General features: G+C 38.9%; 11 protein-coding genes across 19 annotated transcripts in view; 6 read left to right on the forward strand and 5 right to left on the reverse strand.

Moving 5' to 3' along the window:
- Positions 1-1489: 1489 nt before the first annotated feature.
- Positions 1490-23944, forward strand: cabp7b (calcium binding protein 7b). The gene is made up of 5 exons (XM_059358414.1): positions 1490-2322; positions 18858-19001; positions 19097-19209; positions 19660-19807; positions 19897-23944. Exons 1-5 carry the CDS (start codon positions 2214-2216, stop codon positions 20022-20024), a joined length of 642 nt encoding a protein of 213 aa, XP_059214397.1. The 5' UTR covers positions 1490-2213; the 3' UTR covers positions 20025-23944.
- A 1339-nt stretch (positions 23945-25283) lies between these two features.
- zmat5 (zinc finger, matrin-type 5) lies at positions 25284-27955 on the reverse strand. The gene is made up of 6 exons (XM_059357990.1): positions 27808-27955; positions 26600-26773; positions 26241-26303; positions 26053-26133; positions 25679-25787; positions 25284-25571 (listed from the first exon to the last, which is right to left on the reverse strand). The coding sequence occupies exons 2-6, from the start codon at positions 26724-26726 to the stop codon at positions 25421-25423; spliced, it is 531 nt and encodes a 176-aa protein (XP_059213973.1). The 5' UTR covers positions 26727-26773; positions 27808-27955; the 3' UTR covers positions 25284-25420.
- A 22-nt stretch (positions 27956-27977) lies between these two features.
- Positions 27978-28780, forward strand: LOC131991969 (cytochrome b-c1 complex subunit 9). Its single transcript, XM_059357283.1, has 2 exons — positions 27978-28118; positions 28304-28780. The coding sequence occupies exons 1-2, from the start codon at positions 27978-27980 to the stop codon at positions 28352-28354; spliced, it is 192 nt and encodes a 63-aa protein (XP_059213266.1). The 3' UTR covers positions 28355-28780.
- A 1533-nt stretch (positions 28781-30313) lies between these two features.
- Positions 30314-33458, reverse strand: gal3st1b (galactose-3-O-sulfotransferase 1b). The gene is made up of 3 exons (XM_059358592.1): positions 33396-33458; positions 32072-32214; positions 30314-31466 (listed from the first exon to the last, which is right to left on the reverse strand). Exons 1-3 carry the CDS (start codon positions 33417-33419, stop codon positions 30314-30316), a joined length of 1320 nt encoding a protein of 439 aa, XP_059214575.1. The 5' UTR covers positions 33420-33458.
- Positions 33459-35798: 2340 nt separating this feature from the next.
- Positions 35799-44680, reverse strand: prodha (proline dehydrogenase (oxidase) 1a). The gene is made up of 14 exons (XM_059358705.1): positions 44269-44680; positions 43476-43684; positions 41698-41732; positions 40733-40882; positions 40572-40636; positions 39970-40086; positions 39718-39797; positions 39532-39613; positions 38794-38886; positions 38480-38626; positions 37925-38100; positions 37741-37839; positions 37383-37471; positions 35799-36556 (listed from the first exon to the last, which is right to left on the reverse strand). The coding sequence occupies exons 1-14, from the start codon at positions 44605-44607 to the stop codon at positions 36366-36368; spliced, it is 1872 nt and encodes a 623-aa protein (XP_059214688.1). The 5' UTR covers positions 44608-44680; the 3' UTR covers positions 35799-36365.
- Positions 44681-48943: 4263 nt separating this feature from the next.
- srsf9 (serine and arginine rich splicing factor 9) lies at positions 48944-54299 on the forward strand. Of its 5 annotated transcripts, none has more exons than XM_059358569.1 (5): positions 48944-49087; positions 51038-51214; positions 51401-51639; positions 53081-53253; positions 53347-54299. In XM_059358569.1, the coding sequence occupies exons 2-5, from the start codon at positions 51057-51059 to the stop codon at positions 53572-53574; spliced, it is 798 nt and encodes a 265-aa protein (XP_059214552.1). In that variant the 5' UTR covers positions 48944-49087; positions 51038-51056; the 3' UTR covers positions 53575-54299. The 5 variants fall into 5 exon arrangements, with proteins under 5 accessions (XP_059214552.1, XP_059214554.1, XP_059214550.1 ...); XM_059358571.1 differs by having other exon boundaries at positions 48948-49087; positions 51035-51214; XM_059358567.1 differs by having other exon boundaries at positions 48956-49087; positions 50832-51214.
- A 934-nt stretch (positions 54300-55233) lies between these two features.
- On the reverse strand, positions 55234-70889 carry sgsm1b (small G protein signaling modulator 1b). 2 transcript variants are annotated; one of them, XM_059358562.1, is made up of 25 exons: positions 70796-70889; positions 70650-70693; positions 68550-68625; positions 67557-67719; positions 67249-67401; positions 66879-66946; positions 66613-66755; positions 66389-66520; positions 66148-66272; positions 65243-65310; positions 64990-65153; positions 64757-64886; positions 64205-64331; positions 64058-64122; positions 63797-63942; positions 62486-62614; positions 62221-62394; positions 62003-62071; positions 60146-61366; positions 59333-59457; positions 59173-59255; positions 58968-59077; positions 58788-58884; positions 58515-58682; positions 55234-57538 (listed from the first exon to the last, which is right to left on the reverse strand). In XM_059358562.1, exons 1-25 carry the CDS (start codon positions 70800-70802, stop codon positions 57450-57452), a joined length of 3876 nt encoding a protein of 1291 aa, XP_059214545.1. In that variant the 5' UTR covers positions 70803-70889; the 3' UTR covers positions 55234-57449. The 2 variants fall into 2 exon arrangements, with proteins under 2 accessions (XP_059214545.1, XP_059214544.1); XM_059358561.1 differs by having other exon boundaries at positions 70650-70822.
- Positions 70890-72462: 1573 nt separating this feature from the next.
- Positions 72463-91748, forward strand: git2b (G protein-coupled receptor kinase interacting ArfGAP 2b). Of its 3 annotated transcripts, none has more exons than XM_059358563.1 (20): positions 72463-72673; positions 73250-73383; positions 74641-74753; positions 76164-76269; positions 76954-77040; positions 77149-77279; positions 78392-78486; positions 78593-78638; positions 78923-78974; positions 79082-79154; positions 80223-80320; positions 80435-80546; positions 81066-81217; positions 81332-81484; positions 83394-83603; positions 83762-83851; positions 84483-84565; positions 85644-85799; positions 87605-87668; positions 87947-91748. In XM_059358563.1, exons 1-20 carry the CDS (start codon positions 72622-72624, stop codon positions 88154-88156), a joined length of 2217 nt encoding a protein of 738 aa, XP_059214546.1. In that variant the 5' UTR covers positions 72463-72621; the 3' UTR covers positions 88157-91748. The 3 variants fall into 3 exon arrangements, with proteins under 3 accessions (XP_059214546.1, XP_059214547.1, XP_059214549.1); XM_059358564.1 differs by having other exon boundaries at positions 78926-78974; XM_059358566.1 differs by lacking the exon at positions 83762-83851.
- Positions 91749-91884: 136 nt separating this feature from the next.
- On the forward strand, positions 91885-95463 carry LOC131992863 (glycolipid transfer protein-like). The gene is made up of 5 exons (XM_059358572.1): positions 91885-92052; positions 92449-92507; positions 93291-93424; positions 93521-93671; positions 94356-95463. The coding sequence occupies exons 1-5, from the start codon at positions 91950-91952 to the stop codon at positions 94536-94538; spliced, it is 630 nt and encodes a 209-aa protein (XP_059214555.1). The 5' UTR covers positions 91885-91949; the 3' UTR covers positions 94539-95463.
- Positions 95464-97353: 1890 nt separating this feature from the next.
- LOC131992001 (protein FAM222A) lies at positions 97354-119816 on the reverse strand. Of its 2 annotated transcripts, none has more exons than XM_059357328.1 (3): positions 119614-119816; positions 110172-110337; positions 97354-100443 (listed from the first exon to the last, which is right to left on the reverse strand). In XM_059357328.1, the coding sequence occupies exons 2-3, from the start codon at positions 110299-110301 to the stop codon at positions 99017-99019; spliced, it is 1557 nt and encodes a 518-aa protein (XP_059213311.1). In that variant the 5' UTR covers positions 110302-110337; positions 119614-119816; the 3' UTR covers positions 97354-99016. The 2 variants fall into 2 exon arrangements, with proteins under 2 accessions (XP_059213311.1, XP_059213310.1); XM_059357327.1 differs by having other exon boundaries at positions 110172-110340.
- A 5020-nt stretch (positions 119817-124836) lies between these two features.
- The window catches only part of cplane1 (ciliogenesis and planar polarity effector 1), a 19323-nt gene continuing 3714 nt past the window's right edge, over positions 124837-140445 (forward strand). The window contains exons 1-40 of the mRNA XM_059358525.1: positions 124837-124942; positions 125279-125448; positions 125538-125673; positions 125755-125874; positions 126024-126256; positions 126393-126496; positions 126576-126732; positions 126834-126937; positions 127099-127281; positions 127661-127910; positions 128021-128191; positions 128821-129602; positions 129753-129943; positions 130106-130186; positions 130270-130434; positions 130530-130694; positions 130775-131006; positions 131115-131251; positions 131343-131560; positions 131645-131809; positions 132067-132214; positions 132306-132415; positions 132507-132656; positions 132760-132871; positions 133165-133480; positions 134017-135123; positions 135568-135719; positions 135805-135890; positions 135981-136045; positions 136357-136627; positions 136715-137062; positions 137142-137777; positions 137871-138052; positions 138139-138226; positions 138314-138398; positions 138952-139086; positions 139265-139327; positions 139445-139530; positions 139870-140104; positions 140237-140445. The exon at positions 140237-140445 is cut by the window's right edge and continues 54 nt beyond it. Of these exons, the coding sequence (XP_059214508.1) occupies positions 125368-125448; positions 125538-125673; positions 125755-125874; positions 126024-126256; positions 126393-126496; positions 126576-126732; positions 126834-126937; positions 127099-127281; positions 127661-127910; positions 128021-128191; positions 128821-129602; positions 129753-129943; positions 130106-130186; positions 130270-130434; positions 130530-130694; positions 130775-131006; positions 131115-131251; positions 131343-131560; positions 131645-131809; positions 132067-132214; positions 132306-132415; positions 132507-132656; positions 132760-132871; positions 133165-133480; positions 134017-135123; positions 135568-135719; positions 135805-135890; positions 135981-136045; positions 136357-136627; positions 136715-137062; positions 137142-137777; positions 137871-138052; positions 138139-138226; positions 138314-138398; positions 138952-139086; positions 139265-139327; positions 139445-139530; positions 139870-140104; positions 140237-140445 (8259 nt within the window). The 5' untranslated portion in view covers positions 124837-124942; positions 125279-125367. The remainder of the gene's footprint in view (positions 124943-125278; positions 125449-125537; positions 125674-125754; positions 125875-126023; positions 126257-126392; positions 126497-126575; positions 126733-126833; positions 126938-127098; positions 127282-127660; positions 127911-128020; positions 128192-128820; positions 129603-129752; positions 129944-130105; positions 130187-130269; positions 130435-130529; positions 130695-130774; positions 131007-131114; positions 131252-131342; positions 131561-131644; positions 131810-132066; positions 132215-132305; positions 132416-132506; positions 132657-132759; positions 132872-133164; positions 133481-134016; positions 135124-135567; positions 135720-135804; positions 135891-135980; positions 136046-136356; positions 136628-136714; positions 137063-137141; positions 137778-137870; positions 138053-138138; positions 138227-138313; positions 138399-138951; positions 139087-139264; positions 139328-139444; positions 139531-139869; positions 140105-140236) is intronic.

The raw sequence follows: 140445 nt of genomic DNA on the forward strand, positions 1-140445 counted from the left end.
ATCAATCTTGGAACCAATTGGCTCCCAACCAATCAGTCCGAGCGCAATTAAGCCTCTTGGGACAACAGCCAATATTTCTTGGGTTCCTAATATTTTGTCCAAGACTTCCTCTTCTGTTGGCCAGGCATTGATTACAGCTCAATTAGCAACTTCATTGATACTTTCTGTGGGTCTTTTAGGTCCTGAAGACATTTAGGCTAATCTATATAATCAGATCTGCATATAGATGATGATACAATACTAATGAAAAGCTAAATCATCATCAGTTGACTCCCGATGGGTTCCTAGATTCCTTCTTGGTCAATGCATTTCACCTCTTTTGCTCTCCTTACTGACTTTTTACCTGCAAGCTCGCTCAAATGTGATCGGTCAATACCAAAATCTAGAGATTCTGCATTCATATATATAGTGATTAGATAGGACTGTCATGTCTGTATGATAAATATGAGCAGCAAACAATTAATTTAGCTTTGCATTGAGATTGGAAACGGGGGAACTGTTTACCTGGCTCTGTTCAAATGTAACAACATCCACCTACCAGAACCCTCACTAACTTGACCTTTGGTCCTTGATGGCGGTTCCCTTTAACTGAGGTCATGCCTATGTTCCCCTCTAACTAACATTATAACAGACTGGTAAGGGCTTCGCAGTTTAAATTGCAAAAGGGAGATGGACGGTTAGAATGCAGTTTGAATGGTAATATCGAGTATAAAAGTAAGAAAACTGTCAAATTTGAGGCTGAGGTTTTAAGGAGGATAAATAGGTGATTTTAACATGATGACCCAGGGAAACATAAATTAAACATTTTCCCAGAAATAAGAGTGTATGAGAGTATGAGCGGGGGAATATAGGATGCTGGAAAAATTCAATATAGGACACATCCCTCTATCTAATAAGCCTCTCATACCATAGCTAAGGTTTTTTATTTTCCGTTTCACTGAATCCATGTTTGATTATGAGCTGTTTATTGACTGCCTGTTTGATACCAAGTAGCCTGAGGCTTAATTTGATATTTCACGATTAGTCCCTCACCTTCGATTTAGCCTGCAGCCTGCTGTGGCAAAGAGCCCAAGAGCCCCACTTGTTGCAATAAGTCTCCCTTTTTTTTATGCATTAAAGATACAAGCTTTTATATTTGCCAGAATATGTGTTTGGGTTGTGTTAACATTTATGATACAGGCTGGTGGAGTGCAGAGAATGAAGATAATCACATTACAGTTTGGAAACGGTCAATCGACTCCGCTGTGACAGGGGCAGCAGTAGTATGATGGTGTGTGCGTGCGTGTGTGTGTGTGTGTGTGTGTGTGTGTGTGTGTGCATGCTTCTTTGTGGGAGCCCAAATGAGACTGGAGCAGACAGCTGGAGAGAGAGAGAGGGGAAGAGAGAGAGAGAGAGAGACACAGAGAGAGAGAGAGAGGAGCAGTGCTTCATACAGCGTGTCTGTATCAGATGAGAAGGGGGTCACCCAGGATTCCCTTGAAGCTGCTTTCCAGGAAAAAAAAAAAAGAAATGTTACAAGATTTTGTTTGTACCCCGTTTAGCGGATAGTATCAGCTCGTCAGCGCTGCCGTTTTTTTTTTAGATCTTGAATCATCGTTTCGCTTTTTGTTTTTTGTTTTTTGAAAGAAGATGCCGAAACGAGAAAGAGAAGGAAAAGTGAGGCAGATTATGTCGTGGATACACAGTTTGACAGAACAAGACGCGTTGTAGGGAAACCAACAGCGAAAAGGTCGATATAGTGCAAAAAAAAAAAAAAAAAAATCGAATTAATTTATAATCATTTTTTTCCAAATTCGGGAGCAAGAAGTAGCCTCGCTTTGATTGCATCAATTTCAATATGAGCTAATCTATATCTGAATCAGGCAAGTAAAAGTTTTCTATGTATTTTTTTTTAATGAAATGACATCTTCATATCTTGCTTACAGCGATCTGCTTCAGGCTATGCATTGAAAACCAAAGGCGATTTATAAGCTGCGCTGATTAAACACGCAGCTCAGTGCAAGGTGATTGTATTCACATTACCGTAATTATCAGAAAAAGAAAAAGAAAAAACCACGACGAGGGTTGAACTTTGCGCAGAGAGGGGGGGTTTCCTGTTTCATTTGCTTGAGCTTGTGTTTATCAAGGACAGTAGCAAAGGGTCTGTTTCCAAACTCTAGGAGAGCTAGGATATATGAAGATCGCGACACAGTTACTGGTTTTCCCTCGCAGAAATGCCAGTGCGTGCTGTGACCACCAGGTTCATGTACAAGGGACTTTGCACTATTCCAGATGTCCTCACCTACCGGACCCCTGTTATCCTGCCTGAAGATGAGGTGGAAGGTGAGTCTGGTGTGTTTGCTCGGGTGGATTGTGTCTGCATGTTAGTGTGATGTTAAAGTGTGTGCTGTTACATGCAAATCAACCTGGAAAACCAGTTCAGGACCTTGGAGAGCTCCAGCCGGGGTGCGCTTCTATTCCTCATCCACAAATCAGACTGTGTGTGCACAAAACTGTATGTCGGCATGTGAGAACACACATGTTCTACATTATGTTTTAATGTTGCATAAAATCTGCTCAAACTGCTCAATATCTACACTTTTTTTGCATGTTGTTGCTTGAAACACTCCCAAAATAGTTTATTTGTCTTATTTATCTTTGTCTTATTTGTTCATCAATTCATGTCACATCATCCTCTTAAAATTACAGTACATATCTAATAATCCAATTTATTTTCAAGCACAAACAGTACATAACACATGCCAAGTTATTCATGCATTATCATAAAGATCTTTATACATATCTCCTGGTTTTATCCACGGCACCTGTCAGCCTTAATTACCCTCAATTTCACTTACTGTAAGTAATCTTTGCTTCAGTCAGGAGACAGGGCTGTAGATTCAGGGACACAAGGCTTAAAATTTGCCCCCCCAAAAAGCCTTAAGGAGCCTGGAATGGAGGAAAGGGGCTGTGGTGAATGACAAACTTATGGCTATAAAAATGCAGATTAAAGTACTATTTCCAGAAAATCTATGGCTGATAAAACCCATTAATAAGATGGAAGATTGATTTATTTTGAGTCTTAAATTAAATCCTCTCATCTCTTTCCGGTTTGTTTGATCTATTGCATTTCATCATTAATTAATAAAAAAACTAAATGTAAGCACAGCGTTGTACTTAGGCCATCTAAAAGATTCATTGGAGCATTATGATCGTTCTTGCTACAGTAACCGTAGTGCATATCTGTTAAGAACGAAGGTTTTGTTTTGGCAAATGGTGCCCACAATGAGAAAGCACAGCTGGCAGTGATTTGGAGCAAAGCCAGGCAGACTACAATAAAGAGATAACTCAGATCAGATTTGATATCACCGAGTCTTTTATGCGAAGGGAATTCCATTTCCCTTTCTTCTGTCTGTAGGTTGCCCGGGCCCACAAGTGGCTGCCTGCCCTTCGCTTTGAGCCACTCATTTGACATTGAAAATCCACTATCTGCAATGACGACATAAATTTAATTAAAAGGTTGGCTATGGAAAAGCAAAGAAATTTAGAGCAACAGTAAAATAGAGTGTTGTGTGTTGCACACGAAGCAGCTTTTCAAGTAATGGAGAAATCTTTTCAAACTATAATTGAGAGCCATTAAATATTCAGAACAGAAGCCGAGACGGACCATTCAGTCGTGAATGTATTTACCTAGGGAAGATTCACTGAGCACATAATTCACTGCTACATTTACATGGCCTCACACCTCAGCAGTGACCTGAGTAAACAGGGCTCTGCCTTTTGTCACCACTGTGTTAAAGAGCACTCTGCTTGAGGGAGTTATGAGAGTTTCAGATGATCCGTTTACAGACGGACTGAATCAGCAACCTCACACTTACTGTACAACTACCCTTTATACAAAAACTGCTCCACCTTCACACACTGTGGGAGCTGCTGCTGTTGCAATGCGGTCCAGTGTTTCTCACTGAAAATTGCTCCCTTTTCCCTCAGAGGTCTGCTAACCGGCCAATAAATATGGTTTCATCCCCAAAATCTTTAATTACTGCAGGGCAGAAGTTCCCTAATTGCTCAACTCTCATAATTACTCTCCCTAATCATATTTATGATAATTGCTTTTTCCTAGAAGGTGCGTATATACATACATATATATAAATATATATATATACATACAGCCAGTGTAATTTAGAATCATCAGAGAGATGAATTACAAACACATCACTGAGCTGCTATAGATTCATCTTTGAGATGACTACAAATAACACCAGGAATAAACACAGTAACTGTGTGTCTTTATTTTGACTTGATAGAATCCAGACAAACCAGATGAATAATTTTCAGACACTGGGTCCAGACGACTGCAGTTCAGACTACAGATTATATAGATTTATTATTATCTGGTCACCCTGTTGCTAATTGCTTTTTTCTTTAATAAATTATTCTGGTTTTACTCCTTTAGAAGTTCACTGTATCAGCTGCACTTAATGTGAGGTCCAATATAATGCTTATAATATAGCATAACATCTCTTCTTATAAATATATTCAAGTGATACTAATAAAGACAGATCTTGCCAATAGAAAGTTTGACACAATAGGAGAGGTGAGCACGAACCCCTGTGACTTACTGTTTGTGATTTAATCAACAGGAACTTCTCTTGGTGACATTGTTGCAGAGACACACTGACTTCCATTTTAGTGCCCACTGACAAAGACAAGGACAAAAGGACGTTGCATCCTGTGCAAAGAGACGGAGTATGTCCACTCCATGGACAGCATGAGACACACTGCACTACACTCCATAAACAGATTTAAGAGATTAGTTGAGTTTTGGCTTCAGGTGAAATTGTGAAGAATGACAAATTGTGCCAGTAAACAGGCAGAAAGTTGCAGGGAATGTAATGAGATGCACAAAATGCATTTTTCCGTGTTGAAGATGATGCGTACTGTATCTTCTTTAAGTCTTTAAAGTAGAACAGATGACAGTTATGGTGACTTGAATGAATCGCATTTGATCAATGATGAACAGTGAAGTGAGGGTGAAAAACTCATCTCCGCCATCCTTTTTAAGATCAGAGAAGACGATATTACTCATTGAAAGAACTTTCTTCAGGCCATTAATGATATCATCACACACTTTGAAGTTTAACCTTAATCCTACCGACTGGGGTACCCACACACCCCAGAGGTAAACTTCTTATCCTATTTTATAGGTGCTTCATTCTATTATTACAGCTTCTCATGGCATTGTTTAATGCATTTGTTCCTAAAGACTAAAGAAGTTTCTGTTTTTAGTGGAAAATATATAAATATATTATGGGATCCTGGGAGACACCAGTCAAAGGCACCCAATTCCACCTATGTAGGTTAAGTAGATAAAACAGAATAGATTGATAAAATGCTTGCCATGGGTCCGCATTTAAAGCATCGCAGACAGTAACAGGGTGGAGGAGACAGACACAGATTCCCATATGTGCTTTGTAACTTTCAATGGTATAATAATAATCTGCTGTCGTAAATTAATTACAAAACTAATAATGCTTAGAATGCGTGGAAATACACGGTTGCTCATGAAGTTGGAATAAAATATTTTTTACCTCTTTCCATGAAATGATTGTGAAAATGTGATTTATTGTTGACAAAAAAAGTGTACATCTTCTCAAAACTTTATTAATCAATCTCTTCCAAACACATCACAATGAAAATGAAACCACAATTAACAGATATATTACTATGAGGGTTGTTGCTTATAGTACACAGTCATTAGACCCCATATTGTAAACATGTTGGTAGGATTACGGTGAAGTAGTGGTGGAATGTAACTAAGTATATTTACTCAAGTACTGGACTTAAGTACAATTTTATACTTTACTCCACATAGGTAGCTTTATACTTCTACCTCACTCCATTTTGGGGCAAATATTGTACTTTTTACTCCACTACATTTAGCTGACAGCTTTAGTCAATTTTCAGGTGAAGATTTAACATGAAAAAAATACGATCAATTTAAAATGATTATGCATGTTTAGAAATTAAACCACATAAAAGTATATTAAAATTAGCCTTACGTGGACAACAAGAAAATGCATCAATAATAATAACCAAATAATATATTTAGCATATTTAAAAAAAATCTGAGTGTGGCCATTCTGCATAATGAGTACTTTCACTTTTGATACTTTAAGTACATTTGATGTTGATGCATTTTTACTTTTACTGAAGTACGTTTTGAATGCAGGACTTTTACTTGTACAGGAGTAATTCTGCAGTGTGGTATTTGTACTTTTACTTAAGTAAGGGATCTGAATACAACCAGGAACGCCTCAGTTCAAAGCTGAAGCCACTGCAGAAATGACTGTAGCTGCAGTTTCTTAAATGGTGACCAGATGCTGTTTCAGTAACACTCTGAGTGAATTCAACCAACTGAGACAACTCTTAGTGTCTTTATTAAAGAATAAAACGTCTTCTCTACAAGACATTAGGGCCTGTAACAGATGACTTCATTTCCTCTGATGGTGGAATTTTAAAAACATATTGTATAATTTAAAAGTTAAAGAAGAAGACAAATTGTCAAATGGAAATTAATACGAAGACACTATTCATCATATAAAAAGAGATTAATGACACTGAATTATTTACTGGCACATTTAATAAGGATTTTTTTTCAAATATACTGTATAACAAACACTTCTGCAAGTGGCATAACTTAAATGTAATTATAACAAATAACTTTGGAGATTTCAATTAATATGCAGCAATTAATTGAATGATTATAATGAACCAATAAAACATGGGTAATTATTCCAGTGGCACACTCGAGACTCCATAGAGATTATCTATTAATCTTTGTAATCCTGTCTATTGAAGAGATGTGTGATCTTTAATCTGACACTTTATCTGGATCACAATCATATCTGTAATATTAAACTGCATTTAGCATAAAAATTGGAAACTGGCTGCGATGTTTAGAGAAATCTCTATGAATCATAGTGAATACATTAACAGTGGTGAGAATTACAGCCACTTGCATTGAATGGAGACACTATTGTTTATACTGGGTGAGCTTTATGAGGGCTGATTAAGTACTCACAGCTCTTAATGGAGCGGCGGTTTCCAGGGAATGTTTTTCGAACAGATGGTTGCCTAGGTGGGCAGGGTCAGTGGCGAGGCTTCCTGCCCTTTTCTTCGCCCTTGTGTCACGAAGTTGTCATAAACCCTGATATGCATTCAAACCATTTCTACTGAGCCAGCAGCTGCACTACGGTTTCTTCCAAGAACACTGCATATGCTTATTTAGCTTTTTTAAACCTGTCATCCAATTAATCTCAGCTACAATAATCTTTTAAGAGGAGACACAACAGGTGAATAGGGTCATTTTTGCCTATAGATATCACCTTGCAACTTCCCCAGTTTGTTTATTTACATTAAGAAAATATTTGGTAACGCTTTATATTAAGGTCCTTGTAATAACCATTAATTAACAAGTAATAAGGCCCTTGTAAGTCCTTACGAGATGCTTATTAACATTATTGTGTGTTTATAAGGTTATATAAGTGTTAATAACTGCATTATAAACACCCATGACCCACCCAATATGTCTTTGCCATGCCTTTATTAATCTTATTTTGTTTGCTTATTGATATTAAAATATACTTTATTGCTCATCTATTATAAGTATAAGTTAACTATGCTTTTTGCAACTACCGGATCTAAAGCGAGAACAATGCCTTATTACTTGTTAATTAATGGTTATAAAGGACCTTATTATAAAGCGTTACCAAATATTTTTTTACATTAAAAGTTTTCTGACATTTTATGTTTAGATATGCAAATGGGCTAATTTGCATACATTTCCAGGACAGACATATGAACATTTGATGAAGCAAATCTCAAAGTTATTATTTTCTTTTGTTGATCTATTAGATTAAAAGTTTTTAACAGAAGGAAACTGATATATCTCCTTTTATCATTTATAATTGTTATATTGTTCATAAATCAGAACATACTGTCAAAAACATTTTTTGTCATGATTTTAGGAACAAAATGTTCTATAGATCAGTGTATGAGTGATATATAGACAAACCCTTCTGTAAAAATCTTCAGAATATAGTTAGGATTAAAACTGGTCAGTTTGGTGCCTGTAAGTTTAGCTGAAGTTGAAATATATGGCTCAGAGCATGAGAAACAACACATTTTGAGAAAACGGCCTTTCAAGGTTTTTAAACATTCTCAATGGAAATGACTATTTGGAGACAAAAGATTGAATCTAATTTAAAGCAAAAGCAATATAGAACATGTTAAACACATAATATTGTGCAGAAATGGCGTTTTCTAACGATGCCTGTGATGACGAGGTTTAGAATACATTTGCGGTACTGCACGCTGCAACAGAACGCTAACTTAAAGTGAATTTAGGAGAAATCTACAGGCGCAAATGGATCAAATATAGAAAATATACACGTAAATGTTTGTTTTGGATGTCTTCTTTCCACTTTTCTGAAAGAAGACATGTTAAACAGCCCAAAACCTCCAAATTGACAAGTGCATGAAAAAACTGTTTCTGCCTGTAATGTCTCTCCTTAAATGATTCACCTTTAGGTTGTTACTGTTGGTTATGGATATGTCTCAGTGGAAGAGAACATCAATTTTTCTCACTAATACTTCTGATTTATGCCAGTGACATCGCAGTAATCACTTTATTATTCATATCCAACACATCCATTTAACATTTATGTGTATATTTACCCTGTGTGAAAGCTCACTGAGCATAATTTTGTCAATGTCTGTATGGACATTATGCTGTGCCAAGTGTGTCCCCATTTAATGAGCGCAATATTAAAAACCAAGGTCCAGAGCCAAGTTCAGCACATTATGCATGAACGGCTGGGATAACTGATACTTTGACTGGCATGCATTAAAATGTATTCATATCCTTGGATAATTATGCTCACAAATTTATACAAAGTAATGTGATTATGCACATACAATATATATGAGGTAATAAACTGATCTCTAGAAATATTATTTTATATTTGAGGGATTAGCCTTATTGGAAATTACCATTATTAGATATCTAGTACTTTTAAAATACTCTAAATAACCTATTTAATGGCAGGGTAGTTTTTCAATATTATAATTAAAGCCCAGACCATAAGTTTAAGTTAAACTGACAGGCACTTAAACAGCACATGTGTTGAACCTGATAAGACTCTCGTTTTATGGCTCAACAGTCATGACTTCCCGGCAGTTCCACTCTTGGAGGTCTCTTTGAGCTTGTATCACTCCTCGGTGCATCGCTGACAGAGGATGTGAACAGTATTTATAGATCAGAGCCTGCAGGAGAATCCCCCAGACATCGGGCATTGTAGTGGAGTGTAGCCCGTCTTCCACTTTGTATTCAAAGCTGTCTTCTTTAGTGCTAACAAATGGAGTGTTTTCTTGTAGCAAAGTTGTAAACACACGAGTATATGTGTACAATATATGTTTGTTACAATATTACAGCTGCCAGGGATCTATAACTGTAAATATACTGAACACAAACAGCAATATTTGTCAGGCTGGATTTACAGTAACTGGAGATGCTCTTGTATGCTTCTTTTTTTTGGTAACACTTTATATAAAGGTCCACTTTTTCACCCTTAATGCGGTGCTTATTAGCATTCATATTAGTATGCATAACCCATCACTTAGATTCTGTTCATTGCAGTAGTTGTGCACTTTAATGGATTTACTAAATTTAAAAAGGAGGCAACTTTAAAATAGGGAACCTGTCAGGGTTAATAAGTGTCAAACTACTTGTGAATTAGTTATGAGCAAAATCTCACTTTAGGATGAAGAACATATTCTGAGGTAGACAGTTTAATTTAGAGTTAGTTGGGCATTACAAATCCTTGTGGGGAAACACTTCAAGTAAAATATTGTCATGCATTAATATGGTCTTCATAAAAAGGTTAATAAAGAGCCAGTATGCTGCTAACATGCATGCTAATAAGCAACTAGTTTATGGGAAATATGTGAAATATGTGAAGTAATATGAAGGTTTATTTTATATATTCACAGTGAGCTATATATACATCAACAACAAGGTTAAAAAAACTACAGACACAACACTCCATCATCTGTGCTGTAGTTTAAACGTGGCTTCCTCTGTGGTCAGTGACAAATGTCTGGTCATTACTGTGGCCGCCTTCACAGTTTCAATTAACATTGTTTAACGCTGCTACAAGATGTTAATTATGAGATTGTGTCCTTACTTTCCCCTTTTCTGTCTGTCGAACAAACAATTCTACTGAGCTGGGAAACTCTCACAGAGGTGAGAAGAGCTACCTGCAAAGATTCAGCTTGAGGTTACAGCAAAGAGTTTACAGGCTAAAGTGTGATGGGTTCTGTTCTCAATGTACAGAACAGAAAGTAAGAGTTAGCAATACCTCGCACTGCAAAAAAAAAACAACATGTTAATTATGCATAATTTGCATTCTTGTTTCTTACTTTGCCCTTATTTTATCAAGAAAAGTTGGCCAAAAAGTTGGCTTCGTAAAAACATATAAAGATCATAGTTAAACTTAAAACAGCATAAAGCCTGAAAAATGAAGCAAAAAGCAAATCACACAAAAAGTTTCGATTTGATTTGGTCATGCAAAACAGCTGCCACTGCCAATAAAGTCAAGCTTTAACTGTAAATCATTCCTAATAACTTTCCGAAAAACATCAAGTCACGTAGTTCCAACTCAGGCTGCAAAGAGCTGCAGGAAGTGGGAGTATTTAATACTTTTTGACAGCGGGAGGTGTTTTAGCTGCAGGGCTTTTGCGGCACGTCATCTTCACTGTGTGTGTGTGTGTGTGTGTGTGTGTGTGTGTGTTGTATGTAAATGTGACAATGTGAAGAAGCAGTAAATCTGTAGTAGCAAAGAAAGATGAGGTGTAAACATGTGCGACCTGTGATGATGGGGTGATCTATCTTTTTTTACTGTGTGTACGTGTTGTTATAAGAATCTCCATGGGGGCCAATAAAGTCGGTGTTATCATGTCCTGTCGCATCAAGACTCAACATGTTGCATTTTTGACAAATTTTCACAGATTTAGATGAAGTTGCAATAACTGTGTGAATCCAGTGCGACACCTCTGAGACATTTTTGTCATTTTTTAAAAAGCCTGGTGCTTGTGCTGATTAAATTTAGGTATGTATGAATGAAGTATTCAGCATTTTCTTCTTTCATAATGTCAGATATAACTATATGGATTTTGCTCCAAGATAAAAATGTTCTTGGCGGGTGCTACACAATCTAGTGGTATTTTTACATCCCTTTGTACTATATTTATTTGCACATTTGCATTACTTTTACGCTATTTTTGTTACCTATTTCTGTTCCATTAAGAGGGCCTTAATGGAGCTCTCCCGGTTGTATTTTTGTAGCCTCTGGTTAATATGATTCACACGTTTTCCCTTTCATTATCAGAGAGAAGGATGTCATGGGTGTCATCATACCATTATTGATGTAACCACCTGGGAGGAGCTCTTATTTAATGAAAAGAGTCAGTGATTCATCTCCCAGTGAATATTTATATCTTCTAACCAAGTTTTTTCAACTCCCTTTGATAAGAAAACTATGTTCTACGTTTGGGGAACACACAAACCCCTCAATCTTTACTTTTAAGTGGAGAACGGTTGAGTGTGTAGGCATTTGAAACACCTGGGGCTGAATAATATTAATGTGAGCTGTATATATGGGAATTATCTACAATATAATAGATTTGTGTATACATCCTGCTTCCCTCCTATTGCTGAGGGGGTCTGATAAGTCACTAAGTCTAGCGTGTGGCAACTCTGTGTGTGTGCTTGTGTCAGATGCCCGTGTGTGAGGGGACGGGAATGTCTACATTTTCCACAAGAGATTTAGTGGTTGCATGAGCCCATAAATCATTTTCATATTAAATATTTTGGCAGTAAACAAAGACACAGAGTGACGAAAGAGGAAGAGCCGTGGCTGTAGCCCAGCAGCCAGGCCTGCAGCATGCCTCTGGTGGAGAATATCCATTGAGGCATGTGATTCCTTTCACCTCTGGACTTGAATACTGAGGGTACTAAAAAATGGTGAATAATTTAAGATTGTTCATTTCCTGTGTAAAAAGACATGTATCCATAGCCTTTATTTACATCCCTTTCATCACAGAAACTGGCTGCACTAGGATTGACAGAAAGATCCTGTTTGATCCTGACTAGCCGATAGCAATTAGAGGAAAGACCTGAGTCTCCTCTGTGCAAGTTAATGCTCAGTTTCTGAATGTGACTAGACTGTCTACAGGAGAAAATAAAGCAGCTGATTTAGGTTAGAAACTGAATTTGACATCTGATTTGAGCTTGGTGACTGTTTTTTAGACAAAACTGAGTGTGAATATTTTCATGTTAATACACTTACAGTAACTTTTTTTGAGATTGAAGACTGCCCGCTGTTAGTCTCTGCTCTTCAGTTCCTGTGGAGCCCCTTCATCTACCTCCTGCTGTATTAACTCCATTACTGTCTCCTGTGCAATGTCATGATCGTTACTGAAGGTGAGGAGGGATTTAAGCAGTGAACTGGACAATCACTCTTGGGCTCTCTGAGTGCTGGCGGGTAAGATTGTTTGGTTCTTTGTTCAAAGGACAACACTTGTTTGCTCTGAAGCCTCACACACTTTCCAGCGTCTACTCCAAATGGACAGGGATGGTACAGAATTGCAGGAAAGCAATTTTGTCCTGTTAGTATTCCCAGTAAATTCACTTAAAGTTCTGGTCTCACAGAACCCGATTACGCAGAAAGCCAGTAGAGCGATTTTTTAAAGCAAGGCTGGACAGCGCTGTATATTTATAAATCTCAGCAACAATACTGATACTGACACTAATTATGACTTTGGAGACAAATGCCTGAACAACATGATATTCAGTCTGCAGTCTTGAAACAAGTCCTCTCAGCAAGAGAACTCATGAAATGTGGCACCAAACAGAGCTAATGTTCCAAAATGCATTTGAAAAAATGTAAATTTTATGACTCTCTGAATATGACTTTTAGAAGATTCTTGATCCTCAATAGAATGATTTAACATGCACCATCAAATATTCATTTCTGTTAAGTTTAGTCACAGTTAAGGTTTCAATATTTTAAAAGTAAGATTTCAATGTTTTTTTGGTTATAAAGTAGGAGTAGGTGCTGTATAAAAATTGAAAATACCAAAATGCTCAATCCACTGAAAAATGCAAACAGCCTGTAATCAGAAACTGTGTCAAGACTTCTACTTCTGAATCTATATGCAGGTAGAAAGTGCCGGTACAGTGCCAATTCAGTCATTCCACAGCTGCAATAATGGTGCAAAGATGCCGAGATCGCAGGTCACACTATTACCTTTCTCCAAATGTTCCTCTGCCACACTCTTCTTCTGGCTCAAAGCCATTATTGGGATTTCCCAAATTATTGAGGTGCAGAAGGAGCTTCAATGGCTTTTCTGCCCCTGCCAGTGGCACAGACACTGCCAACATGCAGCAGTGGGCTTCTTGGCATCAGCCCTCGTCATGGACCATTTTCACAGACATTTTTAGCCGCACCAGCACCCAGCATGAATCACTCTTTGTCGGTCAGAAAGGTCACGAGGATCTGTTGGTCCTCGTGTTCTGTTTTAGCTCACTTGGAAGGTCAGCAGACTTTTAAGTCCTGGGTTTAGATCTCAGGGTTGGCAGAAGTTTTTTACTTTGATGTTTGGGACACATGAATTCAAGCTTATCACAAATTGTATACAGCCACCTAAAAGTCACAGGGTTCCAGGGGACATTTGGGATTGGGCCAAGAAGTAAACTGTGAGCTGAGAAGGATGAGGAAAACACCTGCTTTAATAAGACAAAGGTGATAATCAGCCGCTCAAATAAACTAAAACAAACTGCTCCACATTGCTGAATAAATAAACATTAACAAGCCTGTTTGCGAACCAGGAAACAATCAGCATCATGACTCTGTTGGCAGCTGTTGGTCTAACCTGCCATGAAATTGTCGGTCAATATTTCATTTTGTCTTTACATGGCAAAATGTGATGAATCGGCCATATCACTTCTGCTTCGGTTAACTCAAAAGGCGGTTTAAAGTAATTTCATTCAATTTGGCCTCAAGTGACTCGATCCGCCAACATTTGTAATACAGACGGCACTGAAGGGCGTCAAAGATATTTTTGTACAACAAAGTAAAAATAAAACAAAAACAGATATTTCTTCTGCAGCCCCCAGAATTATTCTCAACATGATGCAGCACCTGTCACCAGGATGTAAACAATGCACATTATCGGAAACTTAATAAAAGAGAGTATTCTCTGATTTAGACAAAGGTAGACACGCTCATGAGTCAATGCACATTTGTGTGTATCATCAATAAATCTGGGTGCAACAAACAACCTTTATCAGATTTGTATCTGACAGTCAGGGCCTGAGTGTTTTGTTTGCAAACTAAAGCTGTAAAGGAGTAGCTTTGTTGCTGATGATTTACCCACAATAAGTCCAGAAATCTGACCTGTGTTTGACGAACTTCACTCAAAAATCAGATATTGTTATATCTAAAGTCAGTGAAGACACACAATGTTCCAAACTTTATATTATCTCTCTAAACTAAATGACAGCAAATTATTTTAGTGGTCATATTTGTTATCTTTGTACAATATGATTATTATTGTTAATATGCATGTCATTGAACCATCTAACACACATATACCAAAAAAATTCTAGTACCACTGACCGCAGTGTGCAATTCAGGGCTGAGTTCAGTTTACCTTCGCGGTACACAGTATATCCAAGTTTCATTCAGTTCGAAGTACCACAGAAACCTTCAAAGATTAGACATTTACCATGGAAGTAAGTAAGACTGTCTTTGTGCATACTTGGCTTGACCAATCTTTAGCAAAACACAGTTTTTCATGTGAATTAGGCAGCATGTATATATACCAGTGGTGGAATGTGACGAAATACTGTAACATTACTTAAGTACAATTTTTGAGGTACTTGTACTTTACTTGAGTATTAACATATTTATAATTCTAGTGGAACACATTTGTCATTTTGGACACTTTTTTTTTTTTTTTTGCCAAGAGCACTAGAAGGCTCTCAAACATTTTCATTATATGGTACATTTACAGCAAGGACACCAACAGTAAGTCTGTTAACGAATATATTATAGGCAAACATGCTGAAAATACAGAAACAAATAAATGCAATGTTTTTCTATTGCATTTGTTTTGGGTGTTATTGACATATTTTTTTAATAGCACGTTTGCATTTAAGTAATTTATTCTGGTTTTCTGTGGCACATTTTTCATCTGCAACATGCTTCTCTTCTTGTACTTGTTTTGGATATTTCATTTTTGAATTTCTGAAGCTGCAGCACGTTTCTCTTGTTAATGTTTCGGGCCGTTGTAGCGCATTTGCCCTTGTCGGCCACTGTAGTTTCTACCCTTGCCTTGACTCTGGACACCGATGACGTGTTCACTTTAACTCAGTGTTACCGTCAATACCATTACCTCAGCGACACTCTAAAATATTGTGACACATTGGTCATAAAAAGATGTAAGTCACTGACAACATTTTACAGCATTTTTACAGTTAATGCATCGTCTCTGACTTGAGATATAACTAATTTCACACTGATATTAATGATTTGCTAAAACGTGTTTAACGAGTCGGTATTTAAGTAAATGCTGCGAAGCTGTTCTCCTTCTATCAGCGCTCTAAAAGGTTTGGTCATACAGACCTTGATTACTTGCTGCTGCAGGGGAAATGCTGAATTAATTAGAAAAAAAAAATCTAGTGATTACACAGAGTACAAGGATTTTAATGGTGTGGCCTTGACTTGAGATAACCGAGCTGTTGCACCCTCAGAGAAGTGCAAGGTTACTCAGATTCTTTGATCAAGGACTCGCAGTGGAACAAAAGCTGAGTCTGTCGTATGTTTTCAGGAAAGCTCACTTTAAACACTGTTCGTATTTTAAACAACAATGGTGGCTGTTCTTTGGAATCATATATACTCCTTGCATCTGTGTCTAAATGCATTTGCAGACATGTACAATATGCATTGCTATTATCCTCAATATACTTCTCAATGATGCCTTTGAAAGGAGATACTAATATGCAATATGTCGAGCATGAGTCATACATGACGATATCAAATAATACAAAGAATAATACCTTTGTGAAGCTTATAATGATCCAATTTTGGTGAGACTGATCAGAGATTTCAAAGGCTGCACTTGTTCTATATTGTACCATATAGGGTTCACATTGTGTCTCAACCATTTGCATTCTAATATAAATTAACTTATATGTGGATCCATAGGAAATGAAAATGCCTGCATTGTCTCTGTAGATTCTTGATCTCTATGAATATCAACTTTAAAAGTATGAGCTTTAACAGAATATAATCTATTTTTTATTATGCAAATAGGCTAAACAATTGTGATGGTGAAGAGAGATAAAGATAATAACGAGAGAAAATAGGGCAGCATGTCTGTTTGTGGCGTGTCAAAACAGTGTCTTAAAACAAAAAAAGGAAACATTTGAGACAAGATCTATGTCAAGAAGGTAATTTATTTATTTTTTCTATAAGAAGATAGATTAAATATGAGATTAAGTAAATAATTACTCGTGTTGCATCTGTACATGATTTTAAATATTCCCTCTTCATGGTGTGAAACCATCAGTAGTCCAGCCGCTGCTCAGCTGGCTCAATGAATTCATTATTTGTCGCTGGCACTGGGGGTCGTGACATTGAATCTAGGGTGGTGCTGAGAGAAGATAACGAAGCTCAAGCAACACTGCTGGCTGTAATTTAGACAAATATGTTGTGTCTGATATAAGGTTTAGTACAGACAGTGCGCTTGTTCAGAAGGACCCGAATGTCTGTGCCAAAGACCCCTTGCAACAGTTTCCTCCAATATCCCCACAAGGCCTCAGAGCACCAGTGTTGGATATCACTTTTCAACTGCATTCTCTCTGTCTTTCATGTAAACAAGATGGATGGTCAGGGTTATCTTCTTGTGGGCTTGAATGCAAATTGCAGGTGGTTTTTCACAGATCACATATTTGCATGCAAATAAATTGTTAGATGGAATTTCTGAGTCTATAGGCTACAGAGCCTGCAAATAAGACTTGGCAGCGTCCCAGTCTCTCAGTTATTTAATTTCAATGTTAATTTACTTGTTCTTCTCAACACTTTTCCTTCCCTGCTTCTACTAGCATTGCATCACTTATACATTGGTAGAACTTCACTTCCTACATGTTCAATTCTCTTAATTGCTCGCCTTGTTTCATCTTGTCGTCTCGTTGACACGTGACTACTGAGCAAGCATCGAAGAGTGTTGTATATTTGAGGATCTACATCAAAAACAGCCACCGAGGTTCTCTGCCTTTGATGTGCAACCGCTCTTTTTACCACTTCAAACAGAATACAGTGATGCAGGGCGAGGATACGAGCCAAATTGCAATGTTTATGGATTATTTACCAAAAGTTGTATTTAATTATAAACACATGAACCTGCTCGCCGCCTTCTTTCAGAATCAATTGTGTTACGGCTATGGTAACAGGTGATGCCTGTGAAGGTGACTTTTAGTGAAGATCTAGGCTATAGCAAACAACTAAGGTGCACCATCCGATCCCAACGGAAAAAAAACCTTTCTTAAAAGAAAAGTACTGGTTACAGAACAGAAGAAATCCTAATATAGACAGAGGCTGCACTTTTTCTATTCATTCTATTTTTTCTATTTTACTGTGCACAAAGAGAGTCTCTCTCCCTGGTGCTGAAACATTCAAGTGCTGTGTCTCTGTCTGTCTCTATAGTGCTGAAACATTAAACTACACTCTCTTTGTCTCTATCTGTGGTGCTGAAACATCAAACTACATACAGTCTCTGTGTCTGTCTCTGTGGTACTGAAACAATCAACTACAGTCTCTTTGTCAGTCTCAGTGGTCTGAAACATTCAAATGCAGTGTCTTTCTGCATCAGTCCATTGTGCTGAAGCGCTCAAATCCTGTCCCTGCTCTTAATAAAGATTGGTGGGTCAGTGACTGTAACTCCACCTGTAAGTACACACAGGTAGGGGCAGGTGTATAAATCCATAATAAAAAAAATAAACTCATAAAATAAAGTTAGAATAATATAAATTGTGTTTTCCCCAATTCCCAAGTCTAATTGTTCTGATACGAAAGCCAAAAATCTCACAAAAAAATATGCAATTGTTACTCAAATAAGAGAATATATAATAATTAGTGCCATTTTGGGGGTACTATTTTCAGGAGCTGATTCGGCGTAGATGTGAATTTACTCAAAATAAATCACAATTTTCATTGTCATGAAAGTAGTTTATTGATTTGTTGTTAATAGTTTTTCAACAACAATAGAGCTCTTTATTACAGGGGAATAAGCTACAGTATATTAGGATTTGGCTACTTGTTAGTATGCTTGCATCACTGTTGCTTTAAAAAATATTTATGGGAATTATTGATTATAAGAAAAATATAAAATGTGTCCGACTGATGTGTCCTTCAAAACAGATTCAAGATTCTTTATTGATATTGTACAATATACAACGAAATTCCTTTTGGTATTTCTCAGCGAGGTATAAAAACAGGCTTAAACATACAGACAATAAATAAGACCAAACCTCTGCAATATTTGTAACAAGAGAGCATTTTAAAGTTTAAAACTCCCAGTTTCAACTCTTCAAAGACTTAATGCTTTAAGCTCCTTTAAGCTCTTAATTTAAACACTGTGTGGACACTTATTCAACCGAGCCAGTCTGCTGCTCAAATGTAAGAGATAAATCTATATAAAGATGCAATTTCTCCTTCGTCTACACTCTTAACATACACTCTTTCTCCCAACAGAAATTCGTGAGGCTTTCAAAGTATTTGACCGAGATGGGAATGGCTTCATCTCAAAGCAGGAGTTGGGCATGGCCATGCGCTCTCTGGGTTACATGCCCAATGAGGTGGAGCTGGAGGTTATCATCCAAAGACTCGACATAGATGGTATGTTCTTCCTCTTTCTCTCTCTGGATCAGCAAGACTGTTGCATATAATCCTAAATATGAGTGACATGTCTGTATTTCTGTCTGTGTCATCAGGTGATGGTCAGGTGGGATTTGATGAATTTGTCACATTGCTCGGTCCTAAACTCTCTGCCGCTGGAATGCCTGATAAGTTTCATGGAGCAGACTTTGATTCAGTGTTTTGGAAGGTATATGTTGTCATCAGTATCATCAATCAAGTCTATACCTTTTATTTTATCTCTGTCCATTAATCAACCCTCTTTCTTCTTTCGAGTGAGCTTCCAATCTGGCATTTTTGTTGTTGCGTGATACATAGTCATCTGTTTTAATTAGAATTTAAACAAATAACTCTGACATTATTCCTACATTATAGTTCCATGCACTTCTACGACTTTTCTTGAAAAAAATAATCCAACTGGCCTTGACATACTATACCACCGTGATAATTACAGTACGTCACATGCAGTATCTTCATATCCTTGCATTTAATTGCATAATCAAAGAAATAACCAGGAGCTGTGCTGTTCTACCACTATTTATTGTTGTTCTACAGCTTCTTTGCGTCACTGTGGGGCTTTGAGATGGAAGTTTTTCCTCTGCTAATTAGACCTTTCTTGGTGTTTTTATGTCTCCCCCAGTGTGACATGCAGAAACTGACTGTGGATGAGCTTAAGAGACTGCTTTACGACACTTTCCGTGACCACCTCACCATGAAAGACATTGAGAACATCATCATGACTGAGGAGAACCACCTGAACAGTCCGGAGTCCCACGTGGACATTGACAGTATGTCGCATAGTGATTTTTACACATTGTTCAGACGTTTTTAAAGCTCTGCTGAGACACTAATATTTATTTTCTAAATCTTTTCACAGCAAGCCCAACACAACAGGAAAAACACACGTGTGTGCGTAAAAGCCTGATTTGTGCCTTCGCCATTGCATTTATCATCAGCGTTATGCTCATTGCAGCAAATCAAATGCTCCGCCGAGGAATGAAGTAAACACTACACCAGCGGGTTACAAAGAGGCATAAGAATGGACAATGAAAAATCCTATATTAACCAAAATACCTGACAGTTGTTTTGTTTTTTTGGTTCAATGTATTCACCACCCAAAACGATGGGCACCCACAGCTTCTCTCTATAATGGACAAAATGATGTCACGCAGTGGTTTTATATGACCACAAATCCTAGCATACCGTAGTAAAAAGAAAGAGACATTTCAAGGGCTGATTAGTATCCTAAAAGAGTAAGTCATTGGTTCAAATTTCAGATATTTTCTAACAAATTAGATAGGAAAGCAGACTGTAGAAGTGTGTGCTGTAGTAATAGCTCTGCTGTGTCTGTGTATATCAAAACAATTAATGTTGATGAGAACTCTGCCATTTGGAATGCACCCAATAATGATATTACTGATGGTAGTAATAAAGCAATACAAACATGTTGATGTGCTGCATATTAAGCAGCTTTAAATCACTTAAGAAAAACATAAGGATAAATGACTGGGTACCGCATAATGTGTCTCTTTTAAGTCTCTGTTTGTTTCAGTGCCAAGGTTTTCAGTCCAGGAGTCCAACTCATATCCAGTCTAACATACTTTGCTGAATCAGCACCATCTGTGATCTAAATCTTAACAAAATAGTAGGCCCGCCAATTTGAAACACACATCTGATATTCAAAGTGTTTTGACAACTTTTTCTTGAGTTCTGGCTCCAGGGATGGCCCGAATTTCTCAAAAACTGTTTTGGATTGTCATGAAATTTTGAACAGACTTTTATTATTCCCAGGGAATTCATGTTCTACTGACTTTCGTGATCCCCTGACTTTTCCTGTAATGCCAGGTGAAGTTTTCCCTTATCCTGTAAAATATCTCAACATCTACTGGATGCATTGGCACACAATTTGGTGCAGACATTTATGGTTCCCTTAGGATGTTTACCAGTGAATTTGGTAACCAGCTGATTTTTCCTCTACTGTCACCTTGAGGTTGACCTTAGTGAAATTCCACAAATGTGAGTGATGAATATGGTGAACATGGTTAACATTATACCAATCAAACAGCAGCATGTTAGTATTGGCATTTTGAGCATCATGTCATAAAAGCCTCACAGCTGTAGACTCTTGGTCATAAAAATATGCCAATATGGTGAGGTGCTCTGCTTTGTTACTTTTATTAGATAATACAAACATTAAGTGTTTAATGTTCTGTAGAGAATGGTTTTATTGTCCAACTAGCTTACCTTAAAGGAATACTTCACCTGAAAAATGACCATTTCTATATGAATTACTCATTCAGTGTTACCATGAAAACATTTTTTGGGTGCCTCAACTGTGAACAAATTATTCAACAGTGGCAGAAATTCTTAATGAATTGAAGTAAATGGGTGCCACATTTAGCAACAGTAAACTATATCAAAGCATTAGTTCCCAAACTCTCACACAAGTCCGTCTAAGTCTAATTTATCCAGTCATAAGCTGTTTTTTGACAGTAGTGAGCAAAGATCTTCTTATTTAAAACACTTCTGTGGATGAGCAGCACGCTTGTGCAATTGTGAGATGGTTTGTGAATTTTATGTATTTTGAATAGTAAGATTATAGTATGATTTTATGTATGCATGGTTTTTGGCAAGTACTATGCATACAACCGCATAAATGAGACTTGGATTATACTGAACAAGTTGTGTTAGCATTAGTAAAATTATATTTTGAAATAGTTTTGCTCTTAAACGAGGCCAATATTTACTTTTACTCATCAAGGGTTTTCTAAATGTTTAAATACTTTGTTTAACATGGTGGCATGCTTGGGGAAAGAAAGGTTTTCTTTAAGAATTGAAAGTAACGGAGTAATTTATTTAAAAATGGGTAATTTTGAGGGTGCAATATTGCTTTAATCTAAAGTAAAGGCCAAAGTTTCCACCATCACAATGAGAAGCACAGGAATACACTGGACAGCACTGCTGGAAAGAATAACAGAAAAGAGAGTAGTTCAATGACATGACGTAGCAGTCTGTGATCCTCAGCCTCACGCTGTAAACTCCAGTCAGCTGATCTGACGGGCCATTTTTAAAGATGTCACGATTTTCTAAGAATTAATTGGTTTTGTTTTAAAGCTCAGACTGAGCCTTTTTGATTGAGCACTTGGAGATTGATTTGTAAATCAAACAACTGCTTTCCCAGCTATAAAAGTAGATTTAAGAATTAAACTGAAATGAACAGTAAAGTCCAAATAAAAGGCAGAAAACAGAAGGAACTGACAAAATTCCCCTGAGAAACATCAGTCAAGAGTGTGTGCATGGGGTATTTATGCAAAAATCCCAGACTTCAAGACGAATGACGATCATACAACTTGTAAAACATGTGTTTCATACTCACAGTCTGCCAGTGATACGTGCACAATGATGCATAATTCAAAGTTGTGCATCAATGAGTCATAATGAATCAAAGTGAAATACATCTGGTTGGCTGTATGACCTGAGCTACCAGCTGCGAATAAAGTCAACAAGTTTAGAGCTTAGACAAAATTATCTGTAATATTTATAGCAAATGGGAAGGAGGATATTCAGTTCACATGACACACTTGCATGTACATTAAACTAGAATTATATGTGTGTTCTATGTGTGAGATCACATTTTGAACTCTGGTGTATGTATTCAAATAATTATGCAATTTGTATAGTAATCATTGCAAAAAAAAAAAATCTCAGTATTTGACATTTTCCTGTAAATGTCATATTTTTGTGGACGTGCAGACAATATCAAAACACTAAATACTTTAAAGTATGCTGTGAACAATAATTTAACATATCATAAAAAGTGTTGTTTTCTGGCTTTTACATGGACCACCAAAACAACATATTGTTTAAAGTATAACATGGTTATATTTTCTTACTTGGAAAAGTGATACATTAAATCTATGTGATTTTATTATGAATGTAAGCATAACGTTTTGTATAAAAACAAACAATACAAAAAAATTTACAAAAAAAAAATCAGGTTTCTGATATAATTTCCAGGTTGACTGGACGTCAGATACAATTTCCTGTGTGTATTAAGACCATGCACTTACATCAACTTTTCTGATTTGTTAAGATTCATTTTTCAGAATGTTTTCTTTAACAAATATTTGTCAAATTTGACAAAGTCTTACAAAATGCTATATATTTTTTCTTGCTCTTTTTATCTTAAAGTTTATCAAAGCTATATCACGGGAGGGATACGTATATGAAACAGCGTGTATCATTCTGGCAATAAAACAGATATTTTATCTCATATATAGTAGCTGTTTATGTATGAACTACTTATATGACATCTCATTACCTCTTCATGTGAGCATATCATGTAAGGTATGGGTTTTGTGTGAATGTAAAATATAGTTATTGTGTCAAATCTTGTCTCAAGACATATAAGCAATTATTGTGTCCTATTCTGTATGTTACAGTGCTTTATTGAGCATTTTATGTACACTCTGTTGACTGATTGTCTTAATTATTGTTATTAATTTGATTTAGACTGTAGTTGTGTTCTGTTCCGTGCCTTTGTCTTCTGCTCCCATGCCTTGACTTAGAGTAACTTTAGAAAGAAAGGAAATCAATTTTACAAAAATTGTCACTTTTGACAAAAATGAATCTGATACTAAATGTATTTTTGAATTGAAGCGACTCATCAGTAACTCAAGTACCAATAAGTGTCCATGTATTCTCTTTCTCTCTCCCCTGTTCTTGGTAACCTTTCTAGTTAATATTTGTATCATCCTGCTGTGTGACATTACTAGAAATTATAATGTCTAGATTGAGAATAGCCAGCGCTGTTTTTTTTCTGTAACTGTTACTGCACATGTAGAGGTTACTGCATCAATTATACACTAATGTAAGTGGTGTTTAGATGCATGTAGTCCAATAAAAACCTATGGCATTAAAAAGGAGCTCTTGGTTTGTTTTTTTCTCTTTACAAATGTGACATTGGGAGCAAATTAAGGCCGGATATGACAAGTCTAAAAATATATATAATACGAAAAATAACACATCTAGGTGGGAATGCTATTAAGGGCACATACGAGTGAAATTCTGAGCTCATTCTTCATTCAACACTCAGATCAGGAGGGGGACTGTCAGGATTTGATGGTGTGATGACCCTGACCGTGCAGCATCAGGCATGTTAGGCACGCATTAGAGCACAGACCAGAGCCTGCACAGAAGGAAAAAACATTTCCTTTTAGCCATATAGTGGTGCACTTCATGTAGTAGCAGGTACACAAGCACTTGAGCTTTAGAATAAAGATATGCATACTCAATTACTGTAGCTAACAAGAGAAGATGGTGAGCAGCAATGGACATGAAGTAGTTTAGATGTGAGAAGATTAGATCTGGGATAAGGAGGTGCAGTGTTGTTATATTTCATGTGTATCATACAAATATACATACAATAAGGATCCAGTGAGAAATAAAGCTAAAATGAGTGAAAAGGAGTTGTAGCATAACCTTTATTATAGTTTCATTGTTAGAAAATGTAATTTTTCAGGAGATCAAGCTGATTAAAGTCAGAGACATATTCTGGCCAAGATGGCTGAATAACAATTAGATAAGAAAAACTCTCATGGCAATTAAATGAGGATTCTGCTGTAAAACTGCATTAGGTTTAAGTATACATCTCAGCATAACTTTAAAAGGTCAATGACAATTATTTATACATTAGTCACAAACCCAAGAGAGCTGTACAAGGCTTGATGGACAAAAAGGTTTAATATGAAAACCTTTATAATGTACCTTAACCCAGATCATTATTTTGCCATCTATACTATTTAGGAAGTAAAATTGTGTTCTCAGCTGGCTGAGTTAGAAATAACATTGAGTCAGATCAGTGATTCCCCCAGTGACGCAGCAGAGGATTAAAATTAAACAAAAAATTATTTCCATCTGCTCAGCAATCCTCCGTTCCACTCGGGGACCACATGACATCAGATGTAACTCCTTAGAGGAGTCTCACAGTACAGGCACTCTATTTCAGATTGGTGCAGCAATCAACAACACACTGCCAAAATGTCAATTATGAAGATTATTATGCATGGGACTGTTTGGAAATCACTAATCTCAGATTAACCATACTGTTCTTTAAATATGTTCTTCTACTGTTGTATTCTGTATTCCACACAAGAAACTTGCCATCTTAAATTAATAAATTAAAAGGTTTTATTTTGTATGAGCTATACTGTATGGCATATACAGTGTTCTTTTTTTTAATTTAAGGAGAGAAAAGGAAACAGGTTTTTAAGAATCAACATAAAACTTTATTTTAAACTAACAAGCTTTCAAATATAAACATGACACATAACAAATGTATTCTGTACAAGTCCTCCATCTACCAATGTCCACAGGAATTTGAACAACAAAGTGAATATCTTTCAACCCCATTCAGAGTCCACTTTGACTTTCCATCCACCTGGAGGAGGAGGGAGAAGAGAGGGTGGAAGGTTTGGGATGGAGAGGAGCTGTTGAACTATGTGACTTTCTTCTTCTTGACCCTCTTCGCAGTCTTCCTTAATTTCAGAACCTCTGCAGAGATAAATAATGGAACAGTTGAATTCTAAATCAACAGGAATAACCATTAGCAAATCTAACCATGTATGAATAAGTGTTAAAACAAAAATGAAAGTGCATACCCTTTGTTACCGAGGGCAGTTTGCTTCTTTTCCCTTCTGGAGAGCCAGTCTTCTATACTCCGCCCAGGCATCAATCTGTCTGCAGAGCCCTCTCTGTGACGTCTTTCATCTGAAACAAAGCGAATATATTTTAGGGAACGCTTTTTGCTTTATTTTTTTGTTTGTTTTAGACCCGCCTTCAGCAGCATTACATTTGAGATATTAACAAGATGTGTGACATCTGTGAGTGCAATGTTAAAAGAGTAATTTGTATAATACTATTTTTATTTGCAAATGCTATGTGCATTAAATATTTTGCGTATTACTTTGGGGGACTGTGACTGTGTATTAATTTCAGTTCTTTATATCATGGTAAACATCACTACACATCTTACCTTCCGCCTGTCTTTCTAAATTAAACAGATCCTCTTCAGACATGTGAGAAAACCTGCAGTTAGGACCAAAATCACAAAATCCTAAAAGAAAAAGGAAAAAACAGAACAGCAATGAAAAAAATGAATACTCCAGGGTATTTAATATAATTTCCTCTATTCATTGGATAAATGTATAGTTACACTGTTACCTTTTTGGAGAAACTTCCTGCAGGGTTTCTTTGTTTGTTCATCACTCAGTATAGCTGAAGTGTCTGTGAAAACAAAATTGACAATGTTGTCCATGGTTGTTTATATAATCATCCATCATAAAGAAAACAGATGGGCAGTCAAGGCAGCATAATGCAATGTAAGCATGCTTAATTCTCTAATCAACATCTCATAAATAGGTTTAAGACTAGGGCTTAGAGTAAATTGTAATGTATAGCATCACTGTCTAACTCAAAACAAACATTTTACTAAAACATCATATGTCATAAAAATGTAGCATGAAATTAGATTTGTATTGCAACCACATCTCAGAGGTCGAAGGACCAACTGCAAGTCTCACCTCTAAAATAGTCATACCAGGCCTTTTTAGCCCTGTGGTGCTGAACACCATTCAGATGTTTTTTCCTGTTATGCATGTTGTCCTGAAAGGACCGGTCACAGTAGTCACAGTAGTATCTCTTCCCCATGGTTCAGGTTATGGGCTCGAACAAGCAAGATGTCACCTTTTAAATTGCTGAAAGACAGTAAACAGAAATGAAACACATTTACATAACTGCTGTCAACACGTGGTGAATGAATAGCTGTGCTGACTGAAATGGTTTCTGTATGACTGTTGTTTAGGTGTAATTATGCACAAAATTCATTAACACCAGGCAAAGTCTCTACTAAAAAAGTCTGTTTACACAAACAGACTATATGTGTACAATTTTAAATTATGTTGTTGATTGTTTTCCTGATTAATGGATTAATTGTTTAGTCCGTTAAAAAAAAGTAGTAAAAAATGCAGACCATACTTCCTAAAGCCAACATTTTCAAATAGTTTCTTGTTTTATCTGTCCAGCAGTCCAAAGCCCAAATTTCACTTCTAGAGACAGAAGCTTTATATAAAAATTATTTAGAATTAATTTTCTGTCAATTCAATAATCGATTAATTGATTGTTTTTGGGACTATGATGGTATATAAGTATATAATTTATGCCCAATTATGATTAGTATTTTGCACTATTTTGTCATTGAAGACTTTCACATTCATGCCAGTTTTGTTTACATTTATATAAAGTAATCCTGGCCTCGTCTGTCTGTTTACTCTTTCATCATATACTTATGTATTCCTGTATAGATTTGGTTTCAAACTAAAAATGATTACATGGGAGGCAAAACTGGAAACCAGACAAACCAACAAGATCACCAGCAATATCATAAACAAGGACAAGGAACTTGTGGCCTTCTTTTGCTGCCATCTACTGGTTCAGTTATGGAGGTGCTTTTATTTTGAATATGCATGGCATGATTTGGCATGATTTCCTGTTTTACTGGTACAATCTAACAAAATCTGAAGGTTGAAACTGTTTTAAATCTTCTGAGCACAGACAGAAGTATTTTATTCGTGCAAATACTTACCCAAATAACCCGAAAAGCAAACATTACTGTCTGTAGCTAGCACTGCTAAATCTTGATAGTTAGCTTACATGCTTAATAACGTTAAATCAATCCTTGGTTGCTTTGAATCCCTGTGTATATTGGATTTAAACAGCAAAGCGAGCGTACCATTAGTGAAACAGTGGCGTCCTCCTCTCTGATCTTTTGGTGAAAGAAGAAGCTTGTAACGTTAACTAAATTGGGAAGAAAAAGAAAAATCTTCAATGTGCAAACAGCTGCTCAGAGCGGAAACGTGTCGCCTGAGCTTCCGGTCCTGCGCACTTGGTCAAACCACCAACATGGCGCTGGCTAACACCGTCTACAATCTGCTCTTCAGGAGGACGTCAACTTTCGCTATAACCATCATGGTTGGAGCGGTCTTCTTTGAAAGAATATTTGACCAAGGCGGCAACGCGATTTTTGAGGAAATGAACCGCGGGGTAAGGGTGTCTCTTTTGTATTTAATGGTTATTTTATCCTGACCTTGTAAGCAGAGGGCGAAGCGGCGCTAGCTTAGCTAAGCTAGCCTGCCTGCTAAGACGAGCAATACATGTCAGTTTATCAGCTGATACAGCCTCTGTTCACATGAAATGCGTAACATTACCAAATGTGTTATTTTATCTAGAAACTATGGAAACATATCCAACACAAGTACGAGGAAAAGGAAGAAGAATAAGACACCGCGGGGTTACCTAAGGACAAAGTGCAACTGTTGTCACACTTCCATCACCCATTCTTCCTGGACTCCACACCTGAAACAGACATCACTCAACATGGACAATGTGCTCAAAGGTCATGCCCAGGCTGGCAGCGGCTACCAGAGGACCTGTGGGAGCTGATGAACTGTCCACACCACCGTGAAGATGGAGCACTGGTTCCTGGCACCTCGTCCTACCCTTCCTGTTATTGTTTGTAAAGCCTTCGTTCTCCTCACAGATTGTAAATGGTTAAATTAAACATGTTAATGTCGTACACATCTTTCAACGTTTTCATTTATCAAATTAATTCCACTGTGAATTAATATATTAACTTTTATTGACTTCACTCAAAAGTGTGACAACAGCTTCATATACAAATTAAATGAGCATTTATTACTTGTAAATCTGATTGTTTCATTCGTGAACTGTATTCTCTTACATTTCAAATTGTTGTAATATGGCTTTTCAACCACAAATCCATGCTTAATTTGTCACCTTTGTGAGCAGAGTAGTAGTTCTTCCTGAGAAAATGAACAAGTAACACTTGATGGGGGATATATATTCAGTTGTATTGCATTAAAAAAAAAAATAGGCTGTACATACATGTTGCTGTAAAATCCCCTGAATAAAAAGGCAAATTATTTAAGGACAGTAGTTGGTAAAAATAGAGTAAATGTAACAAGCCACAGAGTCTCCAGAATAGTCCTGTGACCACAGTGCCGCATAACCAAGTCAGGGAAAATAAACCAAAGATATGTGTAATAGAATAAAAGTAATACAGGAATGTACAAAAAGCATATTTACAATGGAGCAAAGACTTCCTTGAGTATATGTTATCAATATGCAAGTCAAAGCGAATGTTAATCCTCATTCACACAAGGACTCCAGATTGTTTATTAGCTTGAAGTACATACATAATCCATTATTGTTTAGACTGAGAGTGACTTATATTTTCACTGTGCAGGGAGACCATCTTAACTCTAAATGGAATCTGAAGACGAAGCATGTACCACAAATATGATGAAAATATTAAATAGTTAAACTTAGCCTTGGATTTGACATAATATTGCAAATAATGCAGCTCAAATCAACCTCTATGTATAACCTAGTGCTAAAGATCCAAGGCTCTCAGCATAAAAAGTAAAAAGTAAAACAATTTATAAAAAGTAGCTGCCACCTGTCACCCTATGTATTGGTAAAACAATTTCTTATGTCTAAATTTTTTCAAATATACAGAAAATGTTTTGCTTTTCATGTCATGTTAAACCGTCATCACTGTCATTGATGAAGACACCTTATGTAAACACATTAAAAGGCCACTACTGATCAAATTCACTGCATACAACTGCACTCAGGCCTCTAGGGGGCACACTGGCATTGTCTGTCCAATTATAAGAACTGCTTTCTCAATAGTGGTAGATTTCACACTGGTTCAATTCCTGTTGGCTCATATAAAATCTGAACCAGGATGGTGAACATTTGTGCTCGCAGTGGACGATCAGGCAAATACGTTTTGTACAATATTGCTGCAACAGTGATGATGGTAATCTTACCAGAGAGGCGAGTATCAACTGCAGATCTTTACTAACAACAACAGCATAGAAGATTCTTCTGGTTCACGCCCAAGTTGTAAACACAGTTTAAGCATTTTCATGGAGCGCATAAAGTTGAAAGATACAACAAACTTTGAGAAGCCAACAGATAATTAGTGGAGGTATCTGAGAACATTGTGAACCATCTGTTGGCCTATTTAAGAGGTAAAAATTCCTGAGTGTAATGCATTTGATGCAGCCAAAGGGGAATTCAGCTGAATTAACATAATGGATACAATATTCAGAAGAAAACTGAAAGGTTTGCATAAACAATTTGTTTCAATAAGATATCATCTACACGTGTTGCAAGATAAAGTATTATATTTCAGTTGTAAATATGTTAAGTCAAATGCTGAAAACAGCATCTTTAAACCAACCCCATAGTCTAGTAAGCCACAGGCTCACACCCAGTTCTGACAAGTATTGTATTTCAGGTGTGAGCATTTTTTCACAGATCGTCCTGAATTTCAGATCAACATTTTTCTTCATGTTGTACCCAAGAATGGAAGACTCTCCAACAGGCTGCCAGGGCAGGAATCGTCTGTCCTGAATCATTTGGGCTTCAACTGCACCTCCATCCTGGACACAGATGGCCTTCATCTCAGCATTTCTTCTCCTCAGCTCATTTACCTCTTGTTTCATTCTTTCCCTCCCATACGCCTCTACTCTGGCCCAGAAGGTAGCATTAAAGTGCTGATAGAGTCTCCAGTCAGCCCCGTTCCACTGTAAAGCTTTGTCTCTCAGCTCAGGGGTCAGACGAGACACTGATGAACTCCTGCGAGCATTGAGTTTAAAATACAGGATGTCCTCCATGGTCCAACACAGTGTGTCTTTAAGCAGGATAAGAGACTCCTCGAAATACTCTGCTATCAGAACCAGATCAAAATGTTTCGATAAGTTATGAATACCCCTCAATACACGGGGATCATCGGCCTCCAGGTTGTTGTCAAAACCAAAGTCAAAAAACAGCAGATTTTTAAGGTAGAATGAGTTGAAAGCCTCCTGGCTGTAGAAGCTCAGAGGATCATTTAGAAACTCTTCCAGTTTGTTCTCTCCATTGATCCTCCACGTGAGAGGAACTGCTCTGTGATAATAATGGAAAGACGACTCAAAGAGATCCACTGGGTCACGTAAGATGGTGATGTAGGCTGCATCTGGAGGCAGGAGCTTGGCTACTTCTTCATGGTCGAAGCGCATGTGGTTACAAACTATGTTGAAGCAGTCTCCAGGCCTGTAGTCCTTCACCTGGGAGCACAGGAAAGGCGACGGGTAGAAGAAGTCGTTGCGCCCGTCAGGGAAGGCGAATTTAAGCTTGTGCTTTTCCCCAAATCTGAAGAGGATGTTGAGTATGGTGCTGCTTGCTGTTTTATGGGTTTTCATGAACATGATGTCTACTGTAGGGGAGCACTTATCTGACTTTGTGCTTTTAGAGAGCATGCTTACATTTTTCTTCGGTGATTTCCTCATATTGTTGGGACATGTGTCTTGTTGGGAGCCCCTATGAATAAAACATATAAATGGGTAAGAAAATCAACTGACTTCACTCAATAGAATAATGCTTTCCTTTTGACCCTCACATATTGTTAATAGTACATTCCTTCATGGCCAATTATGACCCGTCTATACTAACTTTTGAACCCTATTAAAATGCATTAATATCCTATCTAACATTAGTAAATGAGTGTACTCAGTGTACACAAATTGGTAGCACCTGTGCAGAAATATAACTTAAAAAAAAAATAATAATAATAATTTCTGCACGTTTTGGCCCACTTTAGGAAAAGTCATTAAAAGTTCAGGCTAAAGAATAGTATTAAGGATGTTTTGTCAAACGTCAAAACAATTCAAAATTGACCCACAATACACAGTCGCCTATAAAGTTGGAATAAAATAATTTTTTTACCTCCTTACCATGGAATAATTGTGACAATGTGATTTATTATTGACAGAAAAAGTGTATATCTTCTCAATACCTTATAAATAAGTCTCTTCCAAACATATCACAATGAAAATGAAACCACAATTAACAGAGAATTGTGTCTGGAGATAAAATTATTTCAACTTTATGGGCAACCGTGTAGTATGTAAGTGATCAATCCTTACCTGTTGTTTACTTGTATTGGGTTCGTGAAGCAGTACAGCAGCAGGATGATGTTGGTCAGTAGAAACCAGGGAATCAGCCTGCGTGTTGAAAGTGTGCACTTGTTTCTTTTGATGCCAGACATCATTGACACCAAAACAGGAGCCTGAAAATTAAAAATTGGAGAGCATGCACGACACGTATTGAGGAAAACATCACAGGCTAAAAAACACACTGTATACAACCAATGAAGAGCACCAGAAGCTCATAAACAGTTGTAATGCCCTGCGGCAATCCTTACACACAGGGTAGTTAATTACCCCATCACCTCATCCCTCAATACAGCAGAGTCATTATTATTATGTATTTACAGAGGGTGTCTGGTTTACATGAATTCAATGTAACCTGATATCCATTTCTGCTCAAAAAGAAGAAGATCTATGAAATAAATTGTATAAAAGATTACATACAGGTAAAAGATCATACAGAGAAGCAAGGAAAAACTGCTGAATCATTGTTTCTGTCAAATAAAACACAGAGCCCACATGTTTACACTTGAAACATGTTGATGGTGCTTAAATTCCTTTCGCAGCAGCAGTAAACAATAGAGATAAAAGGAGATACTCAAAAGTTTAGGTGCAAGCATCTTTTAACAGCACAGTTCTCATTGTGAACATGGTTAAATATTATAAAAGGTTTCTACCATGGATACAGGACAGACGCTTACTCTTCATGTCACATCCGAAAGGTTAGTAAGAATACTCATATACAGTCATTGAAGAAAATATTAGACCACCCTTGTTTTCTTCAGTTTATTGTTCATGTTAATGCCTGGTACAACTAACGGTACATTTGTTTGGAAAAAAAAAAAAATGATAACAACAAAAATAGCTCATAAGAGTTTAATTTAAGAGCTGATATCTAGCCATTTCCCATGGTTTTCTTGATAATTATTTTGGTTATTATCAAGAAAACCTTGGAAAATGGCTAGATATCAGCTCTTAAATTAAACTCTTATGACTTATTTTTGTTGTTATCATTTTTTTTTTTTCCAAACAAACGTAGCTTTAGTTGTACCAGGCATTAAAATTAACAAGAAATTGAAGAAAACAAAATAATAAATAGTTGAAATATCAGATCTGTGGCTCAATTATCCTAAAAATAAGAATAAGAATAAATATTTTGACAACCAAAACACCAAGGGTATAAATTACATTGTAAACAACAGAAAGATATATCACATGGAAAAAATATAAAAGAGCTTTATTTACCTGCAGATAATTGCATTAGCAGTGTCAGTGTGAGGAGTCTCCACAAAGAAATCCTCTCTTGTTCAGAACGCTGAACACATTCCCTGAAGTCATATCTCATTGGCTATGAGGACAGAAACAAGTCAGATGTAAATTCTCCTCCCACAGCAGCTGAATTGGTTGTAAAACAGGCTACTGTTGAATGCCACAGCTCTACATAACTGTTTTAACAGGTGTAACCAAATGACAGTATTTCCCACAAATGCTTAAGTAACGCTACATAACTGTTCCAATGTTTATGTACAGTGATGACAACATTTCCAACAACACTTAATCCAGGAGGTCTTTGGCTACATTTGAACTTTTAACCACAGCAGCAGATCAGATAATGCAGATATGAACTGATTAACATCTTTTTTTGCTATGGGAACGTGTTAGTCCAGTTATAAGAGAACTTTTTTTTTTTTTCACGTCCTATTTTTCAAGATGGGTGTGTGACTGCACGTCAGTGGTTCTTAGACTGGGTCTCATGCATTTTTTGCATTGTTGTGGTAGCATGTGGTGGAAGACTTGGTATTAATATACTGGACTATTTAGAATGTATGAGGCCATAACATTTAGTTATCATGTGTACAGAACTTGAAATAAATACCAAATGCAGGATTTGAAATAACACATATTAAATGTACAATGATAGACACAGCAATACATGCACTTTATTGTATTACACATTTTCGGCCATAATAAAGTTGTCATACCAATGAAAATAATAGCTGCACAAAGCAGCTGTACAGAGAATACCCAGTGGGGTCTGCTTAGTCTCAACACAGCTGTGTTGTGTTTTTCATTAGTCTCCAGATACCTGGACTCAGGTGCTGCCACAGCTGCTGTTGACTTTGGCTGAATCATCTGATTTACTCGGTCACATCCATTTAGTGCAGGGAGCCCAAAAGCTCGTATGTGGCAATGGTCGTTGTTGTTGATGTCAGTGAATAAATCATTGAAGACAAATAGATTTACGTCACTACGAGAGAAGGTTAGGGTTACTGTCCAGTGTGGGTTGCTGTAGTAAAGGCTGCCTACAGTAGTAGTGTATAACCTTAACACAGCAACAGAATGTCTTAAAATATTATGTCAGCAAGTTTTCAAAGATCTTCCCTCACAAACTGATTTTTTTTTTTTACATAAATGCAGGACAGTGTTGTTTAATTTCTAATTCCAACATGCACAGCTGCAAAAAAAGGAAACACAATTTTTTTGGGCCAGTTTTTATTTTATTGCAGTAATTAATAATTACATGTATTTTACAACTGTACAAAATATGGTATATACTGACACAGCAGCATTAAGCAACCAAACACAAAAGAAAAACATCACAAAATGCACTCAAATAAAAGCAAATGCCTATTCAAATACTTGAGATGTGCCGGTGTTGCCAGGTGTATAAACCTTGTAATAAACCAAGGTCCATTTCAGGTAAGAAACAATGAAATAAAAATATAAACGACAACAACATTCCCTGTTCAAACAGAAGCTCTAACCACTTGTTTTTTGTGGTAAAAAAAACCTTAATTATGTTATGACTCTTAAAGAAACATTTAAGAGCACTTTACAGTATCCACTTCCAGTCCTTGAACAACACTTACATTTCCATGACTTCCATTCAATCAACCAGAACCTTTCAGAGGACCACACTGGGCAACACACAACATACAAATCATTGACATGCTATGGGCAGCACTGAAACCAGATATTCTCACACAACCAGTCTTTTTCACATCTTCCCTACAATAACAAATTGAACACACAAGTAGTTTCTGCTCCGATGCAGCTCATGCAACCGTGCAGGTGCTCTCAGAGTACTCGGGTGCAGTTTTCCATGAAAATCACACCAGTAACCGTGGCATGTTTTTGGAACATTTTGGAACACTGAGCATTAACAGCTCCTGTTTTTATTGCTTTGAACATCTGCTGCTGTTGTCTCTGTTTGATGAACAGAAGATTCTAAGTCAAATATGAAGTCAGTACCATCTGGCACATGTCAAGTATTGAAGCGCAGGAGGCTTGAATGATGACTTATGAATGGATCACAGCGAGTCACTCTTCAGCCTCGTACTGCTCAGTAGACAGTGTCAGGAGTTTGTTTTGTCAGAGGTAAAATAAAGGTTAGCAACTGCAAACATTCACTTCAACGTCACGGGTAGTTGGCTGACTTCCACAGTACATAAACCTGGACAGTTTAGAATTACAAACTGTGTCTTAGACTTTTGCAAAACATTATCTGCTCTTTGCCAAAAAAAACATCAATGTGCAGGCGTCATGACCATCTGGTTTATGATGCTGCATTTAATGTAATCAAAACTACCCTGCTGCACAATAACTAGCAAATAAATTGTTCAAGTAGATAAATAAAATGACACACAGTATCATTAATTAACATAGTTATTATAATTTACAATCCCATAAAGGAGTGTACAGTTACAAAAATAAGACTAAGCTGTACAGTCTGATTGCTTCCAGTTCATTTTATGAAAACAATCATAAGGCACTTGAGTGACAGCTAAACAGTGGATCTTTTTAAAAAGCACAAGACATACACATTTATATACAAGTCACTTTTGGTATCTATACATACACAGTTTACTTTTCTTAGCCTCTACTGAATAGTTCCATGCTGTAAATCAGAAAGCAGCAATGTTTACAGGCATAAACAGTTCTTTAAAAAATTAGCAAATGTATTTTGTTGAGTTGATTTTGAGAACTGAATTTGAGTTAAATAATCAAATTCTGATTTAGAGACAAAAATCATTATTTCTTAATTGAGCAGCACATGTATCTCAACACTCATCTTTATGGTAGTGTTTTATACACTTCTGTATTAAATATACTGCTTAAAACAAAATCAACCTTAAATATCGTTCAATAAAACTGCTAATCTTTCCTCCATATTGTGCAGACTAATAAACCAAGGCAGGGCATTAATCTTCCTCTACAAACAGCAGTTAGAAGGTAAATCTGTTGGAATGCTTACAGACATACTGCAGTTAGTATGTTGAGTTCCAGTGAATCAGTAGACAGGCTTGTAGAAAATCTGTCCACCCAGCACCCTGCGCTTCAGCTCCCTCCACAGCAGGCTGCGCTCTCTCTGAGATCCCTTCATGAAGCCACGGTTCTCTTGAGCGCGGCGAGACAGATAGGGGATTACCTCGTTGACTGGGCCGTAAGGAACATACTTGTAGACCGGGAAACCTGCTTGACCTGTTTTCAACAAAGAGCAAGAATTTTAAATCATTATCTCTACCATGTGTACATTTCATGACATTACTTTGCATGCAATATCCAAACGATTCATTAAAGCTAGGGGAAGGCTGTTTCTTGGTATCAATCAGGCAAAACTCTCGATTACATTTTAGCATATTGTAATATAAGTGATTTGAGACAAAAGCTATCAGAAGGCTAAGCTATAAGTAACATTTTCTCTCCATCTCCATCTTATTACTGACTCAATGCTTCAATTATATTTATTATATTATGTTATTATTATTATATTATCTATTATATTATATATTACATATCAAGTGATAAAAGAAGGTCAAACCAGCCAGACACATCCCTAACACATCTTCCACCAGTCTCACTGGTGGAAGATGTGTTAGGGCTGCCACAGAATGAATCTCTATTAATTTGCCATAAACCATTCTACCTAAAAAAATGATCACCAGATCTTTGCATAATTGTTTAAAAAAGCAACAAAAATGTGTTTCCTAAATGTGTACCATTATCCCATAGTTGGGTATTGACGTATTTCTGTTCAGACTGATTGCAGTGTATGCTTAACTTGACTGATAACAATTCATACTTAGGGAGTTAAGGACATTGAGAACTTGGAGCTGTTTGTCTCCAGGATATCTATAGATTGTAGATTATTTGTAAGGTCAGTGGCTGACTGAGTGTTGAAAAGCTGACCCTTGTATAGGGACTACATTTAAGTGGAACCTCAATGGCCACATGACTGTGTGATGTAAGCCTCTGTGATTCCATAACATACTGTTTACTTTTAGTATCCGAGCTGAGTGCAACATACCTAGCGGGAAGCTGATCTGGTCACACATGCCCAGCAGCTGTCCAAAGTAAACTTTATTCTCAGTGGGTGAAAGGCCCATCTCATTCATCCTGGAAAAACAGAAAAAATCCACATGTCAGGGGTTGTTATATAATAAACGCTCTAGTGTAGTATTACAACCATTGATTAGGCAATCTCAGTCAGTAAATCCTATAATACTATAAGACTAAGTTTCATTTAGCGCAGCATCCGAGGCATTACTTTAAACCATTACAATTAATCTTTTATGAATGAACGCTTTAAAGCTTTCGTGTATGTTTAAACTAAATCTGCACTTTGTACAAAAGGTCCTTGAATTTCTCACACAAACAAAACATACTTTTCTAATGTGAATTTCACTGTGTCCTCGTTGTGCGTTGCCACCATGACATTTGCTTTCCGGCTGTGTTCGATCTCCTCCAGCACAAACTCCAAACACCTGGACAAACAGCAGGAAAGAGGGTTAGGCATTAGACGATCTCTAGCTGAGTCACGAAGGGCTCTGATAATAATTCAAAACTTACTTGTGGTACATCCTGTTCGTGGCCTCATAATCTGGGTTTATTGGGTCTTCGTAGCCAATCTCTTGGGCCCTGTCTCTCTCTTGATACATGTAGGCTCCGCGGACCAGTTTGGCACCAAAGTACCAGCCCTCACGTCGTGACAGCTCAACATCCACGGTTACATTGTCATAGGCTTCCTAAAAAGAAAGGATATGAGTAAATTCAAACCATACTTACAGGGCAGAGTGTCTGTGGATACAGAAACAACATTTAAATGCAAAATACTCCATACTCATGAAAATGATTAGTTTCCAAAGACACCTGCGATGTCTCCATATATAACATATCTTACAGCTTAACTGATGTGCACAGGAGCTTGGTATTGTACACAAACTAAAAATATGTTTAGGCTTTTTTTGTCTGTCCATATGTAGTGGTTAGTAGCAACAACAGAACTTAATGTGACAAAATAAAAAAAACTGTAATTAGCTGATAATGGAAACAGGAAGGATTTGTACATTTAAATAATTAATACTAAAACGTCGTCATGATTAACTGAAGGAATAGTGGTCTCACCTTCAGGTAACACTGGTAGGTGTTGAAAATTATTGGCTTTTCTCTGTTGAAAATTCTCTGCATTTCAAGGGTCAGTCGACTAATGGCTGGTTGGAAGTACGTCTGCTCAGCGTCCACCATCAGCCTGACCCCATTTTCCACGGCATGCTGGAGTGCACAGACAAAGAGTGTTTGCTGTTTACATGGCTCTATAAGTGACACTTAACATTAATGTGCAAGATCAGGTTTGACTGCTATGAATTGTGTTTAGATTTCTGTATTGCATTGTAAAAATTATTTAATAGATGCACATCACTTTGTGTTGGTATCGTTACCTTGGCCAGGACGTCCACTCTCTGTAGCATTCTTTTCATCTGCCTCTCCTCCTCAGCTGTAAACTTGTTCAGCAAAGGCTCCAGATGGCCTGTCTGTACAAACAACACACAAATAATTGAATCGATTGACATTTGCTTCCAATTCCATCTTTATGATGAGGATAAAAACGCAAATTATATCAGCATGTGACAGGCAGGGTGGAGTTTGGCTGGGTGAGAGTGAAAGCAGCATGTGCCACCGGCACTCTGTCCAGTGTCTCTTTCCAAACTGATAAGACTTTCTCAACTGACATTGGGAGCACTGGCCAACTTGTCATGTGCACTTTATCTCAACTCATACCGAATCTGATAAGTCCCAAATGATATGAGGTTTTTACCTCACCAGAACAAACATTTGCTTTGGATGAAAGATATGATACTGTGCTGGCAAGTTATTATCTTCTCGGAAGAAGATACATTTATTGCACAACAAAGACTTGGAGAAACTTGTTCCATTACATGATCTAAATAAAAAGTCTACATTTGATCTGCTATCAAATTTTGTATCACTTCTGGAAACATACCCTTTTGTAGATGATATTAAGGCCTTCTGTTTTTTTATTACACAGTTCATAGATAAGATGAGAAACTACAAGGCTGTTTTAAACCAGAGACTATTTACTTGGACATCATTTACCAAACTGACACAAACATATTTCCCTTTACCCGAGTACCACACCGAATATTTATATGACTCACCTCAAGGTTTGGCACCATAAGCAGGTTGGAGATTTTTGTTGTATCGTTTATTAAACTGTTCCAGTCCAGCAGATCTATCGTTCTGGTAACAAGATGTAAGAAAATATACATTAAAATATGTTTACAAATGCTAAACAATCATGAAGCGTTTGTGGTTATTGTTGCACTGTAGAGTGACTCTCTTACCCTGACAAACCCAGTTTCTCTCCAGTAAACCAATTCTCTATGTCATCCTTGGGTCCAATGCCCATCGTAGTCAAACTTTCCTACAAAGAAATATTTCAATGATTAAAAAATGGCTGATTATTGTGCAACAAAGGACATGGCACTTGAACACAATGAGAGAATATCTTAGAAAGAACAGAAAGTGATTTGAGGACACCAGTTATGGATTAACATGCATGAACCTGCATTGCACTTGCTGAAGGCAAGACACACCTTGAGTTCTTCCAGCTCCAGTTTTTGTTCCAAAACCATCATATCAGACTTTCCCTGTTGTGCTGCGAGGAAGTTGAAGAACCGTCTCCATTTAACCAGGACTTCTGAAAACTGGAGCTGTTCACACACAGAACAATTCATCAGGGGTCAAAGTATATTGTTGAATTCAAATCATACTGTGATTCCGCTAGCTGGACACATCAGTGTTTTATTCGCAGTAGATCACACCTCTTTCTCACTGTCAACATGGAACATATTTTTCAATTTTTTTCTGAAAAAGTTATGACAGTGTTTCCCTCTTGACTAATTTCCTGCCAATATCCTGCAATGTCTAATTCTGGATGCTCTATTAAGACTTTTAGTGATAACACTGAATGCAGCTGCTAGTTTGTACGCAATAATGTGATCCTGTTATCATAGAAATACATTGGCACTGACTCAAAACAGATAAATAGGCTAATGTTTTATTTACCTGTCATAAACGGTCTATCTTTTGCTGGTAATAGATCTAGCAGCACTGTTGTTGCCAAGCAGTGCCATTTACACTGTTATCTAAATTCTGTAATAATTAGTCAATATTGAAAGCATAAAGCTTAACTTACAAGGAACTGTGGCCGTCCGAGAGCTGTCATTTTGATGGCAGAAAATCCATCTGCTGAGGCTCCCCCTGAAATTAATTACATATTTCATTATGTCTCTTGAATGGTTTAAGTGTTTGTATGGCCATTATGATAATTGCTTCCTCAGAAACATTACTACTTACCAGAGGCTCTAATGCAGTTTATGAATGTCTCCATTTGGTTGTCACATTTGGACTCATCTGCATAGAAGTAGGTACGAGCACTAATAACCCCTCCACGCCTGTCCCCGAACTGACGATGGGCCTTGTACTTCTTCTCACGATGATCAGCACCTGGAGTGAAGAGATGGTAAGGTAAGTAAGCTGCTTGACAAAATAAAGTTTGTTTTTTGTTTTGTTTTTCCTCCAAATGTTTTTGTATTTTGAAATACTATTAATTTAGAGCTCGTCCCATCACATTTTCATCAATGAGATTATTAACATATAATATTCAGAAATTATACAAAAAAAGCAAAAACATTTCCAGAGAGAACATTAACATTTTCAATCTATTAAAAATAAGTTTCTTTGTTCAACAGCTCCACTATGTAATCAACTGAATTATATTAGTCCTACAGGCATTTTTTGTGTATTGTGCATTCATTAATTTATGGCACAATAAATGTATCACAGGCAAAAATGATTTATGGGAATGGATTATTAAATATTCTTGCTGAAATCAATGAATTTTAAATGACTGTTTCTTACTGAAAATGAACATCGATTAGAGAAAGCACTAGTAGGTGAATGATATACTTGAGTTTTAAACATCAACCCTGTAAGGTGAACCAAGGGTGTTCCCACTGCACCCACTGACTGGACACTTCAGACCCCACATGATCCAGAAATAACCAGTTCCCTCCAGGCTAGAGCACATGTCCACATGACTAGACATACCAACACTGACACTTGACTAGACTTGTGCTGCATTCAGGCCAAGAGAAGCAACTGAATATCACACGAAACCAGTAGTTCAGCTTTGACTACCAAGTGTAGAGCAGTTCTTTAGTCAGTGAAGCATACAGAGGCTTATTGTGCAACATATGTGGAGATTTACCAGTTACAACATGTTACATACAATAAAAGTTATTGTCAAGTGGTATACAAACCTGGACTTTCTTTCTCTGCTTCAGAAACACATGAACTGAAAAAGAAGAAGGGATTGGCATCAGAATAGAAAGGCAAAAAAAATGAGTCTACCTTAACTATAGGGGTTCACTAATATATAAGCCAAACATCACTATCAGCTATTTAACTGCAATATAAGATAAGGTGTCATTCACTGATATCAGAGGCTGATGTTTATCCATTGTGTCGCATTCATTTGTGCTACCCAAATGTTGTGTTGTTTGTACTTGGACAAAATAGTTTGAAACAGTATTTTTTATAATGAAGATTTCTTTGTTTCCCTGGCCAAAAAGGGGAAATAAATTGCATATATATATATATATATATATATATATATATGCTGCTATTGGCCATCTTGTATTTTAAAAATCATTACAATTACAAGGTAAATATTTTTATACTGCAATCTAAGAAGACAATTTTAAAAGGTGACAAAGACAGAAAAGGTTTGTAAGCATTGGAAAGGCAAACATTATTTTAACCACTCTTGCTGTGACCTTTTTTTGCAGGTAAGATACTGACTTCCCTTCCAAGACATGTTCTGACATGAGAGAAGCATCAGGGAACAAACAAAACTACTGTGTTCATTATCTTTATCATGGGCCTAACAGTATTTCTTTGTGTAAATTTGAAGAGTCTTCATAGAGATAAATTTAGTTCAGCATGTGTGTTTGTGTTTAGTGAGCCAGTAATTAGTTAAAAATAAGCGTATTTCCTCCTTAGGAACATTACATAACACTTCCGCGTGTGTGCCCCATGAAGCGCGCAGCACATTTGGCTGGCAGCCTTTTCAGGAGTTGCATGCCTGAGCTGAATACCTAGCTCAGCCAATCAGAAGAGAGGGGTCTGTTCCGTGCCAGCCAATCGGGGACAAGCACTGTTTGCTACTAGAGATCAATTACAGTACAGTCTGTTTATGTGGGGGAAACATACTGTGAATCGTGTGACTCATAGTAATTTGATAATAAAACTTTGACGGAAGCCACACCTGAAGCAATGAGATAAAAATTAATAATATCAAATGTTATTCCATTCCAGGTTATTGGACTGTTGTAATATCTGTATGTAAATAAAGCAAGGAAAAAAATATTTGCAGAGGGACGGCATATAATTCAGACACAGGTGAGTGGGAAAAGGTTTACAGACTATAAAACTTACGTGGATTCACAAGACTTTGAACCAGTGTATTCATTATCAATGCCATATGTTTTGAATATTGAAATTACCCTCAGCGGTTAGTTAAACTAGCTAGGGCAACAAGGGCAAAATTATCTGCTGATGTCGACTGTATGATATGTACTCAATAGAAACAGAATCAAAGAGGCACTCAGTTAGCCAGATAATCTTTTCCTGTAATTTCTCCTTCCACTGTGCAGCTTCTATTACAACCATGCATTCAGAGAGGCGGGGAAGGGGGTCTCTCTTTAAGTGGCCTCTTCAAGTTTGTTCCAGACCAGTTTGCTTTTCTGGGAGTATCTCCTTTTCTTTGAAACAACATGGGCTGGGTCAGGAATTGTAGTGGAGCATGTGATACTGAGCCATACAAATAAACGTGCCCTGTTCTTTTAGTAGTTACGTAACTCATAAATGGCTTCCCACATAGTTTACATCTGGCATATATTAAAGTTGAAGCTGACTTAACTATACTTGGTTTAAAGCATCAGTCCAACTTTTTAATGTATATGAACCACAGTGGTATCATACATTGCAATCTTTACTAAACTCCTGCTAAGTCATTTGTAAAAAGTAGCCTACTTACTCCATTTCTTTCTTCTCTGCCTCTTCTTGTGTCAAGTCCTCTTCAACACTGTAGTCCAGAACTGCTCCCACACCAAAGGCCTGATTCTTCTGAATTAAAGGTTTGATGGAGTTGTGGTCTTCCCCGGCCACAAACTGGCCATAGAAGGTCATCTTCATCATCTTTTCAAACATCCACTGACCAAGCACCTTCTTACTCAGATCCATCAGCTGAAAACAAAACAAGAACAAGTTATTCTATTGTATTAATTACTATTTAGTAGCATTACACTTTAGTAGCATTACATTAAACAGCATAGTCTATTAGATTTTTTTCATTTCATTTTTCATTGGAACAAGTGGCCAGAGCGGATGCAAACTAGCAGCTTTGCTATAATCCGGCATATTTACAAAGATGTTTTTCGATGTTCATTAATGTGCACTGTCTCCATTCCAAAAATAAAGTATTAAAGTGAAGTAAAGTATTGATCCTTTATTTAATTTTCGAGGAATCATTGAGGGCAACCCCTCATTTACAATGATGTCGAGAGTACAGAGAAAACACAATGAAGTACAAACAGCACAGACAAAACACTTGGGGAAAAAAACATTAAAACAGTTGCAGTGAAAGGCAGAGTTATTGGTTTTAAATGATAGTTTTAGTTTTAAATGATAGGACTGGGTCTTACTTGTCTATTCACTTTCTTATGACGCAGTTATACATTCACAATGACTCAACAAAAGTTACAAAAGTACTTTATTTGTTTATAACGTTCAATTAAAAGGCAACCAGCTTTTGAACCAAATTAACTCACCTCTTTGTTTTTCTCAACGAGGAAGTCAATTGTACATAGCTTGAAGACCAGCAGACTTCGAAGCAGTTCAATGTTACCTTTGCTTCTGTAGGCTTCCTTGGTGTTGTCGAAGTCAATATGGATCTTATTTAACTGCGTGTTATTAACATTTTTGGTCTGGCTGATTAGTTCAACCGGCAGAGCTTCCACCACGGTGCACCCATCTATCTGCTGCTCTTTCTCTTCTTGGGTCTTGGTGGATGCTACTGTTGACCGACATCTTCCAGGTGAAATACGTATTTTACTGACATTGCCCGGCTTCACCCTAACAAGAGCTGCTACAAACTTAGTATACGACATGGTGGTTTCCTTTCCTTTTCTAAGAAACGCAATAACTCGTCAAACTCGTCAGTTGCTGCCTCACCGAACCGAACCGTTGCGAGGATGTTGCCTGAGAGGCGCGCGATGGCCACTTATATTTAAAGGCATCTCGCGGCGCGACAGGGGGCGGTACATGTTACGTCATGCGCGTACTGCCAGTGCGCGTTCACGCCCCTTACAGGATCATCACAGTTTGATTTCGTCACCCTGTTAAAATAATCGCCTAACTCATTTTTCAAGTTTTGCAGGAAACGCAAAAAACTTCACCAAAAATGTAACATATGACATTTATAGATCATTTCACTCAAAAAGGATGCAACAAAGGATGGCTATTGGCATAGTAATAACACTGTGTGTAAATTATGTAAGTTAAGACAAATAAATGACTTAGGCAACTTTTTGAACATGCTTTTGTGACTTAAGCAAGATATGGTAACACTTTATTTTGAAGGTGTCTACATAAGAGTCACACAAGCCTGTCAGAAACATGACAAGTATCATGAGCATAAATGTTACTTCAAAGTGTCATTAATGTTCATGACACATCCCATGTCATGTTTATGACACGCTCATGTCACTGTTATGTAGACACCTTCAAAAAAAAGTGTTACCATATCTTAAGTCACAAAGGCATGTTCAAAAAATTGCCTAAGTCATATTTTATTTTGACTTAGGCATAATAAATCTGCTGAAGTCACACACTTGACATAGGCCATTATCTTAAAGGGTTAAAATCACATGATCTGATCAACTGAGGATGTAGGCGATTTTACCATAGGTGGTCAAAGATGATTTAGGCAAAAAAAAAAAAAAAAAAATTACCAAAAAAGGACATAGGCGATTATTTTAACAGGGTGACGACATGGTTTAGCTTTTCGTTTAAAGGCATACTATGCAGGATTTTCTTGAAAACAATATAGGAGAGTAATTAGAGTTGCCAACCGTCCCTTGAAAAACGGAATCGTCCCGTATTTGGAAACAAAAGCACCCGTCCCGCATTAAGCTGAAAAGGGATGCACTTTATCCCGTATTACTGTAAGGGTAAAAAAATTGTCCAAAAAAAGCCAATGGAAAACGAATAACAGGGCGCTTTATATGAAAACTTACGGTAAACTTGTTCCCAGGCCCTGTCCTGTCCTGTAACCAATGAGCTGACAGCATATTCACACATGAGTATGATGATACAGAATACGCTCATCCCATTGGTCGAGGAGGTACTGTTGCTCACGGAGAAGATCGCAGAAGACAACAAAGCAGCATGCTGTGACAGTGACACAGATGCTGACACTGCTTTACGGGGCGCTACACCTTCGAGGAGCAATGCGACTAGTACTCCTCTGAGAAAAATACCAAGAGGAATGGGAAGAAGGGAACACCTGGGTGGAAAAAGTGTGCAATAACATCTATAAAGCGCACTGCACAGTGTGCCGGCGCTCTTTTTCCGTAGCCCATGGTGGACTGACAGACCTGGAACAACATGCTTCCATTACTGCGGTCACGCCATCTGCACTTTAATTTTAAAATGTTTTAAAATTTTAGTGCGCAATGACATTGCACTTTAGGGTAGCCCTTTTGTCACGCAGCTGCATGACTCCAAAATAGCCATTCAATTGTATTCATGCTGTGCCAATAAAATAAGTAAATCAAATTGTTATCAGCAAACTCCATTGCATTCTTGAAGACCAGGTCCCCATGTGCTCATGACATGAATTGAGTGCTTTTTTTTCCCGTAAAATTTGGAATTATGGAATGCCAAACTCTTCCAAAATGGCCATTCAATTGCATACATGCTGCATTTTAAAAGCCAATAAAAGAAGTAAATCAAATTGTTATCAGCAAACTCCAGAAGACCATTGTTATTTTGTATTAAAGTGAATTGCTGGATAATAATTTGTTTTTCATGTATTCATGTCACACAAAAATATGCATCTGATTCAATTCAGATTCAAGTCAAATCGTTAAAGAAAACATTTCAATCACAAAAAAGGAGGTAAAAAATTCACCACAACAGAAGGGGTGAAGGCAATCGGGTCGGCCGTCCCTGCCAATGAGGTGTCCCTTATTTATTTTTTAGGGAGTTGGCAACCCTAAGAGTTATCCATCTCAATCATCAGCGATGACCAACTAGAAGATTGTGGTAGTGTCTGTGTCTGTATCTGCAGAGGCCTTGCCTGTTGCTTCCATGTTCTCTTTCCTTATTATTTTTCTGTATTCTGAAGGTTTCTGGAAATTACATTTTGGGCACTGGGTGTGTAGCCCAGACACATGCGCATGGACATGCACATGCACAAATCCAAGAGGAAGCTCCAAAAAGGCAGACACATCACTGACAAAATACAAATATAGTGAGGTGAAACAGCGTTGTCCTGAATACCTTGTGTCCTTATCAGAACACATCTAATTGACACAGACTGGGCATTGGCTTGAAGAAAATGTTATGTAATTGGTTGCGTAACAGCCCACCCAGAGCCCTCATCCCGAAAAACCTCCAAAGAGGGTCTCGGGAGAGAAAATGTGAGAATATGCAAGACACAATTAGAACTAGGACTGCAAGCAGTACTGAACGGGCCCTCGCAGTACACACGTGTCGGGGCATGCTGCCGTCGGGGTGTCTGCGTTACAGGGGCCAGTCTATACCACCCCTATGAATTTCATTGCCTTAACTGTTAAAGTGTGGCCACGGTACCAAATATGAAATTAGACTGCCACCACAGTGTCACCTGGGGGCCGATTTTATGTAACTTTATACTTCTACTCCACTACATTTTGAGGCAAATATTGTACTTTTTACTCCTCTACATTTAGCTGACAGCTTAATTACTTTTCAGGTCAAGATTTAAAATGACAAACATGATACATTTAAAATGGTTACCCATTTTTATAAATTAAACCACTTAAAAGTTTATTAGGTAGTTAAAATAGTGGAGTGGAGTCATTTCACAGTGTGGTATTAGTACTTTTACTGAAGTAAAGGCTCTGAATACTTCTTCCACCACTGTCCTTTTTACTTCTTAACTTTTTTATTTATAATTTTTATTTTTAAATTTAAAAATTTATTTTATTTTTTACATTTTTTTTATTTTATTTTTTTTCGCAATGCGCATGCGCGGCCCCGCTGCGCAATGTGGTTATGGATATGAGCTTTGGCTAAAAATAATGCGCAATACTCTGAAAACTTCTTCCACCACTGTCCTTTTTACTTCTTTACTTCTTTACTTTTTTATTTTTTATTTTTTTTATTTTATTTGATTTATTTTTTTCATTATTTTTTTCATTATTTTTTTTAATTTTTAATTTTTTAATTTTATTTATTTATTTATTTATTTATTTATTTATTGTATTTTATTTTTCTGTGCAATGCGCATGCGCGGCCCCGTTACACTTCTGCGCAAGCGCGGCCTTTCTGCGCTACTGCGCATGTGCGGCTCCATTGAGCTACTGCGCATGCGTGGGCTTTTGCGCTACTGCGCATGTGTGGCTCTGTTGAGCTACTGTGCATGCGCGGGCCTTTTGTACTACTGCGCATGCGCAGGCTTTTTGCGCTACTGCGCATGTGCGGCTCCGTTAAGCTACTGCACATGCGCGGGCCTTTTGCGCTACTGCGCATGTGCAGCTCCGTTGAGCTACTGCACATGCGCGGGCCTTTTGCGCTACTGCGCATGTGCGGCTCCGTTGAGCTACTGCGCATGCGCGGCTTTGTTACGCTTCTGCGCATGCGCGGCTTTTGGGCGCATGCGCAGTAGCGCAACGGGGCCGCGCATGCGCATTGCGCAGAAAAAAATAAATTAAATTAAATTAATTAAAAAATAATAATAATTAAATTAAATTACATTAAATTAAATTAAATTAAAATACAAAAAAATTAATAAATAAAAAAATATAAAAAAATTAAAATATAAAAAAATTAAAAGATTAAAAATAAAAAATAATTTAAAAAATAATTAAAAAATAAATCAATAAAAATAAAAAATAATAAAAAATAAAAAAGTAAAGAAGTAAAAAGGACAGTGGTGGAAGAAGTATTCAGAATATTGCGCATATATTATTTTTAGCCAAAGTCCTTTATTTCTCTTAAGTTACATAATTTACACACAGTGTTATTACTATGCCTATAGCCATCCTTTGTTACATCATTTTTGAGTGAAATTATCAATAAATGTCATATGCTACACTTTTGGTAAAGTTTTTTTTCGTCCTGCAAAACTTCAAAAAATGAGTTAGGCGATTATTTTAACATGGTGACGATTTAGAGTAGCTTGAACTAAAGTCAGTAACATGTTCCTTTTCTTTCCTGCAGGAGGCAGCAGTGCACTAACCCTCACTGTTGTCTGCCAGAAATACAAATAGAAGAAGTCGCAGAGCTGCTGGCTAAAGTTGCTAACTAACACGGAAGCAACACAGCGTGCGAACTGTTAGCATTCAATCCACAAAAGAAGGCGTCTTGACGCGTTTTAAAAAGGTAATTTACCTTTTTTTATAATTCAAGTGCTGCATGTATTTAATGTGTACTGCTCAATTACTGGTATCTTCGAGTGTGAGAAATATTAGTGCAATTTAGCCGAAACAGACTCTCGTTAGCTGGCTAGCTGACCTTACGTTACCAACAAAGAGACTGGTACCGTTGTTAATGTAATAACACATATTAAACCGGCGTTACCGTTCAAGTTGTGTATATATGAAGCCGAGACGCCCGGTAAAATATTTTCTGTTGCATAATCTCTTACCAACGATGTAACGTTACGTCGCAGAAACCTCTGGTATGGTAAACAACATACCATATAACCGACGCTAGCTAAAGTTAGCTTGGCAGTTTGAGACTAAGGCAAAGGTTAATTGCTGGCATCCACCTTCATTTACTGCCTTATCACTATTATTAAAACGTTGGTGTTAACCAGGGATCCCAAGGAATTAGATAACGTGATCAAAATCAATTATCAACATATCAACATCAATGATTCGCTGGAAGGCAGCTAACAGGTTTGAACAACTGTTGTATTATACGCCAGATTCAAGGCAACAGAAACACAATGAAACACAAATTGTTTTTTCCATTTAGTTTAAAACAAACAAACCAGCAGTTGTGGCAAGCATCAGTTGGGCAATAATGGCAACAGCTACAAAGAAGATAATGTAGCATAACAAACAAAAAATAAATAAATAACAATGGCAATACTACCAACCATATATATCAACAATATTGAGTGTTAAGAAAAAGGGGAAAAAATAATAATAATGAAAAATAGATAGACAACCCCCCTCCCGCCCCCAAATTTCAAGGGGTCCACAGGGTTTGTCTCCAGGAAGTACACTGATGACAAACACGCATGTGAACACACATATAAACACATAGCAGTTCAGAGCTTTTAAACAAGCCTCAACCAATACTGTCCTCAAAACCCAATGCCTAAAGGGCCCTTGAAAAGGGGCTGGACCACTTAAATGGAGTCAAAGGTTAAAGAAACTCAAAAAAATGTCATCTAATTGTTATTTTTAAGTTATACAAGGGAAGTATTTTTGGGTGTTCAAAACGATTTAAGTTATTACAACTAATTAGACTGTTCTCTGCCATATTATATATAATCAGTGTCATGAAAAGCAATGTAAACACCTGCATTTTGTATTGCAATTTAGTAAACCAGCGCTGTCATAAATACATTTGTTATAGTAACAATTCAAATTTGTTGAGGAAATTATTAGTGTTGTGGTGATTAAAATCTACAGTAATATTTAAGGTTATAGGTTGATGTTGCATTGTATTGTACATTTTGCAAATTAGTTGACAAAATCTAAGAAAAGTAAAATGTAATTCGATGATTCTATGGCATTAATAGACTTGTACTTCGTACAAATTTAAGACAGTACCTGAATACATGCAAGGAGTACCATAAAAAGTAAGTTCTTTCCTATAGGGCTCACAGGATTAATCAGTATGAAAATGGCGTGAATCATTTGCTAGGGCCTTTGCAGTCACCAGACCTCAATCCAACTGATAACCTATGGGATGTTTGAGGGATGTCACAACTATGTTGTTTTTTTTCTTTAATCTGTCACCTATCTGTGTCTGCATGCATACATCGTAAAGGATGCAATGAGTATTTACTTGTAACTAGTAAATTCGCTCCACATGGTGCACAATTTCAAGTAGTATAATACTGTTACTATTTATTATGGCTGTTGGACATTCATTACCCTGTCTTTTAAAGCTTTCAGGCTTGGATCCAAGGGTCTGTGCTATTTTTCTTGCACTCATCATTTTCAACTATCATGACTGCATCCATGGTTTAGAGTTTTATTTTTGTCTAAATTAAGGAATTGGAGGTGGATGGACTAAGTTTCGGATTCGAACTAGGATTGCGAAATCAAGAAGTGATCTTAAAGTCTGCAGGTGCCCTTCATTCTGTGTCAGCAGTGCCAGTCACTCAACGACCATGTCGGATGGCCGGATCTATGTGGGGAATCTTCCTGTGGATGTCCAGGAGAGAGACATTGAGGACCTCTTCTACAAATATGGAAAAATCCGGGACATTGAATTGAAGAACAATAGAGGCACTATCCCGTTTGCCTTTGTCCGTTTTGAAGACCCACGGTGAGTTTAAGGGATGCTCTTTGGCAAGGCGCATCACATTCCTCTTGTTGGAGACCTAAGTTTTATGGTATATTATCGTCTGCAGTGATTGGCAGCAGGAAATGGATGGAGACGGCATTTCCAGATCTATAACCGCTAATGAAACAAGCGTTCTTTGGTAAGGAGTTCTTTGCTCTCTTCTCTTAGGGATGCAGATGATGCTGTCTATGGAAGGAATGGATATGGATATGGAGACTCCAAGCTGCGTGTGGAGTATCCTCGATCCTCTGGTGCTAAATTTGGGCCTATGGGAGGAGGAGGAGGAGGAGGTGGTGGAGGAGGAGGAGAAAGAGGTGGAGGAGGAGAAAGAGGTGGTGGAGGAGGAGGAGCTAGGGGAAGATTTGGACCCCCAACTCGAAGATCTGAATTCCGGGTCATAGTGACTGGTAGGTGGACGTCATGACTCATAGCCAATTCACACTTTCACTCTTTCACGGAGTCCTGGAGGTCAAGGGGATTGGTAAGATGGTGGACATAAGAGTCATAGGCAGATTCTCTCTAATGGAGGACAAGGTAACTAGTAGAGGATGTCATGAGTTGTAGGCAGCTATAGCTCTCACACTCTCAAGGCACACTGGAGGACAAGGGGATAAGTAAAGGACGTCATGAGTAGTAGGCAGCTATCTCTCTCCCATGGCGGACTGGAGGACAAGGGGACTAGTAAAGGATCCCATAAGTCGTAGTCAGCCAAATTTCTCTCTCATGGCGGACCGGAGGACAAGATGACTAGTATAGGACGTCATTAGTCGTAGGCAGATATGTTTCCCTCTCCCGTGGCGGACTGGAGATCAAGGGGACTAGTAAAGGACATCGTGAGATAGGCAGCTATATTTCCTCTCTCTCTCTCATGGCGGACTGGAGGACAAGGGGACTAGCAAAGGACGTCGTGAGTCATAGGCAGCTATGTTTCTCTCTCTCATGGCGGACTGGAGGACAAGGGGACTAGTAAAGGACATCATGAGACGTAGGCAGCTATGTTTCTCTCTCATGGCGGACTGGAGATCAAGGGGACTAGTAAAGGACGTCGTGAGTCGTAGGCAGATATGTTCCTCTCTCGCTCATTCATGGCGGACTGGAGGTCAAGGGGACTAGTAAAGGACGTCGTAAGTCGTAGGCAGATATGTTTCTCTCTCGCTCTCTCATGGCGGACTGGAGGTCAAGGGGACTAAGTGGATGAGGTCAAGTCAGCTCCTTAAGTCATGAAAAACAAAACAGTAAACTGAAAACCGGTCATGTTGACTACATAATCCCAAACACCAACTATAGTGACTGGTAGGTGTGATTTTGTCATTGTATATCATTAATTACTTGTTGCGTGCTAGATTTATCTCTTGTTTATACAAGCATGTTTGTAGAAGTTGTAGAATTGGGTCTACTTATCGGAGACCAACCCCCCAATGGATAAGGTTATATAGTTGCCTGACTTTGCTTGTCATACTCAGATTTCTGGTAGTATAACACTATGGGGTTCTAGTCTATAAAAATAAAAACAAAAACTAATCTTGTACTTCATAAAAATGTGTTAAACCTATTAGTAAAGGTGTTGTTTACCTCAAAGGGTTTCAGACTTTGAATAAGAGATGAACCTGTCCATGCAATCATTTGGAAGTAGGGGGGTCACGATTTCAATTCTGAATCGAAAAGCAATCAAAATAACCTTTGATAACTCAATTACCGAAAAGCAAAAAATGTCATCAAAATGTGACCTTTTTAAAATGAAAAGTCTAATCAAATCATTGATTCAGATAATTTTGACACCCCTATTTTAAATTGGCAGATTATCTTAAAACAATGGAGCAAGCCAACAATTGCCTTTTTACTTTCCAGGGTTACCACCAACTGGAAGCTGGCAGGATCTGAAGGATCATATGCGCGAGGCGGGAGACGTTTGTTTTGCAGATGTGCAGCGTGACGGAGAGGGCGTGGTGGAATTCCTCCGTAGAGAGGACATGGAGTATGCATTACGCAGACTTGATGGGACTGAGTTCCGCTCACATCAAGTGAGTTCCAGTGCTGATGAGATTTATTTATCCTGTAACCTTTAGATGGTGAATGGAACAAACAATGGAAATATTTTCTTCCTTTTTTTTCAGGGAGAGACTGCCTACATCCGTGTTTATGAGAAGAGGGGCACTCCCAACTGGAATCGGTCACGTTCCCGCTCCAGATCCAGGGGTCGCTATTCACCTCCCTACCATAATAGAGGATCTCCCCCTCCACGCTACCAGTCGCCACCACGGCATGCAATGTCACGCCATAGTCCTCCCCCCAGGAGGCACCCTCCCCAGCACCATAGCCCGCCACCGCGTCATTACCGGTAAAAAGGCTCGCCATTTATAGAGGAATTGGGGGAAAATGTTTTGTAATTCTACTTTTTATTTTAATTTTTTAAACCCCAGGCCTCCTCGTAGGATATATCATTATATCTCGCTACATACATTCCATGGTCATGATCACCTGAACAACCTGTTTCTCCCCACAGCCTTAAAGATTTTCTTTCTTTGCTCTGTAAGCACCCATATGTGTTATCTGGAGTCGGTATTGTAGAATTTTGATTGGATTTTTTTTTTTTTTTCTCTCAGCAAGGTTGTTGTATTTGATTGTCATCTAACACATTGGAGGTTTCTTTTATAAAGAAATCTTGGGTTGTGATGTAAAACCTTGACAGGAATGGTAATGTTGATTGTCCGAAACAAATTACACAGTTCTGCAGCTACCAGGCTGAAAGCCACGCTGCTTTTTAAATTCTTGACAAGCTTTTCCATATTGTGTGTCGCATTTCTGTAGCTTTAAGTATGAAGTTTTTTGCCAATCTTAAGAACCTGTGAAGCTAATCAATATCCTCCTATGATTCAAAACATGTTGAATTAGTGAGCCATTTAGAGTAGTGACACATGTTGACTGTGAGCCTCACCCGTCAGATTTTTTTTTTTTTTTAATGTGTGAACCTCTGACCGAGGTGGCCTGTAGGTGGACTTTAATTTGTATGCATCTCTGTCGTTTATTTTGTGGGTTTTTCTTTTACCAATAAAAATGCAAACTTTTACTGGCTGTCATCCATTGTCTTAAAACTAATTTGAATAGATCATTTTTTAGATTAATTGAGGTGAACTTTTCAAAGGTTTGAGGCAATAATTTTTTTATAATTATTACATTAAACTTGTGTGTGGACATTGACCTAATACTAAATGTTGGCAGATCTAGTGGGCTTTAGAAAAGGCTGTTTTCACAAATGGCATTTTGACTTATCAAGTAGGAAAGATTAAACAATTAACTGTCTGTTTTACCCAAGCCTATGCAACCTTGATCTAAGATGCTGCTTAGTTTGAAATGTAACCCTCTTGTGGAAGTTCACAGCAGCTTTGAAAAAAAGTTTGATTTCAGGCTTTGAAATTTCCCTCTTTGTTTTGCCAGGCAATTTCCTGAGCTGTGGTGGAAGGATCTTTCTTTGAAGCCTCAACTCAGCTGAACTTTGCTGAATCTCTTTGAGTGCTTTAAAATCATGAAAAGTTCTATGATAGTCAAGCCATTTAAAAACAAGCTAAATAATGTTTTCATAAGTGCCTATTGGACAGATTTTGGGTTTAAGGCAATCCAGAAGGTTAAAACAAAAATGGGAAAGGAAACTAGCTGGTGCATTCCAGAATGAGCCTGGATGACATTGTGGATTTCAGTATCAAGGTATCAAGCTCATTCTCATGGAAAACATTTGGCTAAAGAGTCCTAGAAGTTTATTGTATTACACTGGCTAAGAAGTAGGGCAGGTCAATCATATTTATATCGTATGAGATTAAATATCTCCTTAAATTTTAGATACTGTAATATAATAATGGCATAAGTGTTTTTTTTTCCTTCTCCAAAAGTATCTAACTAAAGATGTGTTGACTGTTAAGTGATCTGAAAAAAAGAAAAGAAAAAAGGACTAACTACTAACCTCTATGAAAGTGTCAATTGTGGAAATACACAAGGCACACAGGATGCAAAATATAATATTTTAATACGCAATAAATGAATTATACCAGGTGACAATTTGAGAAGACACAGAAAAAAATAAAAATATATTTATTTCCAATGGCATATTTCTATCTCTCTGTTCATAATCCGATGAAGCCCATATACAGACATTGTATTGCATTTAATAAATATGTACTAGCTTAGTTTCTTTTTTAACACATTTAAATCTTCTGACAACAAACACTGCAATACACAAACAGCAATACTCAGGCATGTTTAAGAAGATCATATGGAGACACATTAGCAGTGGTACTGAAACACTGGTATTTAAGCCACAGTGAACCAATCATGGGTGTTTGGCTATTTTGCAACTGTTAGTGGCACCAATAAATCATCTATTCTGACATACTTGTGCTGGCATCTAGCCATGTAGATAGTTTTGTATTTATCTGCTGAGACTTGACAGTATCCATCTGGAATGATTTCTGCAGATTCAAAGACCTTATTCTGTCCTGTTAGACCTTATTAAACCAATGAAACTTTTGACATTAATATGTCCATGACAGTTTCAGCTAAATTCTGTTCACCTCTACTGTATTGGATTAGCAGCAAAATATTCAGTGGTGTAAACATACACACATAAAAACCAAAATTAACTGCATGGCTACACACCACTGACAAGCTACCACTGAACTGACCCTTTACATGTAATAATTCAACCTTCTGGTACTTTCAAGACCTGAAAACCTGATGAGGCCTTCAAAGAAATCAAATTTACAAGTAACTGAAGCTATGACAGTCTGAGCAGCACTATAATACAGTACAATGAACAATGAACAATGAGGAGGTGTGCAGTAGTAAATCTTGTGACCATTACAGTCTGGCCAAATAGAGGATCCTCCCAGGAACAGGAGGGCACCAGATAAAAATAAACACATTAAGGTGGAGGGTCCTTTCTCGGAACACTCATTTTAAGGAGGTTTGAACACAGGGATCTTGGGTTAATGTGAATAGAAATGTATAGTTACTCAAGGAAATATCAGCAAGACTTGTTGCCAACAGTTTGGGCATAAAAAACACTGAACTGTGTGTGTGGTAAAGACAAGGCAACCAAGGTTGGCAGGGCAAGACAAAGGCAGAAAACCATGAAACTGATCTCAAGGCGAAAGTGAAAAAGAGAAGTGCAGAGTGCAAAGGAAACACGCTGCCTTCACTGCACACCCCTTTGAGTTTACCACTCAGAATTAGTCTTTGCAGCCGCTTCTGTAATGCTGCAAGGAAGTAGAATCTGTTAGCACTGTACTGTCTTAATGAGAAAACAGCTGAATTCTTTAGCATAAGCAGCACTGTGTTGTTTTTAAGTGGGAAGAATGTGCTGAGTGTCTGCATTAATCATTTGAACCAGCAAGAACCAATCTGTCAGGACATAAAAGCTAATCAATGCATAGAGGAGGACAGTGATAAAAGGAGCACAAAGAACTTGAAGAAAGCACGATACTGAATGCAAACTATGTGCACTCATGCCAAACTGCAAAGAGTTCACAGGTTCGGTCTGGATATCCTGCAAGCTTGTGTGCATCAGACAGGAAGAGGACCATAGAGCCTCAGAGAAGCCTAAGTGGTCCTCAAAATGGCTATTGAGAAGCAAACCGCACATGCTACCTGGACACAACCTCCTCTAATGTACCGCTCACGTCACAAAACCAAATCATCTAATAAAACCAGACATTATTACTGAAAATATATTCAAGTGCATCACAAGATGTTTAATCATGGTAGCTACAATTTCAGCAATAATAATAATAATAATATTGAAAATGTATTCAAGTGCATCACAAGATGTGTGGTAGGTATAACTGGAAAAAATCAAGTTTGAAGAACAATACGGTGAAGAATTTGGTTGCTGTATCCCTGAAAAATTGCTCAATTTAAGGCAAAATAAATAACATCCTGAAGCATTTTCAACAAGGGTACATTCACTGGGTGAACAATAACACTTTAATAATAAATTTACTGGAAATAATTGCATCTCCTGGATATAGACAGGAGCAACTGGAAAGAAGTTGTTTTACAACAATCTTAAAATGATCAGATTTAATTGTCTTCTCAGTACTTACCAATAACTGCATTTCATTAACATTTATTTATTTCCTCTTAAATACATGACTATTATGGTGTTGTGTCAGTATCTTGAAATAATTTAGCAGAAAGCAAACATGGGCACAGCAGCAGAGCAGCATCATCACTTGTTTTCTATGAGCGTCTGCACTTTGTTGACCAGGTCTCGAGCCATCATCAGGACCTGCGGGACGTTGTGTCGCTCTGCCATTTCTAAGGAGGGAACATGAAAATCACTGTGACTTACAAGAGGTAAATTGCTTTGTAATATTGATAATAGTTAATTTGCTCCTTAAGACTGAGTGAGGGGAAGTTTTATTTTGAAAGTATCCTTTATTATCATAGCTGAAATATCATCTCAACTGTTTTACTTTGCTTACACTGATTATTAGTTTTCTAGCACTTAAATCCCAAGTAGATTCTAAAGTCAAGGCAGGCAAGTTCTGAGTCAAGCCCCAAGTCAAAACTGACAAGTCCCAGGTAAAGTACCAAGTATTCATCTTTGGGTTTTGAGTTCTAAACAAGTTGTAATGTGCTGTTCACTAAGTGTAAAGCCATTTTAACAACAGTTTTTAGCACCAACTGGCACTCAGTAGCAGTAACTTTGGTTCTTCATGGTTCACTCGTGCAACTTGACTGGATGCAGTTGATCTGACGAATTAATAGTTTAAATGTTAGTTAGTTGATTAATTTGTTTGTGGCATACCTTAAAAATAACATACTGTAGCGCTGGGAGTCTGCACATTTAAAAATGGAGACGTGGCTCCCGGGATGCTTTGTGGTGTTCATTCATTATTCATCGTTGTTCTGCTTGTATTTTGTCATAATGTTCACATTTCAGTGCAAATTCATTGTAGTTGTTGTGTTTATGTACGGGTTGTTTGTATAAGGCAGTTACTCATGTGTTACTCCACCTTCTGTCTGTGTTCAATTGTGGTTGCTTTCAGTTGTTAGCCTGATATAGCTGTCTAAAAATAAATCATGTGGAAAGAGTCTGGTATCTCTGCCTCATTGTGGAAAAAGGTCTAAATTGCCACAATACTTTTTCATTTTTGGGCTTGGGTAAAGATTTTTCAAGTCAAAAGGCCAAGTGAAGTGGTGAATCATTGGTGTTAAAGTCCATTCCAGTTGCAAGTTTTTGATTTTGTCAAGTCATATGACTGTAGCATTTGTAGTGTTCTCATCTTACCATTGAAGAACTTGATGATGTCTGTGAAGTCCATGTTATTTTCTAGGATGATGTCTCTATACATCTCCACAAGTGCCAGAGCAATGAAGAGGACAAAGTGCTCAGATGAAGTGTACTTGGCTGCCCAGATTGTTTCCCACACAGAGAACACATCATCATACACCATTTCTGTGCAAAATAAAACACAAAACAGATGCCATTAAGCCTCCCATTGCTAAATTGTCTTCAATGGGCAATTCATGCAAATATCACAGTGCTTGTGTTTCCTATCACCTCTTTTGAAGTCAAGTAGAAACCAACGATAACAGAAGTAGAAGTGAGTGTAGTCTCCATTCTGCTGCATCAGTTCAAACAGCTCAGAGTCCAGGATCTATAAGTGCAAACACAAAATGTCCTTATGCTACAGCTGCTGTGCATGCATGACCATGTGTTGCTGCAGATATATGTTCATACCTGGATAAGGGAACGCATATTGGCAAAGTGGGAGTCCATGGCACCTCCATGAGGAAAATTCTGGTTCATCCTCTTCATCAGTTCAGTGAAGCAGCTGAATGCCATGACCTCTGGGAAACACACACATAAAAAAAACCAATTTAGCTGTTTGTGTGCATTTAGGCTTAGTGTATACTGACAGAGTTTGCATTAAAGTTTTACTGACCATCGTCTAGAATAACCAGCAAAGGAGCCAGCAGATCACACATGCCCTGGACGTAACCTGTGTCCAGATGCTGCCACACGTAACTGCAAAAACAGACAGATTTTTAAGATTTTTTGTATAGGGTTGATGTCAGAGATATTTAGCAAAATGATGCGTTTACCTGCACATGATGTTACGCAGCTTCTCCAGGTTCTCAGGAGTGAAGTAGCAATATGCTCTGTCACAACGTCTGACATCTTTGTCAATGCGATGCAGATTGATCAAGTACATGTCCAGAGTTTCTTGCTACAAAAATAACAGTGAGTGTTAGCAAGTGTATGGTTGTGATTAGGCGTGTTTCCACGTACTTTTCCCTCTAGTGAGCCACTATGGGTGTGGCTTGGGAGAGAGGATCTGCCCAAGATCTGCCCAACTTCACCAGTTAGCAGCTCAGGTAGTGGCTCAGAAAGTACCTGCCTACTTTCTGAGCCACTACTAACTAGTCGACGCTGATTAGATACGATTGAGGCGGCCACTTCGCCCATGCGTGATTCATTTGCAGTCTGGACACTGAGGGGTTAACATCTCCCGCTCTAACTGCAGCTGAGAGAGACTGCTGCAGGAGGACTGGGCCGCTTGTGAGTGCTTTGGGACGGCACTTGCTACTCGTTAAGAAGAGTAGTCTCCAAAAGTCTCCAATAACACCAGAAAAAGTCGCTAGTTTTGTTGCTGGTCACTTTTTTGAAAAAGAGTCCCTAGAGGGGTCTGAATAGTCACTAAATATTGCGACAATAGTTGCTAAGTTGACCACACTGCTTGCTGCTTCGGTCTGTTGTCACATTCAAACTACATTGGTTAGCCGCTAAAAAAGTACCTGTATGGGAACAGAGGCCGAGGGGAACTAATTAGTGGGTGCAGCCAAAACACTCTTTCCAAAAAGTACTCAGTGGAAACACGCCTATTAAAGATGAAGTAAGTCAAGTGTAATGCTTACAGAATAGGTTTGTTCTTCTGAGGATTCGTCATGTTTGGCGTCACCTCCCATCTCTGCAGATTCTGGTTCAGTGAGCACATTTTCCAACTCAGGCTCCTCTTCAGAAAGACCCAGGTCTGTGCCCTCAGGACTGGTGTTACAGGCTGTGTCCAGATGGTGATCTAGGACGAGTCCCTCTGATGCCATTTTCTGTCTTTGGGCAAGGGAGACAGGTGGTGCGGCGAGGCCTGCCAAAGGCCTGGCCTTGATATCCTCAGAGGTCACGCATGTCCCTGCAGGAATGTCCTCCATTTCCAGGGCCGAAGGAGAGTCATCCGAATCTGCTGTGTCCGGAGATTGCCGAGAGTGGGACGATAGTGAAAGGCTGCCCCTTGATGCTGACTGGAGAGCGTGCAGGACTTGTCTGACAGGTGAATTCGAACCGGGTTTCTCAAACGGAATTTCTGCAGTTTTGTCTTTTTTCATTTCAGCCAAGTCACAAACTGTAGCTTCAGCACTCTTTCTTTCTAACTCTGTGTTACAGGCCTTTTTTTCAAAAGTTGCTTCAGGTTTTTCAGAAGTCTCCGACATTTTTTCACTCTCTGGATTAGTATCTTTGTCTGCTGTAGGTGGATATAATGGCTCCACTTCCAGATCTTTGTTCTTGTGTGCTTGAAAACTCAAGGTCTGGCCAAGTGGAGGTGCTTGGAAATATTCATTATGAATCTCTCTTTCTAGCTTTAGAACATTAGTGCTCTCTGGAACACTTCTTAAATTCCTATTTGTGTCTAATGCTTTCAAATCTTCACTTTGCTCATTTTTAGTTGTATCTTTTTCTTCTACTTCTACAGGTTTTTCTTCAGATTCAGATGTCTCTTGTGTCTTACTGGTTCCACACTCCTTAACCGCCTCACTTTCTGAGACTGTCTCCATCTTTGTCTCTGTAACTTCATCTTTGACTACTTGGTCCTTTACATCCTCCTCTCCTGGCTGTAATCCAGTTTTCTCATGTAAGACTTCTGATGCTGCCTCTGACTTCTCAGAGAGTGCAGATCCACCAGCTGGCTCTGTCACAAGAGGGCTGTTTTCTGAAACTGGACCTTGATTTAACAGACCTGGAGAGGGAAGTTGTGGTGCATCTGAAGTGCCACTTGTGATGTCCTTCAGTGGACTGCTGGGCTGTACTTCCTCAGCCCTGGGCTCAGTCTCAATCTGATCCACTGCCTCAACAGATCCAAACACCTGGAAAACACAAGAAACTGGTGAAAGTGCATTATATTTTGGATCTCAAAACAAATGTTTAAGGGTTGCACCAGGGGTTTTGCATGTGTTAACCCATTAGCTATGATTAAAAATGAATTCCAAAAAGCAGAATGTATGTATAGAATGTATATGTATATATATATATATATATGTCTCATTTTTTTAATATTCTTATTCTGTCTTCTATATCCATGTGTCTGTATCTTGAGCTGCTGTGATAACTAAATTTCCCCACTGCGGGATAAATAAAGTCTTATCTTATCTTATCTTATCTTATCTTATCTTATAAATTAGATATACTTTAAAACCACTCATCAATGTGAGGTTTTTTTTATGCCAGTGAACTTTGATTTGTCAGTTTTTGGCATGCTCTTAAAGGCTCCTCCGTTTTTTTCGCAATGATATAACTGAGAAAGAATAATGGCGGCAAATTTTTTATCTATTCCAAACGAGTTTCTGCATTTTAAAATTATAATGAAAAGGAGGAAATCAGTCTAAAAACATATAGTATGGAAAAATATATAAGTTCTGATAAGTGGGTTTACACTTATTTAATGAGACATAGTGTCTTTTTTACTAGAGCTCTTTGCTGTTGTGATGTTAATAAAAAACTACCTGTGGGCTGCTGCTGGAATCACTTTGTGAATGGGCATTCTGTTGATCAGAGCTGCTACTTAGAGATGACTGGAATGGAGAAAAGCATCACACAAGAGACAAAAATCTGAATTGTCATCAAACTTGTTTTGAAACACTATGCGCAGTTCTCTTGTGTTTTGTCAGTTGTGATAACGTTACACAATGCAGCACATTTTATGCCAAAAGGTCAAACTTACATCTGTACTAATGGTGGAGTCCCGCTGTACCGGTCCTCTTTCCACACTGGCTCCAGACGAACATCTGGCGATGGCCTCAGCGTGTTTTTCTCTCTCCCTCTGACGGACAATGGCCTCACAACCCTGCCACTCCTTCATAGTCTGCTCATACATAACCCGCATTTGCTCGTCAATCTGAAACAGAAAACGTGTGTAAACAAACACTGTACTATACCCTGTGGTGTATATGTGTATAATGATACATTCTAAGAGCACATGGGAATACCTCCAACCGGCATTTCTCAGTCATGGTAAACTGGTAGTGTCCCAACAGGAAGGGCCAGACCTCTTTGCGTAGTGATGGATCCACACCACCAAAATACACAAGCCTGTGTATCTCCTCTTCCTCAAATGCCTGAACAAGATAATATCTGGTATTTATCAACACACATGGATAATTACAGAAGCCATGAAAGGCCATGTATTTTTTTTTTATGCACCGTTATCTTGTGATAACAACTTACTATTTCATTATCTAGATATAACAAAAATTGTTTTCTCGTGATAACGAATTAAATAAACGTAATGACTTTATCAATAATTTAATCAATAATAATTGAGGTTTAATTAGACTGTTTTGAGGGAAGGGCCTGATACAAAGGGAATCAAAATGCAGCAAATATGGAGCAAATGGTAGCATAAACAAATTTTTTGCTTATTAGTTCACTACAAGTGTCTGTAAAACATAATGGGACTGAGACAACTAACGTTACAATATGGCCTATAAGTGCAATTCAACTTAACTACACTGCATATAGTGAAATGAGCCAGCCAGTTCACAGCTCCGTGCGTAATTTATGTGCGCGGACATACTGTAGGCACTGTTTATCTCATTCTTGCATCCAGGTGCATCATGTACACATTAACACATTAGGTAGGTTTACGCTGGCTGCAGACACCATACCACACTACACCACACCTAATATTCACGTGACCATGGTCACGTGAATATTCAGTAGCCATGTGAAACCTTCGAAGGAAATATTAAGTAGCCATGTGGCTACTATGTCTCTTCACAATATGAATCCATCAGACCTTATATCTACACTTTTTAACCCAAGTCAGCACCTAAGCACAGTCCCATTATGTTTCTTTAATGTATGTTTAACTAATAAGCTAAAACATTTTGTTATTGCTGCATTTTGCACAATATTTGCTGCATTTTGCTTACCTTTGTATTGTGCGCCAGGCACTTCCCTCAAAGCTGCCTAATTAAGTTGATTAAATTAGTTATCACGAGAAAACGATCTTTGTTGTATCGAGATAACGAAAAATAATGGATTTGTTACCACGAGAAAGCGATCTTTGTTATATCTAGATAACGAAATAATAAGTCGTTATCACAAGATAACGGTGCATTAAAAAAAAAAAATACATGGCTGTTCCCGGATTGAGAGGAATTATTTTTGTATGAGTCAATGCATTGTTTTTCTTAGGAACATTCTGTATAGTATATCTTTGAATGAACCATTTATTACTATAACAAATTAAAACCCCAAATATATCTTATTGCCCAATGTGTCTGTGTGAATCTTACAGAGCTATCTTTGAGAAACTGGCCCCAGACTTCCACAGAGAGCCCTCCTCGGGCATCACAGGGCATATTATGGTCAACTATAGTGGTGTTGACCAGAGCAGACAGATGGGTACGAACTGTGGACAAATGCCGGCAGTATGCAAGCCCTGCAGAGGAAAGATAAAAATATAAAAGCTTTATTACTTACAAGAACTACTGTTTCACCAAGAATTAAATCATTCCCAGATGAATCAAAGTTAACCAGCAGTTATCTGTACTCACATCCGTAGAAAGCACGGGAGATTATCTGGTACTTCATGGTGTCACAGAGGAGCTTTAAGGGAGCCCTGGTAGAAAAGGAAAATGGCGAATGTAGTCCACTAGATGAACTTGAATTTATATTCGAAGCTGTTCCGAGGAAATACTTACCTTTCCTGATTACAGCCATTAGGCAAAGAGCCATCAGAGGAGCCATTCTGGGAGCAGGAGGAGCAGGAGGACTTTCTGGGCGTCGGCTGCCACATGTTTACACCCTGATCCATTAGCTCCAGGGCCACTGCACAGCATGATAGCCCTTATTATTACCACTTCTACTATCATTATAATAAGCAAGTAAAACAAGATGTAATTCCAGTTGATTTACACATGAAAAACGTTGAAAACAAATGGAGAGAGGGAGATGTGGCAGATAAATGACTGTATGTCCATGCAAAGTCTCCTTATTGTTGATGGGACAATAATGTGAAATGGTCACAGAGACACTAAGGAGGTAGGAAAAAGATATGAAATGTAGCAGTCGAGGTAAATTAATAAGAAAGATCTATACTGACTATATGTGTAGGGAAAACAGATTAATCTAAAGTGAAATTATCTAATCGGTAAATCAGTATTAAGAGATTAATGCAATCGTAGATGTAGTCTCTGATGTGGTTTTATTAGATTAGCTCAGGGAGGCAGAGCAGAAAGATTAAAGACACTTACTGAACTCCATCTGATTGCCAGGAAAGAGGATCCGAAACACATAATCGGTTGCTTCATCATCTTCCTTATCGGATACAGAATCACAAGAGCCATGTGGACTCCTTTTCCGCAGCTTGGGGAAAACCTTTCCCTGTGAATAGAAAGGCAACAGATTGTTACAACAGATCATAGTTGTAGGTAAATGTAGCAGTATTGCAGAAACTATTGAAGGTATTTAGTATGTTAATGCTGACCTTTCCTCTCTGGTTCCAGAGCGGTGGGTCCAGCTGTCCGTGAGGTAGCAGGCCGGTCTCCAGGCAGGTGAGAAACTGGAGGAGATGTCCACCTTTGGGGAAATGTAAAGGAGGTCTCTGGATGCCATCCTGGCTCACCAAAACTACCGTCCCTCCACTGTTCACTGGAGAAATGAACACATTAGATAATAAGATGAATAACTGTGAAAACATCTACTTTGGTGTTTAAAACATTACAAACAGATTACTGTACCTTGTTGGTGACAGTGGAGATACACTATCTCTTCCAAACGAATTGTCATAGCATAATCCCAATAAACACTGAAAGAAAGATGAAAGAATGGAAGCCTTTCAGTCAACTGTGTAAGGACATGTTTTTATTAGACTGGGTTCTATCCATAGACTGGATAATAAGTGGATGTAGCTTCTGGATCTGAAAAGTGAACCCATTGTTTATGTCCATAGGCGTGTTTCTTTTTGAAAAGTGTATTTTGGCTACGCCTACCAGTTAATTCCCCTCAGCCTTTGTTACTTTTGTAGCGGCTTACCAACGGAGTTCGAATGTGGCGTAAATAGTCCTGCGACACATACGTGATTATTCAATAAAAATTTTGACCGTGACGTCAGTGACGCAACGCTGACAACAGACCGACGTGGCTGTCGTATTCCTTTGATCATCGTCTTCTCTTCTTTGGTTTCTTGTTCTCGATTCTCTCGTCTCACTCTGCTCTGCTTATTTCTTTTAAAAATGGCGCCATTATGTTGTGCTTGTGTCGAGTTCTACTCGCGTCATATCCCACCTCAACGGTTTCTAGTGGCTCAGAAAGTACCTACCCGAGGCAGGTACTTTCTGAGCTGCTACCTGAGCCGCTAACCGGTGAAGTTGGGCAGATCCTCTCTCCCAAGACACACCAATAGCAGTTCACTAGAGGGAAAAGTAACTAAAGGAAATGCGCCTCATGTGTTTGTCTTAGAACTTTTGGTTTTTCACAGTGTGTTTTAGTTCCTGAAAGTTAATTGCAACATTGTGGTTGTCTGAAAATGTCTTGGTCATTGCTTGATTGTACTAAAACGTCCAAAATACCACAAACCAATGGGTGATGAAACGGTGGCTTTGTCCACTTCTTTTTTTACAATCCACCACTCTGTTGGACAAACCTTTTCTCAGAGTCTAGTTCCCCCACGTTGCCATTCATCAGCTGATTGGGCGTCCACTTCAGTGTCATGAGGTCTGCAGTTTGGTGTAGAGAAAGGTAGCCTGGGATGGCCTCCATGTCATCTCTCTGCATACACAAGGAATAGCTTTCAAGTCACAAAATGCAACAATTCTATTTATATAAGTTGATTAGTAAACAAGCCTATTGCAGTAAAAGATATAGTGAAAAAGAGCAGCACGCACCGGCTGTACCAGCACATTGTTCTTTCCAAACAGAAGTGTGGCTCTGGAGTTCTGATGGAGTGATTCAACATACTCCCTCACCCACATGATAGGACGGTCATCCATGCTACCACTGGACTGTCTCTTCTGGATCTGATACAGGTTAAGAAGACATCAAAAGTATTACACGCTGTAACGTATAGTTGAGTATGTGATTAAAATCCATTCATTCCTTCACGATCTACCAAGGCAGGCCGTCTGGAGGGTGAATCCTGCCGACAGTGGCCGCTGTGGATGCGGTGCCGCTGCACGAGCTCGTCAGCAGACGGGTCCGTCCAGAAATGGTCTGCAGTCTTAACTTTGGTGAACTCCAAAGCACAAGGGCCAACTGTAAAACATGATAAGTCAGATACTTTTAAGTTCTGAATAATACAAGCTGGGCATTGGTATAGGAAGGCAAAATAAAGGGTTTTCGTGTGATGACGTGTAGGTTACTGCGGTTTACAAATACCCAATAGAGATGCAAGAATCGGCCCATCAACAGGATCCATCAGCATGGCTTCTTTCTCATAGAAGGCACTGCAGGAAACATGAAAAAATCATTCACAGCATCCTGTTTGCATACCACAGCGCTAACCACATAATATGGTAATGTGGGATGTTATCATAAATTGTGTGCAATAGGAGTCATAGAAGGAAGAATAAAATGTTTTGAATAACAGGTTAAAACAGTTTAAGCTTAGATGCACAAAAAAAGAGAGAGAGAGAGACGATCAGTAAGAAATTAGTTCTTACAGAGAATAACTTAAGGCCATTGAATTGAGGACATCCTCTTCCAGAGCAAGCAGCTCATAATTGCATTGAGTGATGTATAGCAATACCTGCTGTTCTCCACCAAGTACAGGACAATCTTATCCAGGAGCTTCTCCATCAGTGCAGTCCGGATCCACAGGTGTCTCAGTGCCTGAGGAGGGAGGTTCGCCAACTTGGATTGCCGACTGCGTTCATTACTCAGTGAAGAATTGTTCTGCTTGCTGAGAAAACAGAAAAGAAACCTGACTAATGAGATATCTGTATAGCTTGTTATAGGAACAGACATATACAGTAGGCAGGCATTAGGATGCAGAACACAAAGGGGAGAGATATACTTTAATGTCTCTCCGCTCACAGGTGGAAGTTAACACCTCACCTGTTTTCAATGATCTGTTCCAGCTCCTGGACCTTGTGGCAGAGTTCCTCAGCGGGCGAAAAGCTTTTTGCCGCCTTCATGAAGAGTGCTGCGACCTTGTTACTGCACAGCAGGCCTGCAATACGCCGCTTCAGTCCATGAAGCATGCAGGCCTCCACTACAGCTACACACACATGCACAGAGTATTAGTCAATATTTTATTAAGATATTTTTTCATTTGAATTCAATTTTATTCACGTTTCTGTTTCCTTAAGATGGCTTTGCTTTATTTGCCTTTGAGTTTTGTTTTCATCTCATGAGTGCAGATTCCTCTTTGAAAGCCGGAGGCCTTAATCATTTTTATATAAAACAGGTGGAAAGCAAGCACAGGTGGCACAAGTAGAAATAGACTAAAATTTGCTCAACACTGTCTACAGTTGCTAGGATATAAGGGATGTGAATCACACACGCCTCAGTCTTGGTTAGCATCAACACTCTTTGAATGGTGTTGTCTACTTTAATACAGAGTCATGCATCCACTTTGTTAAATATAAATAGACATGACTAATACCATTATGGAAATAAATTGTTAGGATTTACATTGCTTGAACGGACCATTTTGCACCGTGGGGATGCACTCGTAGGAGGTAACAGCTTGACACAAACCGATGTCAACCATCTGCACGATGCATGTCGACGTGGCTGTAACAACTAACTGTGGCTTTGATTATTTGATACAGCATGTCCTGTGCTATACTCTCTGAAATAAGATACAAAAGGCTGAACTGTTTTTGAAGAAGAAAAAAGATGAACAAAACAAAAATAATACCACATATAAATCTACCTCTCTATAGTTTGTCCAGTCTCTTCCTCTTGTGTAACCTACCCATTCTTAAGTTTTTGTTAAACATTAAAGCTAATGGAAAATGCCTTGAGCATGTGACCTCAGTTTCGGAACACAGTGTCTGAGAGAGATTGCTTATTGTGCAGTGTAATCATAAAAAACACATTTACCGCAGAAGGATATGATGTGGCTGCTGTCTGCGTGCACAAATTTCCTCGTTACTGCCTCCTCCATAATTTGTTTCACCTAAGCAAGAAAGGTACACGGTGAGACAACATTTTATCCGTCTGACACAATTACATAAGGTGACCAGGTGTCAAAACAAGAAGCACAACAGGAAGCAAGGGGTAATACATTACGAGAGGTTGTGATCAGTGATGAAGGAGCAGTGCCGTCCCACAACAAAGGCATAAAGTCAAGGGAGCAAATTATTCATTTACTGTGTAAACTCATCCATCTGGCTCATTACACAACCTCTGGCATGCTTTCCTAAACCATCTACGAGCACCACAAGCTTTGGGATTCCTTTGAAATTATAATACATGCATTAGGACCTTTTGTTGGCTTTCCCATCTCAAAATTTCAACTTGAGTATGGGAAAAATGCACAGAAACCCTGAGATTTCACTCAAGTCTTGAATGATTTTTTACTTTTAACACCTATCTTTAGAGAATGTCCAAACAAGTATTGTCTTGTTGCATCGTTTAAGGGGCACTACAGCAATTTAGCAATGCACTTTCACAAGATTGGAATAGTTGCGAGAAACAGGCTTTTAAAAAAAAAGGTTACAATTGAAGCAGCAAAGGTCCAAATATCCCCTTTAGCCCTTTAGTCTTATGGATCAAACTCCCAAAACACTGCATCCTAAATTCCCATGATGCAACTCTATGGCGTCTCACTGTAAGATCCTCCCCTACCAGGTGAAGGCACACATCTTATTTTTTTGTCTTGTCTAATGTCCTGGCCTTGTTGTCATTCCTGTCATCCTTATCAACAGTTGATACAATTTTAAGTTGGTATTTTAGTGAAATAGGTATTACTTGTTGGATAAGTATATTTATAAGCTAATATTTTGGAAAAGGTCATGTGTACATTTGTTGATAAGAAATGCAAGATTGAACTGTAAAATGTACTGAATTTATTGTGATGGTTTGTGCTGTATGATCACAAAATGAGAGAATAGTGTTCTATAACGGTCCTGTCAGAAATCATGATGAGACTTTTCTGCTCTTTTTAGGTATAAATTGAAATGTTATTGTACAAAAATGAGTCCGGAATCACAAAATTGCAGATGAGACAAACAAAATGTGTTATGTCTGTGTTCTTGCATCCCCAAAAGTCTGCTTTGTATATCTAAACAAACCATTTTAAATCAAACATTGTAAATCCATTATCATGTTTTTTTCTGTATTTAAAATCTATAGATATCACAGCAGAGCCCCTCCTTGCTGCAGGATCGAGCACCCGAGTCATGGATGTTTGAGAGGCAATGACTCACAGGTGAGGGGGAGCACGGACGCGATAAGACTGGAAGCACAGGTCTTTCTCAGCAATGAATAAAACATCCTGTTTTCTCTCCCTGGGGAGTCGTGGAGTCACTGAGCGGTTTGGGAGCATCTGAGCTGTACTGTCTAATAATTTCAATGTAGATTAATATCCAAATGGCTCATTATTCCCTCATAAATCAGCCAGCTTGGGGTGGACTTTTTTTTGTTACATTTAATGGTTTCATGGAAATGCCAATGAGACAAATGCCAAGGTCACACCTTTAAGTTGTGAATAATAAGAAGGCGAGCTATAGAAATGTCAGTTTAACCATGATATCTACAGAAAGAGAGAGAGAGAGAGGGAGGGAGAGAGAGAGACTATTCCAAGATATGGGGGAAAAGGAAGCAAACAGGTTTGCAATGACACAAACAAATGAATCTGCACTGGTTTTTAAATGTGTGATTTTCCCCATGATATAGAATCATCATCACCACTATCATCTGTATCATCATCAGCATCATCATCATCACCACCATCAGCATCATCATCACTATCATCGTCACATCATCTCACGCCAGTCTAACAGCAATCAAAAACATACAATTTTACCATCGCATCTGCATTTATTATGCAAAATAGATGGTCAATCTGATGATAAACAGGCCTGTGGCGTAGTCGTGGCTCAAACCCGGTGAACGATGTCCACATACACACACATCGCCTCAGCTTCCAGCGACAGTAAACATAAACTGTGATGGGAAAGAAATAAAAATGTAACGAACCTCTTTCTTCACATTGCGCAGCAATTTCTGACGCGTCTCGGCCTCTGTCACGGGGGAAAACATAATGAATATGCTGATCAGATTGCTGGTGTGGGAAATAAATGATGACAGGGCTCACGACAGGAAAATAATAACGGCGGCAGTACCTCCCATCGCTCCAGGAAGGGTGTAGCGGCTGACACGCACGGCTCTGTTTTTTTATGGAGGATGTCTTCCTGAAAGCAACGAAGACAACACTGCTGAAAAGACAGAGAGGCTCCGAGATGCGCGATGTGATCCTGGCGACTAAATTAAACCTATCTGTTACCTCTCAGCCAACCAACACCCCTTTAAAGTCACAGTAGCCTATACATTAAGCCATACAACGACACCACCTACACACGCATCATCCACTCCCTCTCACACACACGCAAGGTGGAGTAACTTATGTTAGGACGAATACAGATTTGGAATGTTTTCATGAAAGGTTTATGACTCACACTATCCATTAAATCTTCAGATCCTGATTAACAAATATGATAATAACAGTTAATGAGTCCCAGGTCAAATTAATTAAGGCCTCATTAAATTAGTTATTACAATTAGGCTGCAGAAAGTGAATAACTGGGACAATCAAATATAATGCATTTACATACAACCATCAGTGTATATAGTATTTTGGCAAAAGTGTACTTTATTATGGACATGCCAATAAAGCAAAATTGAATTGGAATTCTGTTGAGACACACTATGGTTGGATTTTATTGACACAGAAGAGGTGGCAAATTAGACATATTATGAAAAACTCACATTTTCAGTGCTTCTGCACATACATTTGGGTGTCTGGAGTACCTATCAATCCTTAAACTGTGAAATAAGACAACCAAGTCAGTTTTCTGTGGGCTGGTGATCAGAAAACATGGGATTCAACAAGGCATTCAGATCTGGCTCCCTTCCTATATCAGCCAAACTCATTAGAATATTTTATGGGCCATTATGTGACTAATGATGGGCCAATGCACCATGATATTTTAAAGAGTAAGTTACCACAGTAATAACAGTATGGGGTAATTCCAATAATTGAAAAATGTATATCATCTAACTGTTTTATCTTTCTGCAGGTGTGAAACACTAGGTTAAAACCATAAACCTCAACCTAAAACTCCACTAAAACCAGGGGAAACTCCCTAAAATACCACAAATGAAAATGAAACAGGAACAACTAGAACTAACAACTAGAAACTAGATTAATAGATATTGTTTTTTTTATTTATTTTTTAATCGGGGGCTCATTTCCTGATTCTAGTCATAAAAACACCAACATAAATGAAAATCAAAATAAAATGTGACTTAGGCAATTTTTTGAACATGCCTTTGTGACTTAAGCAAGATATGGTAACACTTTATTTTGAAGGTGTCTACATAAGAGTGACTTGTGCGTGTCATAAACATGACATGGGATGTGTCATGAACACTTTGAAGTAATATTAATGCTCATGATATTTGTCATGTCATGTTTCTGACATGTTCAAAAAAACTGCCTAAGTCATTTATTTCTCTTAAGTTACATAATTTACACACAGTGTTATTACTATGCTAATAGCCATCCTTTGTTACGTCCTTTTTGAGTGAAATGATCAATAAATCTCATATGTTACACTTTTGGTGAAGTTTTTTGTGTTTCCTGCAAAACTTGAAAAAATGACTTAGGCGATTAATTTAACAGGGTGACGAGTTGCATAGGATAGACATCAAGGGAAGCAAGCAAGGAAGGAAGCAGACAAGGAGACACGGAGGAGGCGGTGTAAGTGTTGGAATGGGACACTGCTTTGTTCAACAGTAGGTCTGGCGAGCAGCACAGTTGCCCTGCCTGCTAGAGTCGGTGAATACAATCTGCTGGGGCGGGCAATCCCGTCTTATCTTTGTCTAGCCGTTTTGTAACGTATCTCTCAAATATTTGTCTTTCTTGGACTCTAAGGATTTCTATCAAGGGATGTCAAAGCGAGTACGAAGCAGAGAGGTCTGCGCTGATTGCAGTGCTCCGGGTAGGATGTCAAACAAGCTAGCTTTAGCTGCCTTGCTAACCAGCTAGTAGCCCTTACTACAAGTTAACGTCCAGTGAGCTAACCTAGTTTACGTTACCAACCGCCGATAACTGATTAGCACTTAGCTCGGAAGATAATTGTCGTGGTTGTAAATGAAGAGGAGACATTGGCGAAAAAAATGTCGTGTCTATGTTTTGTCTGTTTAATCACATTAACTTGTCTGGTCCTGAAACTCTGCTTCTGAATTGTGGTTTATATTTGTGGTCAAACGTTAACGTTGGGTTAGCTCAACCAGATGAAATAGCTTATTTAGCTAGCTCGCTAAAACTAACTTACTGATAAAAAAAGGAGCTAATGTTGTCCCACAACATACCCACGCCTTGTTGCATTTGTGTTTGTGATTTTGGATGTGCCGAAGACATGAGGAAGCAACAAACCTGGAGGTGTTGTTTGTTGCTGTCGTCTGGCTAGAATGTATTAATTACCACAACTGCCTCATTTTAAGGTTGTGTGTAAATGAATGTAGTAAACCTTCTAGCGTCAGGCTTTTAGATTAACATTTGTTTCTTATTCTAGAGCCACGCTGGGCCTCTGTTAACAGGGGTGTGTTGATCTGCGATGAATGCTGCAGCATCCATCGAGGTCTGGGGCGTCACAGCTCTCAAGTCCGACATCTGACTCATTCTTCATGGCCACCATCCCAGTTACAGGTGAGGAGACAGGAACACTACCCCCACATACACCAGTTACAGGTGAGGAGACAGGGACACTACCCCCACATACACCAGTTACAGGTGAGGAGACAGGGACACTACCCCCACATACACCAGCACATCCAGATGCAGCTGCACAATCAGATACATCACCAAGTGCCCAGAGTACAGAATTAGGCCTGTCACCATAACCACATTTTGTTGGACAATATTGTCACACTGTTAAAATAATCCCCTACGTCATTTTTTGTCAATTTTTTTCCTAAATCATGTCCTCATGATGCCGGCCACCTATGGTAAAATCGCCTACATCCTCAGTTGATCAGATCATGTGATTTTACCCCTTTAAGATCATCACTTCTTTGACAATTTGACACATTCACAGGCATCAGATAAGAACCCAGCAAAGAGCTAGAGGGAGATTGTTTAGTTATCAGTTTAGTTTATCAGCGTTTGATTGTTGACACTAATATTGGTAACACTTTACTCTAAGGTGTCTACATAAGAGTGACATGAGCGTGTCATATACATGACATGGGATGTGTCATGAACATTAATGACACTTTGAAGTAACATTAATGCTCATGATACTTGTCATGTTTCTGACAGGCTTGTGTGACTCTTATGTAGACACCTTCAAAATAAAGTGTTACCATATCTTGCTTAAGTCACAAAGGAATGTTCAAAAAATTGCCTACATAATTTACACACTGTGTTATTTCTATGCCAATAGCCATCCTTTGTTACATCCTTTTTGACTGAAATGATCAATAAATGTCATATGTTACACTTTTGGTGAAGTTTTTTGTGTTTCCTGCAAAACTTGAAAAAATTAGTTAGGCGATTATTTTAACAGGGTGACGATATATAACCCTGAAATAATTGTGACAAACAATATTATACATTTTCATGTATGATTTCCATTTTATATATCATTGTATAGTAAACAAATCATTGAGCCTCTTCCACGATGACTCCATCTTGGCATAGTTTTTCTGTTCATTTTGCTTAGGCACTGCACCCAATTATTTTTATGGTTGGGAAAATCCTGCTGTTTCTGTGGCATCATGTTAGCTAAAATGTTGGTGAAACATTTTAATGGAAACAAACACACATGTAAACACAACAAGCTCCGTCATAAAATATATGCATTCCTGAGCTTGATAAGTCTAATACATTATTGTGACAGGCCTAGACAGCATTTCATAAAATGTAAATAGATTCAGGTAAATGTTATGTGGTTTTGTGTTTTAGATGGTGCAGACACTGTATGGCAATGGAGCTAATTCCATATGGGAGCATAGCCTTCTGGACCCTTCCTCTTCAGTGAGTGGGAAGCGCAAAGCCAACCCCCAGGACAGAGTTCAGTAAGTGCTTTTCAGGATTTTGATGCATCAGTGCTGATTTTGATATGCTTTTTTGCTTCTTGATATAAAGCTGTATTGGCAACATTGATTTTTAAACTTAAGGTCAGTGAACATGCATAATTGACCCTTTGGACCATGAACATGATTCATAGCCAGTCAGTCTCAAGTAACTTTAAGAAATGGCGTGACTTGATCAGTTGGTGTACAAATGGGAGTATGCAACAAAATGCATGTTCAGTTAATGCAAGTGGAAAGTTCTTCTTATATTTAGTATAGGGTATTGATTTGACAAATTTGTTGATTAACTAAATAATAATGCAAGAAAGTGTTTTTTAAGGAAGCCTTTTCTTTAATGTGAATGTGTTTTTATAACAAGCAGTATGTAGAAGACATACTGAGAGATGTGATGCAGTCTCCCACATCCACTGCCAGCCAGGTATAAACACTGCGTCTGTCCAGTGTCTGGCTGGTGCAGTGAAGATAAACAGTGAGCCACATATAAACAGAGCCATGCCGAGTCCGACCCTCATGCTCAGAGGAAATGTGTTCAGTCACCAGACAACAGACAAAAACAGACAGAGGGTTTGCATTGTACCAAACAAGAGGCAGCTATCTGAAATCCCAAGTAAAGGTTTTTAAGATGAATCAGATGATTTCAACCAAGAACTTTCCAAAGAGATGAGAAGGGCGTTTTTTAAGGAATTAAACCTGCATTTAGACCGGAGGAACCAGGAATTTAGTTCCTGTAGGGTAATTCCGGGTCTAAAAACTAGTCCATTGTTGCACTTTGTGATAGTACAGGAACTATCAGGGCAGAGTTGTGTGAATCGCTGAGCGGTCAAACAAAAACGCTGCAGCTGCGTCAACTTCCTTCATTCACAAAACAAGGAAGTATTCTAGTATTGATATTAGGATGTGGGGTGGAGTTTTCTCATTGTTTATTAACATAAAAACAAACATAGGTATTGTTTTTTGCTTCTCCACCAATTTTCGTATACACTGTAGTGCCCTCTGTCTGTAGAGAGATAAACAATATTAATGCAAAAGGATAGCGTTTGTTTGTAAATGTCTTCAACAATTTTCAACCCTAATTAAAAGGGTGGGTAGGGTTCAGAGATAGACTTCCTGACTATTTTTTTCTTGATTTAAGGGACATGAAGGTATCCAGAATCTTGCGTAATAGATTATTTAGTTGAGGAATCAAACTAAACTAGCTGATATTGTGTCTCGTATCATGCCGACATTAGATGTCAGGACATCCCCTGTTGAGATATGTCTTGATGGTTCTTTGTCTCAAACAGACATTTATGTTTTTCATAATGTGAGCTAGCAGTCAATTGAAAATAGCAATTGTGCTCCAGAGCTTTAGTGTTCCTTATTTTAGATGTGAGCATCTTTTGTTATTTCTAGTCCCAACAAGACAGAGTTCATCAAGGCCAAATACCAGATGTTGGTGTACGTCCATCGGATGCCTTGTAGGGAGGATGACAGTGTAACCGCAAAAGACCTCAGCAAGGTGAGTAATTGCTCTATTCTTTGTTTTGTTTTTTTGTTAACATCATGTCATCTCAGTTCTCTACATTCTTCATTCCACATTGTTTTTGGATGTAAGAAGAATAATCAAACACTGCCCAATGCAAATAAGCTTATTGGAGTGTAATGTATCAGGATTTGACACTCACTTGATTCAACACTACACAGCAAGTGTTTTTTGCTTTTTAACCTCGAGATGCGACCACTTCCTATAAATTTCACATTTATAGTTTCATATTTAGAATTCAGTGCTGGTGTGACATACTGGTACCCACATTTTCTTGTACTAGTTACAGTAGGACTGTGACTATCGTACACATTTATTTCAGTCTCTGGTTAGATTTGCGCCTTGAATTCATTATTGTTAATTTAAGGGCAAGCTAACTGCTATGCATATTATATTTCAATAACCATTTATTGTTGACTAACAGCAATGTCTTTGTGATTTACAAAGCGAAAAGTGCATGTAGGTGTATGCATGCATAAAAAATATTATATTATCATCTCTGTGCACATTTTAATATTGCTTTTAGTGAAGCCCTTATTTGCAAATATAAAATATTTTATCAAATGATATAGACAGTTCCAGGCAGGTGTATCTCACAAAACTACCACTGCATTTCATAATTAAAATTCTCAACCTGACTTTGTGTTGATCTCCTTTCAGCAACTCCACTCCAGTGTTCGGACTGGAAACCTTGAGACCTGCCTCAGACTCTTATCCCTGGGAGCACAGGCCAACTTCTTCCATCCAGTAAGTGCAGTGGAATAAGCAAAATGCACATTTTATGACGTGATTGTTGACATAATACTAATGCATCATCATCATTATGTTGTTGTTGGGTTTTTTTGGGGACGACAGGAGAAAGGAAACACTCCACTACACATAGCAGCCAAAGCAGGACAAATGTTACAAGCAGAACTATTGGCAGTTTATGGAGCTGATCCTGGGGCTCTGGACTCCAGTGGAAAGACCCCCATCGATTATGCAAGGTAAAACAGGACCTGTGTTTTAAATTCAACACTGGCTTATCTCTATATTTTTTCTGTTAAACAATGTTTGTTAGGTGTGAGCAGTGGGAAGTATGTACCAACAATGTTATAAAAATGTTGATGCCACATTGAGGAACTATTTCAAACATTAAAATGTATTGCAAGTTAAAGTTAGTTAACACCTCTGTCATGGTTATGTAGGCAGCATAGCAAACTGTTTTTACTGTTGCTGTTTGCACCTTTAGTGCGGTTGCAAGACACAGTCCAGCTCAATACTGGCAGGAAATGATACACATCCTTTAGAGGCTGAACACAGTTGTATTGCACACACAAACAAACTGTAAAAAGTGAGTACTGTATATATAAATTAAGTTGTTTATGAGGAAATGATGGGAAGCAGAAAGCAAAACGGGTTGAAATTGGTTAGAAACTGGTTGAAAAACTGCTGAGAAGACTAAAATATTTAGCATGCCTTGCACTACAATGAACATTAGATAGACCCAGTGGCATTCTGTCAGTCTGAGTAATTCAATAAGAGTATGACTAACTGGCGCAGGGGAGGAAGGAAAAACCGTAGCACAGTATTCCCATTGACTCAGTTCAGCTAGTTTAACAAAAGTTGACCAATTAAGTTAAGAGTAAAAAAAAAAAAAAGTAAAGAAGCTAATAGTGGTTTGTCATGTTACTTATCAGTACACAATATTTAAAGATTCTAAGATAAGATTAAGATATATTGTAAGATTCAATTCTAAAGAATTGTGATCTAGAGTCAAAATAATATCTGAATTGCACACACGAGAGCTAAAGATATTTCCCTGTTTTAGTATTTTTAGAAGTCGGTGTAAAAACTATATATATATGGTGTTTCTGTCATAACAGAGGCTTGGTGGTGTCTAAGCATTACTGTTCACCACGGCCAACTAACACCCACAAACACTTCTACTTCAGTTTCACACTTATCACTTAGAAACCGAGTTACCAAACCGACTTTTTACTCATGTATTGTTATGGACACAACGTATACATTTTAAAGAATTGAACCTGAGGCATTCTGGGGCCTTAGCACAGTCCCATATTTCTGAAATGTGACCTTTTATTCCGAACCTGTGCAGACAAGCTGGGCATCAGGAGCTGGCAGAGAGGCTAGTGGAGATTCAGTATGAACTTACTGACCGGTTAACATTTTACCTTTGTGGAAGACGACCAGGTAAGTGGGGACATCATGCACACAGTAGTTCATTCATGGACTTTATGAGCTGATGGTTTTTCCTTCTATGGTAGTTGCTCACTATCATGCACTTGTTGTGTTGTAGATCACAGAAACGGGCAACACTTCATCATTCCTCAGATGGCAGACAGGTAATAGCTTTTAAGTCATACTAGAGATTTTGTTTGTGTATCTGTAATTTAAATGATATTTTAATGCAATTTAAACAATACCAAAAGACAGTCGCAACTCTGACAGGCTGCTGATTACTAGTCAGTGCTACATGGTGTGCATAAAATAATTATAATCTAATTTTTCCTGCTGCTTTCTTTTGATGGAAAAGAAATAAGTAAGTATGTTTTGCCATTGTGTGTCTGTTTGTTTGTGTGGAATTTTGCTAGCTGAAACATGATGGTTTCATTTTTTTTGCCCAAAGCAGCCTGGATTTGTCAGAGTTTGCAAAAGCTGCAAAGAAAAAGCTCCAGTCGGTGAGACATTTTTCCTATATGAATCAAGATTCCAAAGTCCAAAAATGTATTCGCTATTCAGTAATTAAAAAAAAGTCTACAAGAAATTCTGCTATATTTTGTTCCAGCTAAGTAACCATCAGTTTGAAGAACTTGCCATGGATGTGTATGATGAAGTGGATAGAAGAGAAACAGATGCAGGTGAAATTTCAAGAATTGTTCATATATTAAATACATGTTAAAGGAACACTCCACCGTTTTTTCATATTAAAACATGTTATTCGGTCAAGTAAGACGAGTTGATACAGACCTCTTGTGTCTCAATGCGTGCACTCAATCGCCCTCGCGCGCGGCGCCACTTGGCTAGCACTTAGCTTAGCCCAGTTCATTCATTAGGATCCAAACAGATGGACAGTTAGAAGCAACCAAACTCCTCCACGTTTTCCCTATTTAAATACAGCTACACGAGTAGTTAAACGACCAAGTATGGCGACACAAAATAAAACGTGGAGCTTTTCTAAGCGGATGAAAAGGATAACTATAATGTATGGCGGAATAGCACTTGGGAGCACTTTGACTCGGCGCAGTAATATCATCACTCCTGAAAAATCTTCTCCCTCTCCCTCTCACTTCCGCTCCCTCTCACTTCCGTCAACAGAACCAATGTGAGCTGCACCAGGAGTAGTAGTTCGAGCAGAGCTGACGAAGTATCAGGTTGTAGGAAGATATTTGTGAACAATCATGGTTATAACGTGCATCGTAAAGGGTTGCGATAACAAGCAGAAGTGAAGTGAGAGGGAGAGGGAGGGGGAGAAGATTTTTCAGGAGTGATGATATTACTGCGCCGAGTCGAAGTGCTCCCAAGTGCTATTCCGCCATACATTATAGTTATCCTTTTTATCCGCTTAGAAAAGCGCCACGTTTTATTTTGTGTCGCCATACTTGGTCGTTTAACTACTCGTGTAGCTGTATTTAAATAGGGAAAACGTGGAGAAGTTTGGTCGCTTCTAACTGTCCATCTGTGTGGATCCTAATGAATGAACTGGGCTAAGCTAAGTGCTAGCCAAGTGGCGCCGCGCGCCAGGGCGATTGAGTGCACGCATTGAGACGCAAGAGGTCTGTATCAACTCGTCTTACTTGACCGAATAACATGTTTTAATATGAAAAAACGGTGGAGTGTTCCTTTAAGCTTTCTATGCACACATTTGAATTTATATCCGATGTTTTGTATTTATTATTATATATATGTCTTGCGTTGTGCTTTTTCAGTGTGGTTGGCCACTCAGAACCACAGCACACTTGTAACAGACACCACAGTTGTGCCTTTTCTGCCGGTCAATCCAGAGTACTCATCAACCAGAAACCAGGCAAGTGATTGCACCAGTGTTGCCTTGTGTATAAACTTTAATTTGTTGTATGAATACTGGATTTAACAGTGCTATTTTTTCACTTTTTGTGTTTTGACACATTTGTTTTCTCAGGGTCGTCAAAAGTTGGCAAGGTTTAGTGCTCATGAATTCGCCACCCTGGTTATTGATATTCTAACTGATGCTAAACGACGGCAGTGGGGTAATTCCTGTGACAGTCCCAAAGGTATTTTATATCTTTCTTCTTCTTTTTTTCAATAGACCTTGAATTTCCTTGCTGATTTGCTTGTGTGCTGTTTTTTTTATCAGTGTTTGTATTGCTGTAAATGTGTTTATTAACATATACACAGAAGAAGGAAAAATAAACAGGGGAGGAGGCCTAAAATGATTGTTGCAAGTAAGATGCAGGAAGTTAGTATTGAATTGCTTATGAATGTGGACCCAGTGGGCTCAGCTATGTAGGCCAAAATTAGCATGTGGACCATATGTACTGATGTTGTGCAGAAATGGTGCCAAACACGGACTGGGGCTTTAATAATAAAAATTCATGCATTGTGTAAATTATAGCAAACCACATCAGAGCCGGTTTGATTGTTAGCGGTATAATAAAGAAGAGCAAGACCTGATTTTTGGATTCAGTAAATCGAAATAAAATATGTTCCATAGCTATTTGATTTATACAGTTGCCTGTAGCCAGCAGGGCTCGTTTGATCTCTTATGCTTTGATCTGGTGGTCTGCCTTTAGAGAGTGTGGAGCTGATCCTTCAGGGAATAGGCAGTCGCCATAACAGTGAGAGCCAGGACAATGACCAGCCCGATTATGACAGTGTGGCATCAGATGAAGATCCAGTGCAAGAGGCCACCTGTGGGGACAGCTGCAATGATGGAAGAACCAAGGTTAATAGAATTTTGGGGACTACTGCTATTCTTTACTGAGATATTTAATGGAACATTTTTGCTTTACTGTTTAAACTGATCAAACACCCTCCTGTGTGACATGTCCTGCCCCAGAGCTCTGAATCATCTGACCTCTCTGACGGACCAATCACAGTGCAGGAATTTATGGAGGTGAAGACTGCCCTCACTGCATCAGAAGCCAAAATACAACAGCTTCTTAAAGTCAACTGTCACCTCAGTGACGAACTCCGGAGCATGCAGAGCAAGGTTTGTAAATTCACATGGAAGCAAAGTGGGGACTGAACTGCATATAGTTTACACTTTGTTGTTTTGCAGGACTGTGTTCAATCTAAATATGCCTTCATAGCTTAATTTCCGTCTCTTTAATTAGATGGTAGCACACATAAATATTTTAAGATCCATAATTAGAGGACACTGTGTACTGGATTCACAATATTTACATCCTCCCTGACATTTGCTGGTATTGTTAGCCTTCTGTCCTCTTAACTCTGTAACACAGTGTTAAAACTTTTAGTCAGTGAGTGCAAGACTTGATCCTATTACTAGACACAGTTAATAATTGGATTTCACCCATAGACATCAATAATGTTTGTTCAGATCATGCAGATATTCCCTTCTCGCTATTTAGAATTATACTATAGATTAATTATACAGTACATGCATTTGTAGTTGCAGGAAAGACCAGATTTGTTTACATAAATAATGAAAATGCCATAGAAGGTCATATTGCAATACTTAAGTTCTTCACTACTAGTTATACAGAGGAAGTAGCTGCTATGTTTCTAGATGGGGTAAAATTCCTGTGGTAATAATTAACGATCACCAGACTTCCTTTAACTACACTGCTTACTGAAGTGGCAAAAGAAGATGGGATGTTATAGTTCTTTGTGGTGTGAAACAAAGTCTTAAGTCAGATGTCAAAAATGCTAATCAGCAAATGGTGACCACAGAGGACATTATGGTCCATCATCGTAAATCTATAGATCTAGATATCATACAGCCACCAGCCACATACCACCTAAATTTTTCAGTGATTAGAGTCACTGTCATTAAATTAGTTCTCTGACAACTCCACAAGGCATGTAGCAAGCATTGGCAACACAAAACCAGTCTCTATATATTTTTATTCTAGTTGCCTCATTCAGTTCCTTATTTCTTAGAAAACTCTTAGGTTCCCTTTAGCTACAGGGGAATTTAGACATGCACTTTTCTTTCCGTCTCGATGACCTTTTTCAAGAAATCCTTTCCTGTTAAGATTTCATCCACCACCCCAGTGCTGTGGTGAAAAAACTCAACATCAAACTCAACATATATGGTTACTAAATACATCTGTTTTGGAGTAACGTGTGTCTTAATGACGAAAAAAATGTCCTGCAGATTGCATGTTCACAAAATATATATGTATGAATGTGTGTGTGTGTGTGTGTATGTATGTATATATTTATATATATATATATATATATATATATATATATATATATATATATATATATATGTATGTATATGTGTATATATATATATATATATATATATATATATATATATATATATATATATATATATATATATATATATATATATATATATATATATATATATATATATATATATATATATATATACATATATATAGATATATATAGATGCACTGCCTCCTCCTGCTGGTTTATTTTCTCCTTAACTGTAAAGTGTGGCCATTCTAGTTCCTTATCTTCCTCACCCTTCTTGCACTCAAAAACGCCTAAATTTACATTATTTACTATATTATTTATATATTTACTGTGAATTCTAATTATTCAATGGGCTGAAGTCATGTTTCCCATCTCTCTCTTCAGTTTCTGTGTTGTTAATGTAAATAAGGGCAACCACTTTTGCAGCAGTTTCTCAAGGGGTCGTACTTCAAGCGATGCTATCAACACACAGTGTCAGCACTTGTATTTGTCAAACAAACAAACCTTTTTGTTGTGAGAAAAAACTTTGAAAAGAAACCAAAAACAAAGCAAAACAGAGGTGGCAATGAACTCGACATGGAGGTATTTCTTTTCTCCCAAAGGCCTAGCTGTATTCTACTGTATTATTGATGTCTGGCCTGAGCTTTTGTAAGCAGATCATCCCCCAGCTAGAGTTGACTTGAAAAATGTTTTGTTCTCTTCAGCTGAACTCCCTGCAGACAGAAAACACAACACTGCGATGGCAAGCCCCCAGCGGACAACAGCACCTCCAGGGGCCCTTAGGACGACACCCACCCCGTGGAGGTCGCGCCATGTCCATGTATGAAACGGGCTCTTCTCCCAGGCAGTACCCCCACCGAGTTGAAGCAGCTCGGCATGAGGACGGAGTCATTTTACAACCGTTCCCAACCAATGTAAGCACAGAAGCACCAATGTTCCTGCTGGATTGTCATCACAAGACAAAACAATGATGCCTGGCTTGGGGCTGGTGTTGGTGTTTCATTCATTCATTTAATCATTCATTCATTGCATCTCATTAGAGTATGCTCAACTTGGTTTGACCCCTTTCTAGATTGGGAGGGGTCCTTTGGGGACGGCTGCTTCCTCCCTCCCTACCTTCCCCTCTTCCCTGTCCTGGTCGTGGGATGAGCGATCTCGAAGGGTTAAGTACTGAAGTTCCCCCCTCGGTTTAGAGGCAGCCCCAGGGGATGGTTTTCACCATCCCCTTGCTTGACCCCACAGTCTTCTCTCTCCTTTTGACCTGTGTCTTTAAACTGCTTTTTTATCAATATCGCCTGCCTGCCTGCATGCACCACAGTGCCTCTGCTTCAGTTCAGTTATAGGAACAACTCCAGAGAACCTGAACCAGACCTGCTTTGGCTCAAGTAAACATCAGAAGTGATGATGAAATGTTGCACCAGAGAAGCTGTTTGAACGATCAGACACCAGAGTCCAGCATCCATTAAAGATTGATAAAACTGCTCATCACAATGTGCTTATTAGTCAGAGCCACTGATAAGTGCAGCCACAGTTTGCATCAGGATTTCTTTGCATCTACTAATCGCATCCACTGCAGTACGTGCTGTTACATTGCAACGACCTGGTTCCTATACATATTTCCTGTATTTTTCATTCTTCAACTGCTTTAAAACAAAATGTCTGATAGTGTGAACTATCAGAATTGCATGATTCTGATTTGTATGTGCCTACAGTTGCTCTGTCAATATGTTTGTGCTAATCGTGTACTGTATGTACTGTATTTGATTGATGCTAATTTGCTGATGCCTCTATAGGGCTGCAGTCTGGAAGGACAGAGTATGATGCTGGAGAATGATTACGACACTACGCCCAACCACTCTGAACTGGAGGAGACAGGGTAAGAACATTGTACCCACCTGTGCAAAATTGAAGTGGCTCTAAAACTCACTGTATATTTTTCTAAACACTGTTTTCTCTATGAAGGTATGTGCATATTACTAATATATTTTCACCACTGATGCAACTCAAAAAATCCACAGTTTATAATTTACTTTTACTTTTACTATAATTTTCTTTACATACATTATGACTTTAAAAAATGTGTTATACATCAACTCTTTAATGTGATTTAATTGATATTAAGTTATGATCTTCATGCAGTTCTTACTGAAATGGAGTAAGACATGACTTTTTGAAGTTGGATAAATGGCTAAGCCTTTTTTTTCTTATTTCTGTTGCTGGAGAGGATTGTAGCAGAGTCATTGTAGCAGAGGCTGACTAAGTTAAAGGTCAAACAAAGAGACAGCAGGAAGCTAGACTAATATTAGTTTTGACAAATGTTAAGAAAGAGTCCTTGTTTGAACAGTCCATCTGTACTGGACTAAGTTAACATATTAGGACATGCACCTGTCTGACGTAAGCCAGCAGTTGCAAAAAGATCAACATATGAGCCAGAGCCAGTAGTCTTGCACGTCATCTACCTCTGCTTGTTCTTTTACCATTTACGTACATGTAGTGCTGATAATGGTCAAAGCTGTTGGCTATTTCTTTAATGGCTATAAATGAATGGGCCAAGTTCCCCTTCTGAATATAGTACATTAATAGCTCATTTTATGATGACTAATATTCTTTTAGACAATTTTAGTGCTTTCTTTGGTATGTTTTTCATAAATGGCACCTAACATGCCCAGCATTAACTCTGCTGCATTGTTGTAATTCCAAATTATAAACCATACTCCACTTGTTTTACAACAATAAACAGTATTTTACTTAATTCATACTTAACAAGTCAGAAAAAAATCTGTATCCAAAATCCAAAACTGTTTATTAACTTACTTACTTACTTAGGTCTTTGTATTCCTGAAGGAACAAGACAAAATCCCTCAATCCAAAAGTGTATTAAAGTGTGTCTTCATGAGTTGGAATGCACATGGCAGTATACTGTGATAAGGCTTTTTTATCCTTTTCATTTGTAGCAGCCCTCCTTCAGCCTCTGAAGCAGTGGAGCCAGGAGAGGAGGTTGAGGAAGATGCCACCCTGCCATGCACTGAGGACGTCATCTGTAAGACGGAGCAGATCACTAAAAACATACAGGAGCTCCTGAGAGCTGCCCAAGAGACCAAACACGAAAGGTAATTTATGATTAACAATAATATTATAATTACAAAATATCAAATTAATCAAATAAACCAAAGCGACTGCAGTAATCTAGTAAACCAGCAGCACTCTGGTCCCAGTGACTGGTATTAAAAGCCCTATTTTAAGCCTAATAGACTGGCCTCTGTCCTTGTGTCCTAGAAACTGTCTGCTGGGGGTAGACCTTGTGTCTTAAAATGCAGCTGACAGGAAACAAACACCACATGATCACATATTCCCCTGTGACCTGCCAAATCCACTGCGAGTTAGTTTAGTCAAACATAGATGAACACAGAAAACCTGTTTAACTTAATTTTGTAGCCTGCAACAAAATGTTTACTTTTGTATTTTTCATTATGGTTGGAGATTTTTTACCTAGTACCAGTTTTCATCTAATGTAAATATTTTAAATGACCACTACTTCTTAAAAGATATTCACAATAACGAAAGGCTAATTGTGGAAATGAATCCCTTTTTCTCTGTTTAATTTTGTGAGAATTCTTAAAACTGACTTGATTTGTTTGTTGGCTTGACCCAGTACTGAAAGAGGGTCCTGGCCAAACCACAACCTAGTTCTAGCACTCATGGAGCTCTTTAATGTGTACAAATATATAGAATACTGGTCTTTCAAACCAAATCAAACTGCTTTCAGTTTGAGTAAAGGTCATGATGTAAATGACAGCCGTTTATTTTGAAGCTTCCCTAACCTCTCTGTTTCTAACTAGGGTTGGGTCTGTATAAACTTTTTCAAATCGGTTTGATATAAAGCCAAACACTGGACTCTACCTATCTACTGAATTTTACCACTGGGTGTCGCATGAGACTCAGCAGCCACTCCCAACTGCAATTTAATGAGACTGAGAGAGCCTGTGACTGAGACTACAGCCCAGATGTTGGTGCTAATGCATGTCTAAACTGGTTTGCCAACCGCTAATAAGCACTAAATAAGAAGCAGCAGAGTGAAGCCAAACCACACCAGCAGGATGATTTTTATTTGCTTCAAATACAAAATTTTGCCATATTGGCACAGTTTTAGTTTTCTTGGAGATAAACTCTGCCACATCTTGCCTCGTCCCATCGAAAGGTGAATGAACTTTCTTGTAAACAAACAACATTCGCCATGCACCTTACCCTCCCACCTCTGCTGAAATCTAATCTCCTTCATGTTGTAATGTTGGTCTTTACTGATGCAATACATAATCTGTCATATGATAAATGTGGGTTGGTATAACATCAAACTGGTTTAAGCTTGTTGACCGGACCAGACCAGCAAAACGGACGTGTACCCACCTCTACAACTTACCCAATGTTGGATTTGCTCACCTGACACATTTCACCAAAGCCAATTATCTTGTGGTTCTTTTGGGAGTTATGCAACTGAAATACAAATGTCTAGTGACATAATGAAATGAATGTCTAGTCACATAATTAAATTAAAAATTTGGTTGCCAGTGTGTCAGACATTATAATGGTTAACTTGGACATACTGAAGTTACAATAAGAGAAATTGTATTTGACAATTGTAGAGTTTGTATTCACTACCACTTGTGCTGGTTTAAACATTTGTAAGTAGAAGGTACATTGTCTCTGATTAAAAAAGCTGTGGGACCAAACATTTCCTATTTAAATGTGTAGTAAACTGTATTCAAAGATGGTATTTATTGCATGCACAAGGGATATTACCTCAGGTTATCTCTCATGGTGAGGAATGTTTGTGGTACCTGTTTAACATTGATGTGCCTATATATAGCACAGGAGTGGTTGATCAACCATAAAGCCTTTTGTCTTCCATCTCCCACAGCTTCCTGCCTTGTTCGGAAAAGATCTGCATGGCTGTAACAGAGATGGCCGCCCTGTTTCCCAAGGTAAGCTGACTCCTACCAACAGCTTGATGGCCCTCCCCCGAGCAATTATAGGATTTGTTGTTTGTATGAAAACAGCCAAAGGGAATCTTGCATTACTTGTTTAGATCGGAAAGGCCCTGTTCATTGAATTACTTAGTTTTATACTTACAATTTATTGGATTACTTTGTTTTATGTTTACTCACACACACAGCCCACTGACCACAATCAGGGTTTATTTATTACGGTTGTCATGTCAGTGCCTTATTGAGTCTACATCATCCCCTCTTTCCCCTCACAGAGGCCGTCCTCAGAGACCGTGCGAGGCTCTCTGTGTCTGCTTACTTCGAGTGCCAGCCGGCTCCACGGAGAGTGCCAGAAGGCCACAGAGCACAACCCCTGCCCATCAGACATCCAGCTTGTCACTCAGCAGGTCATCCAGTGCGCCTATGACATTGCCAAAGCTGCCAAGCAACTTGTCACTGTGACAACCAAAGAAAACAACAACTAACTAAAACCCAAAGACATTCCTGATATACCCAAAATAGTTTATCAATAATGTGCTAATTTAAACTTACTCAGTGTTAACAGCATTTTTTTTTTGCTTTCCCATTTTAATCAGCGAAAACATTCAGATACATTCCTTTAAAAAAAGATGCACCATGCAAAATTATGGATCAATCAAATATATTAATTTATTTTGTTTCGTATCATGTTAATGCAGAGTAAACAAACATCTTTAAAGCTGTAGGACAGAAATGTTACTATTCCCTAACTTACACATAGATCAAAAAGTGCAATGTTGTGTGTGTGTATATATATATAAAACAATTAGAACAACAAGCAGTAGATCCTTCTACATTGTACTTGTCTCAACACAGGTCATCATTAGTGCTCCTTGAGGTCAGGTGTCTGGTATGGCTAAGCTGCCACAGGGGACCATAGGCTGTATATAAATCATGGATCTGTTATAACAATTGGATACCAGACTCAAAGATGGCGCCTATTAGACCTGTGCTGATTGGTGATCAGATCAGAAATCAACAATTGAAGGGATGATCAACGATTGTTTTTCTCACGATGATAGTAAGGTGTTTTTTAACTAATATACTATCAAAAGAGAGGTGTTACAAAGTGATCTCCAGAATCTGCCGTCTACTGTGCATTTAGAGATGTTTGTGGTGGAGTAGCATGTCTGCTTGCTGCGCCCCGTTAATCAGCAGGAGTGATGAGTGGAATTTTTAATCCTTAATTGCAACCCAGTTTGCCATCTGTGGCTGTGACATGGACCAAACTAAAAGAAATAAGATGATTTCTGTCATTTTTGTTCGTTCTTTATCACACGGATGTTTAGTCAAGTGTTCATTTTCCTGATGATTCTGTTTCAATAAGGTATTTGATGCTATAAAAACAGGGTGCAACACCATGATCGTCAGTTGTAATTGAGTCACAGTTTATCGTATTGAGGTCCCGCCCAATAACCCACCTAATTAGACTGTGACTCAATTACAGTTGACAATCATGGCTGCCTTGAAATGATAACACCAGCGGAAGAGAGGGAAATACCCGTATTCAGGATATTTTGGCTTGTACAGTAGGAGTAAGTTGAGACGCATCATCAATTCTTTATAGGCCGTCTATGGGGGGAACAACAGTCTGCAGGACACCTGGCATTAAGGATCACAATAGATTCACCTTAAACCACAATAGAGTCATCACTTTATTTCCCTTTAGCCGTTTTAAATGTTTTTAAGATGCAATGACAGTATTTTAATCTTAAACCATTGTGATGCCACTTGCTTAGAGTTCAAATGTTTGTTTAGTGAGCAAACTGTGATTATAAAAGTAGCTTCAGTGCATTGAGCACCATGTAAGGCCAGCAGTACCAAGAGTGTGCAAACCTTCATTCCATCCATCCAGCAGCCCAAGCAGGTGTTCCAGTAAAGTATCAGTAGTTTTTGGAGTTATAATGTTACAGCCATACTTCTGATGTGTGTGTGTGTGTGCGCGCGCTTGAGTGTGTGTGTGAGCGTGTGTGTGTGTGTGTGGGCATCGTTGTCAGAGAGATGGCCTTGGTGGCCCACGTGAAATCCATTTTGAATTTTAATAGCATTATGCAAATATATAAGATGTATGTATCCATGTAATTCTTTATCAAAATAACCCAAATGCTACTCTATTTATAAACTCTATGTCATACCTCTAAGAAAATACTAATGTTTATTTTCATAAGCTTTTGTTTAACATGATGCTCCTCACAGACTAACGTTTGTTCTGAGGTTTGGGACGTCTCAGCTGGCAGTAAGTTATGGGCTACTTGTGATCTCTGTTTATTTGGTGTGGTGCTGTAACCCCAGTGTGTTAGATGCTTCCTGTGGTCACATACTGTACGTACAGCTATGGTTTACAATCACTGATAAAGTAAATGTGCCCTCAAAGTTCAAGTACCTGTTGTAGAACTTGGGTCTAATGTGTCACTTGTTGTGAGCCAGATCAGTTTGAACCAGGGGTGGGAAGAAAACCAGGATAACCTGCACAAATGGCGTAGAGACAATTCAATATCACTCAAGTAGAACTAAAAAATCTTTCTCAGAAGGCTGCCTAAGGAGGTTCAAAGCAAACATCAGCACAAGATGTCATTGATATGTATCAAAATGTCCTTAATTCATCTTCATTATAGATTATTACACCTTTAAAATCTTCTGTTCAATTGAAAAGTATATAAATTACTAGCTCAAAGTGCGCTTTCTAGCTTGTTTTAGGACTTTTCAACTACATTCCACTGTATAACGGTTTGCATTAGTTGATTTTTTTTTTTTTAATATATTTTTTGTTTCATCTTCTTTTGTAGGGTGGTCAAAAGAGGGAACTAGTCATGCAGAGAGTCTTGTGATCAGCCACCATTCACTCTCATTTTCCTTTTCTCTGATGTTCTTAATGCAATACTATGTAACGTTTTAGTAACTACTAGGTAATGTCTGTTATACTTCAACATATTTGAAGCGTGCTAACATTAGCCACCATAAGCTAGTGGTCAGTAAAAGCACTCAGATCTGTGACTTCTACCTGTTAAAGTAGAAATATTATAGAAATATTATTGTAAAAAATACTGTTGTAAGTAAAAGTCCTGTATTAAAACATTTACATTAGTAAAAGTACGGAAGTGTTATATACCACAAGTGAAAGTACTCATGGAGAGTGGCCCATTTCATAATAATGTATATTATATTACTGGATGATAATTATTGATTTATTAATATATGCATCACTTTAATGTTGCAGCTTGTAAAGGTGGATCTAATTTTAAATACAGTATGGGTAGTTAAGCTACTTAAATACACACATAACAATCCATCCGAATGTATTTTCTATTAAAAATATATAAATCCGCAAAGTATAAAGTGTAATAATTAGATGGAAATACTCAATTCAGGTACCTCAGAATTCCTCAGAAGTCCTCCAGCACATTACTTGAGTATATAGTTACATTGTTTACTTTAAGTTAACTTTTAAGAAAGAAGAACTTGTTATTTCTTATTTCAAAAATTTACATATTATGACTTTAAGTCCTTATTTTTATACCTAATTCAGAATTCTTTTTATTGGCAAGTAAGTTTTTGCTTTGATGTATTGCTGCATACCATGAACATAGTAAGAATAAAAAAGGGAATTCATAATAAAAGACAGTATGACACAAATCAAGAAAGAAACGTAATACTTCATCTGAATGAATATTAAAATGCTGTCCTGTTTTTAGATGTGGTACTTTTGTGCAGAATTATACAAACTTGTCAAATGTTTACAGTATAAAAAGAATATTTACAAAGCTATATAGGCTATTATCTGCCAAATATGATTTGATTAATTAACATAATAATTTACTACATTAAACATTCTCCTAAAAAGGGAAGTAAAAATACAGATTATAATATTATGACCCATTAAGTAAGTGAACTACTAATAAAAGTGCGTGTATTCAGTTAACTCTTCACCCCTGGTTTCAACCCTGACATTGAATTCCCTGTAACTTCTAGCCTACCGCTGCCTCTGTGGTTGAAAACAATCCCTGCCTTAGGTTTAATAAAGTATAATTCATACCTCAACGAGTTTACTGTCGTGTTTATGTGTGTGTTTGTTGTGAACAAACAGCGGTTTCTAACACGCCCATGCATAATGTCCCACCTGTTGGAGAAGCACGAAAGTGATAGGGGCTGGTGTCGCTTCTTCCCCACCCATCTGACAAGAGTTCCGGGTTCTTTTCAGCCGAAAGCTGCTCTCAGCTGCAGCTCTATCACGGCGCTACCATGTCTCTTTTATTGGATAATCAGTTCAATGAGCTGCCTCCAGACAAGGCGATAGACACAAAGTTATTCCTGGATGCTGTGTCTCATATCCCGGCGTTTTTCGGTGAGTATACCTCCACCTGACCTCGGTAAAAACAGATAGTTTCGTGTTCGCTGTGCCGTCGCTGTCACGGGTCATACTTGTTTCTCATGTCCCAATGACTTGTCACCAACGTGCTTATTTCACACATACCAGAAGTGGAGCTGCTGGGTCACGGTTGGGATCAGACCCAGCTGTGGCAGTTTATAGCCTATAGAGAAACTCTTTGTTTACTCATTGAACAGAGCACACATTGGCCTCATTGTGCCTTAACTCAGACTTTGCATTCACTGCATTTTTACCCCCTCTGTGTGCACGTAAAGGCTGTTTTGTATTCATCTTCCCCTCTGAGCCGGGGACGTGTGATAAAGTCATTCATATTTTATTGCTTTGCTCTCAAATGTCTGCTTCTTCTTTCAGACTGCCTGGGATCAAGCGTGTTTTCAGTCATCAAGTCAGACATTAACGGCAATATAACAGTAAGATACAGATCTATGTGTACAGAAGCGTCTGAATGTTTGTTGTTTTCTTACTTTCGTTTACAAATGCATTAGCATCACAATATAGAATACTTGAATTCATTATTCAGAATGGGCCATTTCAGAATAATGTATGCATTATTGACTTAATCAATGTTGCATAATATGCACATTGCTTTAATGCTGCAGCTCATACAGGTGGGGTTATTTTTCACTATATACAGGGTTCCCAAAGGTGCTGGTAACCGTGCTTTCAAGATTTGAAAAGTGCTTTAAAGCGCTTGAAATTAAGGTTATATAGAATACCAATCTAACAGTTGACATATTTTGAAACATGAAACTTTGTTGTGTTTTTCTTTTCTTTTTTTCTGTACACTTGTCACAAAACATAATTTTGATTGTTTATAGCAAAATAACATTTAATTTAATAAGGTGAAGGAGTGAAATAATCAGTATACTGTATAGCTACTGTATTTGAATGTTATTTAAGATAGCTAGAAAGTGCTGGAAAAGCTTGAATGCTTGAATTTGACTTTGTAAACGGTGTAGAAACCCTATATATGGTCTGTCTGAATAATTCATTAGTAGCCAAAGCTATTTACACATAGTGAAAATACAGTAAAAGTACAGTATTTCCCTTTCTGAGATGTAGTGGAGTAGAAGTCTAAAGAAAATGGAAACACTGAAGTAAAATAAAAGTGCAATAAAATTGTATCAAGTGTAGTACTTGCTAAACATGCTCAATGTCCTGCATGCAAACTCAACCTAAATATGCTTTTTCAGAAAATTAAAGCAGTGTATCTCAAAGATCCTGCGAAGTACGTCACCCTGCAGGACATCGTGGTGGCTGAGCGAGAAGCTCATGCGGCAGAGTGGCCTAAAGTTGGAGCCACATTAGCTTTGATGTGGCTAAAAAGGTGAGCACTTCCTTATCTTAATGTTATGTCGTACTGTATGTTGGACTTTCAGCTGTTGAACTGAATTTTTATTCATTTACTGGATCTCTCCTGCAGGGGTCTCCGTTTCATACAGATACTGCTGCAGAGTTTGGCAGATGGAGAGAGAGATGAGAACAACCCCAACCTCATTAAGGTTAACGTCACCAAAGCCTACGAACAGGCACTGAAGAGATACCACGGCTGGGTTGTCCAAAAGATTTTCAATGTGAGTAAATGTCCCCTTTTTTGTCGTTCTTAATGATAATTTATATGCATATAATAGAAGAAGTCTACAAAAATCTGACCACAGCAGCACATTAGCCCATTTGAAGTTATTTGTTGTGTTAATTATGCATTATGTTATGCATTACAATTGGTATTTTTGTTATTTTGTTCAGGAAAAATGTATTCCTTGCTATTGTAAATGTGCTGATACCCTGTATTCAAAGAAAGTATAAAGAATTTTATTTTGTGATTATGCTTGATCACTGTCTCTTTTGGCTTTTTTGTTTGTTTGTTTCTTGGTAAATTCTTTTCTTTTTCTTTTTGCTGATCCTCACCAGTCTCAGTCATATGCGAAAATGTAATGTCAAAAATAAAAAAAATCTCTTGCTCTCCTTTAACTGCCTAACTTACTACTCACTGCTAAACCTGCCTGTCAAAAATAAATATAAACTCTTCTGGTCTGCGTGCCGTGAATCGTTTCTTTTTCAGGGAATCTGGCCCAGTGATCGGCATTTTACAGCTGATGTTCTTGCTGATGGTCTCGTTTGTCTATGTAATTCACATAGAAGCATTAGTATTAAACTGAGAGTTAAAAACACATTGTAGTTGCTTTCAATACCATTCTATTGTTTTACATTTGTGTGTTGTGCCTTATTTTAATTATTTATTTTTTTGTCCATTGCAGGTAGCGTTAGTTGCAGCTCCCTACAAATCAAACTTCCTCAATGCGCTGTCAAAAGGAGAAGAAGTGAAAGAGGAGGACTGTCTGGCAAATGTGCGTCAGTTCTTGGTTAATTATACTGCAACTGTAGATGCCATCTATGAGATGTACACAGATCTGAACGCAGAGCTGGACTACTCTGTTTGATGTCCCAGGACATCAGTCATACCTCTCAGGTGTCAGATAAGTCCAGCTTTTAATAGGACTGTTTGTTTTTTCCTTCGAGTGTGGTATTTATTACTTTTTTTAAATTTTTTGCCTCAACTAAATATTACTTCTGTAAATCTGTTTTTAAAATGATGAAACTGCCTTAAATTTCAACAATATAGCAAAATGTTTTGCTTTTTGTTCTTGTATATAATTTAAAGTACGAAGTTCTCACTCCCATGCAGGATGAAGGTATTGTGTGGGTTTATTTATGACATAACAGGTGGCTCTTCACCTGCTCCATCTAGAGAGGAACACTAGACTATAAACACTGCAATTACAGGAAAACATTTTTGCTAATGTCTCCCATTCAGATGTTCTCAGCCTCCTGAGCCCTGGAGTTACTTCCACTGTTAATCTGGGAACAGTGGCCCCAGTAGTCATTTTAAAGCTTAACTGCCTGTTTCAGGTGCTTTTCACCACTTGTGCCTTTGTGTTACTTTTCAAAAACACAATGTCTTTAAAGTGAGCTCAAAACTAATGTATTTGTAATTATATTCCACCTACAAAGCAAAAGCCAGAACTATTTTACTTTTGAGGCCTTAACCAGTGTGGAGTCTGTGGTTTGCCTGTTGATTCAGAAGGTGTGGTCGACTTGTTTGTATTCCTCTGTGTCCTATTTCATTCCTATTTGTCTCAAATGACTTAACTTCTTTTGCACAATATATATAATGTCAAATAATATTTTTCAGCAGACAGCACATCATGTGCCCATTTATTAATAACATGCTAATTAGATCCATATTTTCTGTATGAATACTAATATATAGGATGTTTGTTTCTGGATTTTAAACTATGATCAAATTTGTTCTTATCTCAAGATTTTAATGTATGACTTCAAATAAAAAACAAGTGTAACTGCTAAGTTGAATGACTCTTAACTTGTAAAACACAATCACAGTTCACAAATCTTACTCTAGGTGGCAATATTCACTTAGTTTTTGTCTTTTTTTAATCACATTTGTGGTGCAGCTGCTGCATGAAATATTTTAAATTATGTTCAATGCTAAAATCATACACAATATGCAATGTCAGTACAGTTCCAGTCTTTGCCAGATCATTAATTACTCCAAACAGCATTTCTGATTTATGTTTATACTTTTGCAACAGCTCTGTTGGTGGACCACAATTTGATTTAAGAGTGGCTTTTCCTTTGTGCAAAGACAAATGCTTGCATTTTTCAAGCATTTTCAACCATTCCAGCACCTTACAGCTATGGTAAATAACATACTTGCATACAAATATATAGATATATATATAATATAATATATATAAGATATATATGCATAGATCAACACATTGAATTAGATGTTATGTTGCTATGAAGAACTAAAATTGTTTCCTGACAGCATTCTGCAAAAGGATGAAAAAACTAAGATGCAACAAATCATCATATTTCAGACGTGTTACCTGTTTGTAAGTAGACTTATTATCCTATATAAACTAAATTTCAAACACCTAAGTCAAAAGAGTTTTCAAGGATTGCAGAAAAAATGTTGCATGGATGATTTTGAAAACAATTTTTTTTCAAACATAAGTAACTCAGTAAATCAGAGGGAGAAAAAAAATCCCCTCTTCTTCACGTCTCCTAATCCCTCAGATCAACCAGCCTCTTCCTCTGCCCAGTCTTACTTATCTGAAGTGTGTCCCAGAGGCCGGAGTGGCTCTGGTTCCTCTCCCAGAGGAGCCTGAGCTAATCGTCTCTGAGCGAGAGCAAGAGGAGCATGTCTGTAATCCTGTAGGTTTATCAGCAGAGCGGCCTGGCCTGTCCCAACTGATAGATAGGATGGAAAAGCTCCAAGCGGAGCCGGGACACAATAGGCTAAAGACAGGAAATCATTTACAACAATGCCTCAATGACAAAGCCACTGACCTTTAACTCTGAAATATTTGTTATCTGCAATGAGGTCATCAATTGAATATTGCAGTTTTATTCCCAGCAGTGCATCTAATGCCATTATTCACGCCATCTAGCTGTTTTGTAATGGACTACTTAAAATGGGTGTGCATTTTATGTCTATGGTGACCTAAACCACATTACCGCTATAGCAGCCAATTTAGGAGGACAAATGAAGCAAAATAAGAGATGCAGGCACGCAGCCAGCTCAGATTAGCAATTCAATAGCTGGGTAGCAGCAAGCTCATTTCTCCATAGTGTGAACAATAATATTATCATGGATTTATCTTCGAGAAAACATGTATTTTTCATACATAAATGTAATATAAGAGAGGGAAAGGGCCTGTACATTTTCATTTCCACATATGTATTTTGAAGTATTCAATGGCTTCTGCCGCAAGCGTCCGCCATCCATCTAGACAAACGCAATTCACTATGGTAACAAAATTAGCACTTTTAACTCATTTATCGAGGAACCAGTGCAATATCTTTCAGCTAAGGGTTGATTTACATCACATTATAAACCTGTGATCCTCCTGTGAGGAGAGAGATCTTAATAAAATGAGATCTATGACTGAAAAAAAGAGTCTTGCCAGGTGGTTAAGCCTTAAATCCCTTTGCAATAAAACCAGAAAAATGTCTCATCTTTCCACAACTGGTTTATCATTCATGAATATAATAAAAACCATCTTCTCAGCTGCATGTCTGGCTAGATAATAACTAATAACACAAACTGTGTGCTGGGTTTAGAAAATTTCATTTACTTGACAATCCTTATTAAGAAGAGGCAAAAAAGGGTTGAGGGATTAGGGTCATACATTGCAAAATGTAGTTATTTCAACAACATACTTCATGGAGAGAGCGCTCACATGTTCATATATAATAATTGCACTTTATAACTATAGAGACAGTTTGCCATATAACTCAACAGGCATGACATAAATAAATAGTATTACGGAACCAGTGCAGACACACAAAGACCTACTCAGTCACACATCGCACATCATCAGAGATAATATAGCCCTACAAAGAAGATATTTTAAATGATTCAGATGGCCTGCTCTCCAACATGGCACTCATACAGTATATACCCAGGTGTTGTAACAGTGTCACAACCTTCCAGAGATTATTTCATTCAAGAAAAATGTCCTCTTAATATTAAAAAAAACATCAACAACAAAAATACAACCAAAAGGGCACATCTTGCTTGGCCTGAATTGCCACAGTGTTGATTTGGGAATGCAACAGTCCTAATACATTGTGCTGAGCATGAGTATATTAAATCGATCAATATGTTAAAGGGATAGCTTGGATTTTCTGAAGTGGGATTATATAAAATACTTATCTGTAGTCAGTGTATAACCTACAGTAGATTTTGGCTGGCACGCCTCTAGTTTGGAGAAACAGGCAGGAGAACTGACGAGGAATCTAAGCAATGTAGTGCTATGGATGGGGGCAGCAGCAAAATGTATTTCAGCCACCTAAAAAAAGTCTTTTAGTTTGAGCATGAGCTTTATTTAGAATATTTTCACTGCCTTACCTTGCTGTGAGACAGCCCTGCTTTATCTTACGCACAAGAACTGAAGCCATTCTAAGCTCTTGTCAAAGCCACTAGACTCAGTTGACAAAAAGTAATTTTACATTGCAGACTTGCTGCCTTTACTGTTTAGTTAGTGTCTCTTTTTTTTAACTGGGCTGTGGTAAAGGTGAAGTTGTAAAAATATTTTAAATACAGCATACACTTGAAGTGATAGAGAGGCCAACTGCTTTCTACTACAAGTAATACATTGGCTATGGATATATACCTCATACAACCCCACTTCAAAAAATTTAACTTTCCCTTCAAATAACTTTATCTATAGCTGCATAACAAAAACGCATATTCATATTTGTATACAAATGATCAAAATGTGTCCCAATACAGCAGCCAGAAATGTTGCATTATATTGCAGAAGCTGGGTATGTCCTTTAACACAGGAGTCACTGAAAAGTGAACAAAAAAAAAATCCACAACGAAGCAGCAGATAACCAAAAGTTCTGTTAAAAATTAAGGAATGTTCAACTAAGGAGCCATTTTATGTAAAAATCTACAATATATTCACAAAAACTGTTACCAGTGATCCGTCCTAGATTCAAGTACATGTTTTCAGAAGGGTGCCAATTATTATTTCAGTTCAGTAAGTTTCCATTTCTGTAAAGGCCTACGGGGGAATCACCTGCAGAATACACAGTTCATGTTAAATTAAATGGGAAATTCTGATTAGTTGCTCAGCATTGAATGAAAAACAGCAGGCATATTGATGGCCATTTAAGATATAAAAATAAAACATGAAAAGTCCGTAAGATAAACCTGTATCTTTAGTCTTGATTATCGTTTTCAGGCTCATAACACGAAGCCTTCTACAAATACAGTACATGCACAAACTAAAAAGGCATGTCTCATTCTCATAGATGACACACTTCCATTGTCTATAAAAGGTTTGTCAATTCTGTGTCCCGTTGTGTGGCACCACGCCGTGTCTTATCTGTAGACCGGGAGCTGGATGTGGGTTTGCTGGTGGTGCTCCAGTAGCTGAGGCATCCCCATGGCTTCGTACCCACGGCCCAGCATGCGCTCTTTGATGCAGGGAGGGTGGATCTCACTGATGAGGCACTCCAGAGACTGCAGGCTGCTGCTAAGTACTGCAGCGTGGCACAGGCTAGAACTAGGCAGCCCACAACAGAGGTTTTGGTCTGTGCTGTAGGCCTGAGTATGAGGAGGAGGCAGAGGGAGGTGGAGCTGTGGCTGGTGTCTCTGTGGGTGGTGTTGGTGTTGGTGGTGGTGGTGGTGTGGATGGCGGTTTGGGTGGAGATGGGGATGCGGATGGGAGAGCACAAGGTCTCTGGGCCTGGCTGTACCCGTCGCCAGCACCTGAGAGGTATAACAGTCGCTATCAGGGGTGGCCACGACGCCGTCCCAGAGAGGAGCGAAATACTGTCCGACAGAGAACTCCCCCTGCATGGCGGTGCAGTTCAAAGAGGAGCTGCTCACTCTCTCCTGCCCGGCGCCCACGCTGCCAGGATGCGGCCTATAGGACAGCTGCGAGGAGCATGGCAATGGGAGGCAGGTTTCAGGAGACTGGCCAACCCCGGCCTCTGCAGCTCTGTGCCTCTGAGCGCTGTTACCCACACTGTACATCCTCACTGCTCCCTGCTGATAGTGCTGCTGCTGAATTGGGTGTTTATGCTGCCACACTGTGTAGTCTCCTTTCTCTAAGTACCCAGCTTTGGCTACGTCTGCACTCTGTGTAGGTAGCACTGCCCCTGTAAATGCGAGGCTGCTCTGTGGCGGCAATCCCAGGACAAAGTCTGAGTCTGAATGTGCCACTGCGGCCACAGCCTGCAGAGAGGGGCTGGCTCGAGCCTCTCCCCCCAGCTGCAGGGCCTGGCTGTGGGGGACTCTGCTCATCTGCCTCATCAGGCTTTGAACCTCTGCCAGCTCCGACTGGGGGGCCAGGCTCTGATCTCCGGAGGCCATCCCTGTGCTGGAACAAAGTGTCTCAATGGGAACATCATGGGGCTTACATGAGCTTATATGATAGGCCTTATGCCCATGTCTGACTGTGTAGCCATTATTCAGAGGATTATTATACGGTGCCACAGATGTCTGGGTGTTTGCATGTTTAGTCCTCCTGCCCTCAGAGTTTTTCACCACACCTTTGGCGGTCACAGAGGCTTTGATGACGGCCAACAAACCCTGGTAGCCTCCTGAGTACGGGTGTGAATAGGGGCTGTAGCGTTGGCCTGTGGTGTCTAAGCCGTTCACTGTTTTGTTAAGCTGTTTATGTTGTGGCACCCGGACGTCAGTCGGAAAGATTTTGATGGACAGCGGGCTGTTGGCGGTCCTCTGGGCAAATGCATCCAACTCTGCAGGAGACGGGTACCGAGAAATCATGGAGGCTGGCTCGCCTGGGAAGAAAAGCAGACAGAAACAAGTGATTAGTCTACAAGCAGCCCTGGGAAATCTTGTGTTTTTTGTCGTTTTTTTCCTTTCAACCTCAAACTTGTTTTAAGAGAATAATGGCAAACAACATGTTGTATAAACTAATTTTGTGGAGGAAAACACCTTAAGCACAGTTTGATAAGTGCTTAATGACATTAATTCAGACTTAGTTCAACCCAAAATTAGATTACCCTGGGAAATCAAAAGACGAGGAGTGGCAACAGGAGCGGGAGGAGGACCTAATTTTATTGAAATGGCTCCAATGAGATTTATTTGATGACATTCAGCTGTTAAACTGCAGCAGGAGGAGCCAAGAGGAAGCGAAAAAAAATCTCAAAGAAAGTAAGCAATTGGAAAGGCATAATTAAGAATCTTTAAAAAGGAAGTAATAAATCACAGGATTAGAAATTTAGTCCAGCTGTTTAATACGAACTGGCAGAGGATATATATAAAACAAATATTATACAAAATTGTAAAAATTATTCCCTGACCCAAATCTCTTTTTATTATTACTTTTCTTATTATCTTATCTTATTATTTGGCAATTTGCTGAAATGCTAAAATCCCTCCCTGCTGATCCACACCCCATTTTTGATTGTTTCTCAGTAACTTTGTGGTCATTGAAGCATTGTCACTTCCTGCCTATGAAATTCAGTTCCACTTTATGCTTTCATGAACCTGAACCAATTCTACTGTAAAAGCCTGGAGCCTAAACTGTGGAGGAAAAGTTGATGCAGATGGAAAAAGAGCAATCATAAAGAGCACCGCTGATTGAATTGTGTGCGGGAAAGCTGACGGGACAAACTAAGATTGGATTTAAACACTATTATTCTGGCAATTTCATGGCTGCTTAACTCCTGGCGACAAAGGAAAGGTGGAAAGGGTACCCCATTTAAAAACAATAAATCACCTGGTAGAAATTACCGCCACCTTTTAGAGTGACACTTTTATGGAATTCCTGACATAAAAAGAAAAGGCTCTGAAATTAACCCAGATCGGCGGAAATCACAGCAGGCAAAAGAACAAGGCTGTAATCTGCAATAACGGGGCGAAAATAAAAACAAAACACTTCATTTCATTTTCAATAACAAAACCAATTCCAGCTATGCAGGGGAGAGCTCACTTGTTGTTCCCATTTGAAATTGATTTGGGAGTTCATTTCATTTTGGGCCTACAGTGAGCCTCCCGACTGTGAAAATGATTCAATCTACAAGATCCATCTCATGAAAGAAATAAATTGGGTGTTTAAAATGGAGGAAAAGAGGTAAGGTGGAGTGTTCAATCCATCCAGCAATCTCCCAGCGGAGCTGAAGGAACGGCACCATGGTGCCAGCAGCATGAATGAATTCTACAGAGAAATACAACAAAGCAAAACACTGCTTATTATGTATCACAGTGTAGGGCTGCTATAGAAAACCATGACATCTGGGATGCTGGAGAGGTGTTCAAACTGTGTACAACATCAAGATATGAGAAAGGTAGCAGTAAAACAGCTGCAATAACAAATTCTGGCCTTTGGCTAAAAGCTGAATATTCATTTCCATAAATGATATGTTGAAGAGGTTCCACCTGAAAGGAGCTTAGATGATGAGAAGCGATGATACATTTAAAAATATCATAAATCCGACACTGCTGCACAAATCTCGTCTATTTTCTGCCTGAGATGATTTTGCTCAATTACCACAGATCTATAATTTAGCGAAACAAGCATTTTAGCCGTTTCTTGTTCAGTAAAATGTCGGTGTCAAGCCCTGCACGCTGCGATCGGCTCGCTGTTCCACAAACACTTCAAACACTTTGAATGCTAACACATCTTCACAGGGTGTCTGATATTGTTAGTCCGGAGATTACAGCCCTGTCAGAGCCATGGAGACACAACACAGCTGCACTTCCCACTGTGGCTGCCTTAATGTGCCACTATGGAAACCTCATTAGCAAATCGGCCTTCCCCACTTTGCATTCACATATTTATCATCTAAGGGCCACTACTGCGTGACATATGCATAAAAGAGGGGATCATTTTAGCTGATCCTGACAGAAGCAAGTTGAAAGTGAGATCAGAAACACCACGAGCAGCATTAAAGCTGCTCTACATTACAACCAGAGGTAATTGTTTCAGTCTTGAGGACTTCAATAGCAATCAGTGGTGTTAAATGACCGTAAACTGAGCACAGCAGGTTTACCAGCCAGTAGTGGCTTTCCCGAAGCATGTGGCAGCAGTAATAAAAGTATATCTTCCAGTCATCCTGCATTCTCCCTTCCTGCAAAACACACCCAATTCAAACACTGTCTAAAATGTGTGCTTCATTAATTACAATCTGGCACTATGAGAGCTGAAATTTCCCTGTGAAAACACCAAGAAGGTAAGGGCCTACTGCGTATATGTTGCTGTCTCACACAAACTCAACATGAATGCACATGCACTAGTGAGAGTGATAATTGTAAAAGTGCATTAAGTATCACTTCTACTGTTCTCTGCAGGTGTGCAAAGAGGTTATTAGCACTCCCTCAAAACAAAGGTATTCTGAAGGGGGTCTATTATGCTTTTCCTTATTTTCTGTCAGAATGTTACATGGCGGATGTTCAAATAAAAGGTGGCAAAAGCTTCAAATAATGTGGTAAATGTAAAAAGTAAACACTTGGTTTCCATCTGTTTTTTTCTGTCCTCCAAGCATGTTACTGCAGTGTTTAAAGTACATATGTTGTTTCTTGTAGCTACATGCTAATGTCATAGAAACCTGGCCAGCAATATTGTTGATTTCTCCCCAATTTTGGATCACATTTCAGCTGGAACATGTTTGATTGTATAGTCTGTAGTTTATAAGCTTTTCTTGGCTGAAATGACTCAGAAACTGACCAATCTGAGCAGATTGGGCTTTTTCGGGAAGGCAACTTAGTCACACATTGTCAAAATTAAAATCGCTGAATATTCGCCTCCTTTTCACTTCCATTCTATGCAAGTGAAGGGGGCAAAGCTTCTTGTGGCAAAGCAAATTCGCATCGTGTAAAATTCAACTTTGGGGAATTCTGACCACCAAGGTCGCAGCCTCAGCTGTAGCAAAGAACTCTGTCTGGTTGACCCCATTTGGCTGTCAAATGGACTAAAAGCAGCTAACAGTTTTCTGTGTGTCACATCCTGCACTACCCACATTCAACATGAATATCGCCTCATCAGGTGATGATCACTTGCCAACATTTGCAGATGTTCGACTGTACCCTTAAAGAGACAGGCCCTAAAACAGAGCATCTCCGACAGATGGTGAATAAAGGTGCAGTAGCTATGGGCAGTTTGAGAAAAACAGATTGTTCTTTTAATACTAAAGCAAGTAACCATATTCTATTAGAACCCCAAAATACAAGCCTGAACCTGAAACTGAGCAGAACAGCCCCCCTTTAAAACATGTGCATCAGTCGCTCCCAGCTCATTTTGGCTTTTACCCTAAAAAACAAGCAAACAAACAAGTAAAAATGCACAAATGAAGCCAGAACCCCAAGCTTCTTAGTTATTATTAGGCTGCAATAATTACATTCAGTCAGACATTTGGCTCTTATAAATCCCAGGCATTTGGAGCCCCAGCGCAAAAATGTATGAGCCAGTAAATTAGTAAATATTTTCACCTACCAGATGAAAATGTCTGAGCTACAATTCCAACATGGGCTGGTTCCTTTAATCATCCCGTGTTGCCTTTAGGAGATTATTAATGCTGATATTAAAGCAGGTTTGCATTAATGTGTTTTTTATGCAATCATAAGCACATAAGCCAGAAGAAATGTTCTACATACACTACAGACAAACTGAAAATGCTTTCTCCTCTAGATTGCCTTTCATACATGTCTTTGTGAAATGGTTTCTCGTCTTCACTGTGGTCACACAACAACATTCAGTGGTGTAAAATAAAGACGAGAAATGAAAACAAATATGAGGCTGTTCACATGACAACGGGGAAATGGCAGCTATGTGTTGTCAGGTAAGGAAAGGCAGAGAGATAATTAGCAGTCTGACCTTAAGCACTTAATCACCCTGAACCTGCAGACTGCACGCTGTTTCACTCTTCAGCCCTGACAGAGAGCACAGGCGCATGCAGAGGCAGACGAAAAACAGCACAGAAAATAACACCAGCCACTTTTCGCCGAGCAACCTTGCCCGAGAGCATCATGCGGTGCTTACAAATTCAAATTCTTTGACCCCTTAACATTTTCCCCCACTTGCTTTTTGATTGAAGTAGGTTACGTGGGATTAAAAAGCTTGTTTTTTATTTTTATTTCCCTCAAAAATCTGCATAATGACACTGATGTGTGATGCATCTACAAACCTCCGATGGATAGATTTAATGGTCCCACCAGTCAGGCTTGAATGTTTGCTCGGTTGGAAGGGGCTCCACACATTAAACATGCTGCTCAACTGTTGTGGCATCATGCTGAGTGAAACTGGCACACTTTCAAAGGAAACACCTAATCCTGATTTCCTCTTTCCATGCAGGGGACGTGCACAGTTGGGGGTGGGGGGCAATTATAAACTCTATATCACCACTAGGCCTAATTTATTATGTGTTTGTGTGCATGTGTGTTGAGATTTTATTAATATTACAGTAAATATATTGTCGGTACTTATACTGTTGTGTATATCTGGGCTTTCATTAACCTGATTCCACCCCCATACAATCCCACTCAATGCCTTCTGCCACTTTAAACTGGCTAATCTTTTTCCCGTGGTCACACTCAAAGCCATTTCCCCCCCAGATTAGAGCGGAGACCTCATTGTTTCAGAGCAGTTTGAGTTAATCACTAATTTATGGGCAAAACAAGCCCCAGAGGCAGGGCTGAAATCGGCAGTTGGGCATGCTCATTGCGTTTCCAAAACCACAGCTTCCAACTACCACATACCCAGAGGGCGAACATAAGAGAACCATTAAAATGACCACTGCATGGGATTCCCACGTGAAGACAAAACAAAAAAATAATCATAAATTATTCCTTGTTGATATCCATACATGTTGGCTGAAAAAACACAGGTCTTTGATGTTATGCTGAAGACTTATCATGAAACACTTTGGTGTGATAACATGTTTACGAGCGTCTAATCCTCTGCAGGAACATGGCACGGAGAACTGGCAGTTAATTACAGAACAGTGCTCCTCAGCAGGCATAAATACTTGTTTACCACACCAATAATCCTGATATTTAAAATACTCTGGCCTACCTTAATAACCAGGGACTGAGTACAGCACATTTAAAACCCATGTCTCTATTACCATGGCAACCTTCTCTATGCACCCAGTTGGCCCAATAAGCCCAGTCATTAGAACCATGTAATTAATTGGCCCTGACTTCATTCATCTCTTTGAGACGAGCTTCTGCAATTGACTATCCGCTGATTAGACGGAGCAATAACATCAAAACTAGCAGCTGCTGGGCTGTCCTTCTCTATTCAGGCCACAAATTCAATATAAAATTTTGTTGTTTGTTTTTTTCCATCATTTATATCATAATATGCCAATTATGGTTGTATTATCATTGTTGTCATTATTGTGATGGATTATTTTTGGTCCAGCGCATTTCAAACATTCAGTCAAAACAGTTTAAAGCGGAAGTAATTGATTCTTTGGCAATAGTAGTAGTCATAATAGGTGACTCATAGCTGAAGCATCTCTGCAGCTTGGATGGACATAAAACCGTCCTGGTTGATTAATCACTGCAAACAATGAACAACTGAGTTAGAAAATATCTGGTTCTTTGAAGAAAAAGTCGAAAGGTACAAGACTGTGTTGTGATTGTTCTTTAGTTTTTTCTCTCTGGAAAGAGGATTATTGGAAAGTTGGGTGAATGGCTTATAAAATCCTCACCAGAATCTTCCCAACTTTGCCTACTAGGAGATGGATCATGGAGTTACCTTCTGGAATATCTTAAAGCCAAATTTGGTTTAGTACTGACAGGTTTCATCACTGCAGCTAGAATTTAATAACTGGGTTTCACCTATGACTGATAATGCTTCCTTTGAATTGATGATAGGACAGTTTTATCAGGTCTGGGGACTTTTTTTGAATTACATAATGGATGGATGGAAGTAGGTACCTATTACATGTCAGGGGAGGAAGGAATATCTTATTTAGTATCCTTCATACTTGAGGATATATTGGTTTAGTATTAAATGATGATGTGATTGATTTGGTTTATGTGCAGATATTTATATGTATTTCTATTTTACTTATCTTTATTTAACATATTTGAATTGTTTGTGACCCCAATTTCAAAGTATTATTTACACTAAGATGTAAATAAAACCAAATGCAATATTTTTTTTGTCCTTTGTGACATATATTCAGCTTATAATTGGACAAAAACTTTTGTTTTTGTAAAATATACGCCCAAATTAAAAAACTTCACTGAGAAAAATAATGTGCTGAAAGAAGCATGAAAAGCTCAGAATTTAATTTTTTCATCCTTTTAGTTTGTCACTGAATATCCCCTTTCACATTTGACTCAATGTTAATATCAAAGTAATAATTAATACAGATTCAATAAGTGTTATCGCGACTAAGATGCAGTATCAGCAGCTTTTCTTATGTCAAAGGACTTTTACAAAAGTGCATTAATATTTATATTGCTTGGGGTTAAAAAGGATTGGCAGTTAATGCCTCCATGTGGTTTACTTTACCTAGCAGCCCAGAGGACCTTTAAATAGAGATGGCTAAAATGGAAAAAGTTAACACAGGACATGCTTACAGCAGAACACAGGCTCTTAAATCTCACTCACACTAACTTCTCTATTCAAGATTTTTTTCAGTAAACACAGAAATAAAAATAAAGACGCTCATTCACCCCATTTTCACAGCCTCCCTGTTTCTATGTCAGTGATCTGTATGAAGGGTGCTCACAGAACAGAGTAACCTCGGGGTTGAACACTTAGTTATGTGTGCTCGAAGAGGCTCTGGCGAATACTCCTTTGCACCAGTGTCACTCCTCATTTGTTTCTGTGCCGCTTGGCCCAGCTTGGGCAAAGTTTCCCCTCTCAGAGCCGACCCGAGCACAGGCCAGCAGCGTGGGAAAAAGCCTTTCCAGCCCCGGCTTTCAAGCCGAGATAGCAGAGAGGAGAACAGCTCTCATTCACTCTCATCACATAATTCCTGCCGCTCGTTTCTCAGAAATCTTTCACTTGGGTTTGAGTGGCTGAGTGCTTTCATGTCCTGTGCCTTCCATTTATTGATAGCTAAAAATGGAAATGGCTTTCAAAAGCGCAGCAGCGACTAAAGACCGTCCCCATTTAACTCAATCCAACAGCGACTCATTTAATGAAGCAGCCTGGGCCACACAGACTGAGCTCCCATCAGCAGTCTATTCCCTGCGGTTGTGCTTGAAATGTCAGACTAGAGCTGGAGGGTGCTGCACTACGCACAGTCGCAGTACATAAAACTCAAACGGGGGGAAAGGGCCCTGCAGGTAAACAGGATGAGAAACGCACCCCTGGTTCTCCCCGAGGCAACTGGGCCCTTCTGTTCCAGCGTTTAGTAGACAAGTGCTCCATTGATTCCCAATTAATATTTAATAGCGAAAAAGACAAAGAAGCATTTCACCTGAGGAGAAAAAAGGGAGATGAGGAGATGTAGCGTAAAGGGAAAGATTTCTATCGTTTTAAATGAGTACAGTTGGCATTGTTTTGCTGCGAGTATATAAGGGAGAAATAATGATGCAAATCCACTCTTTTTGCCAATTAACTACTGGTCTGTCACCATTACGACACAGGCTTTTTCACTTATTTTGGCTTATTAGACCTCGTCTCCGGATTATGTGGGTATTTATATATCTCTTGTTAGTCTCGTGGCACCTGTTAGATCAAGAAGACTTTTATGGTTCTTTTAAGTATATGGACCTGCTTTGTTGACCTCAGGAAACCCCAAGCGTGGTTCCACCTAAAATAGGTGTAATTATCCAGAATAAGCAAAAACACGTGTGTGTATGTGCAGGTGCAATGAAATCTGATCATTATAAGAGCGATTTTATTGGCAGAGACTGGCCTATCACAGACATCTCTGTATCTATCTATATATATATATATATATATATATATATATATATATAGTATTTTTTTTTTACACTGCCTTTGCATTGTCACATTGGTGCAGATCGTTGCATAAAATGCATTATATTAGCCGCTAAATGGGTAATGGGTGAATATTTTCCCTCTGAATTCAGAATGGGTTTCAAAAATCTCATGATCAAGCTCTTTACTGGGTCATCTGAAAACAATATTTTGCCTCCTATACTTCCCAAACATACATTTACTATATAACTATTACTAGAATTCATGATCAATAAGCAAAAACGTATTATATTAGCCGCTAGATGGGAAATCAGTGAATATTTTCCCTCTAAATTTAGAATCTGTTTCAAAAATCTCATATGATCAATTTCTAATCATTACTGGGTCATCTGAAAACAATATTGTGCCTCCTATACTTACCAAACATGCATTTACTATGTAATTAATACTAGATTTTGTGATGAATAAGCAAAGATATCCTGTATGAGAAACCCCAGGCTCATGCAAATGATCAAAACATTTACTGGCAATACTGAGCTGTCGGTTAGGATAATCCAGACCACAGGAACATTGATAGTCAAATTACGGGGATCTATCCAAGTAAATTCACAATGTATACTGGTCAATATTTGCATGCTCTTGCTTTCTATGAGAGCCAAGTCTGAGTCGGAGTACTGCTTCATTTCATTAACAACGATCCCTTCTATGGCTCCACACAAAACACATTAAATATGACAGCAGCATAGGCTCAAAATAATAACACTCTGCAACACCTACACCACAAAGAAAATCTTTAAAAAGGACCAAATAATTCAAGATCTTTCATGACTAAGTACATTCATGCAACTGCAATACAATTAAACTGTTAGTAGTTATAGATCCTCAATATATGCAGCTTCAACCCAGAGCCAGCATAGAAGTATAAAGGCATCAGCACATTTTTAAAGCAATGGGGAAAAGGAAACCACAGCAGAATAACTTCATTTGTGGGACTATGATCTCATTATGTGAATCGAGACTGTCCAGGAAGAAAAAGACAATTTGGACCACTGCACAAATAATATGAATGCAGCGGTGTAACCTACATAAAGAAAGCCTTAACAGACCATGAAAAAAATCTGCAAACAAGTCTTATTCAATCAATTAACTGAGAGAAATCTAATCACAAATGTCAGTCCAGGTTAGGCTGAGACACCCACTCAACCTTTCAGTGACTGCAGTATAATCAGTCACGATGAAGGTCAAACGACACAGACGGGGAGCACTTTCTGCACAAAATGTGAACATCATTAGTAACCTCGTGTGTGAGTTGATTAACTTTGTAATTTTAGAGTCCACTTTGACCTGCATGCATATGCACTGCAGGAGCACGCTGATGAGAACCCAATTAATGGGCATCATCATCATCAGGAGGCCCATTATTTTAAATTCTAGAAGCTTCCGAGTGGCTGAAATCTCAGTGCAGCGCTAAAACCCTGAGCTTCGTATGCACTTGGAGGCAACAAGGTCAAGCTGAACATGATTGATTCAACTCAGGAACATGACCAAGATACTGGTTACCAGTATATTCTCAGTATATTCTCTGCTGCCAATGTGGAAAGCTGTATACATTGTGTGTTTGTGGCATAGAAGTCTTCATGTGTGATATAAACTCACCTTTGTGGGAGCGTGGCTGCAGTGGTGGTACTGACAGCAGTAATGGCGGCGGTGGAACATCAAGGCTTTTGGGTGTGCAGGGCAGACTCTGCGACGAGAGATTCTGCCGTCTCTGGATACAGGCCAGCATGATAGTTCTCTAGGGCTGCACACAGCCTGGGTAAACCTGCTGGAATAAACGGGAAAAAAATATTTTTTTAATTCTATAGTCAATACACCAAATAAATAGTAATTAAACAAGCCTAAGAGTCTACAGCCAGGTTTTGTGAAGCTGTCGTTAAGGACTGAAATGCTAACTCACAATGGCTATGCTATGCTAACATGCTGCTGTTAAGCAAGCGTACGTTAACCGACTACCGACATTACCGACATTAGCTAATTTGCAGATAGAAGGTATGAATTAAATAACAATTTTGGTATCAATGTCATTTTATGGCGAACCCTCAAATAGGTGTCAAGACATTTCCCCCCAAAAAACAGTTTTTTGAACTGAGATTTTTGAAACGGATTCTAAATTTTAGAGGGAAAATAATCAACAAAGTCAGTAGGATTCATCCTCTGGGGACCACAAATATCAGTGTGGAATTTCATGGCAATCAATACAAAGATGTTGAAATTTTTCAGTCTGAACCAACATGGGGACTGACCAATAGACTTTACATTTAGCACAATGCAGCTAGCGTGGCTTAAACCTTCAAATCTTAATGGAGGTTATTTGATCCTGCATTGAACCTTCATTGTTAGGCCACATAGTGTCCAGGATCAGTGGAAAGACAGTAGGTGCCAACTTTAAGTTTGGGAAAACATCAGTTTATACAAATTATATCCAAACTCTTGCATCAAACATCAGTTTGATGTTGGAAGAAAACTGCAAGCTTGCTAGAAGAGAAACCTAAAACCCCGAAGGAGGCTCTACTTTTTCAAAGAACCATCTTTTCCATGTTACTTCAGTGACTGCATACTTGAAACTCTGCAATCACTTGGGTCCTTTTACCATATTAAAATTCAGGAGCCCCTGTTTGAACTGCTGAGGTTGTGCGTTCAATAAAAGTAATATCATATAATGACGATCTCCTACTTCTTCCTCGTTGTTATGATGGCTCTTTCCCCTTTTCAACCTTGTTCTGTCGGTTGCATTTACACAGATCATTTACAAGACCTCCTGTAGCCTCTGGCTGTGTGTTTCAATTTATAAGTAGCTCTGAAACCTGGGTTTATTCTTCTATAAATTTATGGCCGTATTGATCAACAGAGAAAGCCAAAAGCAGCTCACTCCCTAAAGCAGGCTGTGCTGTTTGCAGAGTTAAGTATTGTCAGAGGAAATGAGAGGCTGTGTCTGAAAGAGAAGGCGCCTAACCACAGATGTGCTGATTGAAGCAATCATTCTGAAGATAAAGCCAGGCATTGAGGGAATATTTCAGCTCTATTCGCATTTGACATTTTCTTTTGATTATCTGACTGAGTCACCAAGTCTGAATGTGAGCACTGCAGAACCCCAGGGCTACTGTAAAATACTTCAGGTACCTTATAGACAGGCAGCTGCAATCTATGCATCAAAAGAATAGCAGAGTTATAGGTTATTCGTAGATAATAAGTCCACTGGTAACATATGGAAAGACAGTATTTTCATTACAATGCAGTAGTCCCCGACAAGGCTAATATAAGCCTGCAGCATACAGCTGTCACACTGCCTTTTTCTTATTCGGTTTTAAGGTTCTTTTGGATTTCTGCTTTCATTTCTCCCTCAGGGTCCAGAGGGCAGCTAAAGCGAGTCAACCACAGAACAGAGTGTTCAGTGACGAGCTGCAGGAACATGATTACCTTCGCCTCAAAAGGAAGAAGAGACAGAGTGGCTTTCATTTTTACTCAGGTGCCAACACACACACACAAAAAAGATTCCCTCACTCTTCCCTTTCTCGTGTGCCCGCTCCCCTCCTCCGCTCAACATCTGTCCCTCGCTGACAAGCCCACTTCAAACTGCTCAGTGCAAACTAGCTCATCTGAGCGCGCACATCTGAAGAGCTAAAAGCCTCGGCATGGGTCGGATTCCATTTAGAAAATAATGGCAATTTCACAACAACCCTTCCATTACCACACATTTGTCAAGAGGGAGGTGCCGAAAATGCAAAAGGAACACAAGCGAGAAAAGGTTTCTCCAGGGAAATCCCTTCACTAGCAAGAAATGAGACGTGAATAGGAATACCTTCCATTACTCCTATAATTTGCAGCTGGAATAAAATGCACCAAGAAAGGCATTATAATTCAAAGAGAAGCCAGCAGTGGCTTAAAGAAAAAAACTTTCACTGAGAGCAGAAACGGGACCTAGAAATGATGCATAAAGTGCAAGTAATGATGGTTTTCTTTCATCCTGCTATCTAAATTTTAAATTTAAAGGGATTTTATGAAAACTTAAGCTTAAAATTGCCTTCTGACTCTTGAGTAGAATTACCCGTGAAAAAAAAAGGGAAGAGAGATATGAGATCAAAGTGATCCCAGAATGTATGATTTTATCTGGGCTAAGTTATCAAGCAATATCAGTTCTCTGCAGCCCTCTATATAATGTTCTGCTCAACAAGAAAGTTTCATGTCTTGCACTTTCTCATGCCATATCAGGATATCTTACTTAATAGTGACTTGCTGCTCCAATAAAGATATCAAGGATGTGGCAACAGCAAAGTCAGCCATCTTAAAAATGGAAGTATGCAGCATAGTTCACTCAACCTTCATCAATGAGGTCAAGAACATAATGGATAGTATTTCTTCCTTCCAACCCAGTTTTCTTCAATAAGCTTTCCATTCAGCATCTACCCTGCCTTTGTGCAAGACATTACAGAGATTAGAAAACTTTCTCTCACTTCTCACATTTTCTCCAAAGCCTTTACTTTGGCACTCTTCGTGTCTTACAAGTTCACACATTCAAGGACTTCTCTAACATGCATAATAAGAGACAGAGCTCAAAGTTTAAGCTGCAAGGACGTCTATAATCTGCTCCACTCTCAGGCGACAACAGCGCAGCTGATAAGCAGCACGATGGGGTCCACTGAGGGTCTGCCAGGGAGATAAAGACCTTGTGCTTTGCAGTCCATCTAACTGTCCCCCACGGATGTCGTGGCAGATACATTTGTTTTGCAAGCCTCTTCCCTAGTCACTGACTGGATGCAAAATGCTTAATTTAGTTTCCAAATGTGTCGCCTGTCCTGAGATCAGGACAGGGAACTTTGTGAGAGATATGGTCCATGATGGGTAACCAATAAAGTAAAAGAAAAAGGGTATTACATGAAGTACTCTGTTGGTATCTGCATCATTTTTGGTGCTGGTATTGGCAGTAGTATTGCAATAACTTGCTTTATCCTTCTGCTTTAATCTTGAGCCCACTATGGAAGTATCATCAGACTATCACCATTAATATTTATGCTGTAATAGGAAGAGGTTAAGCTCCAGACAATCTGGGCTCATATTTCTTGAGATAATAAAGCTGGTTATGAATGATTATCCACAAAAAACATGAGAGAAATCTAAAATGTGTCATGCCTTGCTTTATACCTGTTTTTCTGTACAAAGCGAGAAGCACAAGAATATCCATCAAAGCAGGAAAAAGCCCTAAATTATACAGGGACTCAGTCAAGAGCATCTGTCTGACCTTCTGGAGTCTTTTATGAGTTTGCGCAGCATCAAGGGTCAGCGTGAAGAAGATAGATGCAAATTGCAAAGAGGGAGGCTCCCTTTAAACAAACATGAAATGCACAGGGAAAAAATCTACACACTGGCTCTACACACACACCCTCGCGCTGCCACATTCACACACACACACACACACACACACACACACACCCTCCCTACCATCTCAGCTCCTGTTAGCAGTACTCAGAATCCTCAGTTAATAATTAGATGATAATGAAAAAGGTCTAAGACAAGCACCCTTTTCTCTCTCTGGGTGGATTAGCATTTGAGTGCTATGCTAATGTTTTTTCCTTCCTGCACTCAGAAACTGCACAGGAGCAAAAGTGAAAGGGCACAAAGGCGGAATAAAGGAAGGTTAATTTAGGAGGAAATAAATGATTAACAAAGAGCAAATGGTCATTATAGAAGAGAAAAAGCAGAGTCTCTCCTTGAATGAGCACGACATGGTCCATGAATAACAATCCACTTACTGTATAATTAATTGTGAATTACGTATGGCTTTTATACTGTCTTCAAGGTAGGCAGAGCCTGTCTAAGTAATGGAGACCAGACAAGTCGTCTGACATACAGACAGAATTAGACAGCAGTGCAGCAGCTGCTGGATTCATCTCTATACACCCCTACACACACACACTCACACACACACACACTGATCCCCCCAAACCCTCATACATTTTTAATAGAATCTATTACTTCTGGATTAGCCGATAAGAGCTGGCCTGGTTAAATTCTATAATAGTTTGCATAATTGGTATCAGAGCAGCATATAAGAGAGACCCAGATTTCTCTCTTCTCCTTCTCTGGAGAAAAAAAGAAAAAAAAGGACACAAAGGTTCACATGCGGGATAACCAAACAACCCGGAGCCACTCTGCTCTACGCTGCGAGAACACTCGAGGCCTGCGGCTGATAACAATGAGCCTCATTTCCATTGAGATTAGCTAAAAGGTATTACAACAGTGTTAAAAAAGCATTTCCTATGCAATTCATGCGCAAGCACAAAATTTATGTAAATACAAATGCTGTGCAATATTCAGACAGATGTCCAGAGCATTCAGCTGGGTGTAAATCATACAGCGTTAATAGCTGGGCGTCTGGGAAGAAACATTAACATTACAGCTTCTCCCATGCAGTATTTCAGGTGGTCAACACAAAACGGTTGTGTTATAATAAAGCTAAAGGCAAATTAAGCCTGCAAGGGCAAAACAAACTAACATAGACAATGTGTCTTAACTGTCTTACACTTTCTATTACCTCACAACTGCAGAACACACATAATCGGGTAAAGGTTAATGCATATAAAAATTAAACTTGTTTATTTATGCAACATCTGATGTGGCCTGTCAAACTTCTATGCTATTGTTATAATATATTTAAATTGCCTTTCCCCCCTGCATGTGCAACCACCTCCCTATGAGACTTTCCATTGTGGGAAAACTTATTTTTCAAGGTTTCTTACAAATCTGTTGTCAAAAGCAGTATAAAAGCTTTTATAAATTGTCTCTAGCAATTATGAAAAGCCTTTTAATGAAACCTAGCAATCATCATTTAGATACTACTATACTGCATCTTGCTTAAAATCACTTGAAAATCAAATGAAGAACATTTTAAGAAAAAGCTTAACCCAAGTTAAAAAGCCCAGCAGATATGATTTTTTTTTTAGCTATGTGCAAAGAAACCCAACAGTCACACACAAAGCTTGAGACCATGTTTCTACCCAACAGTGAAAAAATGTACATCGCCTTCATTAGGAACATTCTCAAACAATATATTCAGTGGAATTTAACATCTAACACTGCAGCAACAAATGGTCTGAAACAAATGACAGTCCGGCTCCGTGGGATCAGAGCTTGCACCATTAATTTCAGCAGCAGCAGCAGCCACAGCTACTGCCAGCATGAAGTATTTGTCTAGGAGGTTTACAGTTTATGACAAACAATTAATCATTTACTTTGGAGTTATTATAGGGCCATTTCTGTGAGTTAGTCTTCCAAAGCAGTATTGGTATGATGATTAGTGGTTAACCTACCTAATATGTTATATATTTATAAATTATATAATAATCTAGCATTTTTTGGTATAGCTCATTTTTCTCTGCCCAGCTTCATTTGTTGAAAATGCTCTATTGTACCCAGGTAATAGCTGGGGGAGATATTCATTGTACAGATTAGCTACACCAGATTGTATTACAGAAGAGACAAGTGGGTTATATTCCAGTGTTTCAATTTGGCTTTGTCATTTTCACTTTGCATGTATACAAATCATAATCTGTATTGAAGGAGTGGACGTAGTCACCAGGATGTCACCCATTGGGTTTTGGACTACGGTTTTAAAACCTTGAGTTTAGTATTTTGGTGAAAACATCTTGGTTTTTTGGAACCAGTGACAAGTGACAATATTTGGAAAAAGAGGGTGAAGCTGGGCAGAAGGATGTTAAGTTACTAGCTAACATTAGCGCTAGGTAGCCTGCATGGTACGCAAAGTGTATTAAAATGAACAGCTGAACACTGACTAACTCTCATGACCTAAATATACTGGAAAGTGTTAAAGTTCGAAGATGAGATAGTGTGCAGTAATAGCGAACCTCTATAACAAGGTAGCCCTGCCCTAAAGCATACCCTGCTTTAAATTTTATTTTAATTACTCTAAATGGGACCATAATTTACTAAATGATCATCATTCTGTATTGGAGAAGACGTAAAACTAGTATACCATAAACTCATTAGGAAAATGTTTACTGAGTTAATATATAAAGTCAAAAGTAGGGTCATTTTCTCAAAGACTTTCATACAATCAGACTTTTTTTCCTTTTTTGCAACTGCTGGTGTCGCCCCCTGCTGACCACCAGATAGAATACAGGTTTACGGCAGTTGTCGAGGTTGCGGCTTGATACAGATGCTGAGAACAAATTTAGCCATTAATCCAAAGCTGCACAATTAAGTCTTATCTTGGAGAACAGCCCTGGAAGGGAGTAAAAAGCCTTGGACTGACCCAAATCTGCCCTTGCCCACAGACAGTGCCAAGGTAAAAGAAGCACTGTGCAGGGGGAGAAGTCTGGCCAAAGCCAAGGTAGCATTAGAGGGTGAACACAGCCTTATCTTATCCTTATCCCAGCATGCACACCCAGACACACTGTCAAAGAGCTATGCTGTCCAGCCCTTAGAAAACCTTGACTTCAAAGATAACAGATGGTAAAAGAGTGCACTGAGGGTTTTGTGGAAAGATGAGTTCTTTTTTCAAAAAGAATCAGATTTAAATCGACATCTGTTGGTCATCTCAGGCATGGATTGAATCATTTTTGAGTCTCCAATTCCCATAAACTGTTGTTAAAAGCACAGAAGACAAAAATGACATTATGTTACACAAACACTGGATCCTCCCAACCCCCTTTCTCCATGCCCAGTCCTCTGGCTGTTTACTTTACTGTTATGCTGTTAAGGGTCACTGATTCCTTTAAGTCATTAAAATCTTCAAGCAAACATGAAACTCATTAGAAATGCTGCCTGTATGGCTCTAATGTGGGAGATAACCTAATGATAAGCTCTCCACCATGAAACATCAAAATGTTCTTGGGAAAAAAAAAGCTCTTTGATCTCTGGACCAACTAAAAATGTCTTCATCTCACTGCCTTCCTATTTAGCGCAAATGATGATGCATCAGTTGCAATTTGGCCGGTTTAATCATTAATTTGAAGTAATGACTGAGTGCCATCATGTAGACAAAATAAAAATGACCGGAGCTCCAAATAAGCTTTGCAGTCTGCTCCCTTCCCCCAGTGACCTCGGAGGCCCAGTCCTTAACCTTCCACCCTTCACCCCCGTCTCACTCCCCCTTCATCCTATTAGAATGAAAAGACCAATTAGACAGATTTCAAAAGATGGCAGGCTGCCTGTAATTACACATGACATTTCTTAGCAGATAGAAAAGGTGATTACAAAAAGTGCACGAGAGAAACTGCCAAGCAACCAAGCTATTGACATCACTCCTAGCGAGGATATATGCATATACTTTCAAAGTCATTTAGCATCATTTTATAACCCAGTCTCCTAACCCATGGGCTAATCCACAACAGGAAATTCAGCGTACACATAACCTGCCTTAAATGTGAAGCTGTGGATGACATGGCAGAAAAAGACGTGACCTTAATCAGCCCGTGTGCTGGCCTAGGTAATCGTCATCCAAGAAAAGGTCAATCTCGTGGTTAGCTGTTTCCTCCATTCAGTAATTCGGTAGGCATGGAGATTGAGCGAGCCTGGGGAAACTTCACAATAAATCACAGCTCAGCTTCGCTCCTGAGAAGGCAAAAGGAAGCAGGCAGCCAAATGACAAATCCCTTCCCTTCACAGAGTTGGAATTACTGCTGGGGTGTGATGTGAGATCAGAGGGAAACCCCCATGGGATACCTGCAAATGACTGCTCATAATACAACGCAATTTACAAGCTTCACAAACGTCTCCAGGCCTTTCAGACATAACAACCAAAATATGAATATGTTAAGAGTATATACATATAACAGTCTATAATTAAACACCACAGTGTTGAGTTGATTATGAGACATTAAAAGCATGCAGCACTAAGCATTCACTGGCTGAGTAAAAGTAGAAAAACTGTATATTTTATAGCAAATGAAGCCAACCAATATATTTTATGATGAAAGGGAGATAAGGCACTAACATTTTTTATTATGACATCGTGGTAAATCAAAAGCCACAGTGCCATGATTTTAATATGTTTATGGGAAATCATAAGACAGAAAGATATTCCTGATAGTCACATGCCTCAAAATATAATAAACCAAGGGTGGGATGAGGCATTTTTCTCTTTTGGTCACAAAAAAAGAGGACAATAAAACACCAAATTGCAGGCTTTCCTGCTCTGCCTCTGGTGGGAAGCTGTGACATCCCATCTCTCTGGGTAATAAAGGATCTGGCACAGGCAGGAAAAGCATGCGGGGTAGAATTTCACACCTGGCCAATAATCTATAGGCCCCCTCTGCTGCGGCTAACCTTCAACCTCGGCTGCCACCGGTGCAGTGAGGTGCGATGATCCCACCTCCGGCTTCTAGACAATAGAAATGGAAACCTTCAGAGGCAGCCCTGAATGACCGATAATATACTTCAAAGCACTTCCCGTATATCCACTGAGATGCTGACATATAAAGCGCCTTTCACGGCGCGCAAAGCCATCATCCCAACAAAGATGATGGAAATTGAGGATGAAAAGGATGAGACTAGAAATTGTACAGGATCATAACAGGGCAGTTTTTTTGGAGGAAAAAAACATTTAAAAACTACATATTTTCACCTTAAATTATAATAACCAGTATTGACCTGCAATTACCTATATTTAACAGTTGAATACATTTTAGGAAATAGTCTTCCGTATTATAAATGAGTCTATATGGTGAATATAAATTACTCGGCTCATAGTTGGATTCGGCTCATATAAATACACATTAGCCAATAGCAGGACACTGATATATAGTAAGGGCGAGACGCTCCTATCTATTAGTGCGCACAGGGCATCTTTCACCACTTTAGCGCTGTCGACTTAAAATCAATGCAGGGCGAATCCTGACATAATGCAATGAAGCATCTTTAAATATTTCTCTGTTATTGTCATGTCATTACACAGCTACCGTTAAAAAATCAATTCAGCTACAACAGCAGAACATTTTCCTGCACTGAGAAACATTTTTCCATGAGCCCACACAGTGTGCCTAAACATGAAGTATTGAAATAAGAAACATATTTAATGTCTTACAGAGTTTTGTCTTATCATAAGGCTTGTTTATCTTTGGTTCGCCACGGCTGATTGGTTGTTCTTCTCCTCGGAAGGCGTATTTCCTCTGCAAAAGCAATCTCGCCACTGATTTCGCGAAACCTCCGGAGATACATCCATTGATGAAGCTGGTTCCATTAAGTATACTTCCCAGGCATATTCAACAGTCGTGTAAAAGATAATTTCACCGATTTTTCCCCCCCGTGCAGTTGCTAGAATGTCATCTCGGCAGCAGACCAAGCTGTGTGTGCCACAGAGAGTGATGTCGGAATGGAAATGAGTCCCCTGCACTGTTGAAACCGGCTCTGGGCCAATCAATCAAGGCTGTATTTGAATATTCCCACGGCTCGTCCAATCGTATGTAAGAGAAGGCGGCCGCTGTCGTGATGCCAAACCCGTCAAAGTAAGCACGTTGCTGTTTCGCGGAAAGATTTAAAGGGGAAGAACGTTTGATATATTAGACCAAAACAAATGCAAGTTTTTGGTCTAACTTGGATCCTGCACGACTAATTAGGAAATCAATCGCGCTGTGCAGGAGATGTTTCTACAGCTCAGCCAATCAACAGCGCGTAATTCACTCTTAATTGGATCAGATATGCAGTAGCCGAGCTGGAAGAAAGAGCTCCATCACTAGTGAAGGAGAAGCTATGTGCTGGGTTAGGAGCAATGATGGAATAAGTAACATCATCATTTAAAGGTAGCCTATGCTGTGCAGGATTTTCCTAAAAAATAAAAAATAAAAAACAAAGCAATATATACACACATACAAAAGTAATCCCTCCCAATTATCACCTATGACCACTTAAAAGTGTGTGTTGGTGTCTGTATCTGCAGAGACCCTGCCCTCTGCCTGTATTTTCTAATTTCTGTCATTTTTTATGTGTTCTAGGAAGCTGTGAATATAGCATACACAGCGTTTATTTACAAAGAACATAAATACAGTGAAATTAAATGACATGCGCATAAAGCTTGGTCAAAAAAGAGCGTGAATCCAGGCTTTTTTCCACCTTCATTGAGCCAGGGAGGAGAGGCCAATATTTAATGTTGTGTTAACAAACAATAAGCCACAATTACTGCATAGTATGCCTTTAAGTAAAAGTAATAATACCATAAGTAAAAAGCAAACAACCTCCATTCAATATTGTTATCAGAAATATATACTTGCTGTTAATATAAAAAGTACTGCTTAAAATACTCCCTCTAAAGTCTTGTATTATCATATTTTATATGACATTTTTTTGATTTTGGATGTCTGATTGATATTCTTATACTTGCACCTTCATTGATATTCTATATCTGCACTCTTCCATACTTTGTACTGCAGCTACTGCACAACAATTCCCCTCAGGACAAACAAAGTTCTCTTATCTTATCAAAGCAACTCAGCAACTCTCTAAGCCAAGCTAAGTTATGTAATAAATGTAGGCTAGTGTCATGTATTGAAGTAGAAGTATAATAGTAGCACAAAACTCAGTACACGTACGCCAAAGTTGCACTTAAATGGAGCACTTGAATAAGTGTACTTGACTACTTTCCACCACTGATTAGAAGTCATTCTAATGGGTAAACCTTGAAATATATAATGCAATCCAACTCTGTACCACCACAAACTGTAACCTCATAAATTACTAAAACATTGAATCAGCACCCATCTAGCACAGTCATTAAAGATAATGGATGATAAACTGGGACTGTGTTTCTGCAGAAGCTTGTTTATCCTAAAAGCTCTTGGAAATCAACCATCTGTGGCAATTACAGGTTAAACCCATGCGGCATCACAGAGAAACACAACATTTCAAAATAATGGATAACATCTCCAATGCAAATTATTATTTTATGACTACGGCCTGACAACAAATAGAGGATCTTACTTGTATTTTACTAGGAATCCTGTTAATCAGGTTAGAAATATCTCAGGATAAGAGCTTGCCACAAGTTGTTGCTGAAAACTATTTAGTATGCTGTTTTCACAGTAATGTTACAAGAAAAACGTTTCCATCTAATCTCGAAAAGAAAGCAAATAAATGTACAATGTGTGGGACAATTTTGTTGCCAGGACTATTTTGGTCCGCCCTATGAAACCAAAACTTATTGATTTAACACTTCTTGTATGGATTTAAAAATGACCTTTGGAAAGAGCCAGCAAAGCTGTTTTTTCACTTCCAGTCTGCAAGCAAAGCTAGCTTCCTGCTGGAAGCACTTTCATATTTAACTGACAAATATGAGAGTGGTGTTGATCTTCTTATCTAACTCTTGACAAGGAAGCAAACAAGGGTATTTCTTTCCACCTCTTTCGTCCTCAAATGCTGAATTAGACTTTGAAAACCCATTTGTCAATATTTAATGCAGCACAATTCTGCACTCAGCTCTCTGTACACTAATAAATCTTCCCAACAAATGTGATGATGGAAACCAACCATACTCAGACCCACTGTTGCTGTGAGAAAGAATATTGAATTGTTTCTTTACAGCTTCCTGTCATTTTTCAGTATGAATGAGGCCTTCAGATGGCAAATGAGGTTACCATGCCAACTAATGTCCCTATATTGAACACTGAAGACGTAGATGGATTATTGTTTTCTAGTTGATCGCTTATTGTTGTAATGGCTGTACAGTTTATCAAAATTAAAAGGAGCCCATTTAGCATGTGGTTAAAGAGCGCTGTGCAAACATTATACCGATCCTTGTGTTCAAACACATGATCAAATCTCCAGAATCCACATGCAGTAATTGTTCAGTTTGCAAGAGGATCATCCAGAAATCCTAACCCAACTGCCACCACCTCATGTGCCTGCAGGCCTTGTTGAAAGGCTGCATTCAAATAAATAGCAATTATAGGGTAATTACAGAGTAGACCTTTCTTTTTCTTTCTGATTTACAGAAATCCCCCAGTCTAAACCATACAGTCTATGGTCCTCTTGTGTATTATGATCAGTGTTTTTACAAATTGAGACAAGATTTGTGTGGAAATACTGTTTACTTCCACTTAGTGATGCAATTAGCTAATGGTATTTTATGCTAATTTAATTAGTTTTGTGTCTCCTGATAGGTGCTCTATATCAGAGAGGGATGCAAAATCACATAAAAATGCTTTAATTTCAGCATCAAATAAAAGCCTGGATGTTCAGAGAATTGAACTATTGCTTATTTGATAAACAATGTTTTTAATAAACACAATAATTTTGCAATAATGCTTTTGCATTGTATATTCTTGCCATATATTCCCCATTTATACTATTCTGGCTGTGTAAAGACCCTGTACAATGTATTATGTCCAATGTCAAGATATTCAATAAAATAAAGATGGTAGAGAGACTACAATATCTCAACAATAAGCTGACACTTAGATGATATATTTGCATATATGCACATATGCAAACATTTGTAAAGAAACACACAAAGACATTTCATACAAAAAAACCTTATTTAGGAATGCTGCAAGAGATACAATTGAAACCCTGGACCCAGCTAGACCGAACAATAAGCTCATAAGCATAACAAAAATGCCATGGTAGTCTAGTTCGATCAAAACAACAAAACAGAATGGTGACACATGAATGGGTAAGCTTATATTATGAATGCACACAGTGTGTATGGGGCTGCAGCTATTTGTTTTTTTTTATTACCTACTGTCGTCCTGATGATCATTCTGTTTTGGCCATGTCATCGTGTCCTCAAATGATGTCAAGCTCTCCCTCTTAAGATGGTTCTCGTCAGTCCAGAATGTACCTGGCAGTGACAGTAATAAAGAGCTCCATCTGCGCCTGGCAGGCAGAGGCAAATGAACCAATTAAGGTCTGGTGAAGTCTCCTCTTTCACCTATTGGCAATGGCTGCTGTCATCTTCATCATGATGAAAAGGAGAGAGTGCAAGGGTAATTAAATACCAGCAGGGGCCGGGGGGCAAACCTAATAACTCTCTCTAACAAGCCACTAAGAGACCTTATTGCTCGAGAGTTCACACAACCCAAAGCATGTTAGGAGTGAAGAGGACCACTTACTGCACACAAACATTCACATAGTTAAAAGGCCAGCATATTCCTCAGAGTAAATTGACCTTGTGTGGAGATATCTGCAATAGCCCAGAGGCAAAGTACAAAAAGCCTCTTATGCCTCAGTGTTTATCTTCCACAGTGATCTCTTCTGCTCTAGTCAGAACTGGCTTTCATGTGAACCTAAACACTTTGCTATGCTTGGTATACATTCTTAATAGAAATGTCTGTTGTAGCAGTGTCACCTGCTGGCAAAAGTATGCTAGTGCAGCAATGTTCTAAGGCATCTATGGATGTGCATTCCACTCCAGCCGTTTTTTGTAGTTATGAGTCTTTTTGGAGAATAATATTTAGTGTTTAACACAGAGATCAACATATTGAATTTGCTGATGGATAAACTCACAATCATAGTCCTAAAGTTATCAGCCTTGGTGACAGCATTGTCTGTTGTGCAACAACACACTCAAAGTGAGCAAGTTTAAATTAAAGCTTACCCAACTTGTGGTGCTAAGAAATGTAATTTGAACAAAGGGTTTGTGTAAGGGTTTTTATAGCTGAATATTTTGTGTATGTTTAATTAAAAAAATATTACATGAATATTTTCAGCAGTGAGGTTGCACAAAAGATGGACACACAAATTTCCTATCCGTGGATGGGACACTGAAATACAGTAATACAAGCATAAATTCTGATTTGGTTTTACACCTGCAAGCCAACCTCACAAACTTCAGATAAACTAAAAAATACTAACGATCCTTATTTTTTAAAATACTTTTGCATTACACTGAGGCTTTAGTACAGTCACACAAATGCCCAATATATTTTACAGTACTTTATTTCCTTTTTGTACACAATACTGCATAAGACAAACCAAAAAAAAGGAAAATAGATGCAGTGTAGGCTTAACATTTTCTTAACTAAGACAAATACGAGGGGCAGTGAATAAACAAAAACATAAAGGTGTCTGTGTATGTCTCCTCTTTTAAATATGCCCTAAGTCCATGTTGATGGTTATTCAGTTTCCTAATATCCATCTGTTATTTTGATCCTTTTTTGATCAGATGGTCAGATCAGTCTGAGCCCTAGTAAGTAGGTAAGTGAGTGAGTAAGTAAGTAAAATGCTGCTCAGTTTAGTCTGTATTGGTTGAACCACAACAGTAGTAGACATCGTTCCTACGGCAACGAGTTGAAGCTTCCTCCAAGAGGATCATGGGAAATAGTTCCAGCTACCGACGCGGAGGGAGTTTCGAAATATCCAACGATTAGCGACGGTATACCAAGTAATACCATAGTTATATTGACATTTCCGAGACCAAACATGTAAGCATGACATTTGAGTATAACCACTGTCGTGCAGGTGCTCAGGTTGGGTTTTTATCTGGGACCAGTGCTGCGCGGAGTTAGCTAAATTAGCTAGGCGGCTAATGCTAGTTAACGGAAAGGTTGATGTCGGTGATGGTTTGTTGTTGGTTCAAATAACGGATAGCATTTACGAATAACAATTTGATATTGCCAGGACATTTTATTGCTGTTCGCGTTCAACGAGCCTATCGCATATTTAAGAGTGACATTTCTAACTAGCTACGTAGCAAATCACAATGTTTACACTGCAGCAACTTGTCGTGACTAACGTGACTTATCGTCTTGCTTGACTAGTGGGATCTCGATGAACCTTTATACAGTCTATGCGATGAACCCTTCCTGAATGCAAAACCAAAAGGAAGAACGGACGCTGTCTTTTAAACATGGAGCTAAAGTTGGAGGTTGTTTTGTCATCCAGCATCAAACGGAAGAAACCATGGCCGCGATTCTGTTGGCTTGGGAAGGTGAGGACTGCCAAAAATATCAGCCACCAAAACTTTGCTATTCTTGTCAGAACAACGTGAGTGTGACCCTGTGTCGTGTCCTCCTTCAGGAGAAGGAGTCTGTGTTCCTGTTAGATGACAGACGGATCAGTGAGATCAACATGGTGTCTGGCCGCACCAAAAAGAGGACTCCTAAACTCCATTCTTTGCTCAACAGTGTGGTGACAATGGCCTCATCCCACAATGGTATGTTTAATGTTTAAACCCAAAGCAAAACACAAGCCACCTGTCAATTTTGAAATACATTAATGTTTCTTTGGTTTTCAGGAATGTGGCTTTGTGGGCTTTTGGTGTCAGGAGAGCTGTTTTTGTGGAACAGGGATAAAGATTTGTTGAAGACTGCTGCATCAGTCCCAGAGGTCATTCAGATAACCAAAGACATTCAAGGTATGCACAGTACTGTTATATGTATATGTGTTCTCTATACTTTGAGACCATAACAAACAGTCACTTGGAAAATGTGGGTGGGTGCATTCTTTACCCTAGATGTACAAGTACATATTTGCTCCAATATTTTATTGTGTATACTTTCTCAGGGAATGCCACACGACTGTCACTCCAAGTTTCAGGGGATGGGATGCGTGTGCTCCTGGTAGGCATAACAGGGCAAGTGTTCCTGTGGGAGTGTATAGATGTCAGAGATTTGACAGGGGTGCGAGATGGCACGGTCAAGGGACACTGGGCACTTATACAGCCCCTTGAAGACTCCATTCTGCCTACCTTACAAGACAAAGAAGCATCCCAACACACTATCTTTGTCAAGACAGAGGTCTGTATGATGGAAAGAATATATATTTCGCATATTGTGTCATGTTTCAATTACATACACATATTTACAAATATGCACTCTATTTCTTATTTTCTATTAGGCCTTCATATGTTATTTCATTCAATTCCAAATTTAGGTTATGGGTGATGCCTGCTTATCAGCTTTTGTTTTCACATCTGGGAAAGAGCTAATCATCACCTGCCTGAAAATTCAATGGGAAGAAGGACATGCAAGAGTCGGGTGAGTGAGCAGGTGTATGTAACAGACAGGACTCTAATTGTGTATTAAAGTAGTTAAAAGAACACATTTCTCTTTGTAGTTCTGTGGCATACAGCATACAGTGGGCCACCAAGACATACCCCATGTCTCATCTGACCCCACCCTGCCAACCAGTAAAGTCCAGAGGGGCCATGGTGCTAGCCTTCTCCCCAGATGGCTGTCTGTTAGCCATCATCCTGAATCAGAGACAGCCCAAGGTGATAATCTGACCTGTCTATCTCTTCTGTCACATCTTTATACGTTCTTTTCCCCCCTAGAAATGTGAATGAAGATGCATATTTCCTCTTGTTGATTGCAGGCCACACAAGTCCTCTTCGTGAGCACGCAGAATTTTGTCTCAATATCAAGTGGTCTTGGAGGATGTGGAAGTAAGAAAATGGAAATCCCCTCTAAATACATAAGGTGAGGCTTAACCTTTACAGACATTGCTGTAAGACTGACAAGATTTAAGATACCACGAAATAATTATCAGCTGAAATATCAGCTGTCATTAGAACTACTTTCAAGTCTTTGATGTACAGTGTGTTCATTCAAAAATGGGCTTTATATGTCTTCTCTTTTAGGTCCTACTGGGTGAGCAGTGTGAGCTGGTCACCAGGCGGTCTTTTCCTGGCATGTGTTCTAAAGAGAGGCTCCCTTCTTATGTTAGCTCGCCTTGGAGGGCTTCTCACGCTAACAAGCTGTGGTTGCAATATTGACTTTGGGCCTGCACACTTCCTACCTCTGCACCCTCTTGTCACTTACAGGTATACATTTGATAGATAGATATTTTTTCCTGTGTCCTTGTTACAAGTAATTGGTTCTTGATTTGGGCAGATTTTCATTATTCTAAATTATTCTCTTTCATCTGTGGTCATGTTTTCTATTGATTGTTGTTTCATTTTCACCATGGGAATTAAGTCATTGCTTCTCTCTATATGTACAAATAGTTTCAATAAAAGCTAATCTGCTGATTATTGGCTTCATTAATCATATTTTGGCTGGTAAAATTACTTTTACAATTATTCGATTGTCAAAAAACTTATAATAATAATATGATAATTGGTTTGCTACTAATCGCTCAATTTATCATTTCAGCACTGATATAATGTCACTGATAAAGTTTTCTATTCTTCCCCTCTGAAGGGCACCCATGTCTGCAGGGAAAGCAGAGCCCTCTCTGTCCAGCTCTAGCTTGTCTTTACGAGATGTCTTAAGGCAGCGGTATTCTGTGACCTGGCATCCACGGCTGTTGTACTTCATTGTGTCTGATGGCTACATGGCAACAGTTATGAGGGTGTTAGATAGGCCTTCTCCTGCCCTGCTGCTGAAAACACTTCTAAATGACACAAGCAAGGACCTTGAGAAGGCCAGCCGGATACTTGATAAGTCACAGGTGGTAAACTGGTCCTCTAGGAGTGGGAAGAGGGAACTTACTCAGATTTAGTATGCACTCTTTGCTGTACTTTTCTTGACAAATGTTTTCTTCACGTTCATTATTTTCAGATTCATGTGAGGGCATGGCTGGAGTCCATATCCTGCTTAAATCTTGACAGCTGTGGACCCAACACTGCAGACTCTGTCATTACGCCAACCACAGATGGATCCACTCTGCCACTTTTCTTGCAGGATCAGGGGACATTAGGTGGTACAAGGGAACTTCTTGAAAAAGTACAGGTCAGTCAAAGAGTATAAGATAGAAATACTGCAATCTGCCTTATCTCAAAGTCCAATTCAAAAAAAGATATTGCAGTTACGATATTACCGTGCTAACATGCCCATATAAAAGTTTTGAGTGCCTCAGGTCCTGACTGTTGAGGTGCAGAGGCATTCTTCTGAACTTCAGGCAAGAAATTTAAACGTGACAGAGGGAAACCATATTTGTTTTTATAGCCCAGCCTGTCAGTGCTGTTGGTGTGCTTCAGTTGTGAATTGGATGGTTTTTGCAATGAGGCTGATTTTCATAGAATATAGTTTTTCAATTATTTACCTCATTTAAATACTTACAAATTGCACAGAAGCAAGATGCTATTTCCATGGTAGCACAGTTAAGGGTGCTTGGATAATTATACGTTCTAATTTGTGAAGTTTTATTTGCTGAAAAATGTGTAATCCTATTTAGAATTTGTCTGTCTCTGTCTTCATGATTGTATCTTTTTGTCTTATAACTTGAAAACGCAGCCTTTCCTGTTTTTATTTGGCATTTTTTTATGTCAAATTACTATTGTGCCGGTTATTTCTGTCATGGCTGCTGTATTTAGTTGCTTGATTCATTTATGTTATCTGTTGTTTGTATGGTTTCCTAGACTTTCTTTGACGATGACTCCGATGTAGACGGACCTCCTGTTGGATCTCATATGGAGGATGGCGGGCGTCTCGAATTTGCCTCAATGTTTGACACGCTCCACGCCCTGGACACACAAACTGACACTGTTACAAGCCCAGATTATGAAAAGCACTTTGTTGAAACAGAGAGGAAGACTCGTCTTCCTCAGCGTGAACTTGGTCAAATCCAGACTAAGCTGTTAACAGCTTGGGCTCTTGGCATGTCTCTAGGAAATACTGTGGAAAACAGAACTCATCTGCTGAAGCATACCCTTTACTGTGTGGTTCGATTGGCTGCTTTACTTCATTTGATGCCCCGCTCTGTGACCACAGGAAAAAAGAATACTTCAGTCTCTGCTTGCCTTCTGCACCTCCTTAAATCCCTTCTGTCTTTTCTTCCCTGGGATAACACTCACTCGGATGGGCCCTGCTGTCTGGGGCTGGTGGTGGAGCTCAGTATGCGCCTGATACGTCTCCTGCTGACCCCTCACCCTGACTCCCACCACACTGGCCACTGTCAGTTATCTTCTCACAGTTTATCCACAGTCCTGCATATCTTGGAGCTGGTCTCTAAGTCTCTTGATCACACCTACAGCCTACAGCAAAAAACTGTCCGGTCCTCTGCACATGAGGAATCTCTCTGTCAGCCACTACAGCCCTGGCCTTCAGATGCACACTATGTGCCTCTCTTACAGGATGACAAGGAAGAGAAGTCCAGTTTTGTACATCAGGCACTACCTATTCCCCAGCGACCATCCAGCAGGTACAAACCATCTCTCTGGATTTTAATATGTCAGTATTTATGAGCAAACTATTTTTGTTTTGTATGCAAGTCTTAGTCACTGAATGTCATGTTTTGGCTGGAATTTGAGGCTGTGAATTAAAGAAATTGACGATTTTATGTATTGGCCAGATTGTTGGGAGTGTGGCAGTGGGTCTACAGAATCACCCAGCAGTATATGGTGGAACTAAAAAACTTTAAAGGCTGTGATGGCTGGAAGGAGGAACAGCAACGATTGTCTGTCATCATGTCACAGATCCAAACAGCTCTGCAGGCTACAGGAGAAAGGCTAGAGGAGGGTCCTGCACTACTGAGTTACCCAGGTCTGTATCTAACTATGGTAATTGCACCCACTACAGGAAATAAATGCATTCATTAAATCAAAATAAACCAAAAGCAATTTAACTGTAGTTCAGATTGGAGAAATATGTCAGAATATATCTGAATAATTATTGATGTTTCGTATTTCACTCTTGTTCCTCCAGGTGAACATCTTTTCCTGTGTGGCTCGTACCTCAAAAGTGCAGATTCATGGCGGTCGCAAATCTGTGAGGAGAGTAACAAAGGTTAGAACCCCTGCTTCAATTGTTCCATTTAAGTACACAGGTCACATTTAGTCTAAAATGGTAATCATATGTCTTTCTGTCAGGCTGCGATCGTAGCGTCTTCAAGCAGACACGGCATTGTCTGGCACTCCTATACAGTCTGCTCTCCCAGTACCGTCTGAGAGAAGCACAGGAGTTGGGGGACCACATGTCCCGCTTAATCCTGCACAGGGCTGGACACCAGAGGGACAACATTACTTGCGTAACAGGTCAGCTTTAGACAATAAAATGGTAAACAGGTGAATTGTTAATAATTAAGCTAAAGAAAATACATTAATATAATCTCTTCCTTTATGCTCTACAGATTCTCCTCCTTGCATGTGGCTGCCGATGGATCTTCACAATGATGCAGCTTGTGCCGTGGTTCAGACCCTGGGGAGATTCATGGCCTCTTATTTCACCAACCAACCACTCTACATCCTACCCCCTCACCATGTGGCTGTCTTGCCTCCACTACATCTACCTCATGGTGTGTTTCAGTAATTATTTGTCACTTAAAAATATAATTTCTTTATTTATACCGCTATTTAGTAAAATGTTCTTTCCCAGCCCCTGACGTTGGGCGCTTGGTGCCACTGTGCCAGGAGGAGGTGGCTAGAGCAGTGCGACAACAGCAGCTGTCAGAAGTATGGACAGTAGACTACGCCCAGGACCTGCTCCTGCTGGGGGGTCTGCTTCCTGAGACTGCCTGGTTGGCTTATCATCTTGGCGACTGGAAGACAGCGGCCTCTCTGAGCCTGGCATATACAAATTACTGCACTGACCACTTTGACTTCACTTGGTCAGTGTGAAAGAACACAGTATAATCAAGGAGTGAATAAAATGGATTCACTGCAATTAATTCAATTAAATGTTCAACTTTTACCATGTTTGTTTTCATTAACATCAGGCTCAGGAGAAGAGAGTTCCACCTCCCAGCAGCTTTAGAACCAGAAAGCATTTTTCAGGTTGAGTTGGAGTGTCTTCTTGGCAATAAATCTGACTCCCAAGACTGCAGAGATAAAGATGCTGACAAGAGCTTTGCAGGTTAGTGTCATCTGAGAGCTATAAGATGACCACAATTCACATAAAAAAACTTTAATTTCAATCCGTGCTTTGTCTCAATTCCCTTTACTAGACCCTTCAGAAGGAGAAGACTGGGACTTGTTACAGGTTTCAATACAGGAGATTCTGAAGGCTTCAGTCATGGCTGGAGTCAATGTTATGTCTTCCCCTTTGTCTTCCTTGCTGGACACAGCCAAGGACCTGTGTTCTTGCCTGCCCTTGATGGTGCCCAGTGGACTGTATCTGCCTTCCCCACCTCTTTATTGCCCTCAGCCTTCTCCCAACACACAGGTACATAACATAGAAGATCAGCCTTTATATACAGTATATTTAGCTATAAATTCTATAATTAAATGTTGTGTGTCTCATTCTTAGGACCCAATAGGGACAATAGGGCAATTTGCAGAAGTTGCATCACGTCACAAAGTGTCCGGAGTTCTCCAAAGATTATTGTTACTCCTGAGATCTGCACGGTGTTGCCATCCTGCTGCCCAGTGGTACATCAGTCATCTGCGCCGTGCCAGACACATACTGCACAAGGTACTTTCTGACTCTGAAGATTTTTAATTGATTTTAATAAAGAGATTAAAATCCCCAAGTGCAGCTGACATAGCTGATATTCTTTGTTTACAGTTTCATGCATTTCAAATACAAGAGTTTTTTCACTTGACATCAGCAACAACTTTTTTTCTGAAGAAATGCAAATTGTGCTACAGTTTCAATGGTGCATTGTACAAAAAGAAACTAGTTGTAACAAGAAATAAGTGGGGTGATATGATGTGTGATGTTGTTGTCAGATCAAGAAGAAATACGCCTATCCGTCAGCTGCTGAAGAAGAAAAGGCTTTTCCAGAAGGCCTGATGAGGTTTGTTACCCGTAGTGGATTCTTCAAACGGGGGCCAAATAAAGATGGTCATCTGGACCCTGACACCATTCAAACTATCAGTAAGATAGATTCACCACTCAATAAATTGCTAATGTCATAATCAGTTATTTACTTTCAGGTAGTACTTATTAACTATATTTCTTACACAAGTCTGTTTCAGGGAGCTGTGCGGTTTGTGCTGGATGCTGCACGTCAGGGACCAGCTCTCCATTTCCTGCAGGAAGTATCAGGCTGCCAGACAGTATGATAGAGATGAGCAGGTATTCCATTTGTGTTTGATTGTGTGACTTGGTTATTTATAAATATCCTCAGCCACAGACGCCCTATGATTTTTGTAATTGTGTTCCTCAGATTTCTGATGGTTCAGAAGTGAGATCTACCTGTGTTGATGCTCTGCGCTGGGCTTGTCGGTTCCTGCCTTTCTCTTGCTTCCTCAACGCTGAGGAGATCCTCCAGGACATACTGCTCAGCCTTGTGTCTGAACTTCCTCCTCTCTCTTTGGTGACTTTTTCTTGCCTTTTCTTACATAAACAGTCTTCATTAAGGTAAAACAGGATGACCTTGAGTGAGTAAATTGCTTTCCCTTGCCTGTTCTCCTTCTTAGGTGGCAGAAACACTGGTACGTGCTTTCCCAGAGGAAGAAGAGTCTGTCAGAGTCCCTCTGCGAGAAAAGTACAACTCACAGCTGCAGAGACTCAGGCGATGCAATGTAATCGGTAAGAACATTTCTGTCAGAGCATTTTGCAAAAAGACCTAAACTAAAGAATTAAAATAGCTTAAGTTACCTCAGCCAGACTGCCAGATGCAGCTTTCAGGCAATAGGATATTGGTAGTTGGTCCTCTGTCTGTGGTTGCACTGTGTTGCTACTGCATTTTCATTTTATAATTATTAATATATATTTGTCATCAAAATCATATTTCTGAAATTCCAAACCAGTCTTGATTGTGCTATTATTAGTGCTGGTTACTTATGATCACTGTATGCTGTGATATTCTGTCTGTTCTCTAGAGGGGGAAAAAGAGAAGGTGAATGAGTTGATGATGATTGTGATTCAAGACAAATTCAGGCAGAGGAGAAAACATCTTGGGCGTGTGACGAGGCACCTGGCCCTCCCTGAGCTCCATCTGTGGGAGAAAGAGGATGAGGAGGAGGACAGGGGGAGCAAACATGGGATGGCCATGTTGAAGCAACTCTCATTTGGTACAAGTCTGAGCACAAGCACCTTAACCGATTGTGGATTCCCCCCCGTTTACAGTGATGGAGACACTGTAGAAAATACATCTGAGGCTATCTCTCCAGAAATGCATAGCAGAGCTATGACAAGGTAAACAGCACTACTATAACACTGAGGTGTCATGCATCTATGTTGTGGCTTATAGGGTTGTCACGATACTAAAGTTTTCAACTTGATACTCAGGAAAATATTTGATACTCTATACCATTTTCGACACCACAAGGATAAAAACAAAGACCCCAAAATTTAACAGAAATATATTTATTAACAAGAAAAATGCAACATGTAAAAATTAACAGAACCACAGGTTAACTATTTATAATAGAAAACAGTTGTGCAAAAAGAAACTGCAACTCTGATAACAAGCTTCAGGTCTGAGGTAGTGCAAAAAAAAAAAAAAATACAATAAACAATAACAATTAGAACAATATTTTGAGGTTGTATGCTGTGCACAATATTAGGCAAGATTGATAAAAAAAAATAACTTAAGTGTTCATTCCTTGGCTATGTATCGATACTTTTGAAAATTAGTATTGTATCTGGATACAACGTTTTAGTATCAGTACTTTTTTGAGTATCGATATTTTTGACAACCCTAGTGGCTTATTTTGTGTTGTTTCTTGCAGGGGGAAAAAAACAAAAAAAGTAAGACACAAAGAACATGCAAAGAAGACTGCTAATAAGATTGAAAGTGTCATTCAGGAGGAGTCAGGCGATGCCAAGGAGAATGAGCAGCCCTCTCTACCAGTGGTTGGCACCTGGGAGTTTGAGCTGGAAGACGAAGAATATCTCAATTTCCTGGAGCTCTTCCTCAGCTACGTGCTAGAGAAGGATAGTGCTGATGGAGGGGACTCGGGCAGTGAACTTCCCTTGTTGAAGGGCTTCTCCTCCCAGCTGCGGGACAGAGAGTTGCATTCTCTCACCTTTGATGTGCTCACAACTATTCATCGACGCCAAAGAGATGTGCACCATCCAGCGAGGAAACACTTGGCCAATGATCCTCCAGTGTTCAGAGCCGGCTGCTGCTACAAGCCTTTGAAACAAAGTACAACACCTGATCTGCAAACCTCCTCTGTCTGGAGTGAAGCCCCTGCATCCAGAACTAGCTTTTCTGTCACCTCTCTCCCTGGGCTGAGAATTGGCCGGCAGAAAGGTTTGTTTGGCCTCAGACAGCAAAGGCCTTTAAGCCAAAGAATGAAGGGAGTTAGTTCTGAAACTAGCCCTGTTCGAAGTGCCTTTCCCACAGGACAGCCTTCAGAGAACCTGATATTTGGCTCCTCAACTTCTGTGGAGACTGTGATTGAGCTGCAGCAGGGCCTGGACCCTAAACTAGAGGCTCAGTTTCCAAAACTGGGCAGGCTGCTGGAATGGATGGTACGCTGGGCTGATAGGAGGGTGCTGCTAGGACATCATGGCAAAAAGAAGAAAGAGAGGGGAGGAGGGATTGGAGGAACAGCTGATGAAGGAGTAGTGATCCGTGTCAAAGCCTCGGCGCCTGCTGTCCTCACTTCCCTAAGCTTGTTGGAGCACAGGTACACTGCTCTACTCGGGACTGACAGCTACAGTGCCCACATCCAAGTTCCAGAAACACAATGGACTGTAGCCCCTGTGCTGCAACCTGAGACGGATAAGAACCTGGAGAGAGAGAGCAGTGTTGATACAGGCTACCCAGGATCAGCCAACACTCCCATCACTGCTCTGGATCCCAATCTACAGCAAGGAGAGCTGTCCATGTGAGTGCTCCATGTTTTTATTTACAATGGCTTATTATTGGACTAAACTAGCACAGATACATCAACCAGCAAATGACATTAGTTGGACACATGATGGTGAGCAGCAAAAATAAAAATGTTTGCATTTAAATAGATGATGGTGTATAATTTGGTGTTTCGTGTTTGTTTTGTACTGATTTATATTTAACATGATTTCATGTCCTGTACAATTGTATATAGAAGAGCATGGTTCCTTTTAGTTTTACTGTAAATACCAAAAGGATACCCAGAGAACACATACCTCCACCATGGCCATGCCCTATATAGCAATGTGAATGAAAGTATAGAATGATTTATTTATCCTTTATAGACAACAAAACTACAAACAAACAAACTGAAATGAAAACATAATCTCCTTGGCAGAGGTAATAAATAACCTACCTAATATTTTTTTTCCTGCTGTAGTGGTTCTCACACAGATGAACCAGAAGAGCTGACATTTCACAGGACACCTCTCCCTGTTGACCAGGATCAACAGACCTTTCATGCTGAGCAGAAACAGTCCAGTTCACAACAACCATCTCTAGATGACTTAGATGTTACACCTGAAAAAGAAGGTAGCACAACTTTTGGACCATCAGAGTTGCTGTAATGCAGACTGTAATAACAGAGTATATTAATTGATGTGTTTGATATTTTAAGGCAAAAGTAGTGAGAGTGAAGGTTTGGAAGTGTCGTCCTCTGTTTCCAATGGCAACATCTCTGCAAACATCTGCACTCCTGAAACGGTGAATATTAGTATTTAGGATTCTTTTTCTTCTTATGTATCATCAACATTGTTAAAACTCACAAACCACTGTTGCTTTTCTTCCTTTCAGAGTTTAAAGCTTGCAGACTTGGACTTCTCAGAAGAAGCTGAAGACATGTCCAGCTCCACTTCTCTGTGAGTTTTTATTTTTTACTTTTGAAAGAAAAAATGTATGTGATATGTATTTTCCTTGAAGGAAAAACTTACTGAAGTAAGTTAGTGGCAACATTAAAGAAGAAGGTTGTTCAGTATTGCAATTTTCTTTTAGATTTGAAATCTTATCATGTTGTTATTGCTAACTATAAATGTAGTTCCCTTACATTCTTCAACCTCACACTGTATATTTTTTATTAATACATCGACATGTTGCTGGGTAAACATGAGGCCACAACATACAAAACAGTTGCTTACATTGGGTGTTGAAATTGTTTGTTTTGTTGTTTAAGCCACAGTGATGTTAAAAGCCTGCAAGCCCCGCCACCCCCAGAGCCCCAAGGTCTTCCTACTGTCCAGCCTGAGGCAGTGGTCCATGCAGAGGCTTCAAGTTCAACAGGAGTGCTGCTCCCCAACACACCTGTGGACCCTCCAAACCTTCAACCACAAAGCTTCACAGCTGGTGCGCCCAATGCAGATTCCACAGCGCCCGATCAGCCATTATCCAATCAGACTCCACCAATGCGACAGCGTCTGGGTGAAGATTTATTCAGATTGGTTCAGGTAAGAACAGGCTGACCAAAAGGAAAGGTTTGTGTCCCAAATGCATCTTTAAATTGGCTCTCATCTGAAGTGTTTTTGTCATTACAGAATATCAACTACATGAGCCTAATGGAGGTTTTGGGAGCTTCGTTTTCTAACCTGCAGCTTGCTCAGCAGAGCTCTTCATTGGCCCAGTCTATCATGAGCACCTCACACCCTAATGTGCCATCATCTCTTGCTGCTAATTTTATTCCTCAACCAAATGCCTTACCTGTTCAAACCACCACTTCTGTGCCACCTCAGACACAATCACATGTGCCAAGTTCAAGATCCTACAACCCTCAGTACAGTCAGGCCCCTGCATGCATGTTTGCAGATCAGCCTGCCATCCAGAGCTCAGGGAACCAGCCTCACACAATCAGCTCCACTGCTGAGGGTGCAGGTTTAAGTTATCAGGTAAGTGTTCTGTTAATTTGCTTGCTTCTATGTTAACAATAACTTAATCTGAAACTAAAAATGTTTTTTTTATTCTCAGGAAATGCAGCCACTCTCTGTGCAGGCAGTGTCACCAGAAATCCAGTTTAGTGAAAGTAGAAGGTTAATCCCACCCTCACAGGGGCTTCTGGCCACTGCTGACACCGGTCATGCTATTCAAAGTACCCCTGTGTTACTGCCTTCTAATGATAGCATACAAAGTGATCCTGCTCCACAGGTCTTAGGCTTGAAGTTACTTCAGCTCCACCGTCCTCCATTGCCCCAGCAGAGTGTCCCATACCATCCCCAAAGCTCCCAGGGCCTCCACACTGCAAACCCTGCAACTATAGCATCCCATCAGCACAAGCTTAAAAACAATGACCACTCGGTTCCAAAAAGACAACTCAGTTTTAATCCCCCACATGATCCAACGACCAGGAACTCTCAACCCAAGAGTCAGACGTGTGAAAGATCCAGGGGGCAAGGGTTCTCCCTGCTTCCTCCTGCTATGCCAGCTCACACACCTGCACCGACGCAGGGCCTTCGTCTGCTGCACATTGAGCCTGTTCAGCACAGCAACATCACATTCCCACAACTACCTCTACCACATTCCTCCAGGCCTGCTACTGTCATTGCAGCCCTGAGGGGAGAAACACCAATGATCAAGCTTCTACATTTAGATTGTGAACCAAAAATGGCAAGAAATGCTTCCATTATTTAGAGATTTTGTAATTTGGTCTCATTAAATCTTGCATTGTAGTTTATGTATAGATATCTGTCTCTGCCACAGAGGTTTCCCGTGGCAGCTCCTCCAGCCCAAATCCCCCGTCTCATGTCCATGGAGGAGTTGACAAATTCAGCAATCTGGAGGCAGAATGCTGGAGAGGCTCGACTGCGGATTCTCACAGTAGATCCTCCTACTGAAAGCTCTGGAAGAGCTACCACTTCTTCCAGCGCTAACTCCACCAAGAGGCAATTACATTATAATTTTCAAGCTATTGATTTCCTATTTTAAGCTGATTATTTTACTCACCATCTTCACTGTGTGTTGTTTATAGGCAGAAGAGGAGAGAGGAGAAGGCGGGGAGGGCAACAAAAGCAGAGGTCACATTCAGACCAAATGAGTCTATCATCCCTACACAAGAGGTTGTACAATATTAATTGGAATGAGACATTTTGTGCTACTACCTAGTGTAATTCCAACATAATTTGTTTGTTCCAATATATCAACAGCAGACAAATGAGCCTGTAAATGAAGAGCCTGCAGCTGAAGAAAACATCCCCCCTGGGCAGGAGGTTGCCAATCTGGCTCAATTTGGTAATTGTTAAATACACATTTCACAAATAAACTGATATATTAAGAGAGTTACGGTCCCAAATGGATTGTGATGATCAAAATAAGGGAAAAACCAGCCTTTAGAAAGAGGGGGGAGAAGCGATATCATTTCTCCCCTGAAAGAATTTAATAGTTGTACAGAAATATGTGCGTGAAGAATGAAAAAAGAGACCACACCACTTCATCTCAAAGGGAGAAAACAGAACTGCATTATCGTAATTTCAAATGGACATTGATAGAATTAAGATACACATTTTCTTTGACGTCTTGGCAATGGTTATATTCTGATGAACTGCACACAAACCAAGTTTCTCTTTGCTATCTTATGCCATTATAAACCTCAAGATAATCACATGAGCAAAATTAATATTAATGTTGAATACCCTCCTTTGGACTAGCAGTTAAATAAAGGCTCCTATAAATGTTGCTGAAAGAGCACTCTGTAGCTTCTTTTTCCACAGCATTTTATCCTGCTTTAGGACATTAAAATGTCTATTGATCTGTTGTTCTTTTTATAATTAACTTTAACTCCCAGGGGCCATTAAATCTTTGCTGACTGGTCAGAGATTGTTGGACAGGGCCGCGTCCACTTCGGCTGAGCTTCATGCCTATGCTTCCACATGTAAAAGACCCCCAGAGTGCCATGATGCTTTCACCAACACAGACCCAGGTGAGTTACAGTTAGGGTTGCACTGTACAGTGTTAATGTTGTAATAGTTTTAAAGTTGTAATGCTATTACACTGCTGTTGCTTGTATGTGCCTGCCTAGGTTGTTTCAAGTGCATGTTGAAATAACAAAAACAAACAAGATTATTGACATTGATATAACATGTTGATTTTTTTTTCAGCTTCTCCTCCCACTCTTGTGGATAAAGCGGTGTCTGCCTCTATGACTGCTCCCAGTCCTAAATGTAAGTGGTTTTGAAAATTCAAGGTACAAAGATAAAACACTGCTTTTAATTTATTGTGACCATAATGAGGAGTTAACCATCATGTGTTTTTGTGTATGTGTGTTTTTCTCCATCAAGCACAAAGTTCAGAGAATCTGCAGGTTTGCAACAAGCGCTTTGTGCAAGAAAAAGAAGAAACCCCACAGCAGCCAGAGAGGAATCTGGTAAGAGGCCAGATATATAAGGTGGACCCAGCAGGGACTGGGAATGGTGCTGTTAAACTCCAAAGCTGTGAATAAGTCGAGAATTACGTATGTAACTACGGTTCTATGAATTCTGGATGACCGCCAGAGACGGTGCTTTAAGCACTGTATATTCCATCTCGCGCATGTGCAGGTCGAGTAGTTATACCAACAAAGTCATCTGTGACCCTTGGATAACCCGAGAACATCTATAACTTCTGGTGTCACCAGAGCATCTGTTCCTTCTATTTTCTCGTGATTATAAGAATATGTCTTATAATCGCTTATAATTGTCTTTGTTTCTCTGTCTTTGTCTCTCAGGGTCTGGGTGGTCGCCAGTTCATAAGTGTCTTGGATCTAGAAGACGGAAACCTGCATCAGGATTTGCCACCCTGTGTCAACCGAGAAGCACAAAACATTCCTTCCATCCTGCCATCTTCACCTACTTCTGCTCAGCTTCATTTACTGGCAACTTCGGTTATTAGGAGTGCTGCTGCTGCTGATCCACAACCCTCAGTCACAAGTCCAGAGGATCTCCACTGGAGATGTCACACAGGTCTGTTCAAGTCTTCATAACGAGAAGTTGAATGCAACGATGTCTTTATACTGAATACAATCAGATCAACAACAAAGAACAACACAACACAGTAGAATATGGTTCAAATATCTGTTGTACTCTACTCTCTAGATATCCCAGAGGAGTCACCATCACTCAGCCACATTGAGCCCAACATTGAGGGTCCAGAGAGAATCACTTTGCAACACGTTGTAGATCCACCCGACTCTCAAATCTGTCAAGCCATAAAGAACCAGGAAGGCAGACCTCACAGTACCTCATCTGCAACTCCTACAGTCTGGTTCTCTTCTCGCCTATCAGAGCTGGATGCTCAGTTAGCT

This window comes from Centropristis striata, chromosome 19 (genome assembly GCF_030273125.1).
Source record: "Centropristis striata isolate RG_2023a ecotype Rhode Island chromosome 19, C.striata_1.0, whole genome shotgun sequence".
Lineage (NCBI taxonomy): Eukaryota > Metazoa > Chordata > Actinopteri > Perciformes > Serranidae > Centropristis > Centropristis striata.

Coding starts and splice junctions, on each gene's coding strand:
- gal3st1b (XM_059358592.1), bottom strand. CDS start 33,419: ATGAGATATGACTTCAGGGAATGT. Junction 32,215..33,395: donor GATATGACTTCAGGGAATGT/GTTCAGCGTTCT, acceptor TTTAATTTTCAG/GCTCCTGTTTTGGTGTCAAT. Junction 31,467..32,071: donor CCAATACAAGTAAACAACAG/GTAAGGATTGAT, acceptor TTTTATTCATAG/GGGCTCCCAACAAGACACAT.
- sgsm1b (XM_059358561.1), bottom strand. CDS start 70,712: ATGTTTTCCCCCGTGACAGAGGCCGAGACGCGTCAGAAATTGCTGCGC. Junction 61,367..62,002: donor ATTCCAGCAGCAGCCCACAG/GTAGTTTTTTAT, acceptor TGTGTTTTCCAG/GTGTTTGGATCTGTTGAGGC. Junction 58,683..58,787: donor TCTACTTGACTTCAAAAGAG/GTGATAGGAAAC, acceptor TATTTTGCACAG/AAATGGTGTATGATGATGTG.
- LOC131991969 (XM_059357283.1), top strand. CDS start 27,978: ATGGCGCTGGCTAACACCGTCTACAATCTGCTCTTCAGGAGGACGTCA. Junction 28,119..28,303: donor TTGAGGAAATGAACCGCGGG/GTAAGGGTGTCT, acceptor TATTTTATCTAG/AAACTATGGAAACATATCCA.
- LOC131992001 (XM_059357328.1), bottom strand. CDS start 110,301: ATGCTGGCCTGTATCCAGAGACGGCAGAATCTCTCGTCGCAGAGTCTG. Junction 100,444..110,171: donor GCAGCCACGCTCCCACAAAG/GTGAGTTTATAT, acceptor TTTTCTTCCCAG/GCGAGCCAGCCTCCATGATT.
- srsf9 (XM_059358569.1), top strand. CDS start 51,057: ATGTCGGATGGCCGGATCTATGTGGGGAATCTTCCTGTGGATGTCCAG. Junction 51,215..51,400: donor GTCCGTTTTGAAGACCCACG/GTGAGTTTAAGG, acceptor CTCTTCTCTTAG/GGATGCAGATGATGCTGTCT. Junction 51,640..53,080: donor ATTCCGGGTCATAGTGACTG/GTAGGTGGACGT, acceptor TTTACTTTCCAG/GGTTACCACCAACTGGAAGC.
- zmat5 (XM_059357990.1), bottom strand. CDS start 26,726: ATGGGGAAGAGATACTACTGTGACTACTGTGACCGGTCCTTTCAGGAC. Junction 26,134..26,240: donor CAGGAAGTTTCTCCAAAAAG/GTAACAGTGTAA, acceptor TTTTTCTTTTAG/GATTTTGTGATTTTGGTCCT. Junction 25,788..26,052: donor TTTAGAAAGACAGGCGGAAG/GTAAGATGTGTA, acceptor GCTTTGTTTCAG/ATGAAAGACGTCACAGAGAG.
- LOC131992863 (XM_059358572.1), top strand. CDS start 91,950: ATGTCTCTTTTATTGGATAATCAGTTCAATGAGCTGCCTCCAGACAAG. Junction 92,508..93,290: donor ACATTAACGGCAATATAACA/GTAAGATACAGA, acceptor ATGCTTTTTCAG/AAAATTAAAGCAGTGTATCT. Junction 93,672..94,355: donor TTGTCCAAAAGATTTTCAAT/GTGAGTAAATGT, acceptor TGTCCATTGCAG/GTAGCGTTAGTTGCAGCTCC.
- git2b (XM_059358563.1), top strand. CDS start 72,622: ATGTCAAAGCGAGTACGAAGCAGAGAGGTCTGCGCTGATTGCAGTGCT. Junction 78,487..78,592: donor CCTTTGTGGAAGACGACCAG/GTAAGTGGGGAC, acceptor GTTGTGTTGTAG/ATCACAGAAACGGGCAACAC. Junction 80,547..81,065: donor TTCCTGTGACAGTCCCAAAG/GTATTTTATATC, acceptor GTCTGCCTTTAG/AGAGTGTGGAGCTGATCCTT.
- prodha (XM_059358705.1), bottom strand. CDS start 44,607: ATGTCGTATACTAAGTTTGTAGCAGCTCTTGTTAGGGTGAAGCCGGGC. Junction 37,472..37,740: donor GTGAAATTCACATTAGAAAA/GTATGTTTTGTT, acceptor CTGTTTTTCCAG/GATGAATGAGATGGGCCTTT. Junction 36,557..37,382: donor CCAGATCAGCTTCCCGCTAG/GTATGTTGCACT, acceptor TGTTGAAAACAG/GTCAAGCAGGTTTCCCGGTC.
- cabp7b (XM_059358414.1), top strand. CDS start 2,214: ATGCCAGTGCGTGCTGTGACCACCAGGTTCATGTACAAGGGACTTTGC. Junction 2,323..18,857: donor GCCTGAAGATGAGGTGGAAG/GTGAGTCTGGTG, acceptor TTCTCCCAACAG/AAATTCGTGAGGCTTTCAAA. Junction 19,808..19,896: donor GTCCCACGTGGACATTGACA/GTATGTCGCATA, acceptor ATCTTTTCACAG/CAAGCCCAACACAACAGGAA.